The 144179-nt window shown below is 39.5% G+C and overlaps 1 protein-coding gene across 2 annotated transcripts; it reads right to left on the reverse strand.

Annotated features, from left to right (window-relative positions):
* Positions 1–9352: 9352 nt before the first annotated feature.
* On the reverse strand, positions 9353–110607 carry MME (membrane metalloendopeptidase). Of its 2 annotated transcripts, none has more exons than XM_080657832.1 (23): positions 110328–110607; positions 105630–105799; positions 104854–104889; positions 75441–75602; positions 74419–74499; positions 74237–74332; positions 73997–74115; positions 71119–71184; positions 60326–60460; positions 58327–58428; positions 55918–56054; positions 55715–55808; positions 54437–54565; positions 53431–53529; positions 50836–50916; positions 48702–48805; positions 30680–30738; positions 24420–24539; positions 22894–23027; positions 22719–22784; positions 20087–20182; positions 19660–19736; positions 9353–10598 (listed from the first exon to the last, which is right to left on the reverse strand). In XM_080657832.1, the coding sequence occupies exons 2-23, from the start codon at positions 105787–105789 to the stop codon at positions 10499–10501; spliced, it is 2253 nt and encodes a 750-aa protein (XP_080513958.1). In that variant the 5' UTR covers positions 105790–105799; positions 110328–110607; the 3' UTR covers positions 9353–10498. The 2 variants fall into 2 exon arrangements, with proteins under 2 accessions (XP_080513958.1, XP_080513959.1); XM_080657833.1 differs by lacking the exon at positions 110328–110607 and adding an exon at positions 110070–110178 and having other exon boundaries at positions 9361–10598.
* Between the last annotated feature and the right edge of the window lie 33572 nt (positions 110608–144179).

Consider the following 144179-nt stretch of genomic DNA (forward strand, 5'->3'; position numbering starts at 1 on the left):
GCCTAAGCAATTTATATTTTAGCGATTTTAGTGGATAAAGTCAAAAATATTTTCCTGACATATTAGTGCTTATACCAGGAAGGTCCTCTCAGTGGTTAATTAGTTTGCATGCTGAGATGAAAGGTGGGTGATGGGCAAGGCTTGTTAAGTGTCAAATAGCTGACGTCCATAAGGTGGATTATGTTTATTTTATAAAGGCCACTGTTTTAGTCTCTGTGTGAGTGAATCAATTATGATTACTCATATTTGTTTAAAATAATGACAACTCATATCTAGTTATCCCGAATTGATGGAGTATCCACATACTTCTTTATTTAAGAACAGGTAAGTGAAGTAAATATTTTTGACCAAATTTTATAGTTATACTAGGGGCCCAGTGCATGAAGATTCGTGCATGGGGGGTGGGTCCCTCAGCCCGACCTGCACCCTGTCCAATCTGGGAGCCCTCAGGGAAGCCTTCTCCAATCTGGGAGTTTCTGTCTGTCTCTGCAATCATATAAGTGAATTGTCTGAGACCCCAACCCAGTTTGGTTTGGTGCTCACAAAATAATAGAGGTCTTTTTTTTTTCTTTGCCCCATTGGTGGAGATTTCTTAGAAGTTGCAGGATATCTTCCCTTTAATTTTTACTCGACACTCTGACTTTACTTATGTCTCTCACCTTTGCTTTCCCTCCATTCCCCCACCCGCAACAGTAACTTGCTCCAGGCTCACTTTGCTCTAGTGTCTAGGATATCCCGCAACACATCTGCCACCAGAACTACGATTCTCAGCATTTCTGGTGCTCCCCGTGCTCTTGGTTTCCGCTTCTGGTCCAGGGGCTGCACTAACCAAGAGGACTGCAAACTCTAGCTGCCCCCAGGCCAGGCTGACAGGACCGGACACTCCAGTGGCATCCCCAGGACCCCGGCCACTCGGCACCGGCGCATGCATGCACTGGCCACAGGCTTGAAGCAGGTGGGCTCCCGGGGATGCCTGCCGCGTCACCCCAGCTATGCGGAGGGTGGATGGGCATTCCATCCCGCCCCCGGCCACTCGGCACCTGCGCGTGTGTGTGCTGACCACAGGCCCGCCATCTTTGTCAAGTAATTTGCATACTCACTCCTGATTGGCTGTGGGCGTCGTGGAGGTACAGTCAATTTACATATTTGTCTATTATTAGTATAAGATATTTTTCCATTAGACGATAATATCTAAGCATAGCATAATTTTCAAAAGTGTAAATAAATATGAAATACTAGAGGCCCAGTGCACAAAATTCATGCACTCAGAGGGGTTCCTCAGCCTGGCCTGTGCCCTCTCGCAGTCCAAGAGCCCTTGGGGGATGTCCAACTGATAGCTCGGGGGATGTCCAACTGACATGGGGATTTGGCCTAAGCCAGCAGTCGAACATCCTTAGCACTGCCGCGAAGGCAGGAGAGGCTCCTGCTGCACTTGCCAACCGTGAGCCCGGCTTCTGCCTGAGCAGTGCTCCCCCTGTGGGAGCACACTCACTGACCACCAGAGGGCAGCTCCTGTGTTGAGCATCTGCCCCCTGGTGGTCAGTGTGCGTCACAGCGACTGGTCATTCTGCCATTCAGTAGATTTGCATATTAGCCTTTTATTATATAGGATTATGTAATGAATAGTTACATATATGGTTTGTATTCTATAACTGCTATAATAAATTACCATGAATTTAGTGGCTTAGAACACATTTGTTATTATATTTTAAGCATATTTTTATTTATTTCGGAGAGGAAGGGAGAGGAAGAGAGAGATAGAAACATCAATGATGAAAGAGAATCATTCATCGTCTGCCTCCTGCATGCCCCACACTGGGGATCGAACCTGCAACCTGGGCATGTGCCCTAACCAGGAATCAAACTGTGAGGTCCTGGTTCATAGGTCGATGCTCAACCACTGAGGCAAAACACATTAATTATTTGAGAGTTCTGTAGGGCAGAAATCTGACAGGAGTCTCCTGGGGCCATTGGTAGGACTGTGTTCCTCCTGAAGGCTCTAGGGTAGAATCTGTTCCTTGTCTTCGGCAGCTCCCAGAGGCTGTCTGCACTCCTGTGAGCCACAGCTGGCCAAATGCTCACTTCACATCACTCTGGCCTCTCGGCCTCTCTCTTCACTGTTAAGAACCCTAATGACTACACTGGGCCACCCTGAATAACCCAGGGTAATCACCCTCTGAAGGTCAGCTGATTAGCAACCTTAGTTCCATTTGCAACCTTTAATTCCCCTTAGAAATGTGCCCTGATTTCTACAGGTTCTGGAAGTTAGGATGTGGACATATTTTTTTTCTGGGGGGGTGTGGTGGGGGGTGGAGGGGTAATTATTCTACTTTTTACCTATCTAGGTGACAAAATTATGTCTAGATTTTTATACTTTGCTTCTGAGCAAGCTAAGTTTCAAAGGAGTTAAATAGCTTTTCTAAGGTCTCTGGGCCAATGATATTTTTGTGAGCCAAGTAATGATACTTGCATAAACTATTTCCCCAGAAACTATCATCTCTCTCAGAACCTCAATTTTGTTCTGAGTGTGTTCTACCTTTTGTTCTTTTGATTTTTAAAGAAATCCTCTGCTATTTAATAGGTGGCATGTTTTGTACCTTTTCTGTTTCATGAGTATCTAGTGAGAAAAATGATTTAAAAGGGATCAAGTAAGTGACTCACCTACAGCAAAATAAAATACAATATGGTAAATAAATAAAAAAAGAAAATTCTAGTCTTTTAGCCAAAACTCATTACGCTTTTAAAGACTCACTGGCTTAATTAGTGTTAAGGAAAAGTCAGAGGTAACGATCAAAGTATTAAACGTCAATGCAGTTGAAAATATAATTTTTTGGCAGCTGATACAGCATTCTTCCCAGAGAGGTATATGTGATTACGACCATTTCAAAGAGGAGGAAATTGAGGCTTAGAGGAGCCAAATGTTGCATGTAGCCAAACTTTGACCTTGAGTGTCCCTGAGTCTAGCTGGCTCTCTCTGCATTCAAATTTTTCCATGACACCATGCCCTAGTTTCTCTGCACGAAGGTATCTTTTGCAATCTCCAAGGAATTTGGTTTGCAAAACATTCCATCTGCCTATCTTCTGATTTTGAGGAGGCCTTGATCCTAACTCTGATTTTAACCCTGAGACACGAAAATGCAGAGAACGGGTTATTTGCTCTGTGCAGTGATTTCGCAATAGGACAGGACTAGGAGTAGAATTCTAAATTCCCAGGAATAAGACAAATACTATCCTCATCATTCAACTTCTAGCAAATGTGAGCAATGCACAGGACTTCTATCCAAGTAGAATGATAATGGGTACACTTTGAGAATAGCACAGAATAGTTAAATACATAAGGAATACCTTTTTCTTGGTACAAGACATGTCCAAGAGCCAACTGTGGTAACGGTCAGCAGTCTCCAGGTGTATACTCCTTTTGCTGTTTTTCCAGAACTAGTATTGCTACATAGAGTAGTTGTGTAATTTTGAATATGAGGTACACTTAGCCAAAATATGTCCTTGCCTCGTTCTCCAATTGTCAAAATCCCATCCAAACTCTCAAATGCAACGAAAATGTTACTTCCTCCAGAATGTCTTTGGCATGCTAGGAAACAAAATTTCCCTGACTTCTCAATATTTTTTTGCCTTTTATCTCTTGGCATATCACACATGCTACTACATTTATTTGTGTGTGTGTTTAATGTCTGCACTATATTAAAAGGTCAGCGATTTTCATTTGTTTTCATTTTCTAATAACCTTCTAATAGGCCCTTTAACATGTGATATAGTACATCACACATAAAAGGTGCTCAATGTTTCATCAGTGAATATGTGAATGGATGTATTAGACAAGAATAATGCCAATCCCAAGAATATTACTTTACCTTGTTTTTCTTTTCAGCTGTTTTTCTTTTTGCTTCTAATATAGTACCTTGAACATAGATGTTTGCTGATATAATTGTTTAAAATACTTAATGTTCTTTTAAAAATATGAAAGGTTTATGTAAAGTAATAAAAGTAATTGAAAATATTTTTTGTTCATTTTTCTTTAAAGATATATGTTTTGGGAATGATTACCTACAAATGAGTTGATCTAAAATACACTTTAGGTAGAGAGCTCTGATGGTAAGTTTATGTAGATTTTGGTCTTCAACATTCGTTGGTTTGGTCCCTGGCCTTGACACTTACTGTGTGAATTTGGACAAATCTGTGAAGTGAAAATTCACCACTTGTAAAATCAGGGGTACTAACATTAGCTCACAGGTTAGTTATATTAAATGGAAAGTCTATACAAACACCTAGATTATATGCCTCACTCAACAAAAATAAGGATGATTTCTTTTCCTTTCCACTCTCTTTTGTTAATACGAGATACACTTAGCCAAAATATGTTTTAATTTTTTAAAGTATTAAATCTAACCAAAATGCATAATGTCTTCATTTTGCTCACACAATATTAAAGTTGACACATAAAATTTTAATATGCACAATGCAATCCACACTGAGATGTTTTGCAAACCGCTCAAGAAGTATCTAGTATCATGGGTGTTTAGACATCTGTTTTTCTCCTCTCCCTTCCAGGAACGGTGTTTTTCTTCTTTTGGAAAACTCCCCTTCTCTGACTCTGTAGGGTTCAAGGCTCATCATTTCTACAACCTCCCCACTTCCTCATGCCCTACCCACATGGGTAGGCATGTTTCCTAAATAGGCCAATCAGATTTCCTCTAGGATTTAACAGTCTGCAGTTAGAGCTATCCTTCTCCTGGAAAGAAGCAGAACATCTTTGAGCCTGGGTGTGGTTGACCATCATTTTTTTTAAAAATTTATATTTTTATTGATTTCAGAGAGGAAGGGAGAAGAGAGATAGAAACATCAATAATGAGAGGACCATTGATCAGCTGCCTCCTGCTCGCCCCCCACTGGGGATCGAACCCACAACCCTGGCATGTACCCTGACTGGGAATGGAACCGTGACCTTCTGGTTCATAGGTCCACACCCAATCACTGAGCCACACTGGACAGGCCTTCATGGCTTTCTTTTGGAGAAAGCCAATCTGCAACAGTCATGTCGACACATGGAAGGAAGGCCAAATTACTCACACATGCCCATGTTTGGTAGTGTTGGTTCAATAAAATCCCTAGTTCTGGCTAAACAAGAAAATGTTTGATTTTTCACATTTGCAACCAAAGTCAAATATTGTATAAGCACATATAACCAGTGAGTCACCTGGGATTAGCTGTCTCCTTCTGCATCCTCCCTGTTCAACCTCTAAATTTTAGCACCTGACACCCAGGTAAATCATGGTGCCTACCAGATGGAACATTCAGGTCAGATCACGGAATAATTTACTGGCTCCTGTTTCATATTATAGGTTGTATCCTTAACCTTAGTCAGGGTTTGACAGATGCTAGGATTTTGTAGTGAGGGAGACCAGGTGGGAGAGTGTGGCCAGATCAGTGAACCCTTCAGCAGTTGAGAAAACACACACACACACACACACACACACATACACACACACACCTCTAGAGTACAATGCTTTGTTCTCACAGAACCACTTCAAGCATGATCAGCAGAGGGTCCACCAAACTCCCATGCTTGTGTTAAGCAGCGTGTTTCAAAGCTACTTCATAAAACTGAGATCTGGCCTGTTAGGGTGTGGGGAGGGAGAGCTGCTGACCAAACTCCATTGGCTGGATTCCTTAAGATACCAAACTGAACAGCTTCTTAAATAAATAAACACATCTTAAATTCAATGGGATTATGTTTCAATTTTTTGGTCAATTTCCCCCATTCCCCTCCCTTCCATCTTTTCTCCCTTACTACCTCCTCTCGTCCAAACAACATTTTTTAGATGACTTTTTAAATGTAATATTTCAGCCCTATCTGGTTTGGCTCAGTATATTGTGTTGGCCTGCAGACTGAAGGGTCCTGGGTTCGATTCTGGCCAAGGGCACATGCCCAGGTTGTGGGCTTACTCCCCAGTAGGGGGTGTGCAGGAGACAGCAGATCAATGATTCTCTCTCATCACTGATCTCTCTCTCTCTTCCTTCCTCTCTGAAATCAATAAAAAAACTATATATACATATATATATTAAATGTAACATTTCAGCTTACAGAAATATTTAAAATTCAGGGGAAAAAATGAACTAATAATCACCTATATCTCACCACTCAGAGATATTCCCTATTAATTTTTGGTATATATTCTTCCAACTTTTTCTATGCAGCAATATTTTAACATAGTTCAAATTCTAATGAATATCCAACAATGCATTCTTTCCATATTTTCTTTGTACAAATGTAAATGTTTGCTGCTATTTAGTTTTTTCTCCCCCCTTCTTCCATATTATAGACAAAACTGCAATAAACATTTTATCATTACATATTTGATGCTGTATTTAAGGGGACAGGGCATGGATAGCGTGTGTTGGGAGATTTTCACCAAGGCAATGCTAATCTAGATTTTTGACCCCACTTTCATCTTCCTGGATATGGAGGAAACTTTTAGGGTGCATTATAATTTGAGATGATCAGATCAGAGATGACACCAAGTTCGTTTAAAGAGGTAGAATCAGATGTTAACATGAATGATACCTGAAAAAAAATTGTCAGTTTCTGGGTAGAAAGAACATCCAGAAATGTAGAAAGTAGTCACAATGGCCAGACATCGTAGTCTTCTACATTGCACAAACTGAGAGCCCAGCATGTCCTGCAGAGCCAATGCTCATTTCTCTGCCAGACTTCCCTTGCACAGCCTGATGGTCTGTTTTGCCAAAGAACAAATAGAAGCACAGTAGTTTGGCTGTGAAGTTGAAAATGACAGTAGTGTTTCTCACTGTTTTAGAGGACTTTGCAGGTGTTTAAATTAAGACACTGTTAAAAATAGATTAGAATACAATAAACATGTGCCACTTTGACACCAGCCACGGATGGTTCCTCTCTTCAGCTGATCAACCAAAAGTCAAGTACCTCAGTCCAGGGACTGTGCACAAAGACACTTCTGTTTTCTGCCTTAGTTATCTGATTAGGTCCGTGACTCCCTACAGCATTTGGCAACCTTTTCATTGAACTTTTGGAAAGAAATCAGGACAGAAAACTATGGTATCTTTGGAAGAATGCGTTGGTAAAAACAAGAAAATATTGATAAAAAGCTCCATTTGGCCTTAAGTTTTCAAGACATACTGACTGTGGAGGTTGACACAGGGGTGTGGAAGGGTGTGGGGTTGGGGAGGCCAGAACAGGGCTGGCTAGGCAATGTTTCTTTTTAATTTTGTATTCTTGAGATTGGAACCTGGTAGAACTTTCTGATTTTCCAGAGTGGAGTCTTATTTCTAAATTATCTTCTACTTGGAGAACTTCATCTATGACAACAGGAATGATTGTGGCTTTTGGGAAAACTGTAAGAACAGCACAGACCCTAACTCCATAAAACTTTGATCCTTTACTTTGGACTATCTCTTGCTGAGAACTACTGAGAGAATAATCAAATCCTTTTTTTTTTTTCAGGTAGGTAAAGCAAAGGCCCAAGAAAACAGATCTAATGCCCATGGTCACCTTGTCATTAGTGGCAGAATAGGGCTAGAACAAGAAAATCTCCCGGGATAGCATTCTTTCCGCCTTGCACCTGGCATCCACACAGGCACTGCAGCACGGAGGCAGACTCCCTACCATTGGTTCTCCTGAGAGCTTTCTATCCTAGTCACTGACATAGGTCCCAACTGAGTGTCTCAGCTTTTAGACTCTCTTTGCCCAGGAGTCAGCCATGATGAAATTGGATTTATGTGTGAGATTACGGATGGGCCTTATCTGATGAACAACTCCAGATGATGGGGAGAGGCTGAGAGAAACCATCAGTCCCCATACAACTCGACAACAGTGCCACGTACAAGAACTGATGTCCTTGTTTGTGAGGGATGGGAAAGTATAGGTCTTCTGACTTTGGTCTGTACTTTAACCTCAGAAAATCTGGTATTTCTAGAGAAAGAAGAGGGAGGCACTGGAGAGGTTGTTGTTTTATTCCCCCAGACAATTTCCCTCAAATCCCTCCATATAGACAAAAGGCTTACGTTTTAAAGAGCTAGCAGTGGAGAGTCTAGTGTCTTATTTGTACTAGTCACTCTTCATTTTTCATTCTTCAGCTGCTCTAACAGGATAGAAATTAAATGACTCAAAGACAGTTGTTCTCTTCAGAGCTGGATGCTCCTATTGCTCTGACAACTAATATCATTTAAAAATGTTTTCAGTTTAAAAAAATATCCACATAAATATATTTTAAATTATCCATAATAATGGTGGTAGTGATAAAGAAGAAAAGGGTAAGAATATCCAGGGTTAGTTTGAAACTATATGTTCAATATTCATAGTAACTTTAGGGAGGACTTATGGAAATGAGTCCATTAAAATCTCTAGTAAAAAAAGATGGTGAGCCCGGCCTGCATGACTCAGTGGTTGAGCATCGACCTATGAACCAGGTCATGCTTCAATTCCCCGTCAGGGTACATGCCAGGCTTGTGGGCTCGATCCTGTGTGGTGTGTGCAGAAGACAATAGGTCAATGATTCTCATCATTGATGTCCCTCTCTCCCTTCCTCTCTGAAATCAATATATATATTTTTTAAAGATGGTGATATGTAAGCATGTTCATAATAGCCCCAACTGGAAACTTCTCAGGTGCATGGATGACTTGTAGTATAGTCACACACTAAAATATCATTCAGCAATGAGAATGAAGGATTCACAAACAAATATAAAAATATAAGTGAATCTCACAAATGTAATGCTGAATGAGAGAAGCCAGACACAAAAGAATACATGCTGATTGATTCTATTTACATAAGAGACAAAAACAGCAAAACTAATGTGTGACATTAGAAGCCAGGGCAGCAGCTGTCCTTGGAGGAGTGACGTGACGGTTGGGAGGAGGGGTTTCTTGGTGGCTGGTAATGTTCGGTTACTTACAGGGCTGTGTTCAGTTGGAGAAAGTTCATTGAGCTGCACACTGATGCTTTGTGAAATGTTTGTATATAAGTTATATTTCAATAACACTTCTCAAGAAGCAGGAAAAACCAATAAGCAGGAAAAACACGAAATTCTGTTTCATGTTTTGTTAGGAAAAATAAAGATTTTTGGAAGTGTACCTGTTTTGTAAAATGTTAATCAAGTAATGACATGAACTAAAGTCGTGAACAGGATAGGGAAAGAACGTAAAAGCGTCAAAAAAGATGGAGCTCCTATCAGAGACTAAACAGTCCCCTCCCAGAACTCTATGCAAGTTAGAAATTTAGAAGCAGGTCTGATGGAGACAGAGGTGCAGAGGCCCCTCTAGTCAAAAATGCACTTTCCAGAGCTAAATGGCGGCCACAACAACCATAGTGAGCAGTGGATTCACAATCTCAATTTATTATCAAAATATTTCCATCAGGTAACAAATCTGAAAGGATAAGGAGATGTGGAGCTACATAGATGCAGGTTTGCCCTTTCATTTCAGCCACCTAAGGGACAGGTTGAATTTGGAAAATCCTGCTTGTAAACCACAAGTCTTATATATCTTTAGACAACTGTCCAATGGCAATGTTTAAGCCAAAGTGTGTACTTAAAGCTTTTCATCAATATGATTGATAAGTTTAAAAAGTCTCAAATGTTCATCTGTACATCGCTTTACAGATCTTGTTTCATAACTATTTATCTTGGTCTGAAACTTCAATAGTCAATGATTACATATAATAACAATTACTTAAGTCATAAATGTAGTCAACAATTAAATATAAAAATTATTTATACATTGCTACAAATTTCTTAAAAAGACCAAGTTTTGAGGGAGAGAGAGAGAGAGAGAGAGAGAACAAGAAATTGCTTAGAAAATTGCAAGAAACCTCAAGAATATCATTATCAGTCAAAACAGGTACAACAAAACACAGTTTTAGACATTTCATTTTAGCCCTAAGTACTTAAAATAAAATGATCTCAGAATGCATAACTGATGACTGGAAAAGTTAGTTTGAAACTACGTTAAGTCCCAAAGCCCCAATATGTATAAGAATTCTTTGGAAGAGATTTGAAGGAGCATAAATGTTGCAAATATAAATACAAATAAGTACTTTGACAATGTTTTTTTCACTCCCAGCTCACTGATGTGTGTTAGGTGCCAATCGTATTTTTCAACTTTTTCTCTTCTTCCTTGGATTAGAAATCCTTCTCTAATAATGGTTAACACTCTTCAAGAGACAACATCACGCTGGCAGATCACATGAGAAACAGAAGTGAACGGTAATACTATATTTAGAGATTAAGCATTATTTACACAGTGAGAAGTGATTGATTTGATAGACAACAGACGCCTTCGTCTCTCCACCCTTTTCCAGAATAACCTAACTTCATTTTTGTTATGATGTTCTCATCTCTGTTAGGTATTCATGTGTAATAGCAGTGAGCTCCATGGCCCAGTCTCTTGGATAGAGCTACCCATTTCTGTGGCGTTGACGAGTCTAGCCGAGGGCTACACTGCTTCTTTTGAAGATCACCACACCCGGCATTTCTTTTCTGGATTCATATATGAATTCTTGAGGCAATGGAAGGCTTCTGCAAACTCAGGGGAGTTCTGCAAAGTCCCAATGATCCTGTGAAACAAATGGAAGTCACCATCAGCATTTGACACTCATGTCCATACCACGTGGGAGGGCTATAGCATTTATCTATTGGGCCAAGTGAGTAAATTTAGAATTTAGTTAAAAAAAAAGAAACTGGTAGAATGAGTCCATTCTTCTCATTAACAGAACTTTTAAATGGAGAGGTATTAAAGTATAGGAGTTAAGGGAACAGATGCTGAAGACAGACGGTATGGTTTGAATCCTGGTTATGAGTTATTTATTTAGCCTCTGTGCCTCAGTTTCCTTTTCTGTAAAATGCATATAATAATAGTACTTGGATCTTAAGGTTCTCACGGGGAATTAATTTATAAACATTCTATACACATTTGTAACATAAATGCATAATTCATATTTGGAATTGTAGTTAATATAAGGAGAGTTTGGTCAAAGAATAAAATCATGACTTTTCAGGATAATACCTTGAAAGGGCTCACATGGTAACTTAAATATAATAGACTTTAAACAGATATTAGTTGATTTAATAGGGAAGGCAACAATTATTATCTATTATTTCAAAAGAACTCCATAAATATCAGAAACTGGATGCAGCCTGAATAACTGGAAAGGGCTGGCAAAATGCCAAGCTCTTCTTATCTCTGATCCTGATGGACAAAACAACAGGGTCCACCCTTATCATTGGCACCAAGCAGCATCTGAGGGAAGAGACAGGTCAGTACAGTGATGCAGGGGTGATGTTTTCCCATCAACCCAGAAACCGCTCCTTCCCTTCTCTGCCCATGGAGACCATGGCCACACCCACCTTGGGTTGGAAGGAGGAGAGCAGACTGGAGTTGTGGTAAGGCTAGCAGCAAATGACCTGAGAGTACCTTCCAATCTACTGAGATCTCCACACACAGATGTATTAACATGTATAACAATGAGCACGTCTGCCCCCTCTAACCCACTCTCCACTTGGCACACAGAGTGATCTTTAAAATACAGATCAAATTCTATAATTCCTTTACTTAAAACCTTCCAGGGGTTGAAGGAAATTCAACCTCCTCACCATGGTCTCCAACATCCTGATGGCTCCAGCCTACCATCCCTGCCTCCTCGTGGTACATTTCCCTTCCTGTTCCTCATGGGGATGACACTGACCTACTTTCCATTCCTTACAATGGCCAAGCTCCTTCCCTCTCCAGGACTTGCTGCTCCTGCAGAGCCCACTTCCTGGAAAGTTCCTCCCCAGTGACTATATGGCTAACTCCTTCTAGGCCTTCCTGCCTCTGCTAACCACACCCGCTCAGAGGCTTTCTTCAAATACTGTTCCTTTTGGATCCCCCTCTCTGTGCTAGCCCTATCACAGAGCTTATCACAATTTACAGTTATCTGTTCTTTACTTCCTGACATACCCACTACACTGTAATCTCTGTGAGGGCAAAAGATTATGTCTCCCTTGCTCCTGCTTCACCCAAAAGCCTGGCACACTGCATGCATATGGCAGGACTCAGTACGCACTGGATGAATGAGCCTGTCGCCTGATCATGGCACTTACATGTGGGGGTAATAGGGTATTATGAAGAAAAACACTGCTTAGTATTTTTGTTGTCTGCTCGCTATTATAGACCAACTGGGATGGAAAGAAAGCATTTCCCTATCCCCATTCTAGGAAAGAAAGACCCATATCACATTTCTCAAAGTCTGACTTCCTAATGTGTCACTCATGACCCCATAAACTATCTCTCAATCCCCCAACACGACTCCCCTAGCCTTCGGGGAGGATGTAAACTTCAGGGAGGAATCCTCCTGGTATGGGGCTGGGGGTCGAGAAGGGATGGAAGCTAGAGCTGGGGAACTGACATCTATTAGTCCACTTGAGAGAGAGAAGGCTGGCCCATTGCCACGAGCCTGAGGAGGGGCCAGTAACGGGGGGTGGTATGAATGACAGGATATGCCTCCACTCTGAGCAGGGCCCTGATAGGATGGTGTGTGGCTGTCAGGTGACTTGAACATCAATAGTGGTGGCTTTTGTGACCCTTGCCAATGACCATTGGAAGGAGACAGAGCCACCTGACTTCAGATGGAGCCCCTCGGCCTGTAAGAGTGTCAGCTGTGAGCACAGCAGGGTGGAAGCTCTTCCCTACTTTCTCGGCTCATGTGATACCTTTGGATTCCTGTATAGCCCCAGAAAGGAGTACACTGAAAACTACTGAAATTAAATGTCTCACCTCCTGGCATACAGTGGGAGCTCAGAGCTTGAATTAATTTGATATGAAAGTAACAATAATAAAAGTGTGTCATTCCTTACATCTGAAAGTTCAGAACAAATTCACTTGATACATGGTCAAAAATGATTGTATATGAAGGAATGAAAGCATTTAGACATCAGGGATTTGTACAGGCCCTTAGTCTACGTTCTAGGCTCATGGAGAGAGCTTTGATTCCTTTACTGCAGGGGAGGGGAACCTTTTTTCTGCCAAGGGCCATTTGGATATTGGTAACATCATTTACGGGCCACACAAAATTATCAACTTAAAAATTAGCCTGCTATATTTGGTCAAATATTTAATTAACTCACCCCTAATGCCTTGGCAGGGCCAGACCAAATGATTTTGTGAGCTGTATTCAGTCCGAGGTCCAGATATTCCCCACCCTGGATTTTAATCCAATCCCCTTCCCACTTTAGGAAGCCCTATCCCTGGCTGGGGAACAGTCATCCTGGTGGCTGACTGCCCCACAAGCTTCTGGGTGAACTGACAAAGAAGCACCTGAGAGTCACTGACTGGAAGAGCAGCTCTTTTTTGTCTTTATTTTATTAAATATGTTTTCAGCCCTGGCCGCTTTGGCTAAGTGGTTAAAGTGTTGTCCCATGGACTGAAGGGTCATGGATTCCCCGGTCAAGAGCACGTATTTCGGTTGCAGGTTCAATACCCAGCCCTGGTCGGGGTTCAAGCAGGAGGCAACCAAGCGATGTGTGTGTCTCTCTCTCTCTCTCTCTCCCTCTCTGTCTCTCTCTCTCTCTTTCTCTTTCTTCCCTCCTCCCTTCCACTCTCTCTAAAAAAAATCAATGGAAAAAAAATCTTCATTCTTTGGGTGAGGATCAATATAAAAAATAAAATAAAAAATAAGTATTATTTTCAAAGAATTGTGTCTTAGATATTATTTTCAAGGGATTGTGTCTTAGATATAATCATATGGGACAAGTACTTGAGTCCAAACCTATGACTTCTTCTACATTTCCCTTAAAAGCATTAAGGAAATTAAAAAGGAAAGAACCACAATGCAAAACAGGAAGGTGTTCACAGAACATCACTAGCAACAACAGTCAACCCAACGCACACTCAGCTCTCAGCCTCCATTCCATCTCCTCTCTTTCTAGCCAAAGGCTTCACTTAGATAATTTGATTCTGAATAATTAGGTCAACAACATACCTCAGTTTCATTTACTTTCCTGGGATTCTAGTTACTGCTTGGTTGTTTATAACATCAAATCTTTGAGTAAATGACATAAGTACGCTATTTTAAAAAGTGGATACATTATTAATAAAAAATGAATCCCATCTCTAAGAGTGTGATCACATCAAATTAATATTGCATAGACTACTTACATAATTTCATGCTATAAGAAAACTATGGACTTTTTGTTTATAATAACAGAATATAATAAAGGCTTTTATTATTTCTCAAGTGATTTACTTGAAATGTTTACTTTATTACATAAACTATTTTATTATTCTGCTGCTGTTTATTCTCTTGGCAAATAATCACTTATATTAAAAACATCTACAGATGGGAGGATGGGGAGAGGCGGAATTGGAAGAAGGTGGTCAAAAGCTACAAGCAATTATAGATGTTAGCTGATCCTATTGTGGTAATCATTTCATAATATATGTAAATCAAGCAATCATGCTGTATGCCTTAAACTTATATAGTGATGTATATCACTATGTCCTAATAAAACTGGAAAGCATAAAAACAAAAATAACATCTAAGATATATGGAGTTGAACATCACTTGACCAAGAATGGACTTTGAATCTTACAACTTATCTGACTACTCCTGTCTGCAATTAACTGGATTTTTAAATTACTTAATGAGCTTTTTGCAATTAATTGGTCCACTGACAATTTTTTATTACTTCTTTTAAATGAATGACTTGGCTACAAGATTAACTAGCTTCATTCATGAATAAACTATCCAATCTTTGCCATTAACTAATGTTCATAATTCTTTTAAAGTTAGGGTCACATTGATCAGCATGTGTTCCACTATAAATTGATAAAGAAGTAAAGAGATTCTGAGGTAAGGGCTGAATATTTAATCATTACTAATGGGAATTCAACAAGGCTCAATGAAATCCACACCGATATTTACAAAATATTGGAAACCAATGCTATTATTTAAGATAGATGGAGAAAACCTCAGTATTTCAAAGAGTGTTTAGCTTAAGCATGCTAAATCATGGAATCATAAGGAACAAAATAGCCATGGTACTTTAAAATCCTATATAATAAAAGCCTAATATGCTAAGTGTCCAGTCATCCAGTCGTTCATTCAACAAATCAAAGCATAATATGCTAATGATATGCTAAGACAGCTCAACTGCTTGCTATGACGTGCACTGACCACCAGGGAGCAGATGCTATGACCAGTAAGTTAGCTTGCTGCTGGGGTCTGGCCAATTGGGACTGAGTGAGATGGGCTGGACACGCCCTGGAGCCCTCCTGCGGTCCCTCCCCGGCTGACCAACCTCCCACATCCCTCCCCGGCCCCGATCATACACTGGTGGGGTCTCTGGGCCTGGCCTGTGCCCTCTCACAATCCAGGATCCCTTGAGGGGTGTCAAAGAGCCAGTTTCAGCCAGATCCTACAGGCCAGGCCGAGGGACCCCACTGGTGCACAAATCCGTGCACTGGGCCTCTAGTGTCTGCATAAAACACTAGAAAGGATATTCTTTCAAAGGAATTAGTAAGAAAGTTGTGGAAAATATTTCTTGCTTTATTAGTTGGTTTTGTTCTCTGAAGTTTTTTTTTTCTGACTAGAAAAATAATATCAAGCAATCTAAGTATCTAAATTAGTACCATTACTATTTAGGTAGAATACAACACAGGTATCATTTGGTCTATTTTGACTTGCTTTGAAAATATTACCATATCTTCTATATTATGTAGGAATACTCCATCTAAATAACTTTATAAACACATTTACAGCTTATGTAGTAAATATTATCATAACAACCATTCCCTGAAGTGACTGAAAGAATTAAATTGTAAATTCTAGAATATCAAGGGGAAATGTTTTTGTTTTAAATACAAATAGTTTAGAAGCTCATTTAAAAGTACATAAGACTTTAGTTAGAAAGAATAGAACAAGTTTAGCTTAGACCTAACAAATGATTTTACAGATTCAGCTCTATATCAAGTATAATTCACCATTTGTTTTTCATACTGTGACTGTGTAAGCATAAGAGTACAAAACCTCCTATATTTCAAACATTTCTACATAAACCACTATACACAATCTTTCAATAGCAACTCCATGTCTCTTAGTTTTCAAGGTTCTTTAAAAATATGTTTTACTTTGTACAGCCAGGAAGCAGCCTGTTTCCAAAACTAAATGTAACCTCAACCTTTTGCCAAGGAAATCCCTTTACCTCCAGAGAAAATAATTTCCTTGACAAAAGGTTGGCATTCCATTTACCCTTTAAAAAACAACAACACATACTTCTCTTATTATGAATGAAAAATAGTCACAGAGACATCTTTTGGGTCAGAAAAAAGAAAATGAAAGTTGCAAATAATTTTACATATTTATACTAAATATTTATTTTTACAAATATAAAATTCTACAGCTAATTATATTAAAACTATTTTCAGTTCATAATTGGTGGTAGAAAAGTTACATATTTACCTACATGTCACTTAACCAGCAATCAGTGATTAACATGTTGAGCTATCCAGACATAAGAAATGAACAACAGAAAGTACTTGACTGTCAGGAAACGTGGAATGTTGCGAAGTCCATATGCTTTATTCACAGGAATTCTTATTCTGCTCATACCTTTCTTATTTAAAACCAATCCTAGTACCAGTTTTCAAACACAAATATGAAGTAGGCACTTCAGAAACATTAACATTAATCCTCCTGGAAACTCTCATAATTTAATCCTCATTTTATACATCAAGAAATTGAGACCCAGAGGTTAAGTAACAGTTTGTAAATGGCAGAGACATGGTTGGAATTTAAGTGTTTCTTACTTCAAAGCATACGTACACTTTTTAGCACACAAGCTAAAGGATGTTTTCGGAGCTAATCAGAATGGAGGAATGGGACCGTCAAAAGCAGGCAATGGAGTAACAGGAAAGAGAATTAGGGAAGAAACAAACAGAAAAACACTAGTAAAGAGCCAAAATGAGAATTCCAAAAGCATCACCATTAGTGGCTTTCGTGTAGGAATAAATAGCTCCCCACACGCTAGCCTTGGAGGACGTCACTGAACTAATAAACAGTGAAACCATAACTATTAGTCATAACAATAGTCTGTGTCATCAAGAAAAAATACACACAGTTTTGTTCAGGATACTGTGTTAATAAGGCAGGAAGATAGAAAATATATTTTAAACAGAGAAGTTTTTAGCCCAGTGGTTAAGATAAAAATGTTAATACTCAAGAGACAAAATTGAGCTATCAAATTATTAATTTGCAGTCCCCTTTCTCCAAGGACCCCAGATGTACCAGGTATTACAATAATGTTACTTAAATTTACTTAGGTTTTTATGGATATACTAGAGGCCCAGTGCACGGATTCATGCACCAGTGGGGTCCCTCGGCCTGGCCTGCGGGGATCAGGCCGAAACTGGCTGACATCCCCTGAGGGGTCCTGAATTGCGAGAGGGCACAAGCCAGGCCGAGAGACCCCACCGGTGCATGATCGGGGCTGGGGAGGGACCATGGGAGGGGGTTGGGGAGGGACCATGGGAGGGCTCCAGGGTGTGTCTGGCCCACCTTGTCCAGTCCCGATTGGCCAGACCCCAGCTGCAAGCTAACCTACCGGTTGGAGCGTCTGCCCCTGGTGGTCAGTGCACGTCATAGCTACTGGTCACACAGTCGCTCAGGCTTTTATATATATAGACTAGAGGCTCGGGCATGAATTTGTGCACCAGTGGGGTCCCTCAGCCTGGCCTGTGGGATAGGGCTGAAACTGGCTCTCCAACATCCCCCGAGGGATCCAGGATTGTGAGATGGCACAGGCCAGGCTGAGGGACCCCACTGGTGTGCGATTTGGGCTGGGGAGAGACGTGGGAGGTTGGCCAGCTGGGGAGGGACCACGGGAGGGCTCCAGGGCATGTCCAGCCTGTCACACTCAGACCTGATCGGCTGGACCCCAACAGCAAGCTAACCTACTGGTTAGGGCATCTGCCCCCTGGTGGTCAGTGCACATCATAGCGAGTGGTTGAGCGGCCTTAACATATCATTAGCATATTATGCTTTGATTGGTTGAATGGCTGACTGGTTGACCGGACACTTAGCATATTAGGCTTTTATTATATAGGATGCTTTAGATCATGGGGATATGTGTGGCAGAACTTCGAAATTCGATTGTTATGGTGGTTAGTAGTTTGCGTGAGCTTATAACTGCTCTCTGTTATCCTCAGAGAGCAATTATAAGATTCTTACATCTTAACTTCCAAAGACTTCAGAAGAAAAAAGACAACTTTTAAAAATTCAAACTAAAAGTCACTTGGATAAAACATAATGTCAGCCCTAACTGGTTTGGCTCAGTGGATAGAGCATCGGCCTGCGGACTGAAAGGTCCCAGGTTCGATTCCAGTCAAGGGCATGTACCTTGGTTGCGTGCACATCCCCAGTGGGAGGTGTGCAGGAGGCAGCTGATCGATGTTTCTAACTCTCTATCCCTCTCCCTTCCTCTCCGTAAAAAATCAATAAAATATATTAAAAAAAAACAAAAACAAAACATAATGTCAGTTGATCCAGTGACTTTTGTTGCTGGTTACCTGAAAAGCAGTTAATTTGTATATTTTAGCAAGACTAAATTTAGCTTGGATTATACACAAAATGAACATACAATAAACAGTTGTTGAGTGAATGAATTTTGAAAGAAATGTTAAGGCAAATATAAATGATGCTGCTGCTGCTGCTGCTAATGATCATACTAGAACAACATGCGTTTTTAAATGTGGTATTTTATTGTTTCATATTTGAATGTGGTCTTTCCCTAGGAGTGAATGATATGGGCACTATGTTCATGTTTATTTAGGAAGCGCTTTTAAAATTCAGCCCATTAGTCCTCTTTTGTTTTCAGACTCTGTTTTCCAATCACCTTACAAAACTTTAAATTTATTTTTCAGATAGTCTTGCCTGAGAAAAGTTGTTGCTGATCAGAAGGGTTGAAGTCCCTGGGGAAGGGATAGCATTAGGAATTTAGTCCTAAAACAGCTAGATAGGGATCTAGGCTTTAACATTCAAATGCTGGTTAGAGTGATTCTCTTCCAATCCAATGTTCTCATAGATTTTCTGATTTGAGAAGGGCTTTAGATATCTTCTAACTCATTCGTCCACCATGCAGAGCATTTTAATCCATCATCCTTGACAGGTTGTTCTCAGACCTCTGCTTGAAGGTACTCTCTCCTGGAGCTTTGGAGATAACTTTATTCCATGACATACAAGCTCTAATTACTGGAAAGTTTCCCTTTATGCTGAATGGAAATCTTTCTTTGGCATAGCTACTCATGGGTCCTAGGCCTAAACCTTTCACAGCCTTTTAGAAATGTCTTGTGCTACCTTTAAATAGAGCCACTGTTCTGAGGTGACATCTTTATTGGAATCCATCAAGCACTGAACCTAGGTCACATATATTCTGAGGATAAGAGCAGTGAAGGCTATGCTTGTGTAAACATGACATTTACCTGATCTGCTCTGTTGATCCTATCTGTAAACCTCAAAAGAGAAGATAACAACAACACTACATTTCCAAATTTTATAGATTCAGAGTTAGAAAAGGCCAATTTCCAAACTCAGAACTAATGGAGCCAATATTAGAGCACCTTGGCTGCTGTTCAAACCCATGTACCTGAAATTGCCTGGACTGTGGACATCTGTTTTAATGGAGTTGACTGCATACTCTGGCCTGTAGGTCCCACACCACACCTAGGATAGGAATAGAAAAAGGAAATTTTGTGCTTAGGTTTAATCAAGGATACTACTTACTTGTTTGGGCAGGCTGAGAAAAAAGCAAACTTCCTACTGCAAAAATTAAATTGGAATTCTGCATTCCTCAACCATTTACTCTTTAAAATACTGTTCAGTGATAGGCATCCAGGAACATAATTATCATTAATATAATCTGACAGTCTGTTATACACAACAAAATTTAGTCAAGTCAAATGATCTGCCACAATTGATTAAATCAAGAAAACTCAGCATGCATTATCTAACTTACTATAAAATTATAACTCAAAATGATTTTCCTATCTATCAATCAAGAAAAGGTAGCATACCTGAGCAAAGTTCAAAAAGAAGAGTTGTTTGTGATTTAGGTCAAGTCCAGGAAGTAATTTTTCTTCACCATTCTTTTTAACATACTTTTGATAGGCCTAGGCAGTTAGTGAAACAGAAATATGATGTTTATCATTTACAAATTTATATGTAAATCTATGCAAAAGACCATGTAACAAGTACTTAACTTTTTATATCAGAATCATCATAATATACTTAGATATGGCAACCTACAACTATTTCATGGATTAGAAAGAAAACTAGAATTCATTTCCAAATGCTTTGAAAAGAACAGGATAATGATTAACAAATGAGAAGAGTCCAGCACACGTTAAATGATCAACAAATGTCAGTTATCAATGGATGACTTAAATAAGCAATGAAAAGCTTATGTAAATGTTGTTCTACTGGTAGATGAATAAGTCCAGCTAGTTGGAAGAATGGATTGCCAAGAGAGTCTGTGATTGCTATATTTAGCTTAGTTACTACTCTTAGCAAAATATACTCATAGCAGACTTTGTTTGGGTGATTCTTGCCAAAAGTCAAGGGATTCTCTTAAGATCCATTAGAGTCCTAATATCCTATGACTCTAAAAATAAGAATGAGCAATTATTTTGGCTCCTTGAAGACAGGACAAAACAAAGTGAACTTTGGTTACATTAGGAAAAAGGAATTTAGGTTATTTGAATGTCAAAAAGTGATCTCAAGTCAAGAGGATTTATGGACACTATTGAAAAATGTAGTGTTCTTCTACTTAAATATACTTTAAGAAAGGAATTGACAACTAAATTTTTGAGATGAGTCATTTCCAATTTATTACAAAGGAAAGTGACCAATTAGATAAGCAGAAGATATATTTCACTTCTTTCTACTTGCCAGTATCACAGATTTATTGAATCACTACTAAGTAAAAATGCTGGGTAAATGGGGGATACTTGAGACTGCTCTTTCTTAGCGAGTTCACAATCTAGTAGAGGACAGAGCATTAGATATTATAATTTTGTACATAATAAAATATTTGCACAACATTTTTTTTGCTACATTATAATTCTGTACTTATTCTAGATGAGCATCTCCATGGAAGTACCATCAACCCAGACTCTGACTGGATTTTTAAATCAGTGATTCTTAATCTGGCAGTATATAAGAATAACTATAGGAGTATTAAGAGGACCGATGTCTTCCTCTTCCAGGCAAGATGGAGCGACAGGGACTGGTTAAACAACACTCCCACTGAAACAACCAAATGATTGGCAAAACATATGAAACAATGGCTTGCATTACACTGGACACTGGGAAAGGGGGGAGTAATCTCTCTGAGATGGTGAACCAATAGATGAGCCCTATGATTGCCCCAGCTTATTGCCTTCAGTGTTTCCAGGCTACAACATAGAGAAAGGAAAACCCATCAGAGTCCAAGGGACTCCTAGAATTGAGGACAAAATATTCAGGGATACCAAGGACAGGGCACTGAAGAAGAGAAAACTGCATGGATGGAGGATCTGAAGCGATGAGATGGCCCTCTCGAACATTCACCTGAGTATGTGGGTATGCATGTGAGCAAACTACCCAATGCTAGTGAGGAACCATGGTCAAGTATTAGAGATAAAAACGTCTGGTATGCACACCTAACAAAAATGAAAGACCTCAAGATTCACACAGTAGGGTCTTGCCTCAGCAGCGGAGAATAATCATCTTTAGACGGAGCACTTCCTTAGTCCCACTTAAGACTTAAGTTATAGAAGCAAGATCCAACAGGACCACAAGACCATTTCTGAGGAATTTAACTGTGTCTTAGAATAAAGCTAAAAAATATAGAAAAGCAAAACTATTCAGGTCTCAACAATGTAAAAAGCCCAATGTCTGGCATCCAGCAAAAGAAAAACTACCAAGCATTCAAAGCAGCAGCCATTTACCATCTCTCAGGACTTGACGGGGATTCATTTTTAGGAAGCTTTGCCGTCAGTGTAATCTCCCAAGTCTCACACTCTGGTAATCCGTCCATGTTCACTGCCAAGTCACAGGCCCCACTGTCCTCTCTCCCACATAGTTCTGGTGCTTCCTCTTCTTTCCTGATCCAACTACTGAGCCTCTCCTCCTCTTCTTTAACCCACAGGTCATTTGTCAACGAACTGGCCATAATAGTTTGGATGACTAAAAGGCCACATGCTGAAACCGTATCACTTAGTCCTTCACTGTATCATTGTAAATGAACTGTGGCTTATGCTGATTATAGTTCCTCAACATTTCTTCACCTGTTGTGAAACTGAAGGCCCTGTTTGGTACATTGATCAATGATTCCGAAATAATTCTTTTTATGGGGCCTCTTTTGTCATAAATTTATTTCAGAGATTATTTCTTAGAGAAAGGTTGCCTCCTCCGTGGACTTGCCTATCTCCTTATTTCTGTTGATATAATGCTTCATGTTTCTTCTCAGCTTCGTGTGTTCAGCTCAGTCCCAACTAACTGCATTGCCCCTGCTGGTTACCATCCCCTTTCTTCTTATATTTTCCATTTTAATCTTTTGTTGCTTACATTGTGTCTTTTGCAAAAGGCTTTCAATGAGTGAATGAATGAATGAATATGATAAATATACACTCCAACCACTAAAATGGGAAAAATGTTATTACTCACTCTGTATGCTTGGCCAATACCTCCATTATCAGCAATGTTTTCTCCCAGAGTATTAATTCCATTGATCTGTTAAAAAAAAAAGACCCTTAACTATATTCTGATTGTTAAAAAGCATCAGTAATGCACTTAAGATTGGATATATCTGAAACTTTTCAAGAGAATGCTGATGACATACATGCTGTCCACCTGCTAGGTCCCAGGAGAAGTTTCCGTACTGGTACACCATGCATTCGGATTGGTCTTTGAAATTATTTGCAGACTGTTGTGTCCACCAGTCAACAAGGTCTCCATCCTTGTTAAAATTTCTGCCTAGAATATATTGATTCAAGTACAATGAGAACTCATTACATCAAATATTACAATAAGGTATTTTTAATTCAAAGTGCCAGAACTGAAATACCACTGTGTGAAAGGACATTAAATTGAACACATAATGAGAGGAACTGTTATTTTTTCTCATTCAGAGTTGATGACATCTGGACTGCCAGGATTTTGTTTGCTGATGTGCCTTACTATTAATTCAGATAGTTCACCGACCTGGCTCTTAAGATTTCAGCTGAGGCCACCAGATAAGCATTCCTGAAATAATGCTTTATATCCGTTAAATGGTTTCTACAGAAACCATGTCTGTTTCATTTGGTATTTTGAGATTTTTAAAAGGTCAATATTTTCTTTCTGGCATTCATTTCATACCTCAAACTCTCGTGACATATGGTGTACTCAGTTTCCCTCTACTTCAAGCACAAAGAAAAAGTCACCTTTCCTCCTGGAGCTTTCCTGCTAACCCTAAATACATCGATCTTTTCCTTTTTTGAGATATATTTATCGATGTCATTTGATTTGACACTGAGTTTTGTCATCTTTTTAATAGTTATCCATGATGTAGTGAGTATGAAAAGGGCTATGAAGACAAACTATCTGAACTCACATCCTTGTTCCACCAATTTCTAGCTTTGTGACTTTAAGTGAGCCTTTTATGTGTCTCTATTTTTCCCCATTAATAAATGGAAATAGTATTAGTTTCTACCTGTGAAGACTACCGTATAGTTCATTGAGTTAACAGACACTTAGTAAGTCCTTTTCAAAGTTGTGCCCTTCACATCTCCGTTTCTTCCCCTGCATCTCTGAAGGTCTAGTTAAGGTATAATTATTTTCTCTTTATTGCTCTCTTTCTATTTTCTTTCTCCTTGCAAACCAGTATTTGTCAGAGCTTCAACTATCACCTCTTTACATATCTCCTGACTTTACTACTTTCTTTCTCGGTTTCACTGAAACTCTAAATCTATTTTGCCAATCAAAACACCATTTTGCATTATGTAAATATTTAAGTGCCCACTGTTTGCAAGGCCTAAACTAGGTAGTACGTTAAGATGAAAAAGAAAAAGAAGTCACACACCACAAGCGGTTTAAGACTCTTATGGCTTTTGGGCACCTTAACGTTTAATTCTTTATATCTTATTTTAAGACGTGGACCTTGCCTTTTCTCAGTGTGAATATTTGCTTTATTCCATCAGGGCTTACCTCACTACTAGAAATTTCTGATCTTCTTAAGCAACAATTTAAAAGGAACACTAAAAGTGTAGTGATTATTAAGCCAGTGATACATGGATGAATGTTATTTTTGTATTGCTAAATTATAATAGCTCCTAATCAGGTTTCTAAGACTATATCTCTGTCAAAGGAATGTCAAGTGCACTTTACCACTGTCATCGAAGCCATGGGTAATTTCATGTCCTATGACCATGCCGATACCCCCGTAGTTCAATGACTTAGACTGCTGGGCGCTGAAGAAGGGGGGCTGCAGGATACCAGCTGGGAAGACTACAAGGAAAGAAGATGGTTAAGGATTACTTGTGGCTTTATTTTGGGATGACAGGCCAAGAATTGGCTTCTTGCCTGCTAAACTGTTTTCTAGTATGGCATGTTTCATTTAATTACATACAAAAATATTTTGTGGTAGAAACACATGCAAGTCTTTTATTATTGATGCTAACAAAGAGTTCATCCCAGAGTAACACCATTAATCTGTGATTTAGAACCATAATTTACTTGACAGTCTCTAGTAAGATTGTTTTCCGCCAAAAGGAGTTTAGAGCAAGGGGAAATTATCATCTTCAATCAGAAGGTCTTTTCCCCACTGTACATATTTAGGGGAAATAGTTACTTGATATTACAGGTATTACTTTTAATGTTATCTCTAACATTTTATCCATCTTTAATAGCTTACTAAATAAATAGAGCCACTCAATGGAAGGTATTTCATACCTGTATTTTACTTTCATCAAGAAATCTATGACTGTATATTTCCTTATTTATAATTGTTGTTCTTTTTCTTTATGAGCCCACCTCCTACCCCCAACAACTCAACTATTAGCCCTTGGAGAGCAGAGATTTGTGTTTGTTTTTGAGTTGAGTTTTTTTCAGTTCACTATCTCCAGCACTTAAAACAAGAATAGTGCCTGGAAAATTCTAGATGCTTAGAAAAGGTGTTGAACAAATTAATAACCATCTATATATATAAAAGCCTAAGCGACCATTATGACCGGTCAACTGATCACTGTGATGTGCAATGACCACCAGGGGGCAAATACTTAACGCAGGAGCCAACCTCCTGTGGCCGGCCAACCTCCCACAGCCAACCTCCTGTGGTCGGCCAACCTCCTGCGGTCCCTCCCCCCTAGACGGCTCTGATGGCCCCCGATCAGGACTGGGTGGGATTGGGCAAGATGGCCCTGACTGGCTTGTATCGCTGGGCAGGCCGAGAGACCCCACCCATGCACGAATTCATGCAGCAGGCCTCTAGTGATAAATAAATGAATAAATAAATTTACTACGGTGTCCTAAAGACTTTAGTAAATAACAATTTTTATAGGTCTACTCTGACATCTACATTAACTTGTTAACTTTCTACACTTAGATGTCTTATTGTTTAAATTTCATGTGTCAAACATCAAACGCCTCATTTTCCCCTGTAAGCCATCACTCTTTTGACTTTAGTATTTCTATTCATGGCATTTGAAGGGTCTAATTCACCCAAAGTGAACATTTTCTACTTATCTCAGATGCCTCCTTTCTTTAATAAAGTCTTACACAATCTACTTAGTAAAAGAATGGATCATTAAAAAAAAAAAAAAAAAAAAAAAGAATGGATCATGCAGCCCAGCTGGGTGTGGCTCAGCAGATGATCAACAACCCAGGAACCAAGTGGTCACTGGTTCGATTCCCAGTTAGGGCATATGTCCAGGTTGCTGGCTCGATCCCCAGTAGGGGGCGTGCAGGAGGCAGCCAATCGATGATTCTCTCTCATTGATGTTTCTATCTCTTTCTTTCCCTTCCTCTCTGAAATCAATAAAAAAAAAAAAAGAAAAGAATGGATCATCCACCTCCCTTCTAGAAGCGGCTCTTCTGTTTTTCTCCTCCCATCAGCCTTACCCACACCATCCTCGTTCACACTCTCATTCCTTGCCTTAGAATTAATTTCCTAATTGCTCTTACCACTTCCTGTCTCACCCACCCATAATGTATCCTAAATCTAATCTATCCTGCAGCAGATTGAAGTGCAACTTGACTCATTACCACTTCCTTGCTAAAAAACCTTGGACGGCTTACAGCTCTCTAAGGAAACGCCAACGCTTTTGCCTGATCTGGCTCCACAGCTCTCTCCTACTTGCCCACCTCCCTCATGCAACTCCCTTTGGTTCACAGTGCTCATAATTTAGTAACTTTATTTTTCATGTTTGAAAACTCTAGTATCCACTGAATAACTGAAACATTATGTTCTGGAACAAAAAATATTAGTATAATATCTATTTGCTTGCAAAGCCCCGGGCCATCACCATGTGGGATATCAGGAGCACATAAGAAGTGCCCCTGACCTTAAAAAATTTAATATCTAGTCAACATCGAGTAGCAAATATTAGGGTGAATATAACATAGGTTTGCATGTGTTTCAGGGGTAAATATTAGATATTTACAGAGACTTTTAAAATACACTGGGCAATCTGTGCTCCCCAGACATCTAAAAAAATCTGTAAAGTTGCTATAGCATCAAAATGACCAAGTAACAACAAAAATACTTTTGTCCTTGGTGAATTTTGATGAAAGTTATACCTCATATGTGGCTGTCTGAGCTATCAACAGTGCCAAGAAATAACTTTTAGCTTAAAGTATAAAAATTACGTGCAGTACTTTATTAACTTAAAGTGAACATTATCTCCCACACTATGTACTCTGATTAAAATCCACCCATTATATAAATGCTCTTATGAAACGTGCTAGCAAGACTAAACGTTATCTGTAAAGATCCTGCTGCTTTAATTATACCCTAATATGCCATTCTTCAGGCGAGTGATAAGATTTTTATGGCTCATATTAAATACTAGTCTTCAAGTTCAGCTTTGCAAATGATGACTTCTCCTTTTTCTCTGTCAGCTAAACCTCTATGATGAGGCCTTTTGCCATTAGCCTTATCACTCTTACTAGGAGACTTCACAACTCTTCATAATAACCAACTGCTTAGTTGTGCATATTTTATGGATGTCAACAAGCTAGTTAATTAAATAAGTCATTAGTCCATGAAATAAAAGACTAGGCTTCTCCCTGCTCCTTCCCCCTCACTTCCCTGGTTCGTGTTTTTAAGTCTGCAAACAATTCAATTTTAGAATTTTTGATATAAAGCTCAAGATTGCAATTAGGTAAAATCAATTTTTGGTATAAAAATTAAATTCTTTTTATATTAAATATTTGGAAATATTTACTCTTAATTTTCAAGTCTGAAAATAAAACTCCTAAGAATGAATGAGACAACTTTAGAATACTTTCTTATCTCAAGATAGTTGTAGACCACCCAGGCTGGATAAACTAAATATAAATAATCTACAGATTTCCTAAAGTTTAAAAAAATTTTTGATTATTAATGAAAAAGGAGAATACAGCAGAAGAAGTATTCCCTTCTGACATGATCATTTCCTTGGATAAGATTTTAAGGTTTAATAAGATGACTGAATAGTGCCTAGAACTTACAGGGAAATATTTGACAGCAGGAAAGGTTTCCAGAGCTCCATGGAGCAAATATGCAAGAAATAGAAACCAGTGAGTGAATTAAATACTTTCAATGTACTTTGCTGCTATGGAAGATGACTATTTTTTAGTTGATGTGAATTGATGGGGTGCATAAAAATTGGAATGTGGCCTACATGTATGAGTTATGACAAAAGGTGGCAACTGAATTAAAAAGGAGAAATTATTACTATGAATAACTCCCTGTATGATAATAAAACATGTTATTTTTTTTACCATAACATAACAAAACCAATCCCATGAGATATTGTATGCAATTTAATTGGGGTATTTGTGTGAAAGTGGAAGGGTCATCTATGACACACATGTTATTTTATACCAATTCTAATTCTATAATGCACCTGATACCAAATCCATGAAGACAATGTTGCAAACATTATATATTTGTGTATGTACACATACACACACACACACACACACACACACACACACACTTGCTTTTATCAAGAAGTAAAAGGGAGATCAGGACCTTCAATTATTTTTAGTTAAGACAATCCCCACTTTGAAGATTTCAATGAATTGTCAAAAGAGAAAACGTTTCATATCAAAGATTTCTCCTCTCAAATGACACTTTCCCTTTCTCTGAACTGCTATTATTAGCAGATAAGCGTATGAAAAGAAGTTAGCAATTTTTTTAAACTTGGTATTTCCTTCAGATGAATTTAAGAATCTTAAAAAATATCTTTCTTATATATTAAGATTGGGTATTGCAGCCAATTTTTGGTCATTCAGAGGTTAATGGTCTACTTTGTGAAACGTTAGGCCACTTTTGCCCTCTTTTTCTTTTAGCTGTGTGCTTGTTTGGTTTGAGGGCATTAAATACAAAATGGGAACATTCCCAAGTCTTCTCTGATAAGAGAATCGCTGATGTGGACCAATTTTGAGCCAGCTCCAGAAATATGGGGTAACTCAGAGCCAAATAAGGATCTGTCTGGGCATGATCTATGTGGACCTGCTCTAGAGGAGAGCTGCAGACCAGCGAGGTCTTATGGAGGGTCTGACTGGCTCTTCTCATTGGCATGACTCAGCACTATGTCTGAGAGGATCCAGGGCCCTTCCTGAGTTGGATTACAATGAAGTTATATCTCTTAGTCTGCCCTAACGCAGAATCAAAATCCAGGCTGCCTTACTTTGCCTTGGGATTCCATTCAAGGTTATTTATCCCATTTAAGTCCAAGTCTAGAATGAACTAGATGTTACACTGACAGAATTACTGAGCATCAAAGAGAGGTCTTCATGCCCGTCCGGTGTGGCTCGGTGGCTGAGCATTGGCCTATGAACCGGGAGGTCACAGTTCATTCCCATTCAGGGCACATGCCCAGGCTGTGGGCTCCATCCCCAGAGTGAGGTGTGCAGGAGGCAGCCGATCAATGATTCTATCTCATCGTTGATGTTTCTATCTTTCTCTCTCTCTCCTTTCCTCTCTGAAATCAATTAAAAAAATATATTTTTAAAAAAGGGATCTTCAAAGTAAAGACTCTTTAGCAATAAAAGCACTTCTAAGAAAAGGTTTCAGTGGTTTCGAGGACCACATTACAAAGGATAGACAGGTTCCGAGTTGATCATTAAATGGGCTCTGGTCTGAGTTTCGGTAATCATTCCACTGGCTGGGATGTGTATGAGCCTAGAAAAGACTTTGAGCTAATTGATTTTAACCTGGAGCACATGCCTTACTTATTACCTACATGTTATATAAAGACAAACTTTCCTGATTATAAATCATTTGCATGTCACATACCAAAATAAATTCCAGCTGGGTTAAAGATTAACTCAAAAAATAAAAACCATAACAATACAAAAGAAAATGTTGATAACTTCTTAATTTCACTCTAAGTTTAAAAGCAATGAGGAAAGGTATAATCAAACTTTATAATAAAATAAGGTGTCCAATTTCTTTGAAAGTTTACTTTTTAACCAATGGTAAAAATCTTACAGGATCTTTCATCATTTCTAATCTAATCAGTAACAGAATTCAAGAAAAATGATGCCTAGGGCAGACTCTAGTTTAGGATAATGCTGGAGTTGTCTCTCTCTTGGTTCTTGACCACACTCAGAACCCTGGACAGAGTACACCTGCAGATGCTGGCTGTACTGTTTAGAAGACCCCTGCAACTATTGAATTAGTTGGGTGCCTTTCTACACACTAGAAACACTTAGGGAAAAATGAACCCATTTATGGGATACCAATGAGAAAGCTTAGAGATGTCAAGGCCTTCCCAGGAAGAGAAAAAAAATGTATCTTTGTTATATTAAGTCATTTAATTATTCAATATGTCCTTTTACTTGTTTATTAATTTCTATGCACATTTTTGCCACATTACTATTAGTGTGAAATATTTTTCTCTTTAGTCAAAAGTGGGTAAGTATAATTTCATATGGGTCAGCTGAATATAATTCACTTTTCAACTCTTTTTTTTTTTCTTGAGCCCCATGGAGTCTTCTAGAAAAAAAAGATGATACGGAACAGGACCATTTCCACCAAAGCCAGAACACAGAATTGCCAGGAAAATGAAATCTCTTAAAATGTTGTTCTTGGACCCTTGAACCACTTTAAGATGCTGACACTTAGGAAGTCTTTAAGTCAATCTAACTTTATAGAGACATAAGGTGCTTTAAAAAATAAAAGTACTTAGAAATAAACCATTTACTAAAAATGAGAGTACTGCTTTAAAAACTACTTAATATGATATGTCTTGATTTAAAATTTGCAATTATCATGAAAAGAGATACATAAATAAATTTACTTTCAGAGTATATTCAATAAATCAGTAACTCAGCCTCAGCTATGCTTTTATGGGTAGTATGACAAATTGGTCATGCACTTCACTACAGGTTGAAAACAATAAAGGCATAATAAAGCATTATTTAGGAATAGATCTTACCTATCTGATTTCTGCCTGAAGAATAAAATGCATTGACTACAGCTGGTCCGCTTATCCACCTATGGAAAACATGATGAGACATTATAAATGACACTGCATTGTCTGATTCAATCTGCTCAACACAATAAAAGGATTGTTACTATTCCCAGATGAATGTTCACTTTCTGCTTGAAATATGATCAACAAATTAAAATTAGCTCACTAGGTGAGAAAGCTCATTTGAAAGTATTTCTACTTGAAAAATCACAATATATCCAGGTCTGCAATCTGTTATTTCATTTGCATGAAATGTATCTCTTCAGAAATTGCAATGGATTAAAGTTATATTGAAATGCATTTAACTGTATGTTCCTGATACCAGGTAACTATGGCCAACAATTTTGGAGCAGTTGACAGTACATGAAGAGGTAAGGTGCCTCCGATTATTGCTGTTTAAAATTATTTTTTAAAAAGAGACATTCCAGTTAACTGAGCAAAGGTTTATTTTTGTATGAGGACTGTAAAATGAAATCCAGGTGGCTCTTAAATAGATTTGTCTATCTGTGTATAGCATGACTTAGGCTCTGAGAGAATCTACAGCTCTTATAAAACACATCTCAATTCAGACGACTCTAGTTTAGTTGATGAAGGGGGTGGGGTGACTGGATAAAGAAGGTGAAGGAAATAGCTAATGAATATATATGCATACCCTATGGACACGGACAGTAATTCAGTAAAGGCCTAGGAAGGGGCAGTTGGGGGAGGGTGGAGGTGGGCAAAGGGAGGGAGGAAGGGGGACTCCTGTACTAATGTTAACATTAAAAAAAGAGACTGAATTAGAAAATGGAAAAAATAGCTCTCAGACAGTAATTCAAGGATAGTGTTAAGCTAAAGGATAGATACCAATGTTCCCTTGTCTTTATATACATATGTTACAAAGATTGCATATCAATAATCATAATCAAGTACTTTTGTGCTCCTGGAGTATTATTCCCATCTTAATAGACTAATTAGTTTAATATATTAGCCCAATAATAGACTCTAATTGAAAAATGGACACTGATTAACTTCAGATTAATCTCTTAAATGTCAACACATATGCAAACACTTAAAACAACTTCATTGCAGTTATTCCACTTTCCGGACAACAATTAGTATAGCAATTATTATCCTACTCATGCAAGGAGCTTACAGTAATTAGTACAATGAGGTTAAAGCAGAACTGTTTCCAGACCCTGCTTTGTGAGGTGAGCAGTACAAAGTCAGCTGCCCAAGTCAGCATTTTAACTATGGTAGGAGGTCAGATGTGAGTCCCATTTTGTTCTCTTAAAAATAACTGCGGGAGGGCCAGATATAACAATTGTCTGATAAATTATAATTAAGTATGGGTTTTATCTCCAATAACATGACTAAGATATTTATATGAAGGATTTGGGATTTTTAAAAATCCAGATAACGTGTCTGTGAATTTTTCCTTAGGAAGAAAATAAGTTTGAAGATGGAGAGTGTGGGAGGGGGATGGTTGATCAATGTGTTCCTTCTTTAGTTTGATGGTGTTGTTTTAAACAGAGAAAAAAACATTTTCAAACAGGATGCTATCTGTGACTGACATATCAGTCCTCCCTAATTTAATTGCAGCTGAGACATCAATACTTTAATTTCTTGAAGGTTGATGATTACAAGTCACCTAATTTTATTTATTTTAATTAAACTCTTCTTGTTTCCCACATGATCTGTGGTGACTCACCACAAAAACATGTATTTGTAAACACAGGGAGGGCAGACTAAAACCAAGAGATCAGAAACTATATAAGACAAGTAGATTTTGTTTGTGTGACCAAAAAATATTATGAAATATTTATATCAGTGGTCGGCAAACTGCGGCTCGCGAGCCACATGCGGCTCTTTGGCCCCTTGAGTGTGGCTCTTCCACAAAATACCACGGCCTGGGCAAGTCTATTTTGAAGAAGTGGCATTAGAAGAAGTTTAAGTTTAAAAAATTTGGCTTTCAAAAGAAATTTCAATCATTGTACTGCTGATATTTGGCTCTGTTGACTAATGAGTTTGCCGACCACTGATTTATATGAATAAAAATCATGATCAGGAAAAGTGATGGATTAGATCTACCATATATATATACACACACACACACACACACACACACACACACACACATATACATACACACACACCATATATATATATATATATATATACACCATATATATATGCCATATATATAGTGTCACACAGTTATGACTCAGGTTCAAATATGATTCTAAGTTGTATGAAAAACGTGCTCATCCATGGCCTAGAGCAAAGAATATCCTTACATGATATTATTCTACAATGTTATTAAAATTTTAGATATTTTACAACAGCATATTGTACAATTATCCCAAATAAACTTACAAACTAATTCTTGGAATGTTTGGCAGCAATTAAAAAAAAAAAAGGACATAAAAGGATATAATCCCTTTCAGAAGGAATTAAGGCATTGGGAAGGCACTTGAGCATTCTATATTGGCCCCTCTTGCCTTTTGTGCCAAGAGGGACCCTCTTCTCACAATCCAGTTGCCCTCAGCTGTTGCCTGAGCTTTCTGTTCATGCTGAGCATGAAGCCTCGTGGTGGCTGGTACCATGGATATGTCTCTCGCCCAATCGTGTGAGCTGGGCCCTCCCTGGAGAAGAAACCTGAGTTCCCCGAGATATGTGATCAGTGCTGGGGCCCCGCCAGCAGGCCAGGGGATTCCCAAGGCAGGTACTGGGCGTGGAGGCCACGGGGGCATAGGCTACCAAGGAGACAGAACTGAACCTCACATCACCCTGCTTGGCCCCGGAGGATGACTGGTTAGCCAGAGACGGGTAAGATTCCTCAGGGAAGGAACAACCTAAGACAGGCACAGTCGCAGAGGGGCCATCAGGAGAGAACTTGGGGATCAACAGAGGTGGGGCACAGACCCTCACCCCCTCAACCTTGCAGGGGCCTGAACCCTCACCCCGTCTGAGGGAGGTCTCCTGCCCCTGTGGCTGCTTTGCTTCTCACGCCCAGCTCAGATCGGGACACAGGTGACAGACAGTGTGACTTGGCCCAGCTCAGATTGGGACCAAGGTAACAGACAGAGACTTGGCCGACAGCAGCTGCCCTATATCTAAATCAGCCTAGCACCAGGAATGCTCAGGGCCTGCTCAAGAATGCAAACAATCCTTTCCACTAATATTTACAGGGTAAACTAAGATTGTTGGTAGAGTATTAAATTTGACAGTAAAATAATAATCAAGTTCTCAGATTAATTTAAATAGGCTAATTGAAATAAGTGAATATTCAAGAAAATTTAATTGTACTGGACAAAAAGCTGTTCCTAATGTGGTAACTAAAATTTCTATTGGTAGTTCATCTCATGGTAAAATTCCTGAACATGCAATGAAACTAAAGCAGTCATATTTTTGTCAAAAAATTAAAATTTAAAGTCATCAAGACTGCATTATAAAAGTTACAAAAGCCTCCATTAATCAAAAAAGGGGGGATAGAAGGGTAATATCATGTAAGGAAAAATATCCTATAAGTAAATTACATCTAGAAAATTTTTACTTTACAAAATTAGTTTTCATTTGTAATGCTAACAGCAAGACACCCATGAAAAACCACATGGTGTCTAAATAAGACAAAGGAAAATTGTTTGGGCAAAAATAAAAAGGATCCCAAATCAATTATATAGAAAAGATTCCTTTATTAACTTTTGGTCGAGAATATGTTTGTATATTTTCAGAAAACAACTCCAAGACCATGTGGATTCCTGCAACAGAGAGGAATTGACAGGTCTGCTCCAACCACAAGACAAGAGGAGAAACAGTCCAGAGATGGAAGACGCTGATGACGCCTTGCCACGCGAGCAGTCAGCAGCTGTGCGACGCAGCAAGTTGCCTAGGACCAAACCAGAGAGGGTCGGACCTGCATTGCCACCATGTGCCCACCATCCAGATATCATTGCTGATATGTACACATAAGGAACTGTTTGACATTGAAATGGGGACTCAGAACTGTTGGACATGGAAATTGGGACTCAAACATTTTTTGTTATTATATGTTTATTTCTAGTCTGCAGAGGCAAGGTTTTTTTAAAGGAATGAAATGGGGAAAAAATAGATACAGAGGCAAAGAAGCATTGAACAGACTGTAAAACTACAGTGGGAAGGCAGAGGAGGTTGCGGGGGGGCGGGGGGGCTGTAAGAGATCAACCGAAGGACTTGTACGCATGCATATAAGCATAACCAATGGATAAAAAACACTGGGGGGAGGGGGCAGGTAGAGGCATGTACTGGGGGGAAGGGGGGGCCGGGGGAAGGTCAATGGGGAAGGAAAAAAAAAGGAGATATATGTACTACTATTTGTAATACTTCAAACAATTAAAAAAATAAATATAAAAAAAAATTAAAAAAAAAAAAAAAAGAAAAACGTGCTCATTCTTGTGGTGGCTTTAGAACAGTATCTCTGACATGTTCTCAACACTTTGATAGCAAATATGTCAGTAGGTTTTATGCAAAAACAGCTTATACTTATTTTGTTATAAAAGTTAACATGTTTCCGGGTCTCAGCTGTTTTAAGGTTCAGTTATTCAATTATGCACTTCTGATGTAGTGATAGCGTACTCTGCATGGGCTTTTATGGGTAATCGCAAATAATACACAAATTATTTGGCTCTGGATTCAGGCACAATGCTAATAGTAAAATACAAAAGGTGCCAACCCAAACATTTAAAAAAAATAATTACATTACAGAGGAAAGGAACTAGACATATGAAACTAATATTTTAGACAGTGACAAATCTCAAAAGTAGGACATAGATGAATGAAGTTTATATTACCCATGTCATGTTTATTGCTTTTGTAAAAATAAATGTCATACCTTTTGTTTGGTGCTTTCCTGCTCTTCTGTTACATTACTGTGAAAAGCTTAAGATTGCATTTTGATTAATGTTTGTAACTTCCCAGCAGGGAGGGTTTTGCATATTAAAATGTCCACTGTGAATTATACCTTCAAGAAAATAGGTTGCTTTTTATGACCACAGAATGCTCAAATAAAATTAGAATTACGGTGGTTAGGTTCAGAGAGCACTAGTGTTTAGCGTTTGCCTTTCCTTCCTTGAGATCTTTCTCAGTGTGCCCTCCGATCAGCCCTGGGCTAATTTACCAGATTCATTTGCCCAGGACGTACTGTCCCTGGAACTGGAAGTACTCTGATTCGATCACTACATCTTAAATAAATGAAGAGAGCAGCTACAGACTCAATGTCTAAGATTTGTGGTCAAGAAGCTAAATTAACAGTGAAAGGATTAAGAAGCACAAGTTGGTAGTTACAAAATAGTCACGGGATGTCAAGTACAGCTTAGGGAATATAGTCAATAGTGTTGTAATAACTACATATGGTGCCAGTGGGTACTGGAAATATCGGGGGAATCTATAAAGTGTATGATTGCCCAACCACCATGCTATACATGCTATACAAAATAATACTGAATGCAAACTGTAATTGAAAAATAAAATTTAGCCCGGCTGGTGTGGCTTGGTGGTTCGATTCCCGGTCAGGGAACATGCCTGGGTTGCAGACTCGATCCCCGGTGGGGGGCGTGCAGGAGGCAGCCAATCCATGATGATTCTCTCTCATCGATGTTTCTCTCTCTCTATCTTTCTCCTTTCCTCTCTCTCTAAAAATCAATAAAAACATTTAAAATAAAATAAAATTTTTATAAAAGTAGAAAAGCACAGTGCTAAAACATTTTTTTTTCAAATTAAGTGGTGATGTAATAAAACTAGACGTTCTTTTGATTTGGATGTAGCCTCGACGTTTTGGGAGACACTTCCATTCATGTAAGACAGACAAATTCGCCCCTGAAGAACAGTACAGAAAAAAGGAAGTGTGCAGCAGAAGGGAAAACCAAATGGTGGTGATTCCTGCCCTACAATAATGGATAGAGCAGGCTACCCGAGGTACCTCCAGAGTTGCAGGTCAGACACCAGCAGCCTCTTGGCCAGGTATCAAGCCTGAGACACGAGTGAATTATCACCCTGTTCTTTGGTTTCTCTTCCTGCCTCCTGGGTCTGGGTGTGTAGGAGCAAAGATATGTGTGGTATGGGAGAAAGCACAGCATGGGAAAACAAGAAGTAAGAAAATTTTACTTTTCATTTCTGAGCCATAGTTTTGCCAGGTAAACTTGTTCTTTGGGGCTTTCCATGATGGAACAAAGAAGAGCCACTATATGCAGCGTGGCCCTCAAAGCTGAGCTAACGGTGGGGATGGGAAATATAACTGAGAGACTCAAGAGGGGGACCAGGTGTTTCTCTTCCAGCTCTCATTACCCTGAAAAATCTAAGTGGTGATAAAACGTAAGTACACAAACATCATTTTTACAGCAGGGAAGAAAAGCAAAAGTCGACAGCCTGATCCTATAGCTTTTCAGATATAATAAACCCACTGGATTGTGAAAGCACCTGGAATAAAACTTCTCCTTCACCCACTCATGTGTGACTTTAAAACTTAAAACAACCAAACGGTTAATGAATGTCCCTTTCCCTGAAGTGTTCAATTTCTCAGCATCTTGTGAGTAACTCCTTTGAAATCATCAATACAATGCAGTGGTTTTCTGTCTTCCTCACATACTCCTGGAAAGGAGAATTCTCATTTGTAATCGCAAGGACCACTGTAATTCTTTACATTTATTAATATTATCTCATCAAGACTTCAGAGGTTTCCATGTACCTTCATTTATCTTCAAACCACCCATATAAGATAAATGACATGTCCAATTTTCAGGTGCAGAAACTAAGGCACAGTTTGGTTATCAAATTCTTTGTCCTGATACTTACAAACTAAAAGAAACATGTAAACTAAGGAGATAGAGGACTCTATCATCTTCCAATCCCATCCCCTTCTCTAAGTTGTTGATCTAAATAATACACAAAATTTAATTAAAATGATGAATGCCATTTTCTTTCCAACCTCTAAAATGAAAGTGCTTATTTTTAAATTGTTTCTGTATGGAAGGAAAAATTTTTCCTCTACCTTTCTAGACACTTTTGGCTAATCTAATAATTAATATAAGGCAGATTAATAGAAAAAAAAACACAAATTTAATTATGTATGTACAAGAGCCTCACATAGACATAAGAAGCCCAAAGATAGTCAGACAATTGTGGCTTATAGGGCAACCCCAGATGAGCAGAAGGGCTTAGGGGTCTAGAGCTTCAAAGGGAAGGAAGTCAATTCACAGGAAGATGGGAAGAGCAAATGTTTGGTAAACAAATGTTTGCCATGCCACCCAGAGACAGTCTCTGCTGAGCTCCCCACACCTAATTCACAGGCTTTGTAGTTGTCTCTAGCATTAACTTTCATCAAAGATTTTTTAGGCAGTTAAGGGGGGAGATGAAAAGCTTAACCAAGAGACTTTTGGGCCTTGTCTTCAGCTCAAAATAATCAACACATTTGCGGTGTGTGTGTGTGTGTGTGTGTGTGCGTGCGTGCGTGCGTGCGTGCGTGTGTGTGTGTGTGTGTGTGTGTTCTGACCCCCTTCACTTCAAAGGGCTCCCTCTTACCTTAGTAAGTTTTAGGATGCTGGCTTCTACATCACCCTGAAACCCCACCTTGACCAGAAAATAACAAAAACAGCTACTATTTAATGAGCATCAATGTTATGTGGAGGGCACACTGCACAACACAGAACACAATGCCCCTACAAGGCAAAAGTAGTTATTATCCTAGTTTTTAAAGGAATCATTGAGGCTTAGCGGTATTATGTAGGTTGTCTAAGTTCATACAGCTAGCAAGTACCAAAGCAGAAATCTTAACTCAGGCCTGCCTACTCCCTCTACCCCTGAGCCCCCACCATCCCCACCACCACAGCTCACTGACTCCATAACACAAATTCTTCCCACTGTTCTTCTATAAGGTGCATTTTTTTTACCCAAAGGTAAAAGCACGGTAGGACCAAAAAGCCTCATTGAACTGTTTATTGTTGTTAACATAACCGAAGTATTCTGCATGAATCATCTTACTGTCTGAGTGGTGAGAGCCAGAGCTCCTATTCAGACATTAAAGTGGGAGAATCCGGGGAGAACCCAAGATGGCAGCATAGGTAAGCACCTAAACTGCTGCCTCGCACAACAATTTAAAAACTACAACTAAAAGACAGAACGGACACCATCCAGAACCACAGGAAAGCTGGCTGAGTGGAAATTCTACAACTAGAAGGAAAGAGAAAAGCTCACAGAGATTTGGAGGTATGGCAAAGGGTCCTTGTGCGCGCAGAGAGGAAGGGCGGCTGAGAGCATGGCTGACTTTCTCTGGCGGGAGGGGGAAGGAAGCCCCCGACTGCACTGAACCCCAGTTCCGATTGCACTGAACCCCAGTTCCGGGCGAAACCCCGTGGACCCAGGCTCATACAAGGGAGTCTGGACTGTCAGGTGGAGAGAAGGAAACCCGGAGACCCGGGGGAGCCCCGGGGAAGCCCCGGCGGGCAGGGGTCTGGAGGCACGCGGCTGCCAGTGTGCACAAAGACGGTGGAGGTTGCCACAGGCTTTCCCTGGCAGAAGGGAGTCAGAGGCTCCTGACTGCACTGAACCCCAGTTCTGACTGGAGATTCGATTCCCGGTCAGGGCAGGTTCAATATCCAGTTCCAGGCAAGCCCCTGGGGACCCACGCTCTTACGGGGGGGGGGGGGGGGGGGGGATCTGGACTCTCGGGCAGGGGGCTCGGGAGCCGGGGAAGGCAGAGGTCTGGAGGCGCGCGCATGAGCGCGCAAGTGCAAGGCTGACAAGAAGCCAAGACTGTCTGCTCTGCCCTCAGACTCCACCCCATTCAAGCTGATCACAGAGGCTTTTGCAATTTTGCAAGTCTAATCCTATAAGGTTGTCTCCAGCAGCAAACTTCTCCCAGCGTAGACACAGCTGATCCTTACAGCCAACTGGCCTGGAGGTCAATTCCTCCCAGTGATACCAACAACAATCAAGACTTAACTACAACAAGGCTGTACACACAGTCCACAAAGGGGTGCACCAAGAGTGTCCACCTCAGGTTAACTGGGAGGCCGACCTACTGGGCCATATAGGAAACCTAGCACACAAAGCTACCCTACCAACTCAGGGAAGCAGTGAAAATGCGGCGAGAAAGAACCAGATCACAACGAAAGAAATGGAGGAAAACAAACGACTGGATATAGAATTCAAAACCACGGTTATAAGGCTTTTCAAGAATATCCTAGAAAAGGACGATAAATATAACGAGACCCTCGAAGATATGAAAAAGGACCAACTAGAAATTAAACATACACTGACTGAAATAAAAAATATTATACAGAGACCCAAAAACAGACAAGAGGAACACAAGAATCAAGTCAAAGAATTGAAATACAAAGAAGCAAAAAACACTCAACCGAAAAAGCAAAAAGAAAAAAAAATTCCAAAAAGTTGAAGATAGTGTAAGAAGCCTCTGGGACAACTTCAAGCGTACCAACATCAGAATTATGGGGGTGCCAGAAGAAGAGAGAGAGCAAGATACTGAAAACCTATTGGAAGAAATAATGACTGAAAACTTCCCCCCACCTGGTGAAAGAAATAGACTTACAAGTCCAGGAAGCGCACAGAACCCCAAACAAAAGGAATCCAAAGAAGACCACACCAAGATACATCATAATTAAAATGCCAAGAGCAAAAGACAAAGAGAGAATATTAAAAGCAGCAAGAGAAAAACAGTTAATTACCTACAAGGGAGCACCCATACGACTGTCAGCTGATTTCTCAACAGAAACTATGCAGGCCAGATGGGAGTGGCAAGAAATTTTCAAAGTGATGAATAGCAAGAACCTACAACCAAGATTACTCTACCCAGCAAAGCTATCATTCAGAATTGAAGGGCAGATAAAGAGCTTCACAGATAAGAAAAAGCTAAAGGAGTTCATCACCACCAAACCAGTATTATATGAAATGCTGAAAGGTATTCTTAAAGAAAAGGAAGAAGAAAAAAGTAAAGATAAAAATTATGAACAACAAATACATATCCATCAACAAGTGAACCTAAAAATCAAGTGAATTAAAAACCTGAGGAACAGAATAATCTGGTGAATATAATAGAATCAGGGGCATAGAAAGGGAGTGGACTGATAATTCTCAGGGAGAAAGGGCTATGGGGCGTTTAGGAAGAGACTGGACAAAAATCATACACCTATGGATGAGGACAGTGGGGGGGAGGTAAGGGCAGAAGGTGGGGTGGGAACCGGGTGGAGGGGAACTATGGGGGGAAAAAGGAGAAACAATTGTAATAATCTGAATAAAGATTTAATTAAAAAAAAAAAAAAAGTGGGAGAATCCACTTCTCTTTCAACAAAAGGTAATAGAAATCACTACTCTTGATTTTTTTCCTAGAAGTCATCAGTTGGTTGTATGGTTCTAAGTTTCTCAACAAGCACAATCATTTTAGTCTTCAATAAGTTTATATGTATGTACATGCACATATGTGTGCACCCCCATGTGTGTGATATGCCAAATATAGAGAAATTCCAGATTTGGAAGTTATGGGTCAATGGATCATTTCTGTCAGAATTTTCTTTTGGTGACTTTTTCTCCTGATTTTGAATAATCTTGGGATTTTTTTTATAAAAGAATTGAAACCTATTACATCTCATATAAGACTTAGCAATGATTCAGCAACATTTTAAGTTTATTGTCTATCTAGCGCAGTGGTCGGCAAACTCATTAGTCAACAGAACCAAATATCAACAGTACAACGATTGAAATTTCTTTTGAGAGCCAAATTTTTTAAACTTACACTTCTTCTAACGCCACTTCTTCAAAATAGACTCGCCCAGGCCGTGGTATTTTGTGGACGAGCCACACTCAAGGGGCCAAAGAACTGCATGTGGCTCGCGAGCCACTGTTTGCTGACAACTGATCTAGCTCATTAGCTGGTAACCCCATGAAGGCAGGGATATTTCAGGTTTTGTTATTTTTTTTAATTGTGTTAAGAACACCAACACGAGATCTATCCTCTTAGCATACTTAACTGTACAACACGTTATTGTTGACTGTAGGTACAATGTGTACAAAAGATCTCTAGAACTTACTCATCTTGCTTAACTGAAACTTTATACCTGTTAATTAATAACATCCCACGCCCAGCCCCTTGGTAGCATTCTTCGATTTTATGAACTTGACTATCTTAGATACTTCATATAAGTGGAATCATACAGTATGTTTTTTCTATCTGGCTTATTTCACTTAGCATAATGTCCTCAGGCTCATCCATGTCACTGCATGACACAATTTTCTTCCTTTTAAAGGCTGATTAGTATGTATATACCACATTTTATCTATCCATTAAATGTCGATGGAAACAGGTTACTTCCACATCTTAGCTATTGTGAATGGTGCTGCAATGAAAGTTGGAATGTAATATCTCTTTGAGATCTTGATCTCAACTCTTTTGGATATGTGCCCAGAAGTGAGATTTCTGAATTATACAGTAGTTCTATCTCTAATTTTTTGAGGAATTTTCATACTGTTTTCCATGGTGGCTGTTCTGTTTTGCATTCCCATAAATGGTATAAGGGTTCTAATTTCTCTACATCCTGGCCAACTCTCTCTCTCTCTCTCTCTCTCTCTCTCTCTCTCTCTCTCTCTCTCTCTCTCTCCTGGCCAACTTTCTCTCTCTCTCTCAATTTCTGTCTCTTGACAATATCATCTTGCCAAAGTGATGTAATATTTCATTATGGTTTTGATTGCATTTCCCTGACAACTAGTGATGCTGAGCATCTTTTCATGCACCTGGTGGCCATTTGTATGACTTCTTTAGAGAAATGCCTGTTCAAGTCCTTAGTCCATTTTTAAATTGGGTCATTAGGAATTTTTTTGTTTGTTTGTTTTTTTGTTACAGAGTTGTAGAAACTTCTTATATATTTGGGAGATTAACCACTTATTGTTGGGGAGCACAGGAGACTTGGTTGGAAAGTTTGTAAGGGCATTCTGACAAAAGGGAAAGGTGTGGAAGGCCGCCTGCCCTGTTTATCGGAATTCCGACTTAGGGGAGACTTAGGGGAGTGTCGAAGGCGGAGCCCCTAATTATTCCTTGAACTTTCCAAACAAGTCTGTGTACATGCAGACCCAGGATGTTTACTGGAATCCTTATGCTTAATCCCTGGATGCCCTTGCCTAGAGGACAATGTAAGCACATGTGTCCTCGCAAGATTACTCACCCCATTGATTGTATCTAAAGATAAAAATTCCAATAAAAGCTCAACGAGGCAGGCAATCGAGGCCGCTCTGGCTGCTAGAGTCAGGACCCCCCTAGGCCTCTCTTTCACAGTCAAACTGTGTCTGAGTAATCTGTTCATCTGTTGTTCAGGAGCTGCTGGTCAGCCCCGGCAAGTAATCACATATATGATTTGCAAATAATTTCTCCCATTCCATCGGTTACCTTTTCATCCTGATGACCATTTTCTTTGCTGTGCAGAAACTTTTTAGTTTGATGTAGTCCTCTTGGTTTATTTCATGTTTTGTTCTTAATTATATTTCTAGGGGTTAGAATAGGGTGAAAGCATGATAGGTGCTCAATACAGATTTGGGCCTAAGCATATTGATGGGTCCTCCAGGCCCCAGGAGAGCTGACCCTTCTCACCCTGGGACCATGGGAGGCGCAGGCACAGGCTGTGGTGAGGCGGTGCTGCTCTGTGAGCTGCAGGGAATGATGGCAGCGGGAAGGAAGCCTTGTGCCATCTGGACTCCACCCTCTCAAGAGGGCACACTGACATGAAAGTTCCAGAATTCTTTTGCAAAGTTCTCCCAGTTTAACACTTCAGCCTTTCAACTATTTATCTTCCCTCCCTACTTCTCCTTCCCCATCTGAAAACAAAATAAAATAAAACAAAACAAAACCCTCTTTTGGTGCTAATTAAAAAGATAGAAATATTTTTACGGATAAAATGTGTTTTGTTTATAATCCCCAAATGCACTGGAAAATTGCAAAGTTGGTTGGTTTAATGGGAGTATAAAAGATGACAACTTAAATTTTTTATTGATTATAACATGTGCAGAACATGAGCATACCATGGCAGATACTATCATGGGGAGTTAGAGTGATTTGTCCAAGTTTAGTCTAACTACCTGTTATCTCATCTTTCTCACTGAGTAGTACGTTTTGTTTTGTTTTAATCCTCACTCAAAGAATTTTTCCATTTATTTTTCAAAGAGAGTGTAAGAGAGAGGGAAAGACAGAGAGAAACATCAATGTGAGAAAAACACATCGACTGGTTGCCTCCTGCACAAGCCCTGACCAGGGTCCAGGCTGCGGAGGAATATGCAACTGAAGCACGTGCCCTTGACCATAATCGAACCCGGGAGCCTTTGGTCCACAGGTCAATGCTCTATCCATTGAACCAAACCGGCTAGGGCATCACTGAGTAGTACTAGATGAGCCAAATAATTCTTTTCACAAATCTTCCCCATAAATCTATACTCATGGAGATTCATTTGTGTCCCAAGTCTCCAATCTGCACATCTACCTGGATAGGTCCTATTAATGCCCCACCTCTGTGCCATCACATTGACCCATGTAAGCCCTGCACAACTGTTTGTCTTTTAATAATCAAGTTCACTGGCACTGGACTTACTTAGAAGGAAAATGATTCTAGAAACATCAGTGAAGGGGAAATCAGAAGGGATATTTTAGAAAGAGGTGAGGTACTCCCTAGCTTTCAAGAGTATGTTCGCCTGGCTGGCGTGGCTTGGTGGTTGAGTGGCGACACATGAACCAGGAGGTCACAGTTCGATTCCTGGTCAGGGTACATGCCTGGGGTTGTGGACATGCAGAAGGCAGCCGATCAATGATTCTCTCCCATCATTGATGTTTCCATCTCTCTCTCTCACTCTCCCTTCCTTTCTGAAATCAACAAAAATACACGTATATTTTTTAAAAAGAATATGCTCTTCTCTTCTCGGCTCACTTGATACGGAGACACCAAGGAAGAAAACATCCTCTCCTATCAAAGCTTCCCAGTCAGGGCCATGGAACTGGAATGCTTGAGAGAGCCTTAGAGATCTCCTGCAGTCTAAACCAACCTGCTCCTCTTATAAATAAGGAAACTGCATGGCTTTTCCAGGCAGAACTGGGACACAAAAGAGTGTTACTGACTCAAGCAGTGGCTAAACTACAGTGTCACTTCACAGGGAGCCAACCTGCCTGCCATTTTTGTTGGTTTTGGCCTTTCAGAAAGAGCCCATGGAGCCCCCAATGCTGGGCTGTCCGCCACAGGAGTACCACTAATTTCAGGGGCTTCACACCATCCAATCAGAAAAAACAGCAGGCGTGAAGCAATGAAGGGGAAGCAGAAAGGAACCGAGCATTTCTGTTTCGTTTTGCTTGTAGTGGATCCTCTATCCACCTCCATATTAAATGCTGACGTGTTTCCAGGGAATGTTTTACTAATAAGTAAAGATTTCATTGTGGTTTTAAAAAAAATGCTGCCCTAGAACTTTGTTTCCTTGTAACCCCCTTTCCTCAGATTTAGTTGTGCATCCCCTACAGCGATGAGTCCAGTGCTTCGCACACATCGTAGCTGCTCAATAAAAACTTTAGGATGCCGATGTCAGTGTTTTTATTTATTTACACAGCAGGGAAGGTCAGCAATGAAATAAGACTTTGCAGTTTGTAAAAAGTAACTCCACAGCTCAATCGTCGTGACTTACAAACACTGGTACTACCTGTCCCCATTATATTATAAAATGTTTTGGCCTGAGAAACTAACAAAATAGCATCAGATCTAAAAACAAGAGTAGAAATTCATTTTGTTTTGTTCTGCTATGTCTTTTTCTCATTACAAGGTTGTGTTTGCTCTATGGTCTGCAAGAAAATAATCATGTTACTGGCGCTAAATCATGTTAGACATAGTCATGCTCTGCATAACATTTTGGTCAATGCCACCATATATATGATGGTGATCCCATAAGAGGTTCTTGTAGAGCGGAAAAATTCCTATTGCCTAGAGACATCGTAGCCTGATAATGTCATACCACAGCGCATGACTCACATGTTTGTGGTGATGCTGGTACAAACAAACCTACTGCGCTGCTAGTCATATAAAAATATAGCATAGGAGCATGTCTAGTATATAATACTTGAGAATGATAGTGAGCGAATACGTTACTGTCCTACACTGTTATCATTATTTTAGAGTGCACTCTTTCTACTCAGGAAAATAAAAGTTTGTGTAACCGTATGCTGTGTCACACAAGCAGCAGCCCTCACACCTTCCATGTTTATTGTGCCTCTTGATTGCATCATTTCCTCTTGTGCTTGATTTAATCTCATGTTGTTTTGTACAGTAACATGCTGTACTTAAAAAGAACCAGTACAGTAAGTACTCACTTAATGTCACCCATAGCTTCTTGGAATTGACGTGAAATGATGTATAATGAAACCAACTTTACTGTAGGTTAATTGATGTAAAGAAGAGTTAAAAGTTCCTATTTAAGCATTGCATCAATGTTATAATGAAATAACGTTGAACAAAACGACATTATTCAAGAACCTACTGTATCTGGGTCCCCACCCGCAGGCAAGTATATCAAAAATCTAGGTAGGCGTGGTTGGGTAATGGGTACTATTTCTAATGCTCCCCAGATGACTCTCATGTGCAGTCAAGAATTTTGAACCCTTGTACTCGGTATGCAGGCATTAGATAGGAAAGGAAGAATAGCTAGCCAGGCTTGGCAGAGAAGACCTAAGAAGTCATATGCACTTGTGATTGATTATCAGAAGTTCATGGAGAACGTCCACAAAGTACTACTGAGCATTGCATGCTATTCACCAAACATTCATTAAAATATTATATACAAGTTTGACTTTTGACTACCTATCATAAAGAGAAGGGAACTTAAAGAAAAACAATCCATATGATGAAAGGGAATGAAAAGAGCAAACTATATTACAAAGTGATTCTTGAACTGGGTCTACAACTTCAGAGAAAACATCAGCAATATTTCAACAACTATTTTTTAAAATGATAAATAAATCTTCTTGTGTCACATGGATGCAAGTTATAGTAGCTATTTTCAGAAAGAGTATTTGACAATAATTTACATAGTGCTAACATTTATTGAATGTAAGTATATATATTTTAAAGAAATGAAAATGTTCAGACTTGTCAGAAGCTTCTCGGATTTTAACCCACAGAGTATTCTTTTTGATGACTTTGTGTGGGTTTCTAGAGAAACAACTTGGTAATCTATTACAACACCAATTGTACGGTATGTAACCATTTTCCTTCCTCTTTGCCAGCTGGGATGCCAAACATTCTCTGACATTTGCAACCCTGATTTTAGCCCCAGATAACACAACCTTTGCTCCAGTACAAACCCAGGGGTTAGCAAAAGAAATCAGTCCCTCAGGATACCTGAAGAGTTCCAAATGTTGTGTAAGAATTGAAATGTATTAGCATTTCCATTTAGGACTTTTGTCTAGCCCTCCTGGTGGTACAGTTTATTTATTACATCATGTCTTTCCTACTGTCGGGGTCAGGGCAGGCCACCCACAATATCATACATTAGCATATTGATAATTTTGAATTAAAGTTACTTGACAAGCAGTCAATGCCAAGAAGGGCACACCGACCCTCCCTTCTCTCCTTGAATGCAGGAAATACATCTCCCCTATGAAAGGTCTCCTCCTTGCTACAGTAGACTGAGACCCCTTATCCCCAGAGCTAAGGAATTCATGGCTACAAAGCTTGTTATTTCTTTACTAATTTACTATTGAAGCCCAAACTTTGTTTAGATTCTTCACTAATGATTACACAAACCTAAGTTTCTTTGTCCTGTCAAATGTATTGTTTCTTTGTCTAAAAGGCATAAAGAGCTGACTGGTTCATAATTTCTCAGAGTATCATTTATAACCTCCCACACGCACATATTAAATTACTTTTTCCTCTGTTAATCTGGTCTTACGTCATTTTTATTATTAGTTCAGCCTTAAGAACTCAAGAGGGGCAAAGAGGGGATTTCTTCCCCTCCTCAACACTACTTTCTACTGTTATAATGCAATGTAACATAAACAAAGTTTACCTTTGATTCTCCCAGTACCAAATGACACCTAGATTTAGCCAGTGTTCTAAAATATTAGTTTAGTTTAATAATATGAATACATGAAAGAATAAATGCATACATAAACCAAGAATCTCACTGGTATGTTATTGTGTTCATTACCACACAAATCAAGTTAGTATGTTTATTTTTCACTTGTTCATCATTCATTCATTAATTCAGCTTTAACTGAAAATCTATGTATTCTGTACTGTGTTGAATGGTCAAAAGGAATGGCTCCAATTCTCTAGCAGCTAAGAACCTAGTGAGATGTCAACAGAAGCAATTCTAGGGATTCAAGTGCACAACCACATAGGTTGATAAATATGTTAGACACATCCATTTAATTGATAAGTAAATGCTAAACCAATAGTTAATATGAAGGACCAATCCCACTAATAAACAGAGATTAAGAGCATTTGAAGGCTATGATTGAGAGGAATTTCTGGTATCTCATATTTGGCTACCTCTAGGGTGAGAGAAGTGTTACATGGAGCAATTCAGGAAGGGGATGGACTTGGGGAATGACTCACTGACAGAAAACAGGTGGGGCTGTGGGTAGAAGGAAATTCTGAGTACAGTAAGTAAGGCCTCAGAGAAGGCTTGAAGGAGCCATGGTTTGCTTAAATTAAGGTGTTCTTGAGAACCCTGTCCACAAGCAAAGCAGAGGGACAGGCAATAAAATGAAGAGAAACCAAGGAAATTAGGTTATCAGAGGATGTACCTTAATAAATAAAGTTTTAATTTGGTTAAATCCTGACCCGTCTTTAGTATAACCTTCTTAGATGTTATTAAAAGTACTTCATAGGAGGACGACTGTACTTTTTAACACTATCCCAAGTCAGACTCTTCCTCTTCATACAACAAAGAGGAGGGAAAAAGAACCTCTTCTGAATAAATATGTTAAAAACTGGAATATACATACTCATCCTTGTCCACCTTCTCTCGAAGCTTCTTTAGTTGTTTATGTTGGCCGTACTTCACATTTTGCATTATGTTCTCAAAGTATTCATCTTCCTTGTAGTTGTACTGTATCATACAAAAGATTTTGGTGAAAATATTAAAACCAGAATCTTCAAAACTTTTGCTAAAAATATAGAGGATATTTTCTTAAATTCTACCTATTAATAAAGTTAACAGAGAGCATTAAAACTTACCAAAGAAGGATTTAGTTCCAATCAGTCTAGTTCTATATTACAGGTCACTGTTGCTGTGGCTGAATCACCACTTCAGTGTAATTAAACACATAAAACTAAGTGGCAAGCCTTACCATATTGATATTAATCCTTATATACCAGATGTGATAACAGCATATTCTTATTAGTACCTATTATGGGCCAGGCAACATTCTATCAATATTTTAATAATCTTGTGAAGATGGGCTATTATCACCACTTAAAAGTTGAGAAGCCCAGTCCGGCTGGCATAGCTCAGTGGTTGAGCGTTAATCCATGAACCAGGAGGTCACGGTTAGATTCCCAGTCAAGGCACATGCTTGGGTTGCAGGCTTGATCTCCAGTAGGGGGTGTACAGGAGGCAGCCAATCAATGATTCTCTCTCATCATTGATGTTTCTATCTCTCCCTCTCCCTATCCCTCTCTGAAATCAATAAAAAATATTTTTTTAAAGTTAAGGAAGAGACATATGTACTACTATTTATAATACTTCAAACAATTAAAAAAATAAAGTTAAGGAAACTGAGATACAGACAAGTGCACTTGTGGAGCTAGGATTTGAACCCACACAGTCAGCTTTGAGTCTATGGTCTTAGCCACTAGGCTCCTGCAACAAGGGCCCCCAGGACTACCATGCTACAGCCAGCTAATTTAAAAGAAACAGTCAAGTTTGTCTGCAAATAGATAAGGACGAGAGAACACTGTGGCTTGCAAGTGCCACATCAGACTAGTAATCAATGGATTAGGAATCACTTTCATCTCTGATTTATGCAAGGATTACCTTGTCATCACCAGGGTTTCAAGTAGTTGTGGTAAACACAGATTAGTAACAAGAATCTCAGCTAAGTCTAAAATAAGTACTGCAGTGACTTTAATCAATTCTCTTCTCTTACCACTGTTACATTACCAAAAGAGAATACAGGTCTCTGGTTCTCAGGTTGTTTTTTTGTTTTGTTTTGTTTGTTTGCTTTTTAAATAGAGAATGCATGATCTAGCTTATCCAGTGGAGGGAAAATTAAAAAGTGGGTGGGAATCTGAAAATTTGACTTTTCAGGCCTGTAAGACGAGACAAGGAGCCTGAGTGCTGCCCGCTGTCCCAGCACTTTGAAGTCTACCCTTGGTACTCTTTAAGTTTGACATTCTTTTTTGTTGTTGTTGTTAATCCTCACTGGAGGATATGTCTCCATTGATTTTCTGAGAGAATGGAAGAGAGAGGGAAAGACAGAGAGAAATATCGATGTAAGAGAAATACATTGATTGGTTGCCTCCTGCCTGAGGCCTGGCCAGTACCCAGACCTGGGAGGAACCTGCAACCAAGATACGTGCCCTTGACCAGAATTGAACCCGAGACCCTTCAGTCCGCAGGCCGATGCTCTATCCACTGAGCCAAAGCAGCTAGGGCTACCCTTGATACTCTAAAGGACACTGGATTTTTCTTACTTCTTAAAATGGAATATATGGAAGCCAAAATAACAGATGCGGGACAGGCCAATGAAACAAAAAGCTAAAAATGAAACAAACACAGATCTGTCTTCAGTGCTAAAGACTTTTATAAAAAACCTATGGGCCCAGCCAGCGTGGCTCAGTTGAGCATCAACCTATGAACCTGGAGGTCACTTTTCGATTCCCAGGTCAGGGCACATGCCTGGGTTGCAGGCTTGATCCCCAGCAGGAGGCAGTCAATCAATGATTCTCTCTCATCATTGATGTTTCTAGCTCTCTCTCCCTCTCCCTTCCTCTCTGAAATCAATAAAAGTATGTTTTAAAAAATAATAAAACCTGTGGTTTTAGGTTATTTCACATAATTTTTGGCAACCGATAACTAAAAATAACATTGCCACCAGCCCCAGGTTTCATTAGCCCAGAGTCTTAACAGAGACTTACCTCCTCATATTCTTTATTCAGTTTGTTATCATCTGAGAGAATGTCATCAGGATAGCCAATTCTTTCTTTAATTGCCAAGGCCTATGAAAATTGTAATATTGAATGTGAGGATGATTACATAACTTTTAAATGCAAACATTGTCATTTGACCATGAATATCAACTGAGTAACTTGATCCATACTGTTTACAAATAGAGTATCAGACAACACTTAAAAAAAAATATTTGAAGTGGCTTCATCCTGGGGCTCAAAAGAAATAACAAGTTGGTTTAAATTTAGCTTCTAATGCCCTGTCCTCACAGACTGCAGCTTTCCCAAGAAAACCAAAATGAAAGCTGACAAGTCAGCTTTCAGGAACTTTTTTCCTGAAAGACTTTTTCTTCAATTTACAGGACAAGTAACATTTAGAGCTTCCATTCTAGCAGCTTATAATTATCTTTCCACATTACCGATTTGGCTGAGAAAACAAATATGGGCTTATATGTTCGTGCAAATATTCTTCCTGAATATTGGTTCTTGGAGTTTTTATGTTCTACCTCAGTCTCCAAGGCTGTGTACCTATCTTCTCAAAGTTAAATGAATGACACTAATTAAACAAGTAGCAAACAAGAGTTTTCCTTAGTATACCCACTCACATTTACCTCTTGCTTACTGCCATTTCTAATTTTTATGTTTAGTATTTTAAAGTTATTTACTTATTTTTATTATTTCATGATTACCCCTTGTTTACTACTTGCTTTTTCTATTTTTTTTATTTTCTCAAAGATGTTTGACTTTTGATGCTATCATATCACATTTGCTCTTAAATAATTTAATTAATTTAAATTTTTCATGGGGAATTAAGCCTGTATCTGAATTATTTGGTTTGCCATCAAAGGGATGTGGTTTTGTTACAAATCTGTTTCATAAGCCCAGGATTTCCCCAATGGCTGGGACAGGATATGTGTCACTAAGTCAGTCAGGCCACGCCCACTTTCTTGTAGGTTTCCACACATTATTAATCAACCCCTCTTATTAGCACTTTATTTTCTAGAACACATTTCCCAAAAGAGTATTCTAAGGGACACAGACTCTACTGAAATAAAAGTTATTGCATAAAAATCATTTATTGTCAAATAATTTTGGACAAATACTATGACAAAAACATTAAGCAGGCTTCTTTATTGCAGGACTTCTTACAGTAAAAATTAGGTTGTTATAAGTGTCCAAGAGGAGGAGTTAATTTGTTTCTTTATTCATTCAATATATGTTCAAGGGTTTACAATGAGCCCAGTACTTTGCAAGGGGCTGAGGCTTCAATACCAGGCAAAACTTCTGCCCCCCAGAGAGCTTACCGTAAAGATCAATGATAAGCAATGAAATGAGAATTTACTCTCAGTGTGATGTATGATGCCATAAAAATCACACCCTAGAGCATGTAACCTAGACTAAGATGGGATCAGGCAGTGTTTCCTAAAGTCTTTTGACCAAGGGACTCTCTTTTGTGGAACAACTTGCACCTGTTTTGTGACACCACCATGAGAAATGATGATCTAGAACAATTCAATTGCCTACATCAAACAGGACCATGTCACAGAGAGCTAGAACATGAATGAAGCAAATCCAGCCCAAATTTCTGAGGACTTTGTCAGAATAATGAAAATATAAGAAGACTTAAAATCTAGACCTAACCTACTCAGGCCTCTGTGAAGCTGAAAAAGATAGTCCTTTTGATTTAATCCAAAACAGAACTACACTGCAGCTTGACGCTCTTATTATATTAGGTTTTTGAACTCCCTCTGTTATCAGTTCAAAATATGGTCTGTTCTTCTTGCCACCTTAACTACAGACAAATAATCAAGTTGCATGTGAATACTGCTCATAAAGCACATACAGTTGTCACTGGACATGTTGTTCCTTTTAGTTTTATATAGTTAGCAAGATAATGATCATGGTAAATTTAAACCTAAAATTTCCTTAGCAATATCACCTTTCTTCTTTTGCAAAATATTAAAAGTCTCAATAAAAGGGACTATAGGTCACCTTATAAAAGTCAAAAATTGCACCATCTTATATTTGCTTGAACAAAAATACAGTATTTTTTTCTCCCTATATTTTATAAAAAACTAGAGGAGGCATGTTTTAAAAAAATTTAGCTAGAAATTTGCATTACAAATTGAGGACATATTTTTGACATTGTTAGAGGCCTTTTAGCTATACTTCTTAAAAGAAGAAAAATTATGAACCACTAACATCATTTCATTCTTTACTTGTTAACGTAAGATTTTCTTCTTATTTTCTGAAGTCTTCCTTTAAAAAATGTGGAGATCTTCCAACGTTTTGAAATGAACATGGAGAGTAGGAGTTGATTACAAAGAAATAATAAAAAACAGAAATCATAGAAAAAATATTTATCCATAAAAAATGTTCCTGAAAACATTATAATTCTGAAGGAACTTGCTTTTATTTTATGTAATTTTTTTCTCACTGTCTTTGATCAGGTTTTTATTCAAATTCTTATGCAATTCTTGATTATCTTTTTTCCTGAATTGTCTTAAAAATTGGTATTTATTAAAAATTTTTTTCTTTGATAGTTAGCCCTGCCTTGCTTTTTACCTTTTCTTCAGCTCTCTTTTTTGTTTCAGCATCCATCCAAGTCAGCTCATCTAAAGTCTGAATAAAAACTTCCCGGATCTGTGTAATCAAATCCTCAACCTCAAACCAAAAGAACAGAAGACAAATTTAGGCCATTAGTTAATTTTTTATAACACAAATTGAAAGAGACAACAGTGGGTGAAAGCCTGGGGTAGATAAGGGTCAGGAACAGGGTGGAAAGGGTAAATGGGGGGGGGGGGGATATCTGTAATACTTCCAACAATAAAGATAAATTAAATTTTTTTTAATTTAAAAAGCTATAATCTATCTTTACTAGTATGTGATTTAATAATATATTAATAAATATAAATTTATAGGCAGACTATGACCTAAACAAATGGATATAGTAGTATGTGAAAAATTATATTTTTAAAGCAACATTGTTTTTATCAATACTTATGATTAAATAGGTATTATATCTATACATTAATCAAAAATCATGTTAAGAATGCACTGGTTTCCACTATCATAAAAGAAGAATTAACGTAAAATATTAGCTGTCATTACCATTTGTAACTTAGTAAAGCATGAAGCAGCATTTCAATAGATTATTTCACCATATCTTCAGGCTGCATTGCTTTCGTGTCAGTAACAATGAAAAATAGAGTACCTTTCTTACACTTCAACTAAACCTGGGTTTACTTTCTAGGTTTTTAAGAAAACACGAATTCTTGGTCAATTTTGCTAACAGAAGAGTTTAGAAATGACTATATCACTAGAACATGTGACTGTTTCCAGAACCTACTGCTTCTGGAAAAAGGACAGTTGCCTTTGGATTAAATAATATTAGGATCAGAAACATAACCAGACCCTTAAGAGAGGGAGGATGAGATTTACTGGGAAGTAATGGCAAATTATGATCCAGAGGTTACCTGACAGTTAATAAAATTTTAGCCCAATTATGGACCTACTAATTGCCCATCCATGCAAACAAGTGAGTGATAGTGTGCTGTGCTCAAAACATTACCACGTGTTTACTGTCTCCAGCAAATGCAGCTTGCACATAAAGCCTTCCCACTGCGCTGTCCATGTTCGCATTGACAAAGTTTGCACAACGTCTCCAAGCTGCTATTTCTGATGTTGTGCCATAAAGGGCCTAAGGGAGAGAAAAAGGAAATGGCGTTTGATCAGGAGTAAGACGGGGGAGCACGATCAGAACACAAATCTCACAGGACTCGCTATTCTTTACGTCTCCTAAGTTCTTGCAATAGTCACTGCTTCTCCTCACAAGGCACGTTGTCCTTGCCGATGATAAAATGCAATCCCATTGGATTGTTTGCTTACATACGATCTGAAAATAAGGTATATTTTCAGTACCTGTCCCAGTAGAACTGCAGGCTACTACAAGTTAACATCCTTCTAGACAGCTTTAGGAAAAAAGCAACCCAAAAAAACCCTCCCAAACAAAAAATAACGCCATTACCTCTGCATAATCATAAACGTGAAGTAATGTTCAAATAAACGTCATAATGAGAGAAATCTGCTATACAAAAAGGCACATTCCTGTTTGTTGAATGTTTTAGCTGAACTTCCAGCACTTAGAAGAAATATATGTGTATAAATTTAAGTACCAATAAGAGGACTAACTTAGGTAAGGGAAATTTAGCAAAATACCAATTTTACATTCTTTAATTTTAAAAATGTGTATTTTCTTTTAAAGGGTAAAAACACAATTTCAATCAGAAAGTTATTTCTTTTCCATGACACCAACCAATACTGGACACCAACTATTCGCTAGAATTTCTCCTTTCTCATCCTTCCTGCCCTCGCCCTCTCACAACTCAAATGATGTTTGTTTAAATGTAGGCACGGCCCAATAAAAGGCTTTAAGGTTGTCTCCAGGTAGGTGTTAGTGGATTGTCCACCTCAACGTACTCCATCTGTGTGTAAATCTAGTGTGCTACGAACACCTGAAAAATCAAGTTAATTGCGATATCCCTGCGATTAATTTTAACGCCACACAAACACCAAGCCAGTATGTTTGTTTCATGAACTGCTCACATAACCAAATGCATATCCTCCCATGGCATTTCAATCACGATGCCACAGTAGACAAACATAAGATGGCAAATCCATAAAAACTGGCTTTTCCAGACATCATAGCCTAAACATGGGTAAAATAAGCAACAGTTGGCATTTTGTCTCTTGGCCAAGTTCACCACATTCTAGCAGTATACATGGCACCTTCATAACCATGTGTCTCTTTATGTTTTAAGTCTTAAGAAAAGAGAGATTGTATCTTCACCTTGCGGAAAGCATTTCTGGACTCCTTGTAGGTTCTGCTGAGGCTGCTTACAAGATCCATTATGAACCGCCAGGACATTAAATTTTGAAGATCTCTGTATAAAAAAACCCACCACCCAGCAACAAAAAAGATGAGGCTGCAAAGCTTCTAAAGAGTGATATTAAATGTAAACTCTGAGGACATGGGCACTCTGACATACTTACCTGGCAGAGTATTTGGTAAGAATGAGCTTAAGTTTGGTTAAATATTCTGGAGCATAAACAACCACATCTTCCTCATTTGTAATTTTAATATCCACAGTAGACATAATTTCATTTGTGAAATTGGACCAGCTGAATGGCTGGAAAAAAGCAGGCACAAAACATTCAGTAATTAGGAATTTCTCTTCTTGATTCCAACACCCAATTATGTTCAGGGGTCAGACATAGTTAGGGCGTCAGCTGCAGCACAATATAATTATCACACATATCCAGTCTGATACTTGTATGGGATTTTCCCTCAATTGCTTCAATTGGTTTTGAATAAAAATTAATTCGGCAGCGTGGTTATTTTGATAGAATTAAACCAACCATTTAAGAACAAAAGCAAAGCCTGTAAATGTAGAGAAAATACAGTTAGAAATTAGGCTCAGTGTCATCTTCTTGGTCTAACCAATATGAAATAGAAGAAAATGTTAGCTTTAAAATTTATGCAAAAATTTAAATGGGTATAAAGTGTTTATCTTTTAAAAGTGGGTTTTAATAAACAATCCACTCAGCTGGCGTGACTCAGTGGTTGAACTCAGCTGGCGTGACTCAGTGGTTGAGCATCGACCAGGTCACGGTTTGATTCCTGGTCAGGGAACATGCCCGGGGTTTTGGGCTCGATCCCCAGTGGGTGTGGGGCGGCGGGAGGGGGGGGGGGTGTGCAGATATAGGAGACAGCTGATCAATGATTCTCTCTCATTACTGATGTTTCTATCTCTCTCCCTTCATCTCTGAAATCAATAAAAAATATATTTTTAAAAAATAAATGAGTAATCCATTAAAACACAGTAATATATCTCCGTGAAGATCCTTCAGTAAATGAAAGCACATTAGTTACATCAGAGGTTCAATGAAGTTATAGATGCACCACAGAGGGTCCAACGAAGCCAAACAGAACACTGTCAATATAAGGTCTATAGGCATGCAGTTTTACTCTTCAGAAGCTAGGTTTGGAGTTGCCAAAAGATGGAAGCTTGTCTTTTTAAAATGGGAATTGTGGTTATTCAACTACCAGTGGATATAAGGAAAAACAGCAGAAGTGGAGATCCTGCACGTTTTGCTGAAATGCCACATTTCAGTGCTTAAGAATGTTTAAAATTACCAATATTTTAGGCTCTGGGGTTATACAGATAAGTATATACTATGCTGATCACTTTCTAAGTATGAAGTGCGATGTTCTTTTCTTGATTTCCTTTGGTGGTTTGGATCATTCTTTCAAAACATACTTATTAGGCACTTTACAGCATGGGTGGACCTGGAGAGCATTATGGTAAGTGAAATAAGCCAGAGAAAAAGAATATCATATGATTTCACTCACATGTGAGATCTAATTAACAAAGTGGTCCAACAAGCAAGATAGAGACAGATTCACAGATAGAGAGCAGGCTGATAGCTGTTGGAGGGGAGGTAACTGGGGGGTGGGGCTGGGGCGAGGTAGAGGGATTGAGCAAAAAAGGAGGGAAAAAAGAGAAAAAAACTCATGGACATGGACAACAACGTGGTGGTTATCCCGGGGAGAGGGCGTGGGGGAGGTGGAGGAGGGTATAGGGGAGATCAATGGTGATGGACAGACTTGACTTGGAATGGTGAACACACAATACAGTGTACAGATAATGTGTTATAAAATTGTGCATCTGAAACCTGTATATTTTGTTAACCAGTGTTGCCCCAATAAATTCAATTTAAAAAGTTCTGTGAGAAATTCCTAACTGGAAAGGTTATGCTTTTTAAAAGTCCCTTTTTATTATAATTATTGCCAAAGCAAATCCATCACTGAATGTAGTCATTTGCAGATTTTCCCATGGATGTTGTTTTATTTTCCGATTGTGTGCCACAACTAATACACAAATACACATGAATAGCCTCCCAAAGAGATAATTACATACTAGCTAATGAATTACTACTAAGCAAAAAAATGTCAACTGCTGCTTATAAATGGAATCTGTGAGACAGTTTTCTTATTTCTTGTGTTCTATTTCTCAGTTATTGCTCTGAACACCTTGTAGATGCCTTGATACTTTTATTATCTGACTGTCCAACTCTGATGGCTATATAATGGTCTTTTTGAAGGATTTTAAGTTTAATATTTTCCAAACCCCTTTCTATGATCATTCCCACCATTATTGCATAGCTGCCTTGAAAAGGACTTTTACTTTTAAAATCACCTCTAACTAAATATAATAGTTTCAAATCGTTATTTTTTTTCCTGGTCCTGTCATGAAGTCAGCTGGTCAGTGTCATCTAAATTCATTTAATATTCAATTTACTTCAATAAATAAGAAATCACTGAAGTTTAAGAAACTGTATTTCAATGTTAGAAGTTTTAGAAATGGCACAATAAGAGAGTACATAAAACTTGCTACTTACCTTCCCATTGATCTCTAATGAAAAGTTATTTTGGACCTGGGATAATTTCATCTTGTTATAAAGAAGCATTGGATCATTTCGATCTTCAGGTTTAGCTGAAGCCTATGAAATTAAATTTTGATCATTATTTTAGAACTAAGAATTTTTTAGAAAAACATTATACTTAAGGAAAAAAGGAATATGGGATAGGTGAATATACTTTAAGTTCTACTCTATACTTATTTTGTAATTTATTTTGTCATATCAAAAAGGAAAATTAAATTTAAGAGATTTTAAATATATTCAGTAACAATTATCAAGATTTGGATGTAGTACTGACAGCCAATATTTTTATATTTTTGAGAATGGCCAAGCCACATAAGCAATATGTGGCCTGCTTCCTTCTGTGGTTAATAGCCAGCTCAGTTGTGTCTGTTTCACATTATAATAATTGTTTTGAATATAGTCATCTCCAATTTATCATGCAAATTCTGTCTCCCACCCCCCACCACTATTATTCAGTGTCCAAGTTATAATTCAGACAGGAAAAAAACCCACCTCACAGTGGTTTCTGCAAGAATTTAAAGCAAATAAAACAGAGAAAACTCATGTGTAGGTTGCAAGGTATCTGAGGAGTGCTAGCACTTTGTACTTCTGTGACTAAGCTCCCATCCTGCCTAAGCAGTTTACTGCTCTATACTCAACCATATCCAGCTTTTTTTCACTGAATCACAAAAAAAAAAGAAAGAAAGAAAGAAATGCAATGACATACCCCTCTTCCCCCCAGCTAGTGGCTGAAATGAATTAAACTGGGAATTGTTTCTCAGAGACAATGGCTCTCATTTCCCCTTTAAGTCACTTATTTATGCCTTTATTTTCAAAATTATTTATTGAACATCTCCCTCATGCAAAAATAAGCTGGACACTGTTAGAGACACACAGATGATTCAAAGGTGACTAAGCTACCACCCAGACCTCAGAGTCTAAGAGAAGAGAGAAAATATAGACACAAATAATTTTGAGATCCAACTATTAAAGAGCTGAGGCTGATCCAAGGATAATATGGTCTGGGAAGGTTCAAGTGGTAAAAACCTAGGGCAATAAACTGTTCTCTAATAATTCTGTGTTCAACACAGAGCCACGTGTAACCCAACGATCTTCCACTCATCCTGCTGTAGCTCCAAGCAAAGTCTGGCTCTGTCTGGAGATTTTTGGTTTCATGTGGCCCTAGGAAAGCTAAAATTGTCCTCAAAGATCTCCAGTCTTCAAGATTCTGATGGCAGCATTAGGTCAATGGGATGTAGGAGAGCAGGCTGTTGTTTGCAATGTCAGCAAGAGCTCTGTGGAGACTAGGCTGAAACCAAACTTGGGTTCAATCAATTACTCTGATGTTGCTTCACCAGAATTCACTCACTTGAGACTACAGACCCAGTCAGACAAGAAAATGCAAACTCAGACTCCAAGAGTTCACCTGCCACTAGAGGAAATTCATGAAAATACCCTTGTGCTCTGCTGGTAAACTCTTCCTGTGAGATCTCCCCTCCTGAGCTGAGCAGCCTGGCAGTCTGAACTCGGTGACATCACACAGTCATGCAGCCATGTTCAGGGTTAATATTTCTTAGCCAAGGGATAGAGATAATCTTTTAAGTAAAATTGTGCCTATCAAGACTAAAACAGCTTTACTCAACAGTTAGCAATCAAGTGTGTCTTGAGTCTCAAGGGCATCTCAACAACAGTTTGGCTGTAGTTAGAATTTTGATGTAATCCACTTATAATAGGTAATTAAATGTACCTAGTTTACTATTTGTCAAACTTAGTATGTCTCCTGGATGTTGGAAACCCAGTTTACTATAAAATTCTAGTTTCAAGGGTCCTCTAAAAGTTAATGATCCTTTACTAAGCTATGCATTTTTATCACTTGGTTAAAGTGTTGTACATTTCACCCTTAAAATGTAATAGAGAGAAAAAGAAAGAAAAAGTAGTTAATGTTATTCAGTGTATCAGAGATAATGTGTTTTACATTGGCAATTTCTTTTTCCAATTCCATAACTTTATTCATTTCCAGAGAAAGCTGGTTTTCATCTATGGGCAGTCCTCTTTCCTGACGTATCAATTTGGCCACAGAAATCATAAAATCCACATATGCTGTACAAGTCTGCAAGAAACAAATAACAGTAAATTGCTGGCAAAACTTCTAAATATACATCACAGTACTTTAACGTAAAATTTTATTTCCCATTCAATATTAATTTCCAGTAACAGATAAAGCACAATAAAATAAATACACTTTCCTAGAAAATCAATGTGCCATATGTATATAGCTATTCATGAAGACATGGCCACAAATTCTTATTAATATTATCAGGATATCTTTATACCTTTATATCTGTTTCCTCTGGCCAACCAGTATTTCTTTTTTTAAATGAGACTGTGTTCTCATGAGCTCCTCCAACGTAAACCTGTGGGTTTTAGTTAATTCCATAGTTGGCTCCCATTACTATGAAATTTCTAAGATTCCATAGATTTGGATATCAGCTTTCTTCTAAGAATTCAAGTTCTTTGCATTTTATCCTTCACATACATTTTAACTTTGTGAAGGTAAGCTAGTTAAATTATCAAACGTTTATAGAATATATCAATGCCTTCTTCAAGTTCAGAGTGTCATCAACTCCAGGAAATTGAATGCCATTTTCATAAATCTCAACCTATTGCCATTTAGCCATTATTTAACTATCAGCAAGTAAAATAAATGATGAGCCCACCTCATGAAAATTCTCTCAAACTCAAGTTCCCAGCACCAACTGGATGACAAACAACCATGATTGCAGAAGCCACACAATTTAGATCAATCAGCACTGCTATTTCTCTACTAACTGTTCACCAGGTAGATACAACTGAAGGCTATTCAGTGCTTAACACTTCCACCGTTTCAAGAGAGTTTTATATCCCTTCTCATTTATGATCAATGATAGGGCTATGTTACATTCATCTGAATTTACAGTGATTCATTAAGAGGATTAAACATAAAACTCATGGAAGAACCTCAGCAAAATGTGCAGTTATTATCAATTTTAAAGTCAAGAGGACACTTTTAAGTAAGGTTTAGATACTAGCATTCCATGACCTTTATTAAACGCTAAGCAAACAGTTCCCTGGGGAGAGGGTTCTCTTTTCCATGGATACCTCGTGATGCTGGGATGTCTAGCTAGCATCTCTATCTATGGATTTGACACTCAATAAAACAAACTATGAGATTTTTAACACAGACTCAGCTGTGAGTCTATGTTAAAAATCTAATCACTAAGGTACAGGATAATAGAATGGTTTTATGTGTATTCTTGTGAATTCCATTCTTTTCCTACTCAAAGATAATCAGAATTCTTGTTTCACTTTGAAATAAACAAATATGTCTGAGTTAACACCTAATGGGACCAACTATTCCAAAATCTAAGCATGCCATGTTTTTTAATTAACTGTATTTCAAATCATATAAATTCATCTGCATTCATCAGGAAATTGCTACTGACTATGAAAATGGTAATTTGAATTTTTCAATATCAACCTACTGACATTGGTTTTCACTCTATGAGATTTTTTTTGTTAATAAAATAAGAAAATAATAACAAGAATGATCTCTTGCACTTTGCTGACTCTGCAAACTTATTCTACTCTAGTAACTTCATTCTTATAGATGTATCTAAAGACTATGGGCCTGGCCAGTGTGGCTCAATGGTTGAGCCTTGACCTATTAACCAGGAGGTCACGATTCAATTCCTGGTCAAAGCATATGCCTGGGTTGCAGGCTCAATCCCCAGTGTGGGGCGTGCAGGAGGCAACTGATCAATGATTCTCTCTCACCATTGATGTTTCTATCTCTCTCTCCCTCTCCCTTCCTCTCTGAAATCAATTAAAATATATTTTTAAAAAAGACTATGGAACTCGGCCTAAGGTAAGCACAGATGGAATCACTGGCTTCTGCGATGCTTAAATATTTAATACAGTTACATGGAATGCACTACTTCCTTTAATGAACTTCATTACTTGGCAACTATTCCAATGTGAATGATTGTAGCATGTCTTAATATCTTGATTATCTTTTCCAAATTTATATAGGAGCTGTCAGAATGCAGGCTTATTGCTGCTGTTAAATCCTTTCTATAAGAGATGATTCTACCTTAAGGTTTTAATTTCCTCCCTCAAGATACTTGTAGATATATAAAATGCCAAGTGACTGTAATTGTCATGATTTGAGGGAAAAGTAATTAACACATTGTAAAATTTAAATAATATGCTGGTCAGAATATTTTTAAAATTAAAATTCAGTTTTTGTGTGTGTATCAGTGAGAGCAATTAGTTATTAGGACAAGGGCTAAAGTCGGCTATCTTTTTTGAGTTCTAAGACAACCTTGTTCAAGCTTTAATATAGTGAATCTGGTGAAAAAGAAACCCTAAATATCTAAATATTTATGCAGCTCTTCTTTTAAAAATAAAACACTGGCCAGTGTTGCTCAGTGGTTGAGCATCGACCTATGAACCAGGAAGTCACTATTCCATTCCAGGAGGGGGGCACATGCCCAGGTTGCAGGCTCGATCCCCAGTGGGATTGTTTCAATCTCATTACTTATAGCCTTTAAGGTAGTAGTGTGGCCTTAAGTCATCTTCAGATAATCAGAATACCTCATAAATCAGGTTCTTTAACAAGAGAGGGCAGCATGAGAGGCTCCTTGATGAACCCATTTTGAGATCAGTTCCTTTGCCATGACATTTAGAAAGTTCTAGTTATTTCCAGGGAAAGAAAGCTTCACACGAGAAGGGCCACTCAGATAAACCAAACTGGTAAATCATGTCAATTTTTAGTGTATGTATTTGTACAGCCTTCTGCCTAATATTTGGCCTATACGATACTGAGTTAACAATTTTAGATTACAAGCCTCTGGAATAAAATAGTGTTTATCTAGTCTTGTTTGGCAATGTATGTCATGCACATGAGCTGGCTTAATTAATACTTTTAAATGAGATTTGCTCTCGGCTGTTTTCATAGAATAGCATTGTCTGGAAGGAAAGCTAGATTGAAAACTGAGAAACAGGAAAATTATAAGATGGGCTATAGTAGCTATTTCTCCTCTGTCTTCTTATAACAGAACCTCTATTCTGTTTCCTGTTGGTAGGATTGTCAATCAAAAGGTCTCCCTTCCTGAAACATGGAGATTAGTTGACCCTACCAACTAGTTAACTCAGTTTCCTGAACACAGTGGCTGGTTGAAGAGCAAATGTCTGAGATAGGGTCAATCGGGGTCCTTTTCTCAGAATTTGATAGACATAAGGAGAGATGGAATTTCTCTTTTTCTGGATTGTGAAGCTACCAATGGTTATCTTTTGATGCCACATGGAGACAGAGTTCTAGAAAAAGAAACCAACACAAAAGAAAATAGAACCTTGAGAATGAGTAAAGAAGAGATAAGATGACTTAATTGAACCCCTGCAACTACCATGACTGATTTATCCCTAGAGCTTTACAGTCAAGTGAGACAAACAAAAACATTTTTTTTTTTTTTTACAATATTTAAGTTCATCCAAGTAGGTTTTACTGCTTACAATGAATGTTCCTTGCTCTTCTAATCTATGACTTTTAAGCAAGTCATTTTATTTTTTGGGTCTCTGTTCCCAATTTAGTTGGACTAAATCCTTTAATGTCCCATTTGACTCTTAAGAGTCTCTGCCTGAATAACCTTAATTATTTAAAGAAAATGTACGATTCTGTCATGTAAAAATTATAAGAATATAAATCTTTGGGTTTCTATTGCCTTAGGGTATGTTTCCTTTTTAAGTGAGAGGTAAAGTACAGAAAACGAAAAAGGAACTGAGACATTTAAGTTTAGAACAATAACAAGAGGGATACAACAAGCATTTCTCAAAAGATAACATTTATAACAGCCAGAATAATAGCACATAATAAGTTTGAAAGGCCTTTTAACAAGAGTAAAGTAGGCTTTGTTTTAAAGGAAGGAGGCCCAATATAGTTTTTGAGAAAAAAATGCATTACCTACTTTCATTATTTAGTGGTGTCACGAAACAAGGTATTTTACTTGTGCTGTGATATGGTTTAAATGCCATATCAAAACACAAAAATTTAATTCCTAAGGTATCATAAGTGAACAAATGCTTCTGTGAAGTGAAATGGGCTTTCTTACAATTGTGGGTGCTATGTTCATTGTTTATATGAAGTTTTAGAACTATGAAAGATGATTGTCCAGATGAGCTGGCTATCCCAGAAGGAAGAATAAAAAAGAACCTGGGGGAATGGGATTAAGTGATTATTTGATTTAAAAAAAGATCTTTGATTAGGGTGCTTTGGATTAAAGATGGAGTATGACCCTCCCTTATCTCTAGCTCCTGAGGCATATCTGCACATGCAGATTCCACACCATAGTTTGAGAATCATTGGCTAAGGCAAAGAAGCCAGGCTTCTCTAGTCAAAGACAGCACCTTTTTTGGTAAAAGAAAATGTTGGCAACCTCATGTCAGTCTTCAAAACTTCTGGTGGTTCTTTTCAATAAAATAATGCAAACGTATGAGGCTCACTGAATGTGTAAATATCTCAGGCAAATTGACTGTAGCAGAGTTTGAAATGACGCAAAGGATACATGGTTTTTAATATGTTTACAAGATGCTCAGGCAGTGTATTCTATGAGCTATGGATGCCCTAGAGTTTACACATCCTTAAGAATCAAGGTAAGGAACTAGGAAGGGCCCCTAATGAAACTGGGTTCTTCTCTTTTCTTTTTCTTTCCTCTCTTCCCTTCCAACTCCCCCCTCAACCATTCATCTACTGACCTACAATATTTATTTGATAATTACTAAGGACCAGAAACTGAGCTGGGACTAAAGCCAAGGATAAGTGAGATATGACACTGCTCCCACTAAGGTTACAGTTTTCTAGAAAAAAAAGAAGACATTAAGTAAAAACATCTACAGAAACCCATGTGCTATAGGAACATATACTGTAGGTGTTTTCATCTAGTTAAAAGTTCCAAGAGGAAGCAAAATTTAAACTCAGATTTAAAGAGTAAAGGGAGAGAGAAACCAAGATGGCGGCATAGGTAAGCACCTAAACTGCTGCCTCGCACAACAATTTCAAAACTACAACTAAAAGACAGAACGGACACCATCCAGAACCACAGGAAAGCTGGCTGAGTGAAAATTCTACAAATAGAAGGAAAGGGAAAAGCTCACAGAGAATTGGAGGTATGGCAAAGGGTCTTTGTGCGCGCAGAGAGGAAGGGCGGCTGAGAGCCTGGCTGACTTTCTCTGGCGGAAGGGGGAAGGAAGCCGCTGACCGCACTGAACCCCAGTTCTGACTGCACTGAACCCCAGTCCCGGGCGAAACCCCATGGACCCAGGCTCATACAGGGGGAGTCTGGACTGTCAGCTAGAGAGAGAGGCACCCGGAGACTCGGAGACCCGGGGGAGACCCAGGGGAGCCCCGGTGGGCAGGGGTCTGGAGGCGCGCGCGCCAGTGTGCACAAAGACTGCGGAGGTTGCCACAGGCTTTCCCTAGCAGAAGGGAGTCAGAAGCTCCTGACTGCACTGAACCCCAGTTCCAGGTGAGCCCCTGGGGACCCACGCTCTTACGGGGGGGAATCTGGACTCTCGGGCGGAGACTCGGGAGCCGGGGAAGGCAGAGGTCTGCAGGCACGTGCATCCCAGTGTGCACAAAGGCTGCAGAGGTTGCCACAGGCTTTCCCTAGTGGAAGGGAGTCAGAAGCTCCTGACTGCACTGAGCCCCAGTTCTGACTGCACTGAACCCCAGTTCCAGGCGAGCCTCTGGGGACCCACGCTCTTGTGAGGGGAATCTGGACTCTCAGGCAGATGCTCGGGAGCCGGGGAAGGCAGAGGTCTGGAGGAGCGCGCACGCGCAAGGGCAAGGCTGACTGGAAGCTAAGACTGTCTGCTCCACCCTGAGACTCCACCCCATCCAAGCTGAGCACAGAGGCTATTGCAATTTGGCAAGTCTAATCCTATAAGGTTGTCTCCAGCACCGAACTTCTCCCAGTGTACACACAGCTGATCCTCACAGCCAACTGGCCTGGAGGTCAATTCCTCCCAGTGATACCAACAACAATCAAGACTTAACTACAACAAGGCTATACACACAGTCCACAAAGGGGTGCACCAAGAGTGTCCACCTCAGGTTAACTGGGGAGGCCGACCCACTGGGCCATATAGGAAATCTAGCACACAAAGTTACCCTACCAACTCAGGGAAGCAGTGAAAATGCGGCATCAAAGAAACAGATCACAAACAAAAGAAATGGAGGAAAACAAACGATTGGATATAGAATTCAAAACCACGGTTATAAGGCTTTTCAAGAATATCCTAGAAAAGGCTGATAAATATAACGAGACCCTCGAAGATATGTAAAAGGACCAACTAGAAATTAAACATACACTGACTGAAATAAAAAATATTATACAGAGACCCAACAACAGACTAGAAGAACACAAGAATCAAGTCAAAGAATTGAAATACAAAGAAGCAAAAAACACTCAACAGAAAAAGCAAAAAGAAAAAAAAATCCAAAAAGTTGAAGATAGTGTAAGAAGCCTCTGGGACAACTTCAAGTGCACCAACATCAGAATTATGGGGGTGCCAGAAGAAGAGAGAGAGCAAGATACTGAAAACCTATTTGAAGAAATAATGACCCAAAACTTCCCCCACCTGGTGAAAGAAATAGACTTACAAGTCCAGGAAGCCCACAGAACCCCAAACAAAAGGAATCCAAAGAAGACCACACCAAGACACATAATAATTAAAATGACAAGAGCAAAACACAAAGAGAGAATATTAAAAGCAGCAAGAGAAAAACAGTTAATTACCTACAAGGGAGCACCCATACGATTGTCAGCTGACTTCTCAACAGAAACTATGCAGGCCAGATGGGAGTGGCAAGAAATTTTCAACGTGATGAATAGCAAGAACCTACAACCAAGATTACTCTACCCAGCAAAGCTATCATTCAGAATTAAAGGGCAGATAAAGAGCTTCACAGATAAGAAAAAGCTAAAGGAGTTTATCACCACCAAACCAGTATTATATGAAATGCTGAAAGGTATTCTTAAAGAAGAGGAAGAAGAAAAAAGTAAAGATAAAAATTATGAACAACAAATACATATCTATCAACAAGTGAACCTACAAATCAAGTGAATTAAAAACCTGAGGAACAGAATAATCTGGTGAATATAATAGAATCAGGGGCATAGAAAGGGAGTGGACTGATAATTCTCAGGGGAAAGGGATATGGGGGGGTTCAGGAAGAGACTGGACAAAAATCATACACCTATGGATGAGGACAGTGGCGGGGAGGTAAGGGCAGAAGGTGGGGTGGGAACCGGGTGGAGGGGAGCTATGGGGGGGAAAAGGAGAAACAATTGTAATAATCTGAATAAAGATTTATTTTTTAAAAAAAATAAAGAGTAAGGGGAAAAGAGAAGAGAGCTGGGCAGGTGGCATGTGTGTGTGAAATGTTCCTGGTAAAGGAAATAGCATCTCTAAAAACCTATAAGCAAGAAAATCCATGAAGTCCAGTGGTACACTGATACAATATTAAGTTTTCTTCCAGCTTTATAATGTCTCCACAACATATCTTCACTAGATATTATGTTGTTATCCTATCCTTTCACCATTTTTTTTTTCATGAAACAATAAAACATAGAGGAAAATACTTAAAAGGGTTGACTTATTTCAGAGATAGTGGGGTAGCTGAAAAACTAAAATTAACTTTTATTTGAAATCTGACTGGGGATGATGAGGAAATTAAGTAAGGAATTTCAGGTGGTAATAATTGGGGAAAAGTAGCAAATATTATGAGGCAAATAAGGAAAAATTTGATTTTCCCCCCATGGCTAAACACATTCACTCCCCCTTCTCCCCAAACCAACCAAAAGAATGGATTTTAAAAGAGGGGGAGGGTACAGAAATATTCTAGGAATCATCCATTTCCAGGATAATAATTAGGTTTTATCTCATATGCCAACTGCCTTCAACTGGAAAGAAGTTGCTTGGAACGTGGAGCACTGAGTTGAGAAGTATTCTGCAGTCTGAAGTTAGCAAGAAAGAGTGTGAAGACCAAATAGCCATAGTTATGGAAGGGCGTCCAGGCAGCAAGATGCTGTGTGTTTGCTAGTCTAATCCAGATCATTGGAGGGCATCTAATTTGAGCTGATAGTAACTTCTGGGCTGTGCATGCTACTGAGTTCTCTAAATCATTTTCTCATTTAAAGAACTCTATTAGTGCCCTAGCTGGTTTGGCTCAGTGGATAGAGCATCCGCCTGTAGACTGAAGGGTCCCGGGTTTGATTCCAGTCAAGGGCACATGCCCAGGTTGCGGGCTCAATCCCCAGTAGAGGGTGTGCAGGAGGTAGCCGATCAATTATTCTCTCTCATTATTGATGTTTCTATCTCTCTCTCTCCCTCTCTGAAATATTTTTTTTTTAAAAAAAAGAGTAAAAAAGAACTCTACTAGTATGAAGGACTACTCTTATGAAGTTGGAATGATGCAATGGAAGGAGCAATAGATAAGGACAAAAGTTCTACCTGGGGTTCTGCTACTGTTTTGCTGAGTGTTTTGGGATAACCCTCTGAGTTTTAGATGTCCACTCATAAACTCTATAAACATAATATATTACTGTTCCTAGATTTGATCCTACTCTGTTATTTATCTACAAATATAGTATTTCCCGAACTGTGGTAGAGATTGCTTCTTTTTAGTAATAGAACCTTCCTCCCCAAAACTGAATTTTAATAAGGCACATATACATGTCTACCCAGCTTAAGACTACATTTCCCAGCCTCCTTAAAATTTAGTTGTGGCCACATGACAATGTTCTAATCAACGGAATGAATACAACTTCTGCATCACTTACACAAAAAGAAATAATTTGTCTACCAATCTCCTTTTCTTTTCCCTGTGGCCTGAAATGTGAACCAGGCACCAGTGAATCAACCTTGACCAGTTAGACTCATATAAAACACTATCAAGGTCAAAGATCAAAGGTAGCTGTGTTCCTGGCCATTCACATGGAACAGAGGTTCCTACCTCACCTAGACTCTCTGCCTACCTTTGGACTGTAACAAGAAATAGAAATAAACTTCTCTCTTATTTGAGCTCCAGTATTTTCAGGTCTCTTTGTTACTGAAACTTAGCCAGGACCCAACTAATTTATAAACTCAAACAACTCAGGCACCAGGAAGTCAACATAAATCAATGAATCATATAGGTGAGAACGGCTCAAACCTAGAGAACAAGTAACCGACCTAAAGGGGTCTAACTGCTGCCACATGGCAATGAGGCCTAGGGTTTCCAATTCTACTAATTTATCAAGAAATCTGGATTCTCAAGTGAAATCTTCTAACATTTTGAAATATTAGAAACTAATTCAAATTAAAAAAAAAACAAACAAAAACTACAGGTTAAACAAAAATGCCTCTATATCAGACTCAAGCCTATGTCTGCCAATTTGTAACCTGTTCTCAATTATGAGATAGTATTGAATGTAAGATGCACAAATACACCATCATCTTAACAACTGCATTTTGGAATAACAACAGAATGTATTTACCCCATCAAATGTATACACTGACTGCCAAGTATCTTCCTATCAGAAATGTTAAATATAAAAATGTATATTTTTAGGATTAAAAAACTGACATGTTTTTAGGACACAATTCTAAATATGAAAAACATCCCAGTTGATGATGATGAAAGTGTAGTAAAATGAGCCAAAATTCCTCAATCACCATCAACTCTGCAATAGGAAGCAGCTGGACAGCTTATAAAGCCAATAGCTGCAACCCACACAGTAACTAGATTGCAATGAACTCAAATCCCACACCCACATGATTATGCTATTAAGTGTGGCCTTTTATATCTTTCCCTTCATTTCAATATTGTGTAGCCACTCAAAAAGATACTTTACAGTGAATTTATTCCATGTTATTTGAACTAAATTACACAAAATAAATGTTTAGCATCAACATATTTAGCTAATAATTTTCAGCCACATCACTACACTGTGATCATCAAAGGTAAACTTAACTTACTTTGAGCTACAAAATAATTATGAAGACATTATTTATAGAACCAACATCTTCCCAAAATATCTAATAATATGTCACATTGCCGAGTGGTCTTCTGTTGTTCCTTTACATCAATAAAAAAGAGCACATAAACGTCAGCCTGAGGGAGGTAAGGCTGGGGGACGAAAAGAAGCACTCCAGAGCATCCATCAGTTCTATGGAGTATGACGCCTCTTGGCTACCTGACCAATGTTAGAGTCAGAAGGTGGCTGCAAAAGTTTGTCTGATCCTGGTGCCCTAGGTAGTCCACTGAAAGTCAAATCAGAAGGCTCTGGAAGGGTGCCACAGAGTAGGACGTTCTCATACTGGACCATGCTTCAGTCCTCCTTGATATTGCCCTAGACTGATCCGTTCATTTTGCAAATGATCCAATTAATAGGGGAATTAAAGCATTTGAAATTGACTTCTCAAAATAGGTCATAGACAAATACTGAAAATCAAGACACAAATAAGGAATTTAAAATTTCCTTGTTTCTTAAAATACCTTCATTCTGCTGAGAATATTCATTCTATCAAAGGGAGCTCATGATTGTGTCTGATTTTAAGTGTCTGTCCAGAGTGAAGAACATACACTTGGCCTTAGTACTTTTAATTATTTATAAGTTTACACCTGATGATTCTGTAGATTTATTTTGTTAGTTGCTTTTTTGTTTTTGTTTGTTTGCTTTGTTTTTTTACCTCTTTATATAGTCCAGTGCATTCATAATAGTCTCTGGAGGGGAGGCCAAGTCGAGGTTGGTCAATCTATAAAATAATACACAAAGATGAATACAAACCATTCAGTGGATATAGAACAAGATCGCAGTGTTCTTGCTGTTTATAAGGGTAACAATCACACACTGAGTGAACACATAATTAGGAAATGGTGTTCACACTATGTCAAAGTATTAGAGTGATGGGTGATAGATAATGTGGAAGATTGTGCTGCAGATAATTGAGAAAAAACAAAGAAAACTTGAACAGAAAATATACCGGTGAGGATTTTAACACAGAACAGAAGGTGCAGGTGGACAAAAACATGTCAGAATCTAGGATAGAGGAGTTTCTAAATTACACATTTATAGGCCATTCTACTTCCTGAGATTCTAACATGTGTGCCTGGGGGACATTCTCTTCTACCCCAGCCCTTAAATGAGATGGAATAAAAATAAAAGGTGGGAAAGCTCTATGGTAAGTCTAGAACATTTTAGCTTCTGTAATCTTGCCAGAGATTTTTTTTTTTTTTTTTGAGATCCTATGGCCTAGGGCAGTGGTTGGCAAACCGCAGCTCGCGAGCCACATGTGGCTCTTTGGCCCCTTGAGTGTGGCTCTTCCACAAAATACCACGGCCTGGGCCAATCTATTTTGAAAAAGTGGCGTTAGAAGAAGCTTAAGTTTAAAAATTTTGGCTCTCAAAAGAAGTTTCAATCGTTGTACTGTTGATATTTGGCTCTGTTGACTCATGAGTTTGCCGACCACTGGCCTAGGGGAAATGGAGGAGACACCTCCTTGGTTCTCTCCAAAGCTACTCTTCTCTGGACTTCAGCAGACGCCGCTGTGAGCTAAGTGTAAAAGACAAGCTCAGGTCTGCTCTGTGGTGTCCAGTCCATCTTCATACCCCGTGAGAGCGCCACCTGGACACACTCGCAGCTCTGTGAGAATGCTTCCTATGCGCTGCATGGTAAGAAGGTGGGTACAGGGGAAGCTTTTGAGTGAAATGTCTTCGATGCTCAACTAAACTGAGTTTGACATTATCAATCATGGATAAATATTTCTTGGTTTATTATTAATAATAAAATATTTTGAGCCATTGAAGATTAAGAAAAAGAAGAAGAAAATAAGATGGATACAGGGCTCAACCAGAGCATTGATGGGATAAAGTGAGAATCTTCACAGGAAGAGCCAATTCAGCACAAAAGAAACATCACCCAAAGGACTGGATGGAAAGAACCAAAACACATATCCAGAAGGGCCCTGCTCCTTCTCCAACCTTCTGATGCTCCTTAAAAAATACCCTCATGAACAGGTGTCATCATGATGCCTACTTCATGGAGGTACTTGAGGATCAAATGAAAGCAATTATTTATACAGACACACAACTAAAATATTTAGAAAATATAGATATGTAAAAAGAATAAAACAATCCCATCTAAATCATAAAAAAAAAATACCCTCGTGCCCAGCTGGTGTAGCTCAGTGGTTGAGCGTTGAGCCACGAACCAAAAGGCCATGGTTCGATTCCCAGATTCCCTGTGGGGGGGCATGCAGGAGGCAGCTTATCGATGATGTTTCTCTCTCATCGATATTTCTCTCTCTCTCCCTTCCTCTGTCTCTAAAAAAAAAAAAATCAATAAAATATATATATTTTTAAATGTCCTTGTGATGATTATGCAGGATGCTGACATTTGAGAGTCCAAGGAGAGAAGAGAGTCAGATTAAATATCTTTCATGACTTTAACAAATAACCATGAAGTTTATGCAATAGTGACATAAATAGGATTCTGTGACTTGCAACTTTTGAGTTAGTTTATTTTATAGGAGACAAAATAAAAGCTTTATAAATTTTTTTAGTCTGTTCCAAACACACTCATTAAGTATAAATCTCACTTTAAGTGACACCTTAGATAAACCTAATTGAATGACTTACATTAAAAAAAAAATCCAGCCCTAGCTGGTTTTGTTCAGTGGATAAAGCATCAGCCTGCGGACTGAAGGGTCCCAGGTTCGATTCCAGTCAAAGGCACATACCCAGGTTGCGGGCTTAATCCCCAGTTGGGGGCGTGCAGGAAGCAGTCAATCAATGATTCTCTCTCGTTGTTGATGTTTCTATCTCTCTCTCTCTCTCCCTTCTCCTCTGAAATCAATAAAAATATATTTTAAAAAAATCCAGAAGGAAAGGGGAGTGGGAAGTGGGGGCAAGTAGAAGAGGGTATGGGGCGATAAATGGTGATGGGAGGAGACTTGACTTGGAGTAGTGAGCACACAACACAATGTACAGATGAGATATAAAATTGTATACCTGAAACCTGTTTAATTTTATTAACCAATGTCACCCTAATAAATTTAATTTTTAAAAATCTAACAAAGCCATCTGGTAAGAATGGCATCATATTTACCTTAATTGAGAAAAAAGTATAGACATTCTTTAGCAAGAACCACAATTGTGTTCAAAATCCCTTCTCTATTTCTTTTTGGAAGCAATTAGGAATTTCTGGTTTCCAGACCTGCAATCTATGTAAACCAGACTATACTGGTGAACATACAGAGAAACCAGGTGCCTTTTCTAAGTAGGAGGAGTCTAAAGATTTTCATTTCTTATTTATTTTATGAAAGGAGAAAGCATTTTAAAAAAGGAAGCAGAAAGGAGAAATGAATGTCTATAACACAGCATTAAGAAAATATTTTCAAAATATAATGGGGAATCCAGATATCAGGGATGGAGCATTAATGTATTACCTCCTTGCCCATGCAATTCAAATGAGAATGGGTGTTATTTCTAAGTATTAACAACAACAATGGGTGTGGAAGTTTTATTACATATTAAAGATAACTTTGGCTGACAGCCACACAAACTTACATGAATGATATAGTTCGAAGAGTTTTTGTCATCAGTGCCAACAAAAAAATTAATAATGACTTTTTTCCCATATTTAGCATTCAGTTGTGCAATAGCCTTCTCAGCTGTCCAAGAAGTACCTAAAGCAATGAAAGGTGAAGTACATCTTTAGAAGCTTTAGTGCAGTAATATGATACACAGCATAATAACATAGATTTTTATTGGAATTTTTTTTCAAACAAAGAAGGAACACTGCCTTACCGTATGCTTGCTCCCAGCCTTCTGTGGCTACTGGCCATTCATATATATCTGGTAACACTTTGAGCAGAGGTCCGCCACCTCTGCTATCAATAATAGCTTTAGAAAGCAATGGAAATAAATTTATTAAGAAGTCTATGCATATTTTGACACACTCTGGATGAAACATAGTGAGGAGCACTTACATTCATTTATGCACGATCTGTACAATGTTTTTGCTTTCTGCACTGCTGCTATATCATCAGATTTGGGTTCCTGAAGGACATCTGAAATGGGGCATTTAATAAAACGCATGAATATAATCGCTCATTGGCAGCTGTAATGAACACTTTCAGCACAGGTTCAGTAACAAACTTGCTTCTTTATATGTATGTTCACTCCCTTCCCCTGCCAAAACCAGCCCCCTTTCCTAATCATTATTCCTAGTGCAGGACTGGGAGTTAGTTTCATTGGCCAAGTTACATGAAAGTGTTTTCAACTAGATTATTGAGTGTGTGAGTGTGTGTGTGTGTGTGTGTGTGTGTGTGTGTGTGAAGTGATGTGCACTGCTCTGCCACAGATAAGTTACTTTGGTTTCACATTGAAATAAAAAGACAATAATAATAATAATAACACAGAGGAATTTGGAATTTAATATGATAGTCCTCCTGATGGCGGGAAAACCATTCTCTTAGTGTGATTTTACTGTTCAGGCTCCCAGGACATTGAACGAATTGTTCTACTTGTTGGGATGTCAGAAAATAGCAAAAGTCATTTTTCTACAAAGTAACTTCTAGAGGAGAACAAAGGATAGAGGATGGTGGGGGGCTAGATACGACTTTCTCAAATTCCCAGGGAGAGGGTCTTAAACTGGGTTAGATGTTTTATAGTGACGTCAACACAGGGTCAGGGTGGGAAGCCTAGGGAGGCGGTGTTTAGTGGAAATCACTTAATTTCTTCTTCTGTATAATGGCATAAAGATGCCATCTCTAGAGATAATAGGGTTATTGTTTGTGTGGCTAAAAATGAAAGCAGGAATGCTAAGAGATGCCAGCATGTCCATTTCAGTGTCTACCACCTCAGCATGACTAAGTGGTGGTTCCACAAAACTTGGAGGGATTATGACTTTAATCCTGTGCATGTTCCCCATAAAGGCCAGGAGTTGTATCTTTAAAAATGGATAGATTAAGAGAAAAATCTTGGATGCACAGACACAAACTTCACTAACCTTTCAAAACGACTTCTAGTTCATCTCTTAAAATGTCAAAGTTACTGTAACGGGAGCTGGTCTCAGGAATGACGTTGCGTTTCAACCAGCCTCCACAGGCATATTTGAAAAAGTCGGAACAAGGCTCGGCAGTGGGATCCATGTTCTGGATGAGTCGAGCAGCTGAAAAACCAGACAAATGAGACAAAACAAGGGGTGTGTTTCTTAATTTGAAAGTGGGGGGAAGGTATGTTGCTTCCACCTTATGAGCAAGTCAACTGGCCTGATGCTCCTTTTCTCACATGTAACTGTCAGTTCAGAGGGGAATGATGAATATTATCTAGGGACAGTCTTTCTTTACTACAGTTGATTGGTTTTATTCTTGAAAGGTCTGAGGCCTTCCATCCTACATCTTACCCCTTCCCCCAAATAACTTAGGTTCTTGCTAGTTCCTATCTCAGATGAAGAACCACATATAGGTCAGCCGCCCTAGGCTGTCCTGGGCTTGGAGTTAATACAAGGTCATTCTTCATCCTGACAATTTGAGCTGATGACTCTGCTCTCAAGGGGCTATGACTTTTGAATGTCTCTCAAACTCCAAGGGATGAGGGATTGCTAAGGGTTTTGATCATTGTAGTCAAGATCTGAAGCTACATTTATTACTTCTTGAACCTTGCTTACACAATTTTTGCAATTTAAATTTGACATCACATTTGCATTTGTTTATGTAGAGTCTGTCATAAAATTGGCTGTAAGTTCATTAGTTTTTCTCTTTTTTTTCCTATTTTTTTCATTAGTTTTTCTTATGTCCACTCTTCTTTCTTTGAGAACTGCAAGAAGCAAATCAACCAACACTGAGTACTTACAATGTACAAAACACTGACTGTGCTAGGTGCTGCAATGGATAGAAAGAGGCATAAAACACGAATTATTTCCACTGCAGGAAAGAATCATGTACAGGAGGCCCAATGCCCACAATCTCTACACCTGGAATAGTGAGAAAAACCTTCCCACTGCTCTCTGCATGTTCTTTCTTTCTTAGACAGGGTGAACTGTTTTGCAAGGAAAACAGGAGAGCAATTGAGAATTCATCTGTATCAAGAGAGTATAAGTTCTCAAATGAGCTTCTGGAAATACTTCAGTGTCTGACTAAAGTCATTTCATTAAAAACTTCACACAATTTCTGTGCTGAGGAATATTTCAACTTGGAATGCAGTCTGTTTTCCAGCTGAGCATCAACCCCCTGCCCCCTTCTCACCACCTTATGGACCCACTGGCTTGGCTGCCATCTCAGGCTCCAACTCTCTGGGTTGCCTCCAAACCAGTTCTCCCTGGACTTTTAGACTTTGATACATAGAACAATTGTTTTCACAACCTCCCCAGTTTGAACCTTGGGTAAAAGTCTATTTCTCCCTTGACCTTGGACTTATTGATAATAACTTTGTCTATTTTCTATGCTCTTTCCATGATCAATGTCAACCTAGTTTATCTTCATTCTCTTTTGACTAAAGGTCACCCAACTATTCACCTTCCTAGTACTATCTCCCTACATTTATACATTCCACAGTTTTACAGATTAAACTTTCTAAAAAATACCCTTTAGCACAGGCCACTCCCTTGCTCAAATGTCAGTGGGTTCACAGTAGCTTGGTTAAATTACAACTCCTTAATTTGGCCTCTAAATCTTTACTGAACCAATCAAATCTCCACCTTCCCCCCTTTCCCTCTCTGCACTTTTATGCAAACTCCTGCTCCAATCAGATGGGCTTGTTCCATGTATCACAAATACCTGTGTTTCCCTACCCTGTGCCTTTGCTTCTCCCCTGACCCCACCCACCTTACCCTTTTTTAAAAAGTCTTTTATTATTATTATTATTATTATTATTATTATTATTATTATTATTGATTTCAGAGAGGAAGGGAGAGGGATAGAGAGATAGAAACAATGAGAGAGAATCATTGATTGGCCGTCTCTCACACGCCCCCTACTGGGGTGGGGGGGGGGGTTGGAGCCTGCAACCCAGGCATGTGCCCTTGGCTGGAATCCAACCTGGGACCATTCAGTCTGCAGGCCTACACTTAACCCACTGAGCCAAACCAGCTAGGGCCCACCTTACCCTTTTAACTCTTCCCATTCTCTTCACATTCTATTCACTATCCAAGGTTCAGCTATGTCCCATCTCTTTCCTGAAGCTTCCATTATTCCAAACTTCAGGGAATTTTTCTTTCTCTGAACTGAGAGCTCATGGCCTCATTCAGTCTTTTATGCTTAGATAAAGCTACACTGGGTTTCTCATTGTAGTTACCCATGTCTTCATAACCATTCTGATGATGAACCTAATCTCTTTGTATTCCCATCATCCAGTACCTTAGTAAAACATGTGCAAGTATGTTTGTGTGGCCATATTCCCAAATCATCTATGAGTCCTGTAACTCCTTCTTCCTCCACATCCCCTCCCCGACTCTGCAGGTCAGACCAATTCTCATTTCACAAGCTCGAGTCCATCCCATCCTTCCAATTGCCACTATTTCCATTCTCTTCCAGACCTCCCATCCTTCTCTCAGGCTCTACTTTTGCACTTTCACCCAAACTATGGCCCCAGGCATCTCCCCATGCCACCCATTCTGTGTGCCAGTCAGATGAACTGTCATAACAATTCAGCATACCATTGTCCACTCCCATGGTCTCAATATAACCCTTTTGCATTCCTAATAAATTCCAGATCCCACAGCACATTCTGACCCTATTATATCCAGTGAAGCTTCTCTCTCACTCCTTCCTCACATGAGCCAACTGCCCCAAATAAATGAATGTACTGAGTTTCTGCTGTGAAACACCTTATAGTTTTCCCACTTCCACACCTTTGACCATGTTGCCTCAACTTCTACTAAAATATCCTTTTTCTATTTTTCCACATTTAGAAATTTCAGGCATTTTCAAGGGCCAGTTCAAATCGTCCTTCTTCATGAAGGACAATCCTTACAAAGCTGGCATCATATTGGTTATTTGTTGTTGGAAAATCCCTATCTCCTCCCCTGGACTGTGGGTTCTGATAAAGGAGGAAATGCATATCCCAGTTCTCAAGGAGCCTAACATGATGCTCAATTCAGACTCATCAGTAAAAACATTAACTTGAAACCCCAGGTAAAGATTAGAAAATTAATCTTATAAAAGTGGAGAGAAAAAGTAATCCCCTTGAACTGGAAAGGAAATGAAGAAATGATGGCAGGGGAAACGAAAACAGATCCTAAAAACAAAGAAGATTATCATGTAAAGAGAAAAAACAAAAACAAAAAACTGGAGCCTGAAAGAAGTGCTAACTATGATGTTCTAAGCATACATTTTTAGCAATTTTATGTAACTCTTGTCTTTAAAAACACTTTAAAAAATTTAACCTGAATGTTGTAAAGGCTACTGCCATTTGAGGAGCCCTTCTATTTTCTTCCCCTCTCTGGGGCAATGGATGGTTTATGTCCTAACATCACAAAGAGCAGTAAACTCCCAGTAGGGAGAGCAGTGAACAAGCAATGAATGAATAGAATGAGCATGTCTTATTGATGTCTTATTGCCTCTTTGGAAAACCACATGCCCTTTTAAACACCCCGAACAAAAAGGAGTGGTGGTTGCAGAGCTGTTATGCTCATGAGTGCAAACCCACTGCCATGTGCATGCTTCTGTTATTTCCCAAATCTCCCACAAGGAACAAAGACAACCCTTCTCCTTTTAGGCTAAATTCCTCACTTCATACCCAGGACAGTTCAACTACTTACATCTGGACAACAAACCAAAGAAGTAGCATCCAAACAATTTGTGAGGGATATGATATGCAGACAAGAGATAGGAAGAGGCAACTGTGCAAACTCCTTCCTGTGCCCCTTTTTAAATTTCCCTTTGACCAGAGAGCTCATCTGGGTATGGGTGCTTCCAATTACTTCAAAGAGAGCTCTCTGTTCTGATGCGTATTTTGGAGCCATGGGCCAAGGCAAGTCAAGGGCTAGCAATTTTATGCTGGGTCTTTGATCAACCGTCCTTTAATCTCTTATCGTGGGTCTGATTCTGGTTTTGCACCTTATCCTCCGGACCTCCTCTGTGCTGACTTTTCTTTGAAGTCAGCGGTAGACTTGTGGGTAGAAGGGCTGTAGGAAACAGACCCACGACTGTCAAACTGGTTGTAATTGTTTTTACATTTTGCACTTTGTTTTGAATTACTCAACCTCTCTACCGAGTCACACCTGGGCTCTTCAGATGTTTCCTTATCTCTGGGTCTGTGACTTCTGAGTAAACAAATGTGGTTTAAAAACAAAATTATTCACCTTAATAAGTAGATATAAAAATGGATGTAGTAAAGGCAAATGTACTGATGTGGAGTGCTGTTGACCAGATGTTTTTAAGGTGAAGGAAAGAGTATACTAGGATTTTAAAAAATCTGTATAAAAGCACAGAAAGTCTAGAGGGCATTTACAGCAGTTATATCCGGGTGGAGGGAATATGGGTGTGTTTAATTTTGGGTTATTTGCTTATCTTTATTTTCCAATTTGTATTAGATGAACATGTACTGCTTTCACAATAAGAAAAAAGTCTATTTTTAATTGAAGAAAATAGTCACATAAAGACAAGAAAAAGTAATCTTCTATTAATAATGAGCTTATTTCTTGTGAATGACAATTCTGAATTTTCTAGCCTGATAATAAATGACACACCATTATTTTCCAAACTAATCTTCTTGTAACATTCTCCCAACTTATTTGACTATCGGAATTTTAAAACAAGCTCAACTACCACCAGGGAAGGTATTAATTACTGTATTCATTACCAAAGGTCTATCGTGTGGGTATGGATTAGGGAAATGTTTGGGGTGCTTATATCAGGCAGGCCTGCTCTGAATTCCTGAGCATCACCACTTTTTAGTTCTACAGTAACCCTCCCTTACCTGTGATTTGGCTTTCCATGGTGTCAGTTACATACACTCAACCACAGTCCAAAAGTGTTAAATAGAAAAGTCCAGAAATAAAAAAATTCTTAAGTTTTAAGTTTCACACTGGTCTGAATAGCATGATGAAATCGCACACTGCCATGGTCCATCTTACTCAGATGTGAATCATCCCTTTATCCGGCATACCTATGCTCTATATGCTCCCCACTTGTTAGTCTTTTAGTAGCTGTCTTGGTTATCAGATTGACTGTCCAGGTATCTCAGTGCTTATGTTCAAGTAGCCCTTATTTTACTGAATAATGGCCCCCAAGCACAAAAATAGTGATGCTGGGAATTCAGATATGCTAAAGAGTAGCTGTAAAGTGCTTCCTTTAAGTAAAAAGTTATGCTGAAAAACATATTATCTATAGGGTCTGATACTTATCTGCAATTTCAGGTATCCATGGGAGTCCTGGAACATATCCCTCATGGATAAGAGTGGGTGACTGTACAAGATTAAGTAGTTTTCCTCAAATCAAGCAACTAATAAATGATGGAGTCCCAGGACTTGCACTTAAGTATCTGTGGCTCTGACCTCATTCTCTTCCCACCATACTTTGGATACAGCAGATGGGAACATATGAGAAGCAGTAACTTGTACTTTCTTCTTTTCCATTCCTTCTCAATTACCTCTGGTCCTGCCCTCTTCTTTACTTCCTCTTCTCCCTGCTACTCTTATAAACCACAGCTCCCCTCCCTCCCCAATATCAACCTTATCACCAGCAACTAGCGCTGGGTCAAAGGCAGGAGAAAGCATCAGGACTTGGAGGGACTGCAGTGGCCAGGAAGAAGGAAAGAGGAAAATTAGATGAATTCTTCCCATTGGGCTGTGGACATGATGTGGACATGTTTTAAAGAAATTTCTGCATATTTAGCAGGGTTCCTGCCTCACCTCTCCTTGGATAGAATACACTGGGGTAGGGAGAGTGAACACTCTCAGTCATGTTTTTAGAGCAGTACTTTTCAACTCTGGTTAACCATGTGAATCATCTTACAAGCTTTCAAATAGACAGATGCCCAGGATCTACCCTGATCAACTCAATCAGAATCTTTGCATGGTCCAGGTTTTTGGTTTTTTAATCCTCATATGAAGATATTTTTTCCATTACTTTTTTCAGAGAGTAGAAGGGGGTGGGGAAAGAAAGAGAGACATCAATATGAGAGGACACATACACTGGTTGCCTCCTGCACATGCCCCAACAGGGGTGAGGAGTGGGGGGTGGGGGGAGTGAAGCTGCAACTCAGGTACGTGCCTTTGACCAGGAATCAAACCCAGACCCTTCAGTGCCACTGAGCCACACCAGCCAGGTGGTCCAGGTATTTTTTTAAGGCCTCTTGAGTGGTTCTAATGAGCAGTCAAGGGAGAACCATCAGATCAGACAATAGAGAAACATGGAAAATAAGGACAAGAGAACTCAATATCAGAAGGTAAAGATGGGCCCATTTAGATGAATGAGGCCTATTATTTCTTCATGTCTTTCCAGCCTGTGAGTGTGAGTGAGCTCACATCATGACAACCTATAGTTCTAAGTGCACTTCAGTCTCTGAGTCCTCAGCACAGTATTACAGGGAGCCACACATGTGTCTCCTGTACAAGCCCACTTCCCCCAGGCCTCCCCTCTACTGTGCTGACTTTGGCCTCCACGACCTCCCACCCCAGACTCCATCCATAACCCAGTTCCCTCTGGTGCTGGAGCTGTTTGCTGTATGAAAATGCCTCTCTTCCATCTTCCATTGTTTTAGAGGAGTCCCGAGGTGGACTCCCGCCTCAAGGTAAAGGACTCTTCTAGATTTTGCTCCCTGCTTCCCTCTCCCAAGAACCACAAGGACCAGCAGGTGTGATTTGGGAGTAGATCACAATAGCAAACACTGCACTATATTCAGGATCACTTTTCGTCTCTGATGGTCAAGGCTTTATCCAAGAAACATTTTTGTTGAGCTTGACTTTCTGTGCATTTAAGATGAGCTCTCTATCTCCAGAAGCATGTAAGCCTTGCAGGCAACAGATTTGAAGCACGACCACTCCACCAGTTGCTAGAACACGATTAGACATGGTAGAATTCCAGCCACTCTGGAACCCTGCTGAGGAGAAAAGCCTTGGTCTGCCAATCAATGACTAGTGCTGCAAAATTGTCCCCTTTCCTATCTGCCTTCCAATCACATCAATAGGATGCTAACTGAATATGGGATTTGAAGCACTATACTGTGGAGGAGAGACCCCAAAGCTAGGTCTGGGCCAGAAGAGAGGCTGCTCCCCATAAATCGCCTCAGAGACTGTCTGACTGACCTTTCCCCTATGCCCCCATAGCACGCTGGTTCATGGATCAGGCCAATGTCCTGCACTGGGCAAGCATTAAGGCAGTTTCCCCTTATCTGGGGCAGGTCACACACCAGTACCCCATCCATCCTGCCCTGTTCTATATAATTCTTTAGCACCTGCCACACAGTCTTGCCATTGCCCAAGATGCACTTCATATGTAAGTTCCCTTACTACACTCTTGATGCTGGAGTTGTCAGCGTCTTTTTTCCGTCTTTTCCTGCCCTCTGATTACAAAGATAGATTTTCAGTCTCAGGGCTGTCCCTGGGTCTGTGTGTAGAAACATGTATACAGCAAATATGTCAATGTTTATATACTGTATGTATATCCCCTCAAACTAGTTTTCTGGTCCTGTGAATGTGTGTGTGTGTGTGTGTGTGTGTGTGTGTGTTTTAAAGAAATTTCTGCATGTGTACAGAGCTTCTGGGGAAATTGCCGGTAATATAAAGGAAATCTGATATAACTATGATTCACATAACAACAAATAAATAATCTGAATAGCACAAAGCTTTGTACTGTAGCACTTTTTTGTGGGCTTAATTTTATTTAATGTTGGTCCCTACTTAGTAGGTCACCGATGCTTTCCGGTGAGAATGCAATGTAATTCATGGGAATTACAAAACAAATAGTTAATTCTCATTATTCACTGGAATTCTGTCCTAATGTCACCACTAACACTGAATTAGAACATACTGAATCACTGGGGAAGCACAAGGTTAGGTTCCTGTGAGTTTCTGATCATACATTTTCATCAACCAATCAATACAAAATCATGTTTTATGTGTGTTTCTGTTGAATTTAAAGACACCTTATTAATATATATCATTGATTATAACATTGAGCTCACAATCAACAGCCACTATAATTCATACCTGAACAAAGATTAGCTAACACTTGTCTTTTCTATGGAAGGCATATCACAGCCTTCCTGTGCTCAGGAAAGTCAGATATACCTTCACACCATGCTTGAGGGCCATTTTACGCAGTGAAATAACCAGCAAAATGCAAAAGATATGTGAAAAAATGTCACACTTAACAGACCAAGTGAAGGACCCGAGCTTACAATCTCCATGTTAGACCTGGGCTGGGTATGCACCTATATAGTAACTCAAATCTTGCACCAATTTGAGCACGTCTGAATACTGAATTTGAAATCACAAATACTGAATCTGAAATCACAAATAAAGTTTAGCCCAGAGGCAAATTAGCAAATAGGGAATTCACAAATGATTAGGATTTTTTATACTTCTGTCCATTTTTAGTCTGAGGCTTTTGAAATGTCTAGGAAAATGTATAAAACAGGCAACAAAATTAAGTGGAAATGGGATGCAAATAATTTATTTCTCCATTTCTACTGTATTTTAAAAACTCCCAGCCACAACGTATTAGAGTGTAAACATGTTAAATAGGTTAGGCATCTTATCTGGCTCCTCAGCGGAATTTCTTCACTGGCTAGTCTCGCTCTGCATGGAGCAAGGTTTAGGGAATGGTATATGTCCCGTCTTCCACCTTTTCATTTCTTTGTCCCTCAAAACCGTTTTCAGCTTGTTCTCCCCAACTCCACCGAAGCTCTTGGCTTTTTTACCCCAACCGCACAGCATTTTCATTCCACTATCTTAAAATCACTATAATCAGTCTAGCTTAGGACTGTTCTGGAAGTGCCTAGGAGAGGTCAGATAAAGGGTGAGGTACCAGGAGCAAATATTCCTGTGAAGACCTTAGGACACACATTTCTAATCCAATCTTCTGTCCTAAATGTTTGCTTTATTAACACCAAGCCTGGTATTTCTTCCTAGGCAATTTTTTGATAATTTACGAACTTCCTTTGACAGCATTCTGAAAGTATTGCTGACCACATTCCCCTGCTGCACCATCCTCCCACCCATCCCCCAACCAAAATTAAGGCACAGTCGGAACATTCTGAGAGGACACAAGGAAAATGCAATGTAATCACAATGGGTCACAAAGGACTCCATTCAAAAGGCAGAAATGTGGAAACTAGAATCTGGGGGACCATTCCTAAAGAGAAAATGACTAAAAATGAGCAAGCACACAGACTAATGCTAATAAAAACCAAATGGTTTGCATTACAAAATTCTGGGTTCTTCCACAATCCACTCCTCAGTGTTAAATAAAATCCCTCTCCCTGACTATTTCTGTGATAACTCAATTGAAAAGATTGAGGGTGGGGCAATACCTGATGCTGAATGCATCTGGACTGGGAGTTTATCATTTAATTCAAACACTGTCTGTCAACCTCTGGTTAAGTTCCAACTAAGGCGAGGTCAAGTCTTAGACGCGTCTAATTGGTCAGCTCCAAGAAAAGCCATCACTGTACAACTAACTGTTCAGAAACTGTATGTGGGTTTACACAAGTAAGTCGGAGGGAAGTTTTCAAGCACAGAGAATTTACTCTGTAGAGCTTCAGCTCTCAAGAAAGGAGACCTATTTTTTGTGTATATATTCTAGCTAGAGGAATACTTAATTTATAACTACATTTCTTCTATACATGTGACCAATTTACCTTAAATTTATAGATTGGCATACACATACACATACACACACAGGCACAAACCTATAAATAGTTAACTAAGAATCCATTCACTATCAGATTTATAGATAAGCTATCAGATTTATATAAAGAATGTTAACTAGATGATTTTTCATTTGGGTTGAGCCGAAGATACATGTAGTAATAATGAAGTTAATGTTTGACATATGTCAATCATGCAAGGCACTTTTCTAAGTTATTTAACTCTATATGGTAACGATGTTTGTGTAACCATTTTAAAGATGTAGAAATTGAGGGTAAGGAATCTGTACCCACAGTCACATGGTTATTAAGTTACAAAGCTGATGTTTGACCTTAAGCATCCTAAGCTCTTAACTATGATTCTGGTTTTAATTATTTTTCCTCCTTATAACTACTCTGTAAAGTAGGACATGCTATCTCTATTTAAAAGAAATGTAGGTACAGAGTGGTTACATACCCAAGGTCAGTATGAATTTAGATTGTGCCCAGGTCTAATTTTAAGCTGATTTTTTTCCCTACAATATCATCCTGCCACGCTCCAAATAACAAGGGAGAGAAAATCCAAATTAAATGATACAGAAACAACTGTATTTTTCTGTTTCTTTAAATGCCCAATTAAAATCTTAATTGCTCCACAACATGAGTATAGCTACATGAATTTTTTCACCTCATTTGGCCCTGGATTTTAAAATTTCTTGAGATAATCACAGAAATCCCAAGTCTAATGGGCCCACCATAATAACCCTTAGTTTGCTTTCCCCAAATGAATGAAATTCTTCAACTTTATCTCATAACCTGTTTAAATGAATGGCTCATAGCCAAAAGAGGACACTCAACAATTTTCCTGTAAGGATTCCTCTAAAATTTCACAACCAAAAACATATTCTGCTAATAAATGAAAGCCCTGAAACTCTGTTACAGTTAAATTGAAGTGCCATAAGTCTAAAAATAATTTTTCTTTTTCAGGTCCAATTTGCATTTTGAATCCTAAAAGTTTCTTTGCTAGCAAAAAGCTATTAGAGGTTAAACTTCCATTTAAAGGCAATATATCACTTAAAATTAGTTATCAGGGCTGTGTGTTGATTCTAATGTTAGTGAATAATAATCAAGTTCTTTTTTAAAGGTTATGAAAAGGCTACGTTGTTCCCTTAGTAACTCTCTCAGGTAGATCCCAAGTTCTCAGGACATGGGTGGATATCTCCGAAGAGAAAGCAATGAGATTACATGCCCATGTTTCTCCCATGAAAACATTTTGCTATTTTAGGTCATGTTACTGAACAAGAATAATCAGGCCAACTTCAATAATATGTAATTACTGAGAGTAACTCAAAACCTTCTTCTGCCTTTGCATCCGTTTTGGTAGGTTGTGGTGCAAAAAGACCATGGCAGGAGGATGAACTGGGTCAACCATGCTTGTAGGATGCTGCCTGAGTGAAGTCAAAATTATAAAAAGCTCTTCTCTAGTGAGTGCTATTAAATGTAGCACTTATTAATGAACGAAGCGCTTAGTTGACACAAGGCAGTGTCTGGCTCCACATGTTTATGTTTTTTAATGAATAAATAGTTCTTTCTATTATAGAAGTCCCAAAGGATCATGCAAAATCATTTGCCTCCTCCAAAAAGATTTTTCCCTTGTGGAGCATGAGAAGACTGAAACTTACATTGCGACAAATATTTTTGAATACCCCTCTGTGTCCGCCACTATTCCTAACTGAATGTACCAGGGTGAACAAGCAGACATAAGCCCTGCCCTCAGAGAGCTTGCAGGTTTTCCTCTGAAACAAGGCTGTTTTTTTCATAATGCACATGGCCTCCTCTAATGTAACTGCATCTAGATATGAAGGGTTGTTATACTCAGTTCACATTTTCAATTCCCAGATGTCCCCAGTGTTCACCTGGCATGTAAAGTTCCTATTTTATATGTAACCTAGAGGTAAGGAGCACCTCAGTGGCCTTCTGTAAGTGAGCTTATGCTTGTATGTGTGAGTTGACTGGGAATTAGAATGAGCATGCTATGAATGAAGCAACCAGGGATGGAGGCACCTTAGACGATGGTGGTTGAAAAGTGGCAACACTTAGCTAAATAGTGGCATCCAAGAGAAGGAGGGCACAGGATTCATTAAAGGAGAGCAGAAATGAGTCCCTGAGAAAAGAGAAGCTCCGAGAGAACTGGAGATGGAAGAGGAAGGCCAGACTAGTGGAGAATTTAGTCCTACAGAGCTGGAAATGTTTACCTGAGTAGGAGATCAATTGACAATAATCCCTGAAACCGGAAAATAGTGGGAAAGAAAAATACATATAGAAACCGTTTCCTTGCTGACCTAGTTCTAGCTTAAGAGGGCAGAATTCTCAAGGTAAATTAAACTAAGAAGGGAACAATTGACTTTTATGCTAGTGAAGGAGATGGATCAGACAGAAAAGGGCTAACCTTAGGAGCTTTGACAGAGAACTGCAGAACAGAGAATCTGACTTACATAAATGGGACAAAGCCAGACTGAAAACACTCCTTTGCTGTGGTATTTGTGTACCAGGTGCCCTGACAAGTCACTTCGCGTTGATAACAATGGTTTTGTGATCTCAGAATTAGGAACCCGAGAATAAGTCCAAAAATAAATAAAATATTCATTCATTCAAGCAATATTTATTGACAGCTTGCTATGTGCCATGCACCTTGCTGGAACAGAATGATGAACTAGAGAGACAGTCAACACTTACATTCTAGTGGGCAACCTAGATATTGGCCAACTAACCACAAGTGAGATGTGAGTTCTGTGTGTAGTGGGTAGGGTGTGCTGGGAGTGAAGGAGGAATTAACTAGGCAAAGGTAGAAAAGACAAAGAGCATTTCATTCATTCATTCATTCATTCATTCATTCAACAAACATTTGAGTTGTGTTCTAGGCAGAGAAGGTGGGTGATGACCTTGACAAAAGTGGCAACCGAAAGAGGACTAGAGTGTAGAGTGGCTCTCTGTGAGGGTGAAGGAGGCCATCCTTGGAAGTAAGGATGCAGGATGGATAAAGGATGAAGATCTATGTTCTCAAGGCTACAGCACCCCAGGAGAAGCCCTGCTTGTCTTTGATTGGGAAAAGCAGATGTGTGGGAGCTAATAGGCAGGGGTCTGGCCTTTGTCACCCCACCTAGTGAAGTGGAGGGATCTGACCATGGGGAAGAGGACTTACTTTGCCAAGGATGAAGGAAAGAGCCAGCATGTCCTAGAAGTCCTTATCATGGCCATCTCATGGGAACAGCTCTCGCTTTATTCTCAGCCTATCCTTAGGGCTGATCATAAGTTCTAAATCACCACTCTAACACGAAGCTTGTCAAGTCAACTTATGCTTTCATGAGCCCTAGCTTGGACTAGTTCTCCCCACGAATCCAGAGTTCTTGTGGATTGCACATGTTAAGCTGTTGCCAACCACTTCTGTAAGGCTCATATATCATGTCGTCATTTGCATGACTATATGGTTAGGTGAGAGAAGAGCCTTAGAACATCAACAATGCAATGAATTATTAGTATGAAATAAATCAAAGTATATTTCCAGTTTACCCATAGACTATAAAAGCAATGATAACTATAATCCTCCACCCAAAGCAAGGATTCTAATTCCAACACTTGAACACTAACAGGTCCATAACGGACATTCCAAAAGAATCCTTCATTCTCAGTTAATCAAAATCTTCTTATAGTAAATTATCACCATCTTTAACTTAAAAACTTTAAAAACCACATATGTCCTATATCAGAATCTTAAAACATTTTAAAATATATTTTTATGGATTTCAGATTGGAAGGGAGAGGGAAACATCAACGATGAGAGAGAATCACTGACTGGCTGCCTCCTACACACCCCAGCACCTTCCTCCCCTCCTCCCCCCCCCCCGCCCCCGCACACACACACACACTGGGGATTGAGCCCACAACCCGGGCATGTGCCCTGACCAGGAATGGAACCATGACCTCCTGGTTCAAGGGTCGACTCTCAACCACTGAGCCACACCAGCCAGGCAGAATCTTAAAATATTTTGATACTGGTTTCTTTTTCCTGTTGCTACACTTGAATTTTAAAATAGCTTTTATTGTTCCCTTAAAGTCAGATAGAAAATATCTGAAAAAATTTGAACTTTCTCACATAATTAGATTTTCTGGTATTAAATAAAACAAGACAATTGATTCCTTTTTCCTAAGTTTTAAAAATTAATAGGTGTGGTGGCTGATGGTTGAGGGAAAAGCAGGATCCTTGGCTTTCACAAAATTAGTGAACTGTTCCTTTCTCCATATATAAAGAAACATTTTCTTCCATACGAAATGTTTGTCATTTATATAAACTGGGCTCAGGTAGGAGTTGTCTGAGGCAGTGCAATGAGACTGAATCTTACTTAGATAGGTTACAAGGGATCAGAACAAAGGAAGCTTCCCGCTAAGAACAAGGGAAAGAAGCTACACAGGATGAGACCCAGCAGGCAATGTGTGGTGATCCAAGAAAGTTCTTCAGGGTCTGGCCAAACGTGATGAGGTTAAGTACTAAGTTGCATTTCAGTCCCAGAAGATGGAAGAAAAGCACAAGATCGGTTTCCAGCATTGGGGAATGCCAGAAGTACGATCCCAAGATACAAGGCAGGAACCCACTTACTAGAGCTGAGGTCAAAAGCAGCTCATAAGGCATGAAACTGACTGGGTGTGGAGCCAGAGCCACTGACCTTGGCCTTTGTGAGTGTCGGGGCCTGCGATGGACTGATCCTGCAACAGGGGTGGAACTCAACCAGTTCATCAACTTCTCGAGTCTTCCCACTTCTTTATTTTAATTGTATTACTGTAGTTGAAATATATCTTGTAAAATTTCAAAGCACTTATTACTACTATCTTATATTCTCTTTTAAAAGTTTCGTATTTGCATGGATATGAGTTTAAAGGGACTGTCAAGGTTTCACTTGTGCCATTTCTTCTCAACACAGTGTCATATCCTTGTTACAGAATACTATATACAGTGCTTTGAGAAATTGTTTTGTTAATGACCTTTTTATATTGTTTCCATTATTTGATTCACTCAGATATAATTAACTTATTTCTCTGAACAAACACAATTATTAATATTTTGCTTCTTGCCGTCTAAGTTAGTGATATCATTAATTGCTGTATACATGTACTTCGGGACAATGAATTCATTTTGGTTTGAGCCTGGCAGAAGTATCAAAAACATCTTAATTTTATTCAGCTAATTTAATTATACCAGAGAATTAAGCCAGTGGATTTAACAAAAGCTTTCTTTACTGGAAGTGTTTATAAGGAACTACTGGGTCTTGAAGCACATATTAAAGCGTAAGTCATTAATGATCTGGGAGTTCTTTAAATAATAATTTCTTTGAAGCTCAGGAAAGCCTTCATTAACAAAAGAAACTACATAAAAGATATGGCCTGGGCCACAGCCACCATTTTATAGTTGGCTTGCCTGTTTTTGCCTTAAGCAATCAAGACCCACTGCTTGCTATTAGCTACCTCCTAATTGACTTCGATTTGACTCCCCAATCATCTAGTTTGTGCTGTGAACCCACCCCCTACCCTTTTTAGCTTCACTACTACTAACAGATTCCTCTGGATTGAAGAGTTTTAAAAAATACATTTTGATATCTGAAATGTAACAATTCTGTTTGAGGTTTGTTTGTTTGAAATTTCTAAGGAAGATCTGGCCTCTAGGAAAGGTTTAACAAACATTTTGTCTCAAGAAAAAAAGTCATTGATTTGCTTTTGAGTTTTTATTGAAGCTAGTAAAAAGATAAAACTGAATTCATTAGTAATTCTCATTCTATCAAATAAGAGGGCCACAATAACATGCCAGACAGGTGGGCCTCTGACATCTCCTCTTTGTTAAAAAAATAAAAAATAAAATTTTTATTACAATTGACAGTCAATTGTAATGTATTAGTTTCAATTGTACAGCATAGTGGTTAGACATTTATATTACTTATGAGGCCAACATCCCCTCTTGCTGGTTGCTTTTACCCACTTGAGTGATACAATTTCATATGACAACACATGAGGCCCGAACCCTAACCTGTCTGAACTAATTCTATATTCTAGAATCTTACTCTTGTCAGCAAACATTTACATCCTTTCCGAAGAGTGTCTTCTGCAAACTTATCTCTCTAGAAAAGGGTTTGGGATGTGAAAGGAAGCAGAATTAGAAGAGCATTTCTGGAATTCCCTTGGGTAAGAAGACGGGACTGTAATTAGTCCTAAGCCTACTCACAGAATGCTCCCCCCAGCTCTCTGATTTAACTGCAACCCCTTCCCCGGAAGCTCTCCTCCTTCTAGCATTGAAAGGCAAAACTAGCCTTCTATTATCACTCTCTGCAGTATCCAAATCATTACTCTCCACTCTGTTGACATAGGCTTCTACCAATTGACCATCCCAATTTCAACTATTTTATCTCTGTCATGTACTAACTTCCTAGACATTCATCTCTGTTTAGTAAAGACTGATATCTCGCTCCCCATCTTCCCTTCCATGAAAGTTCTATCATCTTCCCAGCTAACATCCAGGACTATGTGGACAAAAAAGTCTCTGCTACTCTAGATTAAGCATTTCTTACCTTTCTAAACTCTCAGGACCTTCACCGCCACTTCACATCCTTACATGCCTTTCCATGGTAATTCCTGATGTTATCACCCAGAGCAGTTCTACCCTTAAAATCTTCAACTTGAGTAACCTATGCTCCAACCATCCATAATCCTTAGAAGTTTTTTCATTTCTTTGTCCCTCTACACCTGCTCTTCAACTTCACTGAGAATTCTCACCCTGTGCCTATTTGTCCTTTGCCTTTTTTGTACTTTCTAGCCTACATCCTGTGATGCCATCATTTCAATCATCATCTCACCTAAGAATTTCATTCCCTTGCCTGCCCCAAAGCTGTCAAGCTGCCTTCCTTTTCCCTTCCAACTCTAGGCTAAGATATTTAATAATGTATTTTATATATTTAGTGATTAATTTGTTTATTGTCTGTCTCATTTTGCATTGAAAGCTCCTTGTAAGTAGGGACATTGTGCTGTTCATTTCTGCATCTGCAGCAACTCGAAGAGTGCTCAATAAATATTTGTTGAAGTTTATTCGTGATGGCAGGGAAATCCCCTAACCGCATGGTTTAATGCCATTTCAGGTTGTGGCCTTCAACTCCAACAGGTCATCAATTCTGTGTACAACCTTTCTACATGGCCACGGTTAGCCTTCCCTTCTGCTCCTCATACTGCCCCTCTTTAGCCTTCAATACTCTCCTACCTTCTCTCTCCTAGGGGCAGATTGTGCCTCTTACTTCAGAGATGAGTAAGTGGATGATGAGTCATGTGGCTTCCTATCTTTCCCAGCTTTCAAACAGAGTTTTACCTCCAAACCACCATTGCCTCTTTCCCCAGATAATAGAGGAAGAGGATGCCCTCCAGGTAATAGAGGAAGAGGATGCCCTCCTCCGTCTGAGAGCAGTCCTGTCATCTTTTCTCTGGATATATCTTCTCTTATATCCCCAGGAACAAGATCTACACATTGTCCCATCTTCCACCTGCATCTTCCACTTCTCCCTCTCTGCTTTCAATTCTTATCTTACTGAACCTCTCAGCTGCATTTTACAGCACTTGACTGATTTTCCTTCTACTTCCCAGACTCCTCCTCTGCATCTCTTTTGGAAATCTCCATTTCCTTCCAAGGAAATCTCAACCACACCATCCATATGCTGATGACTCCTGAGTCCTTATCTCCAACCCTGACTTCTCTAAACTTCTCTAAACTTCGACTTGTGTAAGACTTACCAGTATCTCAGATCTACATTGTCTCAAAAGAACTTTTCATGCACTGGCCGCAGCCTATTACCCAAACCGCTCTTCCTCTGTGTTCCCTGGCTCAGTGAATGGCAGCACATCACCCAATTTCCCACGCCAGAAACTTGAGTTATACTTTACTCACTTTTTTCTCACTAACTCATATATTTATGCAAACACCATGTCTTAAGAATTACACCTTTTAAATATTCTCAGATCCACCCATTCTCTTCACTCTGTTACCGTTCAAATACAGGTAACCATGAGCTGTCATCCAGATAAGTGGGCAGCAGCCTAATATCCTGCCTGCAGCCCTTTTTTAGTTAGAATTCTAATCAAGTCATGCTTCCTTTAAAACCCTTCCTTCTGTAACTCCATTGGTATTAGTCAAAGGTTGAAACAATTTAACAAGGACTACAAGACCCAGCTCCTGCTTCTCTTTTGGGCCAATGCCCAACACTTCCCCTTTTCACTCCCTCTCACATCCTCATACACACCCTCTTTGACTTAGCCCTGTAGCTACTCTTTCAGTTCCTCAATCTTGCCAAGCTCACCCCGCACCTAGGACACAGAAATGTTATTCTTGGTATGGCTAAATCTTTGCCTCCACTTCACCAGGTCTGAGATGGACAGCCGGTAAGCTTGAGAATGCTGCACCTCTGCTTAAAATCCCTGAGATGATCCCTGTAACATATTTATTCATTTTCTATAAACTCTAGGGGTTACAACCCATGGAGCATATGACCTAGCCCCCTTTACTTTTCCAGCATCATCTCTTCGCCTGGGGCATCCCACATTACAGTCTTGCCATCATGAACCACTAGCAGGTCCTAAACTCACTGAGCCTTTGCTTGCATCCTGCAGCCGGCCAATGCACATGCTGTCCTCTGGTCTGGCAATCTCTGACTATCCTTCAGAACTCAGTGGGCGACGTTTCCTGTTGAGAATGCTTCCCTGGCTCCATTACAATCACTAGCTGCCCACTCCCATGACTGATCTAATTCAGGTGTTCCTTCCTCAGAGTGCTGGTAGCACACGCGGTGTATCCCTGCCATAGCACTTTGTGAAACCATAAGGTCATTTTGTTTATTGGTCTGCTATGCTGACCAGACTGTCACTTTCCTGAGGAAAAAGAGCGTCATCTAATTCCCAGTTTCTAGAAAAGTTTTCAACATTTAGAAGGTGCTTAATGTTTCTGGTTTTTTTAAAAAAAATTAACGAATATATGAATAAATAAAGTAATGAATGGATGAGGAGGAGACATTGTTCTGAAGTCCCTATGAACACATTCATGCCCTCATTATACTGGGAAAAATCTCAGGAGGACATTCCAGTTTCAGCTGCTTCGTAATTAGCAGAACAACAGGCTCAGTAAGTATCTCACTCCGAGTTAGTTTTCCCCAAGTAGGACAGTCTGAAATTGCACCTATTGAAACAATTAGTTACCATATACCCTCTTAAGAAAATGCAAATGTCCAGGTAATTCCTATATATCTTAATGCCAATTCATTTACTTCAATTGCTTTTTCTCCTAACACCGAACAAAGACCACTGAATGATAGGAACGTTGTATGTCAGAGAGGAGAGAGGTCTGGCATGGGTATATTTGAAAAGCTTCCCACATTATCCTAACAAGCAGCCATCATTGAGAATCACTGCTCTTCAGCACTTCTCAAACTTTATTGTGCACACTACCCTCCTGGGGGCTTTACTGAAATTGCAGCCGCAGACTAAGTATAGCTTACGTGAGGCCTGAGAATTTGTATTTGCTGATACTGATGCTGCTGGTCCAGGGACCACACTTTGAATAGCAAAGATCTAGTTATTCTCCTCTTGATGCAGGCCTCTGGCTTCCTTATTTTTAAGGTTAATCCATGGCAGGAGAGGGCTAACAGTGAAGGTCTTCCAGGATGCACAGAGTAGCCATGTGTTCAAATCCAGGTGTGCCTTTTGACAGGTCTTGCTTGATAGGAAACATGGACCCAAGTGCCCATTTCTCGTTGTGCTCATTTTAACTGATTCACGGGCTACACTGTCAGCCCCCGTGCTAAGATCGAGCACAACGGTCAAGGAAAATGTTAATAAGAGATGATACAGTTTTACCTAAGAGTATAAAATGTACCACTCTCTCTTCTCTTCTCTCCTTCTTTTTGGCCACCTTTCTCTTTAAATATATACTGACTGTTGTTGTTTTTTATTCTCACTAATTAGTTTTAAATAGTGCATTTGTAATGTTCATGAAAGAGCACTTTAAATGGAATATACCTGTGCCTTATATCTATGGTGCAGGTCCCTGAAGGATGTGTAACATGCGGTGTGGCTGTCATTTGTCTTTGTTGTTTCTCTATAAAATGAGACACTTTTAATTTCAATTTTGTAGATAAGGGAAATGAAACGCAGAAAGCTAAACTGACTTAATTAAGATCACCTACTAATAAACACAGGATGTGGCCAAAACTGACATCTTAGCTCTCCCATGCTAAGTTGGCTTAGTGGAAAAAGAAGCAGTAATCTTTCAAAAGATTGTGCCTTAATTATTCATAACATTTGCATCTCTTTGAAATAAAGTTTACTATTTAACAGCCTTTCTCCTGCACATATCTATTGCTGGAATTTATCTATATTCTACTCATCTAATTATTAACTTAACATTGCTCTTAAAAGCATTCAAAGTAGCCTTACAGGAATACAGAAAGTAACTAACACACATTAGACGAGAAAGAAAAAGGACAGGAGTAATGCCAGTGAATCAAACATATACAAAGAGGTCCTATAATTACGGGTTAAAAACAAATTTGACTCTTGACTTACCAGCAGTCAAGGTGGAAAGGGAAACATTTCACAGAACCCATATGAAAAACCAGCCATTTTTCCAGAAGCAGGATTATCCCTGGTGGCTGTTCTCCGGCAGACCCCGTAGTCTGACTTTGACTCAGAGATGGCTGGCCCACCGGGTCCCACTACCCCACAAACAACTCTCACTTCTGAAAGCATGCCACCAAAGCTTCCAATCGCTAATTCTGAAATAATTTTAACTTGCTAGTTGATTTACTACTTTCCGTAGATTTTTCACCAATAGAACACTAATATACTCACTCAATTAGAGAAGCTTAGGTTATTTAGCAAAGATTTGGTAGACATTGAAAAATAGATATACTCATTTTGAATAAAAAATGGGAATCAATGGACAACATTTAACAGCAAACATAAGATCAAAGTAAGATAATTACTTATAAATGGCCATCAGAGATGGAAAAGGGGATGAGAGTTATTTTTAACCGTCTTATTGAGTTATAACTTGCATACCATAAATTAACCCAATCATTTTTAATATAACCATACAGTTGTGTAACCATCACTATAATCCAATTTTAGGATACTTCCATCACCCCAGAAAGTTCCCTGGTGTCCATTTGCAGCGATAAATGCTCTACCCCCAGCTCTAAACAACAGCTATTTTGCTTTCGGCCTCTACAACTTTGCCTTTTCTGGAAATTTCCACATAAATAGAAATACATAATATGCATTCTTCTGTGTGTGGCTTATTTCACGGAACATGTTTTTGAGGTTCATCCACAGTGTTGCATGTGCCATAGTTTATTCCCTTTGATTGTTGCATAGTATCCCTCTTTATAGTTGTACCACATTTTGGTACTCACCTGTTGACAGACATCAAAGATTTTCCATGTTTTGAGTATTTTAAATAATACTGTAATGGACAATGACATAACATCCTTGTTAAGGACATGAGTTTTCATTTCTTTTAGCTAACTACTTAGGAGAGGAATTGCTGGGCTGTATGGAAAGCATCTGTTTAATTTTCATTTAAAAAAATTGTCAAACCCTTTTCCAAAATGGTTCTTACACTTTGAGCTAGGATGCAGTAAAATATTTTACATTCCACCAGCAATATACGATGGTTCCAGTCTCCCCACATCCTCACTGACACTTGGTATTCTCTCTCTCCTTTGTGATGGTCCTTCCAATGGGTACGAGGTTAGAGGGTTTTGAACAGAAATAATCTATTCAGTTTTCAGTCAGTCAGAAATAGGATCAAAATGTACCCCCGCTCCCTACCTCACCCCTGCTCCCTGTATCTCCTTTTCTGAATAGTCTCAGAAATAAAAATGTTTAGAATTTTAAGGCTGTGTAACTTTCTTCCCCTTCTGATCTTTTTAATTCCCTGCTTTTCAATGTCTCTTAAAAAATCTAAAACATGCTATCAACTTGAGCTTCATATTATACTAAGGGCTTACTGAAAAGCACCTTGGATTTGGTGGTAAGCAGGACAAAACAAGGCCCTTCAACTACAAGGGGACCTTCCCATATCTCTCCCTCTAAAATGCTGAATAAAGCTGGGGTCCTGCCAGTAAACTCCAGTTTATACCCACTCCCCTCGAAATACAGGTAATTTCTGCAGCTGTACAACAAACCTTTGGATTCCAAATACGCTTACAAGGCATTGCTAATTTTCTTTCCCTTTAACCACTTAATTCAACTTATCTCTTTTCCATTCCTTGACCATGAATTTAAAAAATGATGGTATACTACTGCTTAAAAAGTACCCAGAAGGTAAGAAAAATATGTCATATGTGTGTGTATTTATCATATAATTGGGTCTCTTTCTTGGAAAGAATTTGATTGACAGATGCTAATTTCAACTGGAGAATTTTTAAAGTAAATATTACTACATAACTGTCAGAAGATGGTGTCAGGGAAGCCGCCCAAAGCACATTGCCACATTCCACATATAAATTAACAACGGTGTGGCTTCAGCAGCCTTTCCACTAAGATACCTGCTGCCTTCTTATTGCCTGAAGGATTTTTTTCAAACTTAATTGTGTAATAAAGTAACCCCATCTCCTACTGTGAACGGCTGTAACTCCTCTGGCAACCCTCAGGAGTCCCCCTGCAATACTCACCTAGTTGTGCCAGTTTTCTTTACAGAGGTTTTTGTGGTGTTAATAGGCAAGCGGGGTGGAGGGGGGACACCAGGCCCACAGAAAGGCAGAGATTCCCTGTTGCTGTCGAGAAAAGGCCAGTTGGTGCCCAGATACACCACCTAGGGGATGACCAGGATCTGGCCCTCGAAGAAATGACCAGATATTTGGAAGTTTCTTTACTTCAAAGATCATAGCTCAAGCCACACAAAAGTGATAATAAGTCCGATGTGAATATATTCATCATGCTGCATGCGTCTTTCAGGTGAACATAACGCCTCCTTTCCTTGTATTAATAGTTAAATGCTGCACAGCCAGTGTGGTTCAGTGGTTGAGCGTCAACCTATGAACCAGGAGGTCACAGTTTAATTCTAAGTCAGGGCACATGCCTGGGTTGTGGGCTCGATCCCCGGTAGGAGGCATGCAGGAGGCAGCTTAATAATTCCCTCTCATCGTTTTTCTATCTCTCTCCCTTCCTTTCTGAAATCAATAAAAATATATTTTAAAAAATAATAATAATTAAAGTACTCATCAAAAGTTTGCTTGGTTAGTAGAGGAAATTAATAGTTCTGAGAGTTTTCCAGTCTTGATGCTCCATGAGCCTGTCTCTCGGAGTACAACCTGCACAACTCTACAGGTGGCCTGGTTCTCTCCTGCGAACTGTATTGCTTAGGTATCTCAGCTCCTTTATCCCAGAGATTCTAGGACCACAATGCTAATATCTGCTTCTTTAGACCCCTCAATTCCTTGTTATATCTGACGTACAAAAATCACCAATGAAGCTGCTCACTGTTTTCAGTAAAGTAGTTGGTTTCTGTGTCTGAGAGATATTCTCCTTCTCGGACTGGATTTAAGTATTTCCACTCTCTGAGAGTCATCTTATATCTCCTAGCAGGAGCGGAAGCAATCTGCTCCATCTACTGTATGCACAGGCATAAGGTATTAAAGGTCTGGCAGATTCTAGTCTCCTTTGAGGCAGCATGGAGAAGGGGTCATGAATACAGGCTCTAGAGCCAGGCCGCCTCCCTAACCCAAGTGTTTTCATCTGCAAATGAATGGATAATGGAACCTGCCTCACAGGGTCATTATGAGGATCAAATGTGTTAATACATGTTAACTGCCTACAATAGAGCAGACACATAAACAAGCAGTAAGTGTTAGCCATGATTCTTCTATTTCATTATCTTCTTTTTTTTATTTTATTATGCTCTATTATTCTGTGATTATTGTCCTGCATTCTATTATTATAGTCCTCTCCGGATCTATTTAACATTTCTTCCTTATACCTGTTTATTATATAACTCACTTTAGAAACAGAACAGCAGTTTGGTAAAAAAACAAACAAAACACTGTGTGTGTGGGTCTGTGTTTTAATTCTTCAAAGATAGTCTTTACATATATAAATTGATTTCACAGAGGAAGGGAAAAGCAGACATAGAAACATCAATGATGGGAGAGAATCATTGATCACCCACCTCCTGCACGCACCCTACTGGGGATCGAGGCTCTACAGCAGAGGTTCTCAACCTGTGGGTCGCGACCCACAGCTTGAGAACCGCTAGCAGGGTCGCCTAAGACCATCGGAAAACACAGATATTTACATTACGATTCATAACAGTAGCAAAATTACAGTTATGAAGTAGCAACGAAAATGATTTTATGGTTGGGGGTCACCACAACATGAGGAACTGTATTAAAGGGCCGCGGCATTAGAAAGGTTGAGAACCACTGCTCTAGGGAGAACCATTCCTTTCCCGAGGCTACATATATTCCTTGGCTTGTGGCCATGTCACTGAAGCCTCTACTTCTATTATCACATCTCTTTCTCTGATTCTGACTTTCCTGCTCCCTTATCCCTTATAGGAACCCTGTTACTACATGACTCCATCCAGATAATTCTGGATAATCTCCCAATTTCAAGACCTTTCTCAGTTGCATCTGCATAGTGCCCTTTGCCACAGGATCCAGGGACAGGAAGTGGACACCTTTGGAGGCATTATTCTGCTTACCACCAAGGGAAAAGCACTGGCTGAACTCCTGAGATCACTTAAGCCAGCAGTGTCCAACCCAAGGTGACTACGCTGCTCAGGAGATACCAGTATCTGGCAGTGCCTGCAGACATTTCTGGTAGTCATAACTGGGGTAGGGGGCTTGTTACTGGGCATCTAGTGGGTAGAATCCAGGGAAACTGCTGAACATCATCCATGTACAGGACAGCGGCCTCTTCCCAACAAAGACTTATCCAGCCTAAAATGTCAACAGTGACGAAGCTGAGAACCCGTGATTGAAGGCATGTGATTCCTTGAAATCTTCTGCGTCGGTAAGGTTGCCACACAATGGGAGCATTGCAGGACTTAGATTTATACAGAGACGTTTGAGAAATCACATACAAGCTCTATAACTCCATGTTTTTGACAATCTTATGTGGTAAATAAGAGATGAATGACGTGACTCATACTTTCATTGTAGGGTTTTAAGCACTGCCCTAACTTGTTATTTGTTGAGTAGTTTGTTTTATTTTAGGTCTGGTGTAATCTTTCACAATGCTGCATTTCATATATAGACAAGTTCATTTCAAGTGTATATTATAAACATAATTTTTATGAATATTATGAATATTTAAACTCGCAGATGCCCAGATTTAAGTACCTAACACCAAACAGATTTCAAGGAGACCCACAGCCTTCTGCAATATTTTATTTTTGCCGTAGTAGGCCCCTCGACCTCACAGGATTAAAGAGAGAAGGACACTTACATGGTATCCCTTCCACTGGGAGGAAGATTTAACTTAGAATCAACATTCACTTAAATGTAAGCACCTTGGCTTATGTTTTCAATGCTTAATTTCTCAATTCTCAAGAATTTCTGTGCTTTGGTTTGAATTTTCCCTGCCCTTTAAAATCATTTATAGAATTGCTAGTAGAGGACTTTATATGTTTTTCTACATTTTTTCCATCTTCCTTTTCTTTTCCATCCTCCTCCACTCTTCTCATTCTCTCCCTTTCTTGGTTACTTTCTTTCCATTCAAGAGTTCCAACTGTTCTTAATTTGCAGTAACTTCAAAATGCAATAGTTGTATAGTCAATGGCAGAAAAGACTTCTTAACCAGCAAAGGACTGTGTGTGTGTGCATGGGTGTGAAAATGTTACCCAGAGGGGTGAATTTGAACTTCATTTTTTTTCACCCAGGAAGAATAATAATGATGAAGATGAAAGTATTCTAACAGATTGTGAACCAAGAGAGCAGAATGAAAAAACACACAGAGCAACCTTGTTTACCACTGAAGCTATTTCTATTGTGTATATTTCTCTGCCAAGATACAGTTCTACAAAGCGTTTTACATTTGGTATGATTTCTAAGCTACAACGAAATGATACAGGTTAAACACATTTTAATGAGGTGAAACTTGCCAAACAGTATTTAACAAGCCAAAGCCATACATACCCCTAAACATTAAGTCACACCTAAGATTCTATATTTCAAGCATCACATTGCTCATTGGGGTAGGTACCACTAGAGGAAACTGCAGGGATCTCTGTCTACCTACTCGTCAAAGGATGCAGTCTCTTCAAAAACCAAATGCAAGAAAAAGAGAGAGAGAGAAAGAAGAGTGTGAGGGAGAAGAGAAGGGAATGTGTGAAAGAGACTTAAAAGACATGCCAGGTGTATTAAAGACTGAGAAACTTGGAGCTAATTAAAGGTCAATGCCTAAGTGGAAGTTTCTCAAAACTGGATGGTGTGAGCATAGAACAGGGCAGCTGGTAGAGGGAATGGAGGGGGAGGATTTGGGGAGAGAACAAATGGTAACTTTGACAACTTGGGCACATATCAGCTCTGGCACAGGGACCCTGGATATCTCCCAACCAAAGCACCTGTACAACCATTTCCCTGGGGGGGGGGGGGGGGGGGGGGAGGGGAAGGGGGCAGGGGTGGAAAAGAGAAGGAAATTGTTTTGTTTCTAGGAAAGCCCATGGGCAGCAAATGAGAGCCCAGTCAGGTCTCTCTCAAGCTGCCCACATCATGTCTCAGGTATATGTACAGCTAGTGCACTAAGACCCAGAGCTAAATCCTATCTAATAAAAGAGTAATATGCAGATTGACCATCACTCCAACACACAAGATGGCTGTCCCCATGTGGTCAAAGATGGCCATCACAAGATGGCCAGCAGGAAAGGGCAGTTGAGAGGGACCAGGCCTGCATGGGAGGGCAGTTGGGGGGGACCCAGGCCTGCAGGGGAGAGCAGTTGTGGGGAGACCAAGCCTGCAGGGGAGGGCAGTTAGGGGAAAACAGGCTGGCAGGGGAGCAGTTAGGCATCAATAAGGCTGGCAGGGGAGTGGTTAGGGCAGCCGTGGGCAAACTACGGCCCGCGAGCCAGATCCGGCCCATTCAGCTGTTCTATCCGGCCCGCGGAGCTGAAAGAGCAGAGGGTTCTCTTGCTCTCCCCTCCGCTCCTTTACTTTGAATTTATATTAGTTCACACAAACACTCCATCCATGCTTTTGTTCCGGCCCTCCAGTCCAGATTAAGAACCCATTGTGGCCCTTGAGTCAAAAAGTTTGCCCACCCCTGGGTTAGGGAGTGATCAGGCTGGCAGGTAGAAGCGGTTAGGGGCAATCAGGAAGGCAGGCAGGCAAGCAGTTGGGAGCCAGCAGTCCTGGATTGTGAGAGGGATGTCCGACTGCCCGTTTAGGCCTGATCCCACCGGGATCAGGGCTTAAATGGGCAGTCGGACATCCCCTGAGGGGTCCCAGACTGGAGAGGGTGCAGGCTGGGCTGAGGGACACCTCCATCCCCCGTGCACGAATTTCGTGCACCGGGCCTCTAGTAAATAAATAAACAAACAAACAAATAAATAATCAAAAAACAATACAGAAATGCAAAGGAGCACATATTCAGGATATTAGACTATCACCTTTAAGCCCAAGATATTTTTCCATTATTATTTTGCAAAGGTCAGTAAATAACAGAAACCCAGATAAGAATATCCACCAACAAATGGTTAAAAATCCTTTGGAACACATTATTTCTTGGAAAGAAGTTTAGAATCTCTTGTCAACGGACAATAATATTTTATTTATAGCCAGGGTGCTATGTCCAGCTACCCCTGTCTTCTCCTTGTCAACATGCCCTTCTTTTTTTCACCATACTGTAATGCATGTGACTTCTGCAGCTCCTCAAACTTCTCTGACTTTCCTTTTCCTTCTACTCTAGTTTTTCTTTAATCCTCACCAGAGGAGAGAGGATATTTTTTCTACTGATTTTTTTAAAAATATGTCATTATTGATTTTTTAGAGAGAGAAAGGGAGAGGGATAGATAGAAACATCGATAAGAGAGAAACATCGATCAGCTGCCTCCTGCACGGTGGGGGGCTGAGCCCACAACCAGGGCATGTGCCCTGACCGAGAATCAACCTCTTGGTTCATGGGTCAATACTCAACCACTGAGCCACACTAGTCGGGCCTTATTTCCACTGATTTTTAGGGAGAGTGGAAGGGAGAGAGAAGAGAGAGAGAGAGGGAGAGAAAGAGAGAGGGAGAGATCAGAGAGAGAAACAGCGATGTAAGAAGAGACACATCAATCAGTTGCCTCCCACATGCACCCCAACTGGGGAGGGGATCGAACCTGCAACCCAGACACATGCCCTTGACTGGAAATCAAACTCAAGACCCACTGGTGCCTAGGCTGACACTCTAACCGCTGAGCCATGCCATCCAGGGCCTTCTACTCTAATTTGATGTCCAGTGTCCTCTTAAGTTCAGCCATTACACCTCTTCTCTTCTCCTTTTGGGAACTCAAATACTCCTAAGGCTCAGTTATTGCCCCTGGGCTGACACATCCTAATCCATCCCATGAAAGACTCTCTAACCCTCCATCCCGACCTTCCTGCTTTCTCTCCCACTTGGATGTTACCCCAGCTTAGACTCAACTTGTCCAAATCCATATTTATCACATCTCTCCCTAGAACAAACTTACCTCCTAACTTTTCTACTTCTGTGAGAACTGACACCATTTTCCTGAGTCCCTTAGGTTTTAAAACCTGGCATCATTTCCAAATTATTCACATCCTTCATTTAGCAAGTCAGTTCTATCAAGCCAGCCAATTCTCTCTCCACGCTGTCCCCTAGCTGTCTCATCCACCACAGGCAGACCTCCCCATCACACCTGAGTTACAGCAGCAGCCCTTACTGCCCACCCTTCCTCGATTCTTACCTCTCACGTAATCCACCCAGCCTAGCATTCCCAGAATCACCTTTCAACATTTGCCTCACCGAGTGACCTGTTCAGGAAAATATCCACTTCTCTGTTATCACGACATCAAGGCTAAACATAGATTTTCCAAGCTCTCGGCAATGTGCCCCTATCTCTCGTGTCTACATTTTCACTGCTTCTCAACAATATGATTTACTCCTGCTGCTTTTTCTCCTAATTGGGAACTCCCTCCTCCGTATCTCCACTTCCAAATCCTGACCCTGCTCAGGGCCCCTCCCAAATGTCAACTTCTCCATGTAGCTTAAGTGACTACATGTCACCCCCTTCTTCGTTCTTGCCCCTCACATGACTTGCATGCTCACCATTTTATACGTGCTGATTTTCTTTCTGCAACCTACATGGCAAGTTCCATAAAGCTAGCACTATAGCTAGTTTCCTACCGCTCTACCGTACACTCCAGAGCTGAAAGAGTAAGGTCTTTTTAGAATAAACAAGTTAATTAATCTACGATTTAAATACATTTTTACTATAAATAATTGATCTATAAATAAATGAATAAAATCATAAATGTAGAGATATATCTATTAGCATTTGATTTTTAAATGTTATACATTAATTATAAAGCTGTTAAATTTAAAAGCCAACTTCTTACCTGATTTTATGCAGTCTGATGTCTTGCAAATACCATCTAGAAAAAGGAGGGTATATACATAAATATTTGTAATTGCATTTTCTAATTCCTCCCTATCTTTTGTTCTTCTAAATACTACCAATTAAATGGTCAATTCTGTAAAGCAAGAACTAAACCTGAGTATTACATGTCATTGTTAGTAGTTAGAAAGACATAGAGGAATAAAGTGGGAAAATCCTAAATTTGAAATTTTCATTATGAATAAAAATGTATTTATTACATCATCTCTACCCACTAAGCTCTAGGTGTTTTAAATTGAAATAATCAGTTGTTTTAGTCCGGTAATCATGGTGGGGTTTCTGTTTTGTTTTGCCATTAAGAAACCAATCGTTTCTAATCCTTATTGTAAAACACTTCTAAGACTCAAATGAGACCTCTTTAAATTCCTGTGAAGCCCTTTAGAATTTCAATGACACAACAATACTGACTAATTGAAGCTGACCACAAAATTGTGTATATTTTAATCAAATAAAATTATACATTAGAACCCTCATAAAGTAAGCATGAGTGCATTAAATATACTTGGCAATTAATAATTTAACTCAAACATAAAAGACACTGTACTTTAGTCAGTTAATTGTTTTGACATATTGATATTGCATTTTGTAACGGAAACTTTATAGCATTATCTTTCATTTAATAGTCTTTCTCCTTAACACCCTGGGAGACGGGAAAAGTGTGAGATGAAAAGTTTACTCTCCTCTGCATTTGTGTGTACAGGTGTGGGAGCAGCTCACCGTCATAGGTTGCATAGAGGGCTATCATGGTCACAGCGATGATGGTGAGGAGCAGGACGAGGACGGAGAGATTGATCTCCAAGGAGGTCCATCGCTGTTTCTTCTTTGGCTTTGGGGTGTTGATATCAGTTATATCCATCTGACTTTCTGATCTGCCCATCACCTAAAATCTGCAAAAAGTAGAAAAATAATTTTTAAATACCAAAAACCAATTAATACAAAAAAGAAGAGGAGCTATATATACAGTATTCCAAATGCTAAATGTGGCTGAATAAAAGTAAAGGTTAATTTATTTTAAATAAGAAATACAACTTTTCGGTTCAAAGTCAAAATTTTTATTCTGACAGTGAAGAACACAGAGGCAGAGGAATTGGATAGGTCCTTGTCACCACCTTTTGGTTCTTTTTTTAATAAAAATAGTCACAGAAGATCCAAGCAAAAATAGACAAGCGACTCAGTGAAATACTTACACATAGGATTCCTTCAGCAGTTCATAAGCAAATAATTACTGTGCCGTCATTAAGGAGAGTTTTAAACCACCCTTCTGAACTTTGGACAACGTCAAAGGTGAATTTTATATCTTGTTCTAGTGGCTTCCTTTGTACGTATGCTTGGAAATCAATGACTAATGTTTTGAGGTTTTGACTAAGCAGTAATTAGAAATAGGAGTACAGATAAAAAACAAAAAGAAATAAACACCTGTGATAGTTTATACTTTTAGTCTTAAAAACAACATTTGACTTTACAGTTCAAAATTATGAGTATTGCTGATATGGGTATCTACTAACTGGTTAGACAGCATTCTGAAATGGTCACTCACTGGACCAAAAGTCAGTGGTTTACCTCCACAAATGAAAGATATTAATCATAATCTCTTTGTGCAGCTAAAAAACAAAAATATGGCCCTGGCCGGTTTGGCTCAGTGGATAGAGCGTCGGCCTGTGGACTGAAGGGTCCCAGGTTCGATTCCAGTCAGGGGCACATGCCTGAGTTGCGGGCTTGACCCCCAGTAGAGGGCATATAGGAGGCAGCCGATCAATGATTCTCTCTCATCATTGATGTTTCTATCTTTCCTTCTCCCTTCCTCTCTGAAATCAATAAAAATATATTTTAAAAAATAAATAAATAAAATAAAGAACAAAAATATGATTTTAAAAAGTCTACCTTGTATGTCAGGGTAACAATGGTTAAGATGTTTATTTAACTTGTATTTAAATTAATATTTCTACTATTAATAGCTGACATTTATTGAGAACTTTCCATGTGTCAGTCACAGTTCTTCATGGTTTACATGTACTAATTCATTTCATCTTTGTAAGGTAGATATTAATATTCTAATCCTATACCTTAGGACACTGAGGCACAGAATGATCAGGTAATTAGCCTAAGGCTACATAACTAGTAAATGTTCTTTATTTTAAAAAAAACACATTTGGTCACTGTTTGACATAATATTTTATCATCTTACAATAAAAGCTACATTAACTCATACTGCATAAGCTTGTGGAGAGGAGGGTGGTTTAAGGAATATAAGCCTAAAAATCAAATGCCATTATGGTTATTTTAGAAGCCAACTGATTGTCTATGGGCCATCTACCAACTGCAGAGCTGTAGAAAAGAGCACTACAAACTAACAGATTAGCTTTTTATAGCCTAATACAAATTAAGCATATAATTTAGTTCCTAGATGAAGCCACTGCTCAGAATTGCTGTTATAGTTAAAGATCTCTGTTAAATACACACAATTCCCTGAGGGTGTGTTTTGTGAAAATTGAGGCACAGGATAAAGTAGAAACAGAGTCTACATTTGAAGCGTGGCCTGGGAGATCCAGCAAATTACTAGAAATTTAATCTCTCTGGTGAATTATTAATAAGTGAACCACAACTGGACTTTAAAAGTTCTGAATACCAAGTCTTAAGCATGCTTACATGAGGCTATAACCAAGGACAGACTTTCAAATAAAAATATTTTATTAGACCATGAAAACCATGTCTGCTCAATAAAAGTGGAATGTAATGTACCTGAATGTTAAAATGTCTTCCTTAATGGTTATGCAGCTCATGCTGGCTTAGTCTCACACAGCCCCTGGGGTTATGATATGGAATTGCATTGATCGTAGTCCTTATAGTTTTAATAGGGGTGGTTGGGGTGGGGGGGAGGGGAGGGAATATGGGAACACATTTAACACTTGGACACCATACACAGAGATAAACAATAAAAAAATAATTTTGCCAGTTCTCCCAAAAGGAGTCGAGACTGACCTAGAGAACATCTGAATATTAATCACTTTGCACAAATATTTCCCTTTCTTGAGTATTTCTCCCCCTGCTCTCATACTTCAGAAGATAATCTAAAGAAACATTGTCCTGGTGTCACAGGACCCACTTCTGTCTTCAGTTCTTTCTTTGAAACAACAATCAGTTTCTCCAGTAAAACTCAGTGCCAAGAACCAGGGCAGCCACGGGGTTAAATTAAAGGTGCTCTTTAGCACCACCAGGCTTCTGCAGGAAAACTTCTGGGATCTTAATGGTTCTGCACCCAAGGCGGCAGAAATTGTTGTAGGGGGCAGTGACCAAAGAAGGTTAGTCCTTTCGCCTATGTCAAAAGAATATCAGTTTTGTGCCACCTGCAAACTCTCCATCTTCTTGTAAGCCCTCTGCACATTTCAGTTTTTGTTCCTCAATATCACTTTTTACCATCACTGAGCAAAAGCAGAAGTGATGCAAGTTTAACCTCCTAATTAACTTTCACATTCATTTCCAGATAGTTCTGGTGGAGTCCATAGCTTCTTTTAAGGTAATAGGGGTCAGAATCTTGAACCTCACGATGAAAGATATCATCAACTCCCAGTATCCAACTCAACCACACTCAACATCATTTGAGAGAGTTTGGAAAGGAGAGCAATTACACAAAAGAATAAAGTTGATATTTGTAGTCCCAAAATAAAGCAAAATATGCCAAAAACGTATTTCCACCTTAACTGGAGATGTCAGAAAGTTGAAACAGGAAGGAGAGACTAGATAATTTAAGAAATCAAACCCTAAAGAACCCTGTAAACCAGCTTGACAACATCATCCAAAGAATAAATGATTATTTTGCTTAAGTAGAAGCTGAATTTCAAAGCAATATAAAGCAGCAATGCTTATACCAGTGGAGAATACACACCACTTTATCACATAATCAAATCCAAGAACTTAGCGCATACTTGGTTTGTTAAGACGAAGTCTATAAACCTAAGCAATTTTCACCTTCACAACACATTACAACATTTACATTTCAGCAAGGGCCTGCGGGTACACTCTGCAATTACAGTTTGTCTTATGGAAACTGAGGCACAGGAAGCCGGAGAAGCAGGTTCCAGATTTAGATGGTAGCTTCCGAAGCCAAGGAGGCAGGTACTCAACAGAAATCATCTCCTGGTTTTCCTCGGACATTAATTCGTAGGTGTTCGCCCGGCCCAGAATATGGAGTTCTGGATATAAAGTCCCAACCACATTACTCCCATAGCCGAGCAACGAAAGTCACTGCGTGGAGCCCCAGACACGGTCCGGGCTGGGACCCAGCAATAATGCAACAGAGTGAAGAAGGCACAGGCCTTCATAGAGGACTTGCAGGTGAGGAGTTCCCAAATACTGACACTGTAGGCCAGGTACTACTTTTCAGTTTAACAAAATTACCATTTGCATCAGATGTGGGAAGGAATAGACCAAGTGGCTAAAGAGGAATGTTCGATTGCAATCACCCTTATTTCCAAGTAATACAAATAGACTGCGATGGGTTGAGTAAGGAAACTTTCATTTACAAAAGAACTGCCCCCCACCCCCACCCCTGCCAACTAACCCTAGCGTGATTAAGTACCCTCATCGCATAAATTACATAATACGAAACTACGATTCTAAAGCAAGGTGAAGAGGTGAGGAAATGAAAAGCTCTTCAGGTCAGGAAAAGTAAAAATAGAAAAGTGAGTTGCAAATGAGGAGAATAGCCGACAGAAATCAAAATGAAAACAAACCTTGCTTAAAAAAAATAAAAAAAATTCTGTGCACAGCGGAATGGCAAATTCCCAGCCCCCAAATCTCGGTAACCGCTCCTAACTCCCCCTGGCAGCGGCTGCAGGCATCTCTGAAATGAGCCTCAAGAGTCGACCTAACTACACTTCCGAGCCCTCCTCCAGGTCACCTCTCGGCCCCTTTCCCTCACTCTTCAGGTCCCAGTCCGGCTTCTTCCCGGGCACGCCTCCCTCGTCCACCACCTCGGGGTCCGGGGCACTGGGATCGCGCTGGACTTGAGCCGCGGACCCTGCTCCGCGCGCCTCGAGGGCAGCGGCTCCCCCCGGCCGGCTCAGCCCTCCCAGCGCCCGTCCCACGGCTCCCACCACCCCGGGCTCGCGCGCCTTCGGACCCTTCTCCCAGGTGCCGGCTCGCTCTCCCGGGACTCACCAGTGGGATTCGGGAGAAGTTGGAGGCTGCTGAGCAGACACATCCCGACCAATGAGCGCGCGGGGCCGGGAGCCCTGCCGAGCGCCGGTCAGTCCGCGCGTCCACCCGGGCGCGCCACTAGCGGCGCGGGGCTCCGGGCGGCTGGCGGCGGCGCCGAGCCGAGGCCGGACTCCGGGGAGGTTACGGGCCCGCCTCGGCCCGGGCCCGGGGCGACGGAGTCCCCGCGCATCCCTCGGACCCGCACCCGGAGAGACTCACCGTGGTCTCTCAGCAGATCCCGCGCTGGGAGTTGGGCGGCTGCTCCCGCCTGCGCTGGGTCAAGCTTCGCCACTTGCTCATCTCCGCGCCCCGCGCGTCTCGGGGCTCTCACCCCCCCGCCTCGCCGCTGCAGGACCAGCGAGAGGAGCAGTTCCCTGGGTGACCTGAAGGTTTCCGCTAGGTCTCCCCAATTCTGTCACATCAAGCGTGGAGGCCGTGTGTGTGTGTGTGTGTGTGTGTGTGTGTGTGTGTGTGTGTATACACGCGCCCCCCCCCCCCCCCCCGCCGGTGCCCCACCTCACCCTTCCCAAAAGAGCTTTGTCAAACATTCTTGGAATTGCTTAGCTTGGGGCAATCAAGAAAACAATACATTGCCTCTGATATTCTGTTAAGTGCTGATGAAGGTTCTGTCTCTTTCCCTAAGGATCTTCTTTTTCTCACATTCTTGTTTTGCTCTTTCTTGCTCATTTTCCTCCCTTCATCCAAGTTTACTTGCTTCCTCATTTTCCTTTATTTTCTCTCCCTCCTTCCTTCGTGTTCTTATTTTCTTTGCCCCTCTTTCCCCTTTCCTTCTCTTCTTCCTCCTCCCCCCCCCAACCCCCCGCTTTGCTTTTCCGGTCTTGTTTTTTTGTTCCCTTTCTTTTTCTTGAGCAGATCAATATTATGTCAAGAGCTACATTTCCTACTGAAATTCACCACTCCCACCTCCTGACTCTAGGGAATCTAGTAATGAGTGTACCTGAGGGCTTGGGGATGGAGAGTGAGAGAGTCAGAGAAAAATAAGCTAAAGTGTGTCTGCTCTAACTGCTAAAATTAGCTGTAATGTGGACCCTGGTCAGTTTTTGTTTTTGTTAACCCAAACCTGAGGATATCTTGCCATTGATTTTTAGAGCGAGTGGAGAGTGGAAGGAAGGAGGAGAGAAGGACAGAGAAACATCTCCACCGAGCCAAAGCGGCTAGGGCTGGGCCCTTGTCATTTTAATGGCAGCCAAACAGCACACCATTTAAGATCTGTGGTTCCTTGGCAAAGGGGCACTAGGGCCTTTCTGTCAAGGAGCTCAGAAGACCTGGACCTCCCTTTATTTATTTATTTATTTATTTATTTATTTATTTATTTATTTATTGCTTCTCTTATTTTTCGTTCAATTATTCAATGCCAAGTGTGTAAGTAGCTTTAACATTGATCCTTTTCCCCCTTTGAATCACATATAATTGCAAACACGTACGTGGTAGGCAGTCAGACAGACATGAGCAGAGCAAAGACAATGGGCCAGGTAGAGAACATAACCAGGACAGAAAGCCAGATGCATACCAAACAGCAAAACTGAGGAAACAAGGACCCATGGGGTTAGACCTCCTCAGAGAAAAAGGGGGCCCGAGAGTAGCCCTTACGCATTAAGCCCCAGGACAGTAAGGTTCTGACCTGCATCAAATCCATATAGGTCTCAGTGGTGTTTCAGGTCAGGAAAAGCAGCAGAACCAGACAAGCTGACCTCAGAAACAGCTGCATTGACTAATGACCGCCTGCCCTGGTGCCAAGCAATCAGTGGAGACCACAACCCTAAAAGGGCACACCTGGGAAGCTGGTTTATATTCTACTGAGATTCTCACCTGGGACCTCCCCTAAAATCCCCACCCTTAAAAATCCTAAGGTCAGAGGACCAGGAACTGAGTGCTCTCCCTCTCTCTCCACTCCCCACTAGGTGAGTTACTCTTACCCTTGGCTCTCCGAAGCTCAAGGGCCCTTCTTTTGCCTCTGTAACATGTTTCTTGAGACCATTTCTTCTACCACTCACTTCTACCTCTGTGACTTTCTTTAAAAAAGCTTTCTCTTATAGCTTGAGTCTTGGCTCTGAATTCTTTCCTAGTCAGAACTCAAGTACCAAGGTTGCTGAACCAAGGTCTGGTCTGACTCCACCAGTTTAACCCCTGGTGCTGTTCTCACCTCAGCCAACACATAGACACACACACACATCCGTTGGGAAATTCATACTGATATATAGGTGGGTTTTTCTAAACGTGGCAATATCTCTTTTTAACATCAAAATGACTCACTGCTTGAGAGACCCTTTGCACTGATAAATTTTACACTCTTTTCATGGTAGAGAAAGCTGAAAAGAAAAAAAGTCATGCTTACTTATGGTACAATAAATGGAATATAGTAAATAGAGAGGCATTAAAAGAAGTCATAACAATCATGAAATTAGATTAATATAGAGAAATCTAATGTATGGATTTCAAATGTACTCTCTATGTTTTACTCTTTATTGGTGTGTTTTGCAGACACGACTTAATCCTCACAGCAATCCTAAAATATAGGTGTAATTACCCCACAAATGATTATAAGGAGCTTGGCTAAGTTAAAACCACTGGGAAGTGTCTCAACTGGAATGTGAACCCAGTTCTTTTTGACTCAAATGTTATCCTCATTTTACAGAATGTTTGAAGCATAGAAAGGTGATTTACTAAAATACATTTTGTGAAAAAGCTACATCTTCTAACACTCCAGTGCTTAATTTTTATTACCCTTCAGCTAAATTACCAAAATGTTATTTCAACCTTACATAATCGACAAAGAATTATAATGACTTACAAAAGTCTCTTTTTCTTTCTTTTTATTCCCCCATGAATGTAGTCATCAGTTCCTTCATAAGGAGTCATGTGCATACATTTCTTCTAATTAACATAATAACGAATGTTGGTGGGGAGGGAAATCCTTGGGAATAATCCCTAAATATTTGTATGAACAGGAAATTCCATAAACTCATATGCCTGGTCTTAACATTTCAATTTAAACTTTTTAAGCTAGTTTCTGTCTTCTAATTTGCACCAAAATTTAAAACAAGAAAAGTTTCTTTGGAAGGTACTAATATACCCTATACGGTGTCCCCACCTATCCGGTGAAATCTTTTTCCCCACCTTGCTGGTGAAACTTGGTTTTTTCGCTCTAGGCGAAGTCTTCTCCTCCAGAGGTACCTTGAGGTGCCAGATGTGAATGACCCTCATCCCACGTGGTTTAGGGTTCAGGCTTTGGAAGAGGGACCACATGCAAATGAAAGAGATGAGACAAGAAATAATTTGGAAATATTGGGGGACCAGGTAGGAGCCCAGCTCAAGAGGAAGGACTCCGCCTCCTGGCCTCACCACCCTTTTATTCAATTTGGGATATACCTATAGCCCTTAGGCAGGCAATTTTCAGTAAAAGGCAGACTATCTAATCAGTAAGGATTTACATGACTGTCTGGTGGGGAAGTTGCTTCAGCTACCATTGTCTCAACTAAACAGTGGGTGCATAGCTCTGACCTTTGCCAGAGCTCAAGGGTCACCAGCATTTCAGGATCCTTGTCCACATCTCTCTGCTAGTGAAGACAATAGGCAGTTTCCCACACTTGCAGTTCAGGAATACCTTAGTAACAGTAGAAAGTAAGATGGTTTAATTTGTTTATAGCACCTCTAAGCTGAAAGTTGAAAACAAAGAGAATTAATTTAATTTTTTTAATTAAAGATTTATTAATTAAAACTTTTTAGATTATTCAGTTATGAGTTCTGTTATGGCGGGGTCTCTCTTTTCCGTGTCCAGCATGGAAAGAGAGATGATCTGGTTCTTCGAGTAGAGGGGCTGGAGATTGAGAAATAAAGAGACAAGACACAGAGAAGGAAAAAGCTGGGACTGGTTGGACCGCTGCCCTCTTCTGATGGAGAGACAGTGACCCAGAGCCGATGCAGCGGGTTTATTTTATACCCCCAAATACCAGGAAGTTTCACCAAAAGTCAAGACAAAGGAGATTATTTGCATTCTTGAGTAGCCCTGAGCATTCCTAGTGCTAGACTGGATTTACATATCAAAACCCACTTCCCTAAACCTGGGCAAAGATAAGAGTCAATGCTGAGAACACATCTGCCTTTTTGGTAAGATGTGTAACCAAGATGCGGCTTTGCCTGTCGCCTTGGGTTTAGCTGACAATCTTTAAGAAAGAATGCCCATGTGCCTTCCCAGGCGCTCTCTACATTCTGTGGACCCCAAAGAAGAAAAATTTCTTTGACATAAACCCTGAGAAGGAATTTGTGTACTGAGATGGACTCCCCATGGTCAGGTTGTTATTGGTGGGGAGTACTCCTCATCCCAACAGTTGCTGGTGGGAGTGGGTTTCTTGCGATAACCTGAGAAAAGGAATTTTCTGAGATTTGCACAGGAGGATGAGATATAGAAAGCTTTATTTCTGTGGAATTACACCCCTGAGTTTCTAAGGTTTCATATCCCTCTATCCTGTCTTTAGGATTATGTATTACCAAATTTTTATGGGCTTGCATTGGCTCTGCCCCCTCTGGCCAATGATCTCTATTCAGAGCAAGGATGATGGGCCAGGTAGAGAACATAACTGGTTTGACTGACAGGCATCTTCCCTATGTCATCCCCACTTTACTGTGCATACATCGATCTCCCTTGTGTTGGATTCTTCCTCCCAGTGATCTGTGGGGAATAGGCTGGTGGTTCAATAGGGAGTGTGAAATTGCAGCTTCCTTGTGAAGCTGACCAAATGGCCGTGTTTATAATGGCTGGCATCCCTTTTGCTACTTTCCTATCCTATATAATAAAGAGGTAATATGCAAATTGGCCCTCACACCCTCACAAGATGGCTGCCTACGACCAGGCCGGCGGGGGGGGGGGGAGGGGGGGGGTTAGTGATGGACAACCAAATGACTGAACAAGTGAACAAGCAGGCTGCGTGGGGTGACCAGGCCAGAGGGGGGCTGTGAGGGGCAACCAGGCCGGCGGGGGCGGGGGGGGGGGGGGACAGTTAGGGGCGACCAGGCCAGCAGAGCGGGGCAATTGGGGGCAACCAGGCCAGCAGGGGGAGCAGTAAGAGGCAACCAGGCCGGTAGGGGGGGGGCAGTTGGGCATGACCAGGCCGGCAGGGGGGGAAGTTGGGGGCAATTAGGCTGGCAGGGGGGTCAGTGAGGGGTGACTAGGCTGGCAGGGGGGGAGTTGGGAGTGACCAGGCTGGTGGGGGGGGGGGGCAGTTAGGAGCGACCAGGTCTGCAGGGAGGGGGCAGTTGGGGGTGACCTGGCCAGCAGCGGGGGGCAGTTAGGGGTGACAAGACTGCAGGGGGGAAGTTAGGGGTGACAAGACTGCAGGGGGGAAGTTAGGGGCAATCAAGCCGGCGGGGGGGGGGGGGGGGCAGTTAGGGGCAACCAGGCAGGCAGGCAGGTGAGTGATTAGGAGCCAGTGGTCCAGGATTGTGAGAGGGATATCGGACATCCTCCAAGTGGTTCCAGATTGGAGAGGATGCAGGTTGGGCTGAGGGGGGACCCCCCCCCCCCCCGTGCACAAATTTCGTGCACCAGGCCTCTAGTTATTAATCACTACCTAATTACATTGGTATCAAACTGAGGGCCCAAATTTTATGAATAATAAGAGTCTACTGGTTATTTGCTGACAGGGGCTCCTCAGGACTCTGTATACCAGGAAGAACCTCAGACTGACTTTCCAGCACTGCTTGTTTATACCATCTGAGTCAACCACTGAAGGAAAGTCTTGGTTTATCTTTCAACCAATGGACTTATACTTGTTCTGTCCAATCAGAACTACACAAATAATATCCTCCCTTGTATCTATAGACGACCAATCAAAACTGCATGATTTAGATCCATCTGAATGGAACAACTGGAAACCTCATTTACATGAAAGGAGTTACAATGGGAACTATGGGCAGTAAAATTCTCTCTAAAAGGTGACTTTGCCTTTGTCTTAGAGGAGCACAACTTAGGTTGCTACCTGAATCTGTGAGTACCAGGCTGCAGTTCTTTTTACCGAAATAAATACTATTATTTCTTATTACAACCTAAAATTAATTTTCATATGTAGTTTTAACGTGTTGCAAGCGAGAGAGAAAAAAAAAAAAAACCCTACAGGAAGTCAATTCAAAGATTCACTCTTGGTAGAGGTACTTTGCAGAGGAAAAAGATGGATAGAGTATATAGCAAAAGAAAAAAATGCATAAAGTTATTTTTAGACTCTGACTTTCAGTTGAAGTCTTAATCTCACTAACGTTTACCTAAATTTCAGGATTTTATAAAAAACGCTAACTCTCTTTCCAGAAGGAGGATATAGAAGTTTGAAAAGATTTTCTTTTAAGGGATCCAGTAAAGAATCCCCAGTAAGGAAACTCAGAAAACAGAGGTTTACAGAGTTGTCCAAGGTCATGCAGTTTTTTGAGTTACAGGAATGGAGGAAAAAATAGTCCTCTTGGCTGTCATGTATAAGTTATTAAGCATGGAATGCATTGGTCTGGCAAGATGCGGAGTAGATTCTTAAAAGCTGTCTTTGTATGCAGTACTTATAAATGCTTGATAAAGTATTTTTTAAAGGTTCTTTAAATGCACCATTGAGGCAGCAAGAAAGTGAAGGAACACTTCAGAAGCCAAAAATATGGGGAGCCAGGGATCCAAAAAAGGTACTGAGTGCTAAAAATGGCACTGCCCTTGGTCATCTACCTCTTAGGAGGCCTCACCAAATCTAGAACTTCAACTTTCACAGGACTTGTAAACACGAGGGACTTCATTCAAAGCCTAGAACAGAGCAAGGTGATATGTCAAATCAGTGATTTCTACACAAAGCTGATACTACTGAAAAGAAACATCTGCGGTGAAAAGGTGAACTAGAAAAGAAGCAATAAAATTGAAACTCAATTCCCACCCCCCCTCTACTCCCTCTTCTTCCTGCTCCCAAACAAACATATTTGATTGTTTTCTGCCTTTATTCAGGAGGGTAAATTTACACCAAAAAGCTGTAAATTCACAATCAATCCAGACTTCAGATGATTTGTTGTAGGAAGTAAGGCTTGGATTTATACTAATTGTGTGGCATGAAAATTCTCAAGTTAAAAATTTATAGTAAAGTGGACACAGCTAGACTATGCAAAATGAAAATTGAGGTATTACCACCTGACTCTCATTAAAGGAGCTTCTTAAGGATGAATTTATGAAACCAAATGATACTAGATAGAAGATTTGATATACAAAAAAGAAAAATAAAACAAGAATATGATAACAGCATAGGTAAGTCTAAACAAACATTGACTAAAAAAAAATGTTTGCGGATAAAAAATACTGGATAATGGTGGTGTGTACGTTAAGAGAGTATTTATTAGAGTTAAAGCACTCCAAAGTGCTTACTTCTGTGTGGTTTAGAATAGGCCTCCCCAAGATGTATCTCTGGCATTAGTTTGAGCTGAAGTCAATGAGACCTTGCAGGCTCATGGGAAAATATTACCTCTCGCATAAAGAATTTAAATTTGGGGACTTGCCAATAATAAGAGTTATTAGCAGAGATAACTTTTTATGACTTATCCATAGAGCAGGGCAAACATCTAATTACTGAATATCTGTTCTTCCTATTGTCCTGACAATGACCTTTCTCCCCTCACAACTCCAAGGTGTGTTGCTTTATCCTTAACTTAGAATGTCATGGATACCTGTGGGGGAGAAACTATTCTATGAGCTGAGTGCTGCCAGACCCTTGAGCTAAATTGGAGCCAAACTGCTGATTGTTTTCCATAAATCCCCTTAGAGACTATCTGATCAACCCTTCTCCTACATCCTATGATGTGCCGGTTCCTGGAGCCGGCAGTTGAGCTGCCCTGTCCAAGGCAAGCAGGTAAGGAAGGTATTTCCCTTATCTGGAACAGGTCACCCTTCTTTACCCCTAGCTATCCTGCCCTTTATTCAGGAGGGTAAATTTACCCCCTATAATCCTTTAGTGCCTGCAGCTCATATTTTATGTCCCCTCATTTTCCCTTTCTGTCTCTGAACTTCTCTTGTATGTATGGTTTCTGACTCTGTCATGTATGTATGTGGGGCTACCATACATGTGTATATAATTAAATTTGGTTTATTTTTTTCTTATTTAATCTGCCTCATGTTGATATGATTATTAAACCAGTTGGAAGAACCTAGAAGGGTACAGGAAACTTTCTTTATTCCCCCACATTGGAAAGGAGGATATTAATAAATTTAAATCTTTATTAATTATGCATGCAAAATTACTAGTGTACTCATTAAAATAATAGAAATAGAGTGCATAAGGTAAAATATTACAGAGAGGAAAAAAACTAGAATTAAAGGCAATCTAATGGAAGATAAGGAAATAGAAAAATGAAATATTGGAAAAGGATATACAGAAAGTACAAAATAAGTGGGTAGAAATAAATCCAGATATATTGATCACAAACATAATTGAACCTAATTCTTCAGTTAGAGGACAAAGATTTGTAATTCAATAAATAAGCAACATTCAGCTATCTTCTGTTTAAGAGACATACCTAAAACATAAGACTATAAAATAATTGAAAGCATAATGATAGAAAAAGATGTATCAGAGAGACCTGGTGCAGCAATATTATAATCAGACAAAATAGACTTAAATTTTACCAATGAACAGTAATCAGTTTAGCAGGATGATTTAAATTTAAAATGAATTGTTTATTTCCAGAACTTTCCATTTAATATTGTCAGACTACAATTGACTATGGGTAACTGAAACCATGAAAAGTGAAACCTCAGATAAGATCTTCAAAATTCACTAGTTGGTCATGGCCCGTTTGGCTCAGTAGATAGAGCTTTGGCCTGCAGACTAAAGGGTCCCAGGTTTGATTCTGGTCAAGGGCAAGATCCTTGTGCCAAGGAGGTGACCTATCAACATGTTTCTCTCACATTGATGTTTCTGTCTCTATCTCTCCCCCTCCCTTCCACTCTCTCTAAAAATCAATGGAAAAATAGCCTCAGGTGAGGATTAACAACAAAAAACAACTGGAAAACAAAATAAAATTTACTAATTGACTTTTGTTTTTTAACAAATAACATGAATCAAAGATGAAATAATATGAAAGTTTATAAAAAGTAATGGAGTGACAATAAACACCTTTCATATCAATATCAATTGAAGAATCTAGAGGGAAATGTATTGCCTTAAATGCTTCTGCTTTAGAAGACAATGCTGAAATTTAATGAGGTGAACATTTAACCTCAAGTTAAAAAAAAAAAAAAGAACAATAGAATAAATCTTAAGAAAGTAAAAGGAAAGAAATAGTTAGCTTAAAATAATAACCTCATGAAAAGTACATAATAATTTGTTGATCAAATCCAAAGTTGGATCTTTGAATAGACCAATAAAATTGGCAAGACTAATTAAGATGGATGAGTAGGAGGTTGCAGTCACATGTGATGAGGCATTGATAAAAGAAGAAACCACAGATAAAGAAGAAATTAGGAGATGATGAAAATTTTATGGGCTGCTAGATCCAATATATTTAAAAATGAGATTAAATGGATGGATTCCTAGGAAAATACAAATCACAAAACTGGTCCAAGAAGAAATAGAGACCCTCAGTAATCTATACTAATAAAAGGCTTTTGTGCTATGGATGTCTTCCATAAATCATTCCGGACATCCTTCCTGACAAAGCCGGGTCCTGGAGTCCTGGGTGCCTGCCGGGGCGGCATCGCCTGGGGTCCTGGGTGTCTGTGGCCGGCTAGTGGGAGGGAAGCCCAGGTTCTGGAGGCCTGGCCGGAGGAGGAAAGCCTGGGTCCTGGGTGTGGGGTCTGAGGCAGAGGCAGTTAGGGGCGATCAGGCAAGCAGGCAGAGGTGGTTAGGGGCAATCCAAGCAGGCAGGCAGAGGTGGTTAGGGGCAATCAAGCAGGCAGACAGAGTGGTTAGGGGCAATCAGACAGGCAAGAGGTTAGGACAGTGGTCCGCAAACCACGGCTCGCGAGCCACATGCGGCTCGCGAGCCGTGGTTTGCCACTCTGTTGACTAATGAGTTTGCCAACCACGGGACTAGACTAAATGTTACCGTGTAGCTGGAAGCTATGAGGATTGGGCAATTGTGGCATGTTGTGTGCAAAGAGGTAAAGGGTAGTATATGACAGTGGTTGGCAAACTCATTAGTCAACAGAGTGGCAAACCGTGGCTCGCGAGCCACATGTAGCTCCTGAGCCTTGGTTTGCCGACCACTGGGTTAGGAGCCAGTGGTCCAGGATTGCGAGAGGGATGTCCAACTGCTGGTTTAGGCCCCTGCGGATTGGGCCTAAAGCGGCAGCCAGACATCCCCCTAGGGATCCTGAATTGCAAGAGGGTGCAGGCTGGACTTAGGGGGACCCCCCCCCCCACACCCCTGTGCACAAATTTTGTGTGCACTAGGCCTCTAGTCCTATAATAACCAAATAAATCTAGCTAACAATATAACTCTTCTCATAAAGGTAGAAAAAAGAAACAGGCCTAGATGGTTGCTTGCTTTTTATTTTTTTTTTTTTAAGGCAAATTCTACCTTAAATCAAAGGAATGGACAATTCCATTCTCACATAAACTTTTCTAAAGAATAGAATAAGGTTGAATATTTCCTAATTCATTAAATGAGGTTAATATAACCTTGACACTAATAATAGAGGGGTATCTGAAGGGAAAATTAAGATCAAACTCACTCTTGCGTTTCAAAGTAAAAAATGCTAAAACAAAATATTAGCAAACTGAATGCAATTAATGTATTTAAAAAATGCTTAAAAAACTAGGAATACAAGTTTTAACATTAAATATTGTCGTTAGAGGGCCTAGATGATGCAGTTAGAAAAGATGAGAGAAAGAAAGAAGAAGAAATGACAGGGGAGGGAAGATGGAGAAAGGGAAGAGAAAAAAAAGAAAGAATTAAGCAAGTAATGGAAAACTATCACTGTTTAAAAATAGTGTGATCACCAATACTGGAAAACCCAAATGATCCATTTTATATATGTACAATGATATAGAATAGAAAGATATTTCTTAGAAATCCCATAAATCTTCACTGAACGTTACTGAAGAAGACCAGGAAAATTGATACCTGAAGTTGAATGTTCAATATAATAAAAATATCACTTCTTAATAGATTTTTTTTTTCAGAAATATGATAAGCTGATTACAAAATGCTTATGGAAAAGCAAAGGGAAAAGTAATTTTAATAGTAATTTATTCATTCAAAGATAACAGATAATGGAATATAATAAAGATACCAAAAGTAGACTCATGCATAAAAGAAAACTTGATATATGCAGAGTTGACATTATAGGTAAATAAGGAAAGAATTGAAAACATTTTAAAATAGTGATAAGAACTTCAGATGGAAAAAAATATTGCATTTCTACACCATACAAAAAAAATGTAGTTCTAAATGAATTAAGGATTTAAATGTAATAAACAAAACCTTTTTAAAGTCTTAAAAATGTTAGAAGTATATAGAAGTGAATAACTTTATGACCTGCAATAAAAAAATAATTTCAGCCCAGATGGTGTGGCTCAGTGGTTGAGCATCGACCTATGAACCAGTTCAATTCCTGGTCAGTACAGGTGCTTGGGTTGTGGGCTCCAATCCCACTGGGGACCTACAGGAGGCAGCCAATCAATGATTCTCTCTCATCATTGATGTTTCTATATCTCTCTGCCTCTCCCTTCCTCTCTGAAATCAATAAAAATATATAAAAATAAAAAAATAATTTCAAAGCCCCAAAAGATCAAAACATAGAGATTGATAAATTTAATTACAAATTCAATTGTATTTCTGTTTGTCAAAAAAAAAGAAAAGAAAATGCAAAGACAATCAATGCATTAGGGAAAGATATCTCCAACACATAAAAGTAAAGTGGAAAATTATTTGTATACTAGAGGCCCGGTGCATGAATTCATGCACCAGTGGGTTCCCTTGGCCTGGCCTGCGGGATTGGGCCGAAACCAGTTCTCCAACATCCCCCAAGGGGTCCCGGGTTGCGAGAGGGTGCATGCCAGGCCAAGGGACCCCATCAGTGCATGATCGGGGCCGGGGAGGGATGCGGGAGGTTAGCCAGCCAGAGAGGGACCGCGGGAGGGCTCCAGGGCGTGTCTGGCCCATCTCGCTCAGTCCCAATCGACCAGACCCCAGCAGCAAGCTAGCCTACTGGTTGGAGTATCTGCCCCAGCATCTGCCCCCTGGTGGTTAGAGCATGTCATAACAACTGGTCGACTGGTCAACTGTCTTCCCCCTGGTGGTCAGTGCACATCATAGCGAGCGGTTGAGCGGCCTTAGCATATCATTAGCATATTACACTTGGATTGGTTGAATGGCTGACCAGTCGACTGGACACAGCATATTAGGTTTTTATTATATAGGATATAAAGAACTGCAGTTAAAAGCCAAATAATTCTCCCAAATGGAAAAGACATAAACAGGCATTACAACAAAGACTAAATAGTAATGACCATAGCATATGAGAAGATTTGCAATCTCATTAATTGGCAAGTGCCAATTAAAACTCCAAGATACAATCAAGTTTTACTCACCCAACTTCTCTTACACTGTTGGTAAGAGTATTAATTTGTGCAAACTGCCAGGAGGAAATACATATCCTTGTAAAGGGCAAAGAGGTTATTTGCTATCTTTTCAATGAAATTTTGGGTGTTGGCTAGTACAAAGGTAGAAAAACTTGCTCTGCAAAGAGTCAGGTAGTCAATGTTTTAGGCTTTGTGCACACATGTTTTCGTTGTTTTGTTTTGTTTTTACCACTATGTAAAAATATTTTTTAGAAAAATCTTAGCTTAAGGGCTCTACAAAAACAGGCTATTAACCACTACTGGATTTGGCCAGCTGGCTGTGGTTTGCTAGGTTGTACCTCTTGGGTTGACTTTCTATGGACCATGCTGTTTTAAACTCTGAAAAGGTAGACATTTTTCTTGACAGTAATGCTATTGAAAAGATAACCCCAGACATTCCATCAATGCAAATTTTGATAGGCCAACTACACCTGAGCCAATGGTTATGGAAAACAGTTGCATTAACTAGAAAAGTTGAAGAAGCACATAAAATTCAATCCACCAATTCTACCTTCAGATATGTACCCTAGAAAAAAGCCTACATATGTACACCTGGAGGCTTTAATAATAATTAGAAAGCTGTAAAGAAAATAAAAGCTCATTGATAAAATATGAATAAAATATTGTAGTACATTCATAAAATGAAATACTAGAATACGACACAGATTGTAAAATAACCAACTACAGCTAAACAAATCACTATGGTACACTCAAAAATAATGATTTTGTAATGATGAATGAAAAAGCAACCAAATCCTGTGCAGAATTGAATAGATATGAAGGGGGAAAGGATAGAATGATTATGGATTCAGGGAAGGCTTAGTTCAGTGGGTAACAGAAATACAAACAAGCATTTATAATAGAACATATAATTTCCATAATTGAGTTGTATACAAGGTTCATTTGAAATATGTGACAGGACAACCATTTTTTCAATTGCAGTTGACATTTAATATTATTCCATATTAGTTTCCAGTATACAGCATAGTGCTTAGACATTTATATAATTTACAAAGTGATTCCTTCCAGTAAGTCTAGTAATCACCTGGTATCATAGTTATTACAATACTAGAGACCCAGTGCACAAATTGGTGCACCACTGGGGTTCCTCCACCTGGCCTACAGGGATTGGGCCAAAACCAGCTCTCCAACATCCCCTGAGGGGTCCCAGATTGTGAGAGGGCTATTCTCAGGTGATGCACCCCGGAATCGGGCTCCCTCCTCTCTGGTTCCAGGTACGTCACCCAAGAACCGCAGCTGCCAAGTCACCGCAGCTCGGCAGCTCCTGCATTGAGCGTTTTCCCCCTGGTGGTCAGTGCACATCATAGCTACCGGTTGGAGCATCTGCTCCCTGGTGGTCATTGTGCATCATAGCTACCAGTCGGATGGTTGCTTAGGCTTTTATATATATAGATTATTGACTATATTCCTTATGCCTTGCTTCACATCCTCATGACTATTTTGTAACTATCAATTGTACTTGTTATTTCCTTAACCATTTTCACTCAAACCCCCATCACCCTTCCATATGGCAACCATCAGTTTGTTTTCCATGTCTGTGTGCGTGTTTCTATTTGTTTGTTTGTTTTGTTTTTTAGATTGCACATAATAAGTGAAACCATATTATATTTGTCTTTCCCTGTCCAACTTATTTTAACTAGCATAATAACCTCTAGGTGCATCCATGTTGTCACAAATGATAAGATTTTTTTTTTTTAATGGCTGAGTAATATTCTATTGTATGTATGTACCACCACTATTTTATCCACTCGCCTATTGATGGGCACTTGGGTTAACTCCCTATCTTGACTATTGTAAATTAACACTGCAATGAACATAGAGGTGCATGTATCTTATTTTATTATTTTTTTGCATATATCTTTTTGAATTAGTGTTTTGAGTTTCTTTGAATATATACCCAAAAGTGGTATATAAGGCTGTTTCATTTTTAATTTTTTTAGGAACCTCCAGACTGTTTTCTATATTGGCTACATCAATCTGCATTTTCACCAATAGTGCATGAGGGTTCCCTTTTCTCCACATCCTCTCCAACACTTGTTTCTTGATTTAGTGATCATAGCCATTCTGACAAGTGTGAAGTGATATCTCATTATGGTTTTAATTTGCGTATCTCTGATGATTAGTGATATTGAGCATCTTTTCATATATCTCTTGGCCATCTGAATGTCCTCTTTGGAGAAGTGTCTATTCAGGTTCACTGCCCATTTTTTAATTTGATTGGTTCTGTGTTTTTCATTTGGTTGGTTGGTTGGTTGGTTTTGTGAGTGTGTGTGTGTGTGTGTGTGTGTGTGTGTGTGTGTGTGTGTGTTAACTTGTATGAGTTCTTTATAAATTTTGTATATTAACCCCTTATCAGATGTATCATTGGTGAATATCTTCTCCCAATCAATAGGTTGACTTTGTTTTGTTGATGGTTTCCTTTGCTGTGCAAAAACATTTTAGTTTGATGTAATCCCATTTATTTTTTTTTTCTTTTGTTTTCCTTGCCCAATGAGATATGTCAGAAAAAAAAACATTTCTAAGGGAAATGTCAGAGAGTTTACTGCCTGTGTTTTCTTCTGGAGTTTTATGATTTTTAAGTCTTACATTTAGGTCTTTAATCCATTCTTATATATGGTGAAGAAGGTAGTCTAGTTTTACTTCTTGCGTGTATCTGTCCAATTTTCCCAACACCATTTATTGAATAGCCTGTCTTTACCCCATTGTATATTCTTGTCAAACATATAGAGTTGGGTTTATTTCTGGGCTCTCTATTCTGTTTCATTCACCTCTGTGTCTGTTTTAATGCCAATACCATGATGTTTTGATTACTATAGCTTTAATATCAGGTAGTATGATGCCTCCAACTTTGTCCTTTCTCAAGATTTCTATGGCTATTCAGGGTCTTTTGTGATTCTATATAAATTTTAGGATTATTAGTTCTAGTTCTGTCAAAAATGCCATTGATATTTTGATAGGGTCTGCATTAAATATATAGGTTGCTTTGGGTAGTATGGATATTTAAAAGTTTTCATTCTTTTTATCCATGAGCATGATATATGCTTCCATTTATTTGTATCTCCTTCAATTTCTTTCTTTGATATCTTGTAATTTTCCAAGTACAGGTCTTTTACCTCCCTGATTAAATTTATTCGTAGGTATTTTTTTAATGCAATTGTTAATGGGATTGTTTTCTTAGTTTCTCTTTATAATAATAGTTCATTTATTGGTGTATAAAAATACTACCAATTTCTGAATACTAATTTTGTTTCCTGACACTTTACTGAATTCATTGATCAGTTCTAGTAGGTTTTTTGTCTGTTTGTTTGTTGTTGTTGTTGTTTTTGGTGGAATCTTTAGGTTTCTCTAAATGTTATCTGCATTACAGGGAAAATTTTTATCATTGTGTGCATCTGACAACATCATTTCCAACACATTTTTTATTTGATTTGAATAATTTGCCAGCTATAGGAGAGGATCAGAGCATTCAAAAATGCAAAAACATAGAGAACATTAAATATTGTATGAGATATATTGTAAATTTTGATGACTTTAAGTGCTTTGGTATTGCTGAAGCATAAAAAGCATGGGGACAGAGGAGCAATGGGAAGTTGTTTCTTGAGAGGAGACTGAAGAGGAAAGGGCCAGGTGATAAAGGAATTTGTATGTACTGCAAACTGTTTGCATTTCTTTGCATGCAACAGAAAGTCATGGTGGAATTTGTGCAAGGGAGTAATAAGGTCAGAGCTTTTCATGAGGATTCCTGTGCTGCCTTGATGGTAATGGGAAGCATGGACAGAGAAGGCAAAAATGTAGGAGGAGAGATCTGTTAGAAACTATTGTGTGAGTCTTAAAGTGGCCTCAGAATACGCTCCCCACCGTGCTTTTGATGGCTGCAGTCAAGTAGGGCTGGGGCCAGTGATAACCGCTGCCAACCAATCCAATATTGAAAGATGGTTGATCTTAAAAATATGAAATACATATTTTAAGCTGGAAAGTGGTACCCAGCACACTTCTCTATTGTGATTACTTTTCATGGACAAGAGTTAAAATTTTCTAATGATCAGAACAATTTAAAAATAGAATAGATCTCCCACTGAATTTCTCTTTCCCTTCTAACAGTTGTCAGCAATGATAATACATATTCAGATTAAATGCTTTAATTTTATTATATACAAATTAAGTAGCTAATTAAAAAAAAGACCATTTGCCTATCATGTGTTTATCACATGAGCAAACTGTTTTGTTTTTGCTTTTTTTTTAATTAAAAAACTATTACAATAGGAGATATTTTAAAATAAATAAATCATCTAAGGCCATTAAAGTAGAGTATTTTGAGGTAGAATCTTCAAGACTTGTTTTTTGTTTTGCTTTGTTTTGTTTTGTTTTGTTTTGAAGGTAAAGAAGAACGACTCCTACAATTTAGGGTAGCTAAGTATCTCTTTCTCTTTACTGAGGTAGGGAACCCTTGGTGGTGGTGGAGGTGGTGAGTTGTAGATGGGATGTTGGACATCCCGTTGAAATTGTAACATTTCTGTCATATAATAAAACATAACAATGAGGTGTTTGTTGCTTCTGACAATCTGGCAAAACATCTAAATATTTGTTATGTGCCAAATGCAATAATTAACTGTGATGATGGGACATAAGACTCAGAAACATTGTGACTTCAAGTTTCACTCACCAAGGAGTTTTTTGATTGCGTATAACTGACTGACTGAAAATTAAATTTCAAAACATGGAATTGAGCCTAGTCTCTGGCTAACCAGTTCCATATGCTCTGATGCCGCGGGGCAGGAAAATCCCTACGGGAACAGGCTGCACTTTCCTCTCACATGAAGACATGACTCAGTCCCAGAGACGTGCTCATCCCCACACATCCCCAAGATGATTGTGTGTTTCTTCCCAGCAGCCCTCTATAATTCCTTTATTGACAACACATAGAGAAAGGGAAAGAAGAGGTTGTTTTACAGCCTGAGTTGTTGGACACCTGACAGTCATGAGCCTGGAGCCCGTTCTGGCCTGGAGGGAGAGCCGCCTGCACCAGGCACTTTGAGGATGCCTATCACTACATACCAACAAACACGTGCATCTGATTCACTTCCACTAGAACTCTCTGATGCATTTCTTGTGGACATCTGTGACCTTGGCTCTGGGGAAGGAGTGAGGCCTTGAGCACTACACAGCAGCAGCCACAGGAAGAACCCAGATAGGGACAGCTGTTCAGCCTTGGCACAATTTACCTTTAAATCTCTAGCTCTCTTTGACTCCGACCTTGGGCAGGGGTGCTCATGAGAAATAGTCCAAACTGGGATAAGCAAGATAAAGAAATGTGCCTTCTAAGCAACCTTTGAGTGAGGAAGTTTGCATCTCACCTTGACATAATCATATTCTGAATGTAATCTATTCCCAACTCCTCTTGGATCTGCAATGTTTCTAGGAAAAGTGCCAAGTGAAATAGAAGTATCTTTTAGACTCTTGCTTTCTGCTCTATACCATACAAATCCACTTGCAAAGATAAAACTTTAACCCCATCATTTAAAAAAAATTTTAAAATATTTCCAATTACATTATACATTCAACATTACTTGTGTTAGTTTCAGGTATACAGCAGAGCAGTGAGAAAATCATATACTTGACCAAGTGTTTCCCTTGATATTTCAGATACCTACTTGGCACCATAGATAGTTATTATAATGTTGCTGGCTATATTTCCCATGCTTTACTTTACAATCCCATGACTATTTTGTAACTACCAATTAGTACTTCTTAATTCCTTCACCTTTTCCACCCAGCCCCCCAACCTGCCTCCATTCTGGCATCCATCAGTCTGCTCTTTGTATCTATGAATCTGTTTCTATTTTGTTTGTACATTTATTTTGTTCTTTAGGTTCCACATATAAGTGAAACCTTATGGTATTTGTATTTCTTTCTCTGACTTATTTATCTCAGCATAATACCCTCTAGGTCCATCCATACTGTTGCAAATTTTAAGAGTTTATTCTTTTTTTATGGTTGAGTAATATTCCACTGAAGGGGAGTGCTCAACCCAGGAAAGCAGGCATTTGTGGATGGTGTGGGAGAGGAATTTAGCACAAAGACGTTGGCAGCTGTCCTTCCAGCCCTTTAACCCAATCTTTTCCTGTATCACTCCAGTCCCCTCTAAGCCACCATCTGTTCACTAAAGCCCAGATTTTGTGTACTGGTCCTTTAAAAGAGTGCCTAGGTTTCCAGTAGGTTTCCCTTTTCACCTGGAAGAACAGAAGCCCTACTGATTTTCATAGCCAGATATTACATGGGCACCTCTTCCTGGCTCTGGTGCTCTGGGCGAGGAAACCTGGCATGGTGATGAGGCCTCTCATTCCTCGGGCGGGAAACTTCTTCTGTTGAAATACCCCTCCAGATTCTTAACTGCCACATAGGTGCAAGGCCAGCATTTTTAACATTTCCGCCCTTCCTGCCAGTCTAGACATAGCTTCTTTTGTATATCCTTAGTTATAAGACTTCTGTTCAGCTAGTTTTCAGATGGTTATCCAGGTTGATTGCTCCGTAGATTGCTCCGTAGTTTAGTTGTAATTTTGATATGGTTCTAGGACAAGGTGAGTGTAACTTCCACCTATTCTGCTGATGTATTGAATCTCCAAACTGCATCATTCTTAATCCTTTCCATCAGACTGTCATTCTTATGATGCAGATTATTGCATTCACCTACAGGCTGAGTGGAAAAAAAAAATCTTTAAAATTTAACTTGATCTGTACATGCAGATGTATATCCATGGTGGTGTTTAGTATGTATTTTTATCATAATATTTAAAATGCCAAATCCTAAAGAAAACTGCTCAAAATATGTTTACAAAATATGTTTTAATGTAAAAATTCTTTTCCAGTGTAGTGATTTGGGAATGCCACTCGACAATAGTTTGTTCAGTACATATTAGTACATTGTAACTTTTAAAAGTAGGCCAGAAAAATTAAAGAAATGGAAGCATTCATAGGATCCATTTTAGTAGGGGGAAATTGTGTGTAATTGAAAGACAGCTCCAAAAATATTAAACAATGTTGTCTGTCTTGTTTTGGCTCTTATCAAATTGATCGTATTATTACAGTAGAGTTACTGTCTGTTCTAGTCCACCTGTGATATTTGATCGTTTTCGCTAGAGGTGAACTTACTTTCCCAAGGGAAAATAATATCTTCCGGTTTCCTTTGGTTATGTTCATTTTCTGCTGCTTCGGGAACTGGGTTTTTGCGTGACATCACAAAGATAAGGGATAGTTTCAGTCACATTCTTGCTAAATTGAGCCAGTGTCAGGGTATTCAAATGGCTGAAAGTGGTGGAGCCTGTTCCCAGTCTGTTAAACTAACAGTGTTGCTTTTTACTTACTTAATACTCAATGAGTTTCTTTCTACTAAGAAATTCAGGCTCAGATTAATTTCTTCAATAAGTCTTTGAAGTAGACGTAGTGGACGAAAGGGGCCTCATGCTGACCTGACAAGCTCAGGGGAGGCCTGCATGGCAGTCTTGCAAACTCAGAGACCTAAAGTAACCACAAAGGATGGTCTGAAATTAAACTGGAACTAAAAGCAGTTGTGGTGGGTAGTTACATCTAGGCGGTATCTTAACTGACAAGGTCAACCTTTACCTTAACTGAGCCTGTCTCTTTGCATCTATAATAGCATACCCTTGAAATGTCTGGGAAACTTGTAACTTCCCTTTTTCTGGACTCCTTGGGGCACAGCCTAATGTGCCTGGGGCCAGGACAGATACCACATATTCCTTCATTGTTATCCTTAATTGTTCTGGCACTCACCTAAGTATGTGTCTATCATTTTACTTTTTATCCAATCCCAGGGGTTTCCCTGCTTTGCTTTCTCCCTCCTCTCTAGTCTATCACCAATGGATTTCATATAACCCACCTACGTCCCTTTCCTTTGATTGCAATGTATAAATACAGATGTAACCCGCCATTCTCCAGAGCATTATCTCAATTCATTGAGGTTCTGCTTCCTGGCATATGTCAACAGTTAGGCTCAAATAAACTCACAAAAATTCTTTATAGGTTTCAATTTTTTTTACGTTAACAATGTTCATAAAAGTAAAAGAGGTTTTTTCTACAATGTATGATTTTTCTTCTCCTGTAATATCCATAATAAATCACTAAGGGACAATTGCATACTCCAGCAGGGAATGATTAATATTATTCTAAGGTGTCTCAAAGACAAAGGGTCAGGTGAGTACTATTCAATGATAGGAATGTTCACCTTCTCTCCATATCAGTCACTTGTGGGCTCAGACTACCTTGAACCTGGCTAGACAAACCTCTCCTCATTTTGAGTTGTCCCACTCTGTCTAATCCTCTCATCCTTCTTACCGAAAACCCTCTTTAATTTTTTTCTATTACTTCTAGCCATGTGACCTTTTAAAATCTTTAACATAAATACCTCTTGAACTTTCAGTTCTCAGCTTCCACAACACAGTTATCACTGTGCTAACACTGGCCTCTGCTGTCCTCTTTTTTTCATCATGGGTCTCCTACATGTGGACAAAAAAGGGCTTCTATGAAAAGTAGCCTCACAGGGAGATCTGATAAAAAATACCTAACTGGGCAGCTGATGGTGCCTCGTCATGCCCAGGCTTATAAATTCTTTAGCAAAAGGCTTTATCTTTTGCTTAAGCATGCCCTGTCCATTGTTTCTGTGTGTCTAGGTTAACACACCTTTGAAACGCCTCCTTGCAGACCCCTCCTTCTAGAGTGAACCACCCTCTTAATCTGATCCCTGCCTTACTTTCTCCCGCCTAGTGAAATCTTGCTTACATCCCCTTCTTAATCTCAAATGCATAAAAGAAACTGCAAACTATTATTCTCCAAAGCATTTTTCTCAGTTTCTTGAGATCTTGCTTCCAGACATATCCTCGGTTTGACTCAAATAAAGTTTTATAAAAATTCTCTACAGCTTTGAACATTCTTACGTTGACATAAATACAGCATCTTTTCTTCTTTCATCTCTCTACCATTTCTTCCTTGATTGTTTTTATCCAGGCTCATTATTTCAGCTATGATCTCCTGGCAGACAACTACCAGACCTATATCAACAAGTCCAATATATTTCCTGAGTGGTAGACCCACTTTTCCTCTGCTAACGTAAGAAACATTCAAATCTGTAAAGAATTTTTGTGAATTTATTTGAGCCAAATTGTCGACAATTGCAGGGAAGCAGAATCTCAACGTATTGAGATAATGCTCTGGAGAATGTTGGTTTTTTTTTTTAACCTATTTTTATAAATTACCATCAAAAGAGGAGACATAAGTGGGTTACATCAAGCTCACTGATGATAGATTAGGGAGGTGGGAGAAAGCAAACTGGGAAAACCTCTGGGATTGGATAAAAAGTAAAATGGTAGACACATGCTTCTTTTACATAGGTGGGTACAAGATAGTTAACAGCCATCAATTAACACAATAACAGTAACAATGAGGGAATTTGTGGTCTCTGCCCTGGCCCTCTGGTGCATTAGTTGTGCCCTGAGGTGTCTGGAAAAAGGGAGGTTACAAGTTACCCTGACATTCCATAGGTATGTTATCTAGAAGCAAAAAGACAATAGGCTCGGTTAAGATCAAAGTTGATCTTTGTCAGAAAAGATTCGAGCCTAGGATATGACTATCCACTATAAACTGCTTTTTAATTTTAAAAGTTTCATTTCAGACCATCATTTGTGGTTACTTTAGGTCTCTGAGTTTGGAAAGCTGCCACGCAGGCCTTCTCTGAGTTAGTCAGGTTATGATGTGGCCTCTTTTTGTTCACACCTCCCATTTGCAGGACACTTCATATACTCGTGCTCTTGTGAACCCATAAACTTTATAAAATCAGCATTGTTCTAGTTCATCTAGGCTTGACATATGTGAGTGATCCTTAATAACTTATTTTTTAAATATATTTTTATTGATTTCAGAGAGAAAGGGAGAGGGAAAGAGAAAGATAGAAACATCAATGATGAGAGAGTGAGAAGGCTAAAAAAGGCTAATTCCAATGTAACCCTGATATTCAGAGGATAGTGATCTGAATCCATGCCAGCAAGCTCAGTGTACATTCTTGATAACCTATAATTAAGTCACTGCCTCCTTCCCAGAACTGGTCTTGCAGAACCGGTTACAGAGGCCATGGGGCTGTGGACAGTGCACTGCCTCAGAGGGAGGGTTATTAACGCTGGCACCAGGCCAGACCATCAGATATGGCCTGGAGACCCCCACAACCTGGGGGCCTTCTTGCAAGGCCCGCAAAAAGAACCAGAAGCATAATCCATATTTGCGGGACAAAGACCACAGGGAGACATAGAGGAAAGCCCCATGCATGTTTCTTCACTCAGATTTGGAAGGCTGTTCCCTGAGTCCGCCGGTGTATTAAACAGTGTCCCTCCTCTTCTTTGCAGCATCCTTGGTTTTCTTTGGTCTTTTGCAACAAGAACATCATTGAACAGCTGCCTCCTGCACGCCCCTTCCTGCGGACCCAATCCACAACCCGGACATGAGCCTTGACTGGGAATGGAACTGTGACCTTGTTCATAGGTTGATGCTCAACCACTGAGCCACCTGGGCTGGGCTAATGATTTCTTTATTACTCCCCATTCAGTAATAAATTCCCAGGTCCTAAAGTTTTTATCTGCACAGGATCTCCTGAATCCTTCCCCTACATTCCTAAAGCCAACATTAGCCAGTATGAACACTCTTTTCCTGGATTACTATACTAACATTTTAATAACTATCCTTACAAAAGCATAATTTCATCTTTTCTTTATCCCACTCCTCAGATTTATAGCCAGTTGGTTACAAGCACACATAATAACCTGGACTTGCTATCGGCATCTGAAGTGGAGGGCAGACAGATGGGCCTGAGCCCTCAACCTCTGGAATCTGATGCTGTCTCCAGGTAGGTAGCGTCAGAATTGAGTTGAATTATAGAACAACTAGCTGGTGTTGGGGAATTGTTTGGTGTAGGGGGAAAAGCCACACATCAGAATTGGTGTTAGAATCTTAGCAATAAATGGTTATTAATAGTATTAGAGTCCAACTTCAAGACTTCATATCCCAGAACAAAAGTGAATGAAGAATGCCTGATAGTTTTTATTTGTACAGCTGCTTTTAACTTGGCACATGTGTCTTACATATTTACATGCAAAATTATCGTTTTATAAGGCATACCTTAGACACAGTTCTGAAAGATTTGGAATTTGTCTTTAGTCCCCATTTTGTTCCTTCTTGATGTCATCTTGAATTTCATTACAACCATTGTGCCTACTGCTTGCTGGGAAGGATCTGAGGACTCCAGAAACATGGTATCAGAGCTGGAAAAGTCTTAGGTTATCTTGTTCTAACCCCCTCATTTTACAAATGAGTAAACAAAGGACCTGAGTGGCCAACATGCTTGCCCTAAATGACCTGCACTATGGAAGAAATGCCTGTTGAAGGTTTGTAAGCCATTAGACCATAAGTATTTCACTTAACACATTAAGGAAGCTTCCAGATAAAGAGAAGTATCTCTAACAATGGGGTTTTAGCTGTCAGCCAGCCCGAAGGGACATTTGCAGATTAAAGAGGCGGTCTTACATATAAGAAATTATATAATTTTGTTGCAACCCCTCAGAACATCATTCTTACACCTAAAGGACAAGTATGAAGGTTTGTTTTTGGAGTCAGTAACCCATGACCTAGTGTCCAAAGTAATATTAGGTGGCCACCTTCTACTCTTATCGTTATTGCAAAGGAGAATGATCAACTGATTAACAACTTCTGCTTTGAGACTCTGATAGTCTAGTCACCCTCTGCCCAAATCTATTCCGCAACTTACTGAATTCTCATATTACTAACATTTAATTTTATTTTTTGTGTGCTTACTATATTATCTGTCAATGATGATGATTTTTGCCATATATATGTATACATATAAGTATATATACATATATGTGATTTATTTTGTTCTCTTTTCTGATTGAAGTGACTACATAACATTTTAATTTACCAAGAATTTTAAAATTATATAAATAGCTTTTATACTATTTAGCTTTGATTTTCTTGAATAAACACTATTTTTGTCATGAGATCTTTTTTCCCCCCTTCATTTATTATTTAATATACCTTTGAGTTAAACTTGCTGGTAACTTATCTAAGATGCTGGCATCATCATTTATAAATGAGTTAGGCTTGTAGTTTCTGTTTCTATGTCAGGCAGGCAGTGTAATGGTTAATTGCTTGTTTTCTAGAACCACATTACCTGGGTTCTATTCCAACTTCACTATTTACTAATTGTGAGATCTTGGAGAAGTTACTTAACTTCTTTGTGTCTTAAGTTTATTTATATGTAAAGTGTGATATCAATAATATCTATCACATAGGTATTTTGTGAGAATGAAATGGATTTTTAGTCCCAGCCCACCTACAATAGTGCTTGTTATACAAAAAGCTCTTTATAAGTATCAACTATTTTAATGTCATTCTGGCCAGGTTTGGGTATCAATATGCTAACCTCATAAAATAAACTTGGAAGTGATGTTTCTTTTTTTATAATCTTGAAACACTCAAAAGGCAGAAGAATTATTTATTCCTTGAGGATTTTAAATAAGTGAGTTATGAAATCATCTGGAACCCATATCCTTTAATTGGGGGGCAGGGGAAATGCGCTGATATGTTCACATTTTCTTCCTATTCTTGAAGTAGTTTTGGAAATAGGTGTCTTACTAGAAAATTATACTTTCTATTTGCAAAATATTAAAAATTTTTAATGCATCAATATAAAGTTATTTTCAATCGTGTTTTTTTTTGTTTTTTTTTTCTTCCTAATGAGCCTTAAAAAATATTTGTTCATGTTGTGGCATTTTCAGAGGCAAGTTATGATTTGGTTTATCAGCTTTTTCTTTATCTTTCATTCAATTCTGGTCTCATTTTAAATATTACTTTCTTTTCTTGGGTTGTAATTTTTCTAACTTATTAAGTAAAATGCTTAGTTTGCTCTTTGGTGCAATGCTGGCTCTTTGCTTTAAACGTTTAAGGAAATAACTGAGAAATGATTCTTCTCTCTCTTTTTCTAACATTAGCATGTCATATTTATATTTTATTTGTTATGACTGCATTCCCATTCATTAACTTATATATGCATTCACAAATATTTATTTAGAACTAGACATTAAACAGGGTGCTGGTGATGGGGGGAGGGCCGTGAACAGTAAATGGAGCCCAGTTGCTGCCTTCAAGAAGAAAAACTGCTGCAGTTACATGTCTTTGTGGAGAAGGATCTAGTATAAAGGATGTCAAGTGAGAAAATAAGATAAAATCATCTGAGAGAAGAGGCACTTGGAGAACTGTAGGTGAAATCCAAAAAATTTTCTTTTCTACCAACTAATGTTTTATAGTTAAAAACAAAAAATAAAAATAAAATAACAACAAAACGATCTGAGTGGGAAGGGATTGTAAATGGCAGCTGGTGGAAGATAGTAATGGAATTGAAGATCTGGGGCTCTATTTGAAGTCTCTGAATTAGGGAGGATGAGCTCTATCCCAAGAAAAGCTTCATGTTTAAAAAAACTATGGCTTGACTAGGAGGGGTGAACTAAGGCACTAGGCTTTAAAAAAACAATCCAACTTTTTGTACAATGTACATTTAGAAAAGTGCATAAATCACAAGTAATTTTCACAAAGTTAAGACATACATGCAATTACATCAAGAAACAAACAGGACATTTTCTAGTATTTCAGAGGTCTTCCTGGACTCCCTTCTAGTCATTGTCCACTTCTATCATAACTCGAATTCCATAGGTTAATATTGCCTGTTTTGAACTGTATATCAATGGAGGAGTCATACAATAGATTAGTATTAGTCTGCTTGGGCTACCATAAAAAACAATCCCATAGAGGAGGTGGCTTTAACAACAGAAATTCATTTTCTCACAGTAGTGGAGGCTAGAAATCCAAGATCAAGGTTCCAGCTAGCTCCATATCCTGGCTTGCAAATGTTGCACATGGCCACCTTGTTGCTATGCCAGAGAGGGGGTTGGGGGTGGAGGGTAGAAAGAGAAAAGGAGAAAGGGAGAGAGAGAAAGAATTAGCTCTGGTATCTCTTCTCATAAGGACAATTATCCTACTGGATTGTGGCCCCACTCTTATGAGCTCATGTAACCATAATTATCTCCAAATATAATCACAATAGTTTCAACATGTGAACTTTGGGTGGACATAAGCATTCTCTCACTTTTTTTTGCCAACATTATATTTGTGAGAATCATCCATATTATTATGTGTAATTTTAAATTTTTTAATCCTTACTACTGTAGAGTATTCCATTGTGTGAACATATCACATATTTTTTCCTCATTTTGTTGTTGAGGTTTTTGAGCAGTTTCCAGTTTGGAAATACTGTGAACATATTTTATATATCTTTTGGTGAACACATGGATACATTTCTAGCAGGTATATATTTAGAAGTTGAATTGCTGGGTCATGGAGTATACTATGATCAGTTTTAGTATAAAGATGCTGCCAACAATTTTGCAAGATGATTGAACTAATTTACATCAGCAATCTGGTTTCTTTTTGTTTAATGAGATTTCTAATTGTTCCAGATTCTTACCAACTCACTCCTTTTAATTTTAGCCATACGTTTATGGACTATTTAGATATCCTCTTTTGTGAGCTATTCATTGAAGTCTTTAGCCCATTTTTTTATATAGTGAATTTCTAACAAAATGATATGAAAGAGCACATAGGAAAGGTGCTCTACCTGTGATTGTCTCCAGCTGGACTTAGCTCTTCATATTCCTGCATAAACAGGGAAAGAAGGGTATTCATACTCAAGCTCTGAGGAATTAAAATTAGGAAACATGGAAGAAAAATAAGAAGAATGTACCAAAATTATTTAAGATAAAAAAATGGTTTTGATAGAATAATTCAAATGGATAATAGTTAAGACCCCACAAAATGGCATGAAATCTACTTAAAAAGCACCACAATAAAATCATTGAAGAAAGAATCTGGTATATTAAAAAAACACACAAACTCCAACAGATAAAATCTATCATCTAAAAGAACAAAGTAAATTCCACACTGTATTAGTGTCCTAGGGCTGCCATGACAAATTACCACAAACTGGGTGACTTAAAACAGACATTTATTCTCCCACAGTTCTGGAGGACAGCTTCCGGTGATTTCTGGAAATCTTTGGCAATCTTTCCTCTACGTGGACATGTGAGACTAGAAAACAAGTTATCTGCTTCAAAAATACACCAGTAGAATAGACACAGCATAGACATTCTCATTCTCATAGGAAGAAATGAGAAGAAATAAAGGAGTCCAAGCAAGTCCAAAACCCAGCGGGACAAGTTCCATTAGGCTCAAGGCCTGGGAATAATCCTCTGAGGTTTGATGCTTTGCCCCCTGGGCCTGTGACAACGGTCTCACCTCTTAGCCTGTGACAGTGGCCTTGCCCTCTCTGGCCTCTGCCTTTGCATCTGTGGCTCTGCCCTTGGGGTAATTCTTCTTTGTTCTTAAAGGCTAGCACATTTTGTAGCCAAGTAGATTTATTAGCCACCCCCTTATTTTATTTTAGCTTGTAGAACCTCAAAAGTCTGACAGCCTTTCTTCATTTTTGTCCTTCTCTGCCCCTTTTAGTCCAGGCTGGCAGTGGTTCCGTTGGTTCTCAAAAGCCTTGTTGGTCTCCTATGCAATCCATGGCACTTCGTGCCATTAGACATGAAAGTCTGCCGTAGATCATTTCTTAATAACTCAACTTCTGGTTCTGGCTTCTGGTGTGATGGTTGGTTTGATTCATGAGTTACAAACCCAAGCCCTTCAGCACAAGGTGATGCAGAATCCATGGCCTTCTCTTTAGAGAAGGCTGAGAATTTTTCAAACCATCAGGTTCTGGTTTCTTTTTGTTTAATATTTCCCTCCTGAATTTATTTCTTTCTTCTCCGATTTTGCTATAATTACCAAGAAGAAACCAGAATGAACCCTTTCCACTTTGTTTGGAAGTAGCCTCAGCTGAATATCCAAGTTCACCACTTATAAGTTTTGCGTGCGTGTGTGTGTGTGTGTGTGTGTGTGTAACAAGACTTCACTGGAAAAAAAAGGAGGGGTGAAAACCAATGATTATAAACAGGAATGTGGACTTGTAGCAAAACAAACCAAAAAAAAAAAAAATAGAACAAAAATGGTGGGAGGAGGATTGTCAGAAGGATGGAAGGGGTAATGAGAACCAGAAAAGGGAAGGAGAAATTTTTTTTCTTCTTTTTCCCATTTCTTTTAAAAACCAACACAGATCCAGAGATAGAGAAGCATTAATCAGACCATCAAATCTCAGAGGGAAGGTAGGGGAGGGTGCGGGTAAGGGAGAAAGATCAACCAAAGGACTTGTATGCATGCATATAAGCATAACCAATGGACACAGACACCAGGAGGGTGAGGGCATGAGTTGGGGACTGGGGTGGGGGACAATGGGTGGATAAGGACACATATGTAATGCCTTAATCAATAAAGAAAAGAAAAAAATCAAGAATACCATAAACATATTTGTAAAGTGCACAAAGTACTATTTCCTAGCTCAAGGGCTTTTGTAATATTGTGAAGATTACAATTGATAATACTATATGTAAACCTTTAAAAAAAAAAGCAACACAAGAAAACACACACACACACAGACAGACACACACACACACACAAACAACCAATGTTTGTTCTCAAGTAGAAATATAAATAGGGCAGAGTTGATCATTCTGTTCTTTTCTCTTCCAAAGGCAAATATAAACAAAGAAGCAGACAAATAAATATTTTCCCGTTCTTCACCAGAGCATCTTTGATCTTCATATTTCTACCAACATTCTGTTCATGATGATGTATGTGTTCTCTACAATGACAGACGCTTTCTCCACCATACTCCTTGCTTCCCTCTGAGCCCGCACCAGAACTGCTTTTAACATTCATATTTCTCCCAACTATCTCTTTATTTTCTATGAAGTGCCCCCAAATTCTTCCAGCCTCCATTCATTTCCCAGTTCCAAAGCCACCTCCACAATTTTGGATATTTGTTACAGCAGACACCCCACTTTCCAGTACCAAAATCAGTATTAGTTTGCCATGACTAATGCTGCCATGACAAATTACCACAAGCTGAGCAGCTTTAACAAAATAAAGTTATTCTCTTATAGATCAGTATCAGCAAGGTTGGTTCTTTCTGGAGTTCGAAGGAGAAATTCTCCCATGCCTGTCTCCCGGCTTTTGGGTGGTTGCTGTAAATCCTTGGCATTCCTTGGCTTATAAACACATTAGTCCAGCCTCCACATCCATCTTTACACGGCCTTCTTTTTGTCCCTGTTTGTCCTTTCTGTCTCATATGAGGGCAATCTCATGGGATTTAGGGCACACTCTAATCCAGCATAAATTCATCTCAATTCTTAGCTTAATTACATCAGCAAAAACTCTATTTCCAAATAAGATTATATTCTGAAGTTGCTGGTGGACATAGATTTGACTCTTCAACCTATTACACACATCTTGAAAGATTTGAATACAGCCCTTGCCAGTTTGGCTCAGTGGATAGAGATTCCAGCTGTGTTCTGAAGGGTCCCAGGTTCAGTTCCAATCAAGGGCACGTACCTCAGTTGCAGGCTCAATCCCCAGCTCTGGTCGGGGCAGGTGTGTGAAGCAACCAATTGATGTGTCTCTCTCACATCACTGTTTCTCTTTCTCTGTCTCTCCCCCTCACTTCCACACACTCTAAAAATCAATGGAAAAATATCCCCGGGTAAGGATTAACAAAAAAAGAAGTGTTTGAACACAGAAGAATTAAGAAGAACATTAATTGAGTTTAAAAAGATTAAAAAATAATAAAGTAGCAGAAAGAGCTGAAATGGGAGATTACAGGTCTAAGGGAAAAAAACAGAAGGTGCTTAATACAGAACTAATGAATAAATTAGAATTCATAGAAATAGTTTTAAAAACAACCAATGTTTTGAAACAGGAAAGGTTTGGAATAATCACAGTGATTTGATATGAAAGAGACAAAAAGATTAAAGCCATGAGAGGGCATGTAATAGATATGGAGAACAAAAACAATTCCACAAAGACATCTTCAGTATCTGTGAATAAGTCAAACTAAACACTGGAATAGAAAAAAAAGTATTCAAAAATAGAATAATGAGCATTTTTATCAGAAGAAGATAGAACTAAAACTGCAGATTAAAAGGCCCACCATGTTCTAGGAAAAATGGATACAGGGCGTTCATTATCAGGGGATATTCTGAAGAATTTACTGAATTTCAAGGACAAAGAACTCTGCAAGGATGTAAGTATAAAAAGACTATTATTAGTAAAATTCAGACTTCCTCTCCAGGAGGCAATTCCTATTGAGCTCTGAGGAAAGAGTTAATAAAATATTTTATCCAAGCCTTGCTGTCATATAAAAGGGTATCTTTATTTTTTTTAATTTCTTGTTATCATACATAATAGTTTATTGCCTTAAAGGTCCCCTGTGCTCCACTTATTCATTCCTATTTCTCCCCTAACCCCTAATCTTTCTCATGTCTCCATAGATTTGCCTTTAACAGAATCTCATGTGGTTGGAATCATACACTATGTAGCCTTTTCAGGTTGACTTCTTTTGCACAGTAATATAGATTTAAGATTTTTTCATGGCTTGATAGACCATTTTTTCATTGCTGGAAATATTACATGGTCTGGATGTACCACAGTTTACTTATTCATTTGCCTACTGAAAAAAATATTGGTTTCCAATATTTTGGGAATTATAAAGTTGCTATAAACATCCATATGCAGATTTTTGTGGGGAATAAGTTTTCCACTCCTTTAGATAATTTCCAAAACCCAAATGGCACCATACATAGTTATTACAATATTATTGATTATATTTTCTATGCTGTACTTTACATTCCCATGACTATTTTGTAACTACCAATCTGTACTCCTCAATCCCTTCATTTTTTCACCCAGTCCCCCAAGCCCCATCCTCATTAGCAGCCATCAGTCTGATCTCTGTATCTATGAGTCTGTTTCTGTTTTGTTTGTTCATTTATATTGTTCTTTAGATTCCACATACAAGTGAAATGGTATAGTATTTGTCTTTTATTGACTTATTTCACTTAACATGATATCCTCTAGGTTCATCGTAAAAGGATATCTTTAAACTAATGCAAAATTCTCAGAAAATAATCTCACTTCAGCCCATCTCTTCTACTGATTACATTGAAAAAAACTCTGAACAACAAACCAAGCAATCAACAAAATGTTCTGAATTACTCAATGACTCTAAATGTTAAAAAAAAAAAAACAGATTTGATCATAGGTAGGAAAGCAAAAATTGAGTGAAATGCTTACATGGGGTGAGTTTCCCATTTATTTATGAATTTAGAGTGTGCTCTAAGAATAGACCCCACAGAAACAGGAAAAAGGGGTTTCACAGCTGAAGACTGTGTGTTAAGAGGTAATCCTGGAAAGGAGAAAACCAGAGAAGAGAATTTCTAATTCTATATATGATCCTGTATGGGTCTCAGCCTAACTCCTACTCTATGCATGCACAGTTATGACCATAAGAAACTTTTCATTGATTAACCATGGTGGTGGTGGTGGTGGTGGTGGTGGTGGTGATGTGTGTGTGTATGTGCATTGAATGAAATGGAAAGAGAGAGGTTTTTTTTTATTATCTATATATATAAAAACTTAAGCAACTGGCCGAACGGCCAGTAGCTATGATGCGCACTGACCACCAGGGGGCAGATGCTCAATGCAGGAGCTGCCAAGCAACAGCAACTTTGCAGAGTGCCCTCTAGCACTCAGGAATCCCTCGGGGGGGGTGTCGGACTGCCGGTTTCGGTTTGATTCCTGCAGGCCATGCCAAGGGACCCCACCTGCTGGAGTGACCCTGCTGACTTCGCAGACGCCCTTCGAGCCCCCTCACCACCCCAGGTGCAACTGACCAGGGCAGGACTGTGGGAGGTTGGCTCCAGGACGTGTCTGGCCTGTCTCACCCAGTCCTGCCCCACCAGCCACCTTCTAATTAATTTCCTTTCAATGTGCATGAATCCGTGCACCGGGCCTCTAGTGTATGTATGTGTGTGTGTGTATATATATGTGTGTGTGTGTGTGTGTGTGTGTGTGTGTGTGTGTGTGTATTTCTACTTTTTTTTAACCATAGGTCTGTATCACTTAAAATGAAAAGTAATTGGTAATTGTGGGGAGAGGGGAGGAAAGATAAGAGACCAGGCTGGTAGAAGGAATTCCATTATAGAAATTCTCAGCAACTAGTTTGCATAAAATATTCTGAGCTCATCTGACAGGAGAATTTGAAAGAGGGGTTAGGAAAGCTCTCTGTGCCTGAGTGTTTGTGTACATTATCTCAGTGGAGATGGAAGCCAGCATGGTCATTAAGACAGCCAACTCAATTTGGCTAATTTCTCTACCCTCTGCATTAAAATACTCCTTTGTTAAAAATAATCTTTCAGAGCTAAGTAGAGTTCTTGTAAAACTACCAAGTCCAATTTCTGGAAAATTAGAAGTGGTTCAATTAAAATTTAGAAATATTTAGAGTTTTTATCTATTTCTTCATCTCAGAGGTGAGACAGTAATGCTCCATTTGACAATCTCCTTTCCTCTCTGACTGGAAATGGTTATAATTTCAGTAACTTAAGTTGATTCACGGGCTTTGGGACTTTGGCATTTAAGGGGTGGTCATTGTGAATTTAAACTTTTCATGTTTTCTGTTCTCTTCACCTCTAGATCTGTGTCTTCTATTAAAATTAAACTCCCTCTCATTTATCTAAGACTAGAGGCCTGGTGCACAAAATTCATGCATGGAGAGGGATGTCCCTCAGCCCAGCCTGCACCCTCTCCAATCTAGGACCCCTGGAGGGATGTCTGACCGCCCAGGATTGGGCCTAAATGGGCAGTTGGACATCCCTCTCACAATCCAGGACTGCTGGCTCCCAACTGCTCACCTGCCTCTGCCTGATTGCCCCTAACCACTTCTGCCTGCCAACCTGATCACCCCCTAAGCATTCTACTGCCAGCCTGATCGACGCCTAAGTGCTCCCTGGCCAGCCCAATTGCCCCTAACTGCCCTCCCCTGCCAGCCTGGACACCCATAACTGTCCTCCCCTGTAGTCCTGGTCACCCCTAATGGCCCTCCCCTGCAGGCCTGGCCCCCCCAACTGCCCTCCCCTGCAGGCCTGGTTCCCCCCCCCCAACTGTCATCCCCTGCAGGCCTGGTCCCCCCACAACTGCCCTCCCTGCTGGCCTGGTCTCCCCCAACTGCCCTCCCTTGCAGGCCTGGTCCCCCCAACTGCCCTTCCCTGCAGGCCTGATCTCCCCCCAACTGCCCTCCCCTGCAGTTCTGTTCCCCCCCAACTACCCTCCCCTACTGACCTGGTCTCCCCGAACTGCCCTCCCTTGCTGGCCTGGTCCCCCCAGCTGCCCTCACCTGCAGGCCTGG

The sequence above is a fragment of the Plecotus auritus genome (assembly GCF_963455305.1).
Source record: "Plecotus auritus genome assembly, chromosome: 2".
Taxonomy (NCBI): Eukaryota; Metazoa; Chordata; class Mammalia; order Chiroptera; family Vespertilionidae; genus Plecotus; species Plecotus auritus.

What these genes read in the sequence shown, in the direction of transcription:
- MME (XM_080657832.1), bottom strand. Translation starts at nt 105,789, where the DNA reads ATGGGCAGATCAGAAAGTCAGATGGATATAACTGATATCAACACCCCA. An exon ending in ACTAGAAGTCGTTTTGAAAG is followed by an intron (nt 74,500 to 75,440) that starts GTTAGTGAAGTT and finishes GCCCCATTTCAG; the next exon opens with ATGTCCTTCAGGAACCCAAA. An exon ending in CATTAGAGATCAATGGGAAG is followed by an intron (nt 56,055 to 58,326) that starts GTAAGTAGCAAG and finishes GCTTTTTTCCAG; the next exon opens with CCATTCAGCTGGTCCAATTT.